Source organism: Agelaius phoeniceus, chromosome 17, assembly GCF_051311805.1.
Source record: "Agelaius phoeniceus isolate bAgePho1 chromosome 17, bAgePho1.hap1, whole genome shotgun sequence".
Taxonomy (NCBI): Eukaryota; Metazoa; Chordata; class Aves; order Passeriformes; family Icteridae; genus Agelaius; species Agelaius phoeniceus.
Window position 1 is genome coordinate 10,172,184 of NC_135281.1, and position 139,347 is coordinate 10,311,530.

General features: G+C 47.0%; 2 protein-coding genes across 17 annotated transcripts; both read left to right on the forward strand.

Moving 5' to 3' along the window:
- The first annotated feature begins 781 nt into the window (after positions 1-781).
- KCNQ2 (potassium voltage-gated channel subfamily Q member 2) lies at positions 782-75,712 on the forward strand. 16 transcript variants are annotated; one of them, XM_054644391.2, is made up of 18 exons: positions 786-1,188; positions 24,289-24,379; positions 25,209-25,335; positions 27,096-27,271; positions 28,130-28,255; positions 30,419-30,529; positions 31,410-31,505; positions 32,207-32,301; positions 35,648-35,677; positions 39,555-39,623; positions 41,463-41,492; positions 46,926-46,979; positions 54,066-54,289; positions 55,085-55,193; positions 55,722-55,853; positions 58,638-58,745; positions 64,368-64,491; positions 65,190-75,712. In XM_054644391.2, the coding sequence occupies exons 1-18, from the start codon at positions 893-895 to the stop codon at positions 65,895-65,897; spliced, it is 2,706 nt and encodes a 901-aa protein (XP_054500366.1). In that variant the 5' UTR covers positions 786-892; the 3' UTR covers positions 65,898-75,712. The 16 variants fall into 16 exon arrangements, 15 of the variants coding, with proteins under 15 accessions (XP_054500366.1, XP_077043428.1, XP_054500367.1 ...); XM_077187313.1 differs by lacking the exon at positions 58,638-58,745 and having other exon boundaries at positions 787-1,188; positions 55,088-55,193; XM_054644392.2 differs by lacking the exon at positions 46,926-46,979 and having other exon boundaries at positions 787-1,188.
- Positions 75,713-114,362: 38,650 nt separating this feature from the next.
- On the forward strand, positions 114,363-136,106 carry CHRNA4 (cholinergic receptor nicotinic alpha 4 subunit). Its single transcript, XM_054644269.2, has 6 exons — positions 114,363-115,014; positions 116,180-116,331; positions 119,821-119,865; positions 119,956-120,065; positions 128,602-129,982; positions 135,516-136,106. Exons 1-6 carry the CDS (start codon positions 114,954-114,956, stop codon positions 135,639-135,641), a joined length of 1,875 nt encoding a protein of 624 aa, XP_054500244.1. The 5' UTR covers positions 114,363-114,953; the 3' UTR covers positions 135,642-136,106.
- Positions 136,107-139,347: the final 3,241 nt, after the last annotated feature.

Sequence of the window (139,347 nt, forward strand, 5' to 3'; positions counted from 1 at the left end):
GTGTCAGCAGGAAATATTCCTTGGGGCAGAATCCAGCCATGTGTAAGGGGGGAAAATGCTGCTGCTGGACTATAAATAGTGGGGTATTAGAGAGCTGGTTTGGGTCAGCACATCTGGAGATGGACTTTCTGAGCTGGGAGCTTGGCTTCTAAGTGGCTTGGTGACCATGTCATGGTGCAGTTTCAGCACGAATGCTGAATTTGGGCTACCAAGACGATAGGTTGGGAAGAGGTCGGGAAGCGTGGAGAAGGGAATGACTTTGCACAGTGGGATTTGTGGAAAGGTTGAGCAGGTCTGCTGCTGAGTGGGTTCACGGAGAGGGGGCACAGATTGGGTACCCCTGTGACACTGTGGCAATGTCTGCACCCGCTGCCAGTGGGAGAACAAGGCTGGAATCCCACCCCAGGGCACTGCCCAGCCCTTCCCGGGGGGCAGGAGGAGCCCCCAACCTCACAACCTCACATGGGGGTTTGAGGGGGGTGCCGGAGCCTGGTTTGGGGAGCAAACACCGCGCTGTGGGCAGCAGGAACATGTTGTCCCTTGATCTGAGGGTGGGATATCCCTCCCTGCATTAGGGGGGCACCTACATTTGGGGGAACAACGCCCGACACTGCTTTTCTTGGTGGGCGCCGTCGGATCCGCTTTTTTTTAAATTTCGAGGGGGTGCGGAATGGCAAGCCCGGATTTTTAGGAGTGGGTGGGAGCGGGGGGAATGCGGGATGCTGCTGCCGGCGGGGGATGCCAAGGGTTAAGGGGGCGGGCGGCGGCGGGGCGGCGCTGGCGGAGCCGATTGCAGCGGCTCCTGCGGCTTCGGCTGCGCCGGGCGCGGAGCAGCGGCGGGGAGCGCGGGCGGAGCCCCCGCCGGAGCCCCCCGCCGCCCCCCGCCGCCACCATGGTGCAGAAATCCCGCAACGGAGGCGTCTACCCGGGGCCCGCCGCCGAGAAGAAGCTCAAGGTGGGCTTCGTGGGGCTGGACCCGGGCGCCCCGGACTCCAGCCGGGACGGAGCGCTGCTCATCGCCGGCTCCGAGAGCTCCAAGCGGGGCAGCATCCTCAGCAAGCCGCGCTCCGGGGTCTCGGGCAGCGGGAAGCCCCCCAAAAGGAATGCTTTTTACCGCAAGCTGCAGAATTTCCTCTACAATGTGCTGGAGAGACCGCGGGGATGGGCTTTCATTTACCACGCATACGTGTGAGTAAAAGGGTGGGGGGCAAAGCTGGTGGCAGAGACCCCCCCGGGGTCGGGGTGCCCTCCTGCATCCCCTGAGCCCCCAAATGCGCCGGGGATGGGGGGATGCTCCAGCTGCAGAGCGGGTGCGGGGAAGGGATGCTGGGTGCCAGGGCTGGCTGGGGAGCCCCGGGGGATGCTGCGGGGGGCGGAGGCTGAGCCTCTCCCCCCATCCTCCCCGAGATCAGTCGGGCCGCCCGGCCGGGCCGGGCCGCCGCTGCATCCCGCATCCCGCATCCCTCGCCCCAGCCCAGGCGGTGCCCGGGATCGGGGCGGTGATGGCCATCCGGGGAAGGGGGCGGGGGGGAAGGAGCTGCCCCTGCAGAGCTGGGGGGTGGCTCCCAGGAGAGGTGCTCTGCACCGAGCCCCTGTCTCCCCCTGCCCGCTCCTGCCTGCGGGGGAAGGGGCTGCTCATGCGGTCGGTGCAGCGGGAGTGATGGGTAGCGTCTGTTCCTCCGTCTTGCTTGAAATCACCATAGCAATGCTGTGAGCAGAGGAACAAAAAGCTCCGCTCAGGCACCGTCTCTCCTCCCCCCCACCCCCCCAGCATCCTTCCCTCCCCGGCCCCATCTTTGCCTGCTGGGTGGCTGCGGTCGGTTTGGGGCCGGGGTTGGTTCTGGGGCTCTGCTCAGGGTTCTGGAGGTATTTCTTGCCCGCGGTGGGAAGCGTCTGAATGGGAGATGTGTCTAGAAAGAAATGCTAATCAGTGTCTGGGGCTCCGTGCCTGTACAGCCGAGCGGTAAACAAAGGAGCATCCCTGGGTGCTCATCCCCCCCGGGTACCCGGGTTTTGGGCAGGAATGGCCCAGCTGACCCGCGTTTGGCAGGAGGATTCCCTGATCCCTGAAGCATTGCTGCATAGGAGTGCAGATGACTTCCCGTTGTTCCCAGGCTTGCAAAGGGAGGGTCAAGATAAATCTCGGTGTTACTGCAACTCCCTTCCCTCTGGGACTTTCCACAGTCCCACCGGGCTCTTCTGCAGGCCTGGGCTCAGGCTGAGCTGCTCCTACCCTTGGTGCTGATGCTTTTTTTGTTTTGTTTTGATGTTTTTCCTCATAGCCAGGGCCTCTGTCAGCTACGGCAAAAGGATTTTTGGGGCCTTTTCTGTTTGCTCCCCCCACCTCCATCCTTTTGCTGTTGTGCTGCTGTAAGATAAGGAGTTGGGATGTGCTTTCTGCTCCTCAGCCATTTTGTACATTGAGGCCTTCCTTGGAGGTGTTGGTGGAACCAGTGGGAGAAGGGAGATCCTTGCTGGGTGCAAGGGGGAGGTTTGCTGAGCACTGCAGCAAGTTGGGGCCCTTGGGGAAGCTCATCTCCCCTGGGAAATGGGAGAGGAGAAGAGAGAGCATCAGTGGAGCTCAGCTGCAGCTGTGATGAGGAGTGTGAAGTCCAGCACTGGGCATCCTGAGCACCTTTCATGCTCCCGTCCATGCTCTGGAGTTGTGGGTGGTTTGTGTCTCAAAATCTTCCAGAAAGGTGTGGAGGGGCCAAGTGTTCATGCTGGGAGCTGGGTTATTGTGTGTGCACTGAGGGTGGGGATGCTGTGTGCAGTGTGCTGTTAAATACAGCTGAGACCCCAGCTGGGGACACTGGGGTGACAGTGACAGACATGGAAGGGGCTGAATGCTGAATGACAAACAGCAGGGGTAGCTCTGACTGTGAGGGCTTTACAAACATCTTTGGCTTCTTCAGCTGCTCTGTCTTAACTTCTGACCTGTTTGGCTCTCTGCATTTGCTTGGGCAGCCAGGAGTGCTCCCAGGGCCACCCCAAACTGCCCTGTTCCCAGTGCCAGGCTGCTCCCAGTGCCCCTTGGCTCTCACCATGGAGCTGCATCCCCCCAGCCCGAGCAGCTCCGTTTGTTCTGGGCTCGTGACTCCACTTGTATCTGCTGTGGCACCACAGGGAGCCTGTGAAACCAGCCTCTGCCCCCTCCCCTCATGCACCTGCTGGGAAATGGAGGCTGAATTCTGGGCTGAAGTGGTAATTGCACCAATGTCTGTCAAGAGTTGGTGATATCATCCCTTTTTTAAAGTGTATTGGGAAGTTCTATGGACTCCAGTTTTCTGTGCTGTACCCATGACAGGTTTAGCCTTGGCAGGTTGCAGTTGCAGCTTTGGAAGAGCTGAAGGATATGGGAACCTTCACACAAAGCTGCCAGGATAAGCTCATGCCTCAGTTATCCCCCCTTGCAGCCCGGGTGAGCCTGGCATGGCCTGTGCCAGGTCTGGGGGTGTTGGAAGGGGTTTTGTAACTGAGAGTCAGTAATGCAGACAGACAGGACAGATAAAAAGCCTAATCAAAGGTGTGGGAGGATGACGAGCCTGCCTCAAGGTCACAAAGTTTGTATGGAAGGGCTGGAGCCATTCCCATGTCCCAAAGGCCAGTGCAGTGCCCTGTGTGTGCTATTGGGGTCCCTCTGACTCCTCATGCTCCAAAACCTCATTTTGTGCCAAAGCCTGGAGCACAAAAGCACCTTTAGCCCTCATCCTGCCGGAATGGGAGTCCTGAAGAAGGCTGTGGATGAGGGTGCCCTATCCTGCCACTGTCCTGGCTTCAGTCAGCCCTCTCTACTGCCAGCACCCCAATTTCCCTGCTCTGCTGCTCACAGGGACTTCCTTGCGTGCAGATTGATTTCCAGTGTGAGTTTGTGATGCTGCAAGGCTGGGTTTTATCTCACAGAGATGCTTGCAGACCCAGCTGCCTTTGCAGGCACGGGGCTGCTCCAGGGCTGCTCAGGCAGCTCCCTGCACCCAAAGCCAAGACAAAAACTATTGGGGCTCTCCCAGCATAGAGATGTTTTAATAAATGTGAGAGGTGCCTCTGGGTGAGTACCTCTGCTAAATTCCTGCCTGCAGAGGCCCAGGCTGGGTCTGATGCTCTGCCTTGAGAAGCCTGTGCAGGTTGCATTTATTTCCAGTGCTGCATCCTAGATCCAATCCATCTGATTGCATTCCCCACCTCTTCCTGCTGTCGATCATTCCCTTTCTCACCATTTCATGCATAAGAAATCAGGGAAATTCAAACCAGGGAATCTCTCACTCCCCCAGCCCTGGTCTCATCTCAGATGTTGCCTCTCTAAAAGCAGAGCTGTTACCTCTGTGAGCAAAAGCAGGGTTTTATATTTCTGTGTTATGATTCATTTTTGTACTTAATAGCTCTTCCTACACTGACACAACTGGGTGACCTGCTCTTGGGAGCTGTGTGTATGATATATATAATATATAATATATAATATATAATATATATTTTGCATAACCCCATGGACAGCTGAGCCTTGGGGGTCCCATTTTTGAGTGTAGCTAGAGGTGCTCTCCCAGAAGTCTAAGCCTGCTTTATTTCTCACCTTCTCCCAATATTTCTCTCAATACCTTTCTTTTCTATTTTCCCCCACTTTTTTTTTTTTTTTTTTGTGACTGATCCTTTACATTGCAGCACATGGCTTCATTCTGTTCAAGGCTGAACTGAAACTTGAAAAGTTGAGCTGTATCTAAATAGCAGGTCAGGCTTTTTGAGTGGTGCAGCAGCACTTAGACCTCAATTTAGTTCTCTGTGCAGGTGGGCATTTGGCTCCTAAAAGTTTTCCATTTTATTACTCTGAATGATTTTTTTTTTCCCTTCTAGCCCTTTTGGCTTGGTTTCTGTCACCTGTCCTGTGCACAGGAAGGGCTGGAATACTTGAAAGTGATTTTTTTGTCCCTACCTGCCATCTTATTTCAGGAGGGATTGCTGTTCTGTGCCAGCCTAAGCAGGGTGCTCACACTGGGCACCCCCATGGTCTGAGGTGTCTGGAGACACATTTGCTGATCCCTGGGTGAGCTGCTCAGCTTTGGTCCCTGAGCTGAAGAAGGGGCTGCAAGGAACAGCGGCAAGAAAACAGCCTGGATTCAGGCACTTTTAAAGCTGTGTGCTCAGGAACCAACATAATTCTTGCATTTCCTACTTAGAATTTACAACCCTGATGCATCTCTTTAAGTGTGTTAAAAATAGTTTGGGTGCATTTTTCATCTTCATACTGTGCACCATACATTTAGTTAATTAAGCAAGTGCATGGACTTAAATTATAATAAGGAGGAACATTTCCTCCCTGTCTAATTCCATTCAAATTTCCTTGTGCCATCTCTATCCCATTTGTTCTTCCCTTTTCACCCAGGCAAGCCACCTCTCTCTCCTGTGCCCTGCCTGCTCTGCCTGCATCCTGGCATGGCCATGGCTGGCTCAGGGGGAGCACAGAGAGTGGATGAGGGGCTTCCCTGGAGTTTCAGGGTTTCTCTTTGCAGATGTGGCCTCTTTTGTGACTCCTTTCACTCCTCAGAACCGATGGTTATTTCACACAGATCCATTTCCAGATAATCTCTTACCCCAAAATTCGGGGTGAGTGTGGTCTGACAGTCTCAACTGTCCGTCCCCAAACCCTGGGGAGTTCATGGCAAGCCCTCAACTCAGACAGGGTTGCTGTGGGCAGGTAAGATGCCACCCAACCCAGCCCATGCACCGGTGATGTGCAGGGGCCTCTCCTGGGTTCCCCTGCCCACCTCCAGGCTGAGGGGGATGAAGGGGCCAGCACAGACCTCCCAGAGGTGCTGGGCTTAATAAACCTGCTGGGCTCTGACCTCCAGGGCTTCTGCCCTGAGCTGGGGGTCCTGTCCACCCCAGGGACCAGGGCACCTTCCTGCTGGGATGCCTCACGAGCTCCTCTCCAGCTGCTTAGTCAGAGCTTGGTGGGAGCAGCCTGATTTCAGTTGCTTTAATGTGTCACGTTCCAGCCATCATATTCACCCCACACTGACATTAAGGAAATGAAAAACAAGCTGATCCCCTGGGTGACCTCCTTTTTCTGTGCTGCAACACACCTCAGATGAGTCTTGCTGTGGTTCGATGTATTAAAGAAAGAATAACCCAAAATGCAAGCTCCAAATTCTGTACTAAAGGGAAGATGGGCGTATCTCAAAGAGATATAGTTACAAAAATCAGGTTTCTTGATTTTTTGTCTGCATTGTAGCACAAGGAAAGGGTGACAGGGTGAGCCGCTGTGCCCAGGGTGAGCAGAGCACAGGGTTTGCCCAGCATCAGTGGTGCTCACATGGATAAAAAGCAGGTAAATTTAGTGTTCAGCTTCTGGGAGTTAAGTAGCAAACACTTAGCCCTGCATAACCTTTTCTAAGGTAGCCCAAATGCTCACTGGTTTCTTAGTTCCTGAGGAACAGATTGTTCTTTAAATTGTGGTGACAGGGAGCTGTGCCAGTCCCTTTTCCTGCCATGTAACCTCCTGTGGAACAGATATGGTAGAGCTGAGAAAGGTGGGGAGTGGTTCCTACAGAGGATTAGTGGCTGTCCCTGTTGCTGTGATGTCCCTGCACATCAAAGAGAGGAGTCTCCAGCACTGAGACACACACTTCTTTAGAATAATGCAATGATTTTTCACCCCTGATGGTCCAAAAGGAACCACATTGCAAAACCAGATTGTTGTGGTGGTCTGGACTGAGTTTCATGAATGTATTTAGAATGCATTGAGAGTGTATTTAGATGTAGCTGACTACTGAACACATGATGGCAAAACCAGGTGGTGCAGAAGGACAGGGGGTGCAGGATCCTCCACCACCACCCATTTAAATGCTCCTAATCAGGCTGCAAGACAAAAAGCTTTGGGCTGTTCTGACAGCCACCTGTGACGAAAGATGACTCCACCAGGACTGCAGGAGTAGACATTCCGATGTCAAATTTGTTTTGCCCTGAGAGCAGGCTGTGTGAGGAGCACGCTGTGTGAGGAGCAGGCTGAGTGTGTGAGGAGCAGGCTGAGTGAGGAGCAGCCTGTGTGAGGAGCAGGCCGAGTGAGGAGCACGCCGTGTGAGGAGCAGGTTGAGTGTGTGAGGAGCAGGCCGAGTGAGGAGCAGGCTCTGTGAGGAGCAGGCTCTGTGAGGAGCAGGCCGAGTGAGGAGCAGGCTGTGTGAGGAGCAGGCTGAGTGTATGAGGAGCAGGCTGTGTGAGGAGCAGGCTGAGTGAGGAGCAGGCTGAGTGTGTGAGGAGCAGGCTGTGTGAGGAGCAGGCTGAGTGAGGAGCAGGCTGAGTGTGTGAGGAGCAGGCTGTGTGAGGAGCAGGCTGTGTGAGGAGCAGGCTGAGTGTATGAGGAGCAGGCCAAGTGAGGAGCAGGCTGTGTGTGTGAGGAGCAGGCTCTGTGAGGAGCAGGCCGAGTGAGGAGCAGGCTGTGTGAGGAGCAGGCTGAGTGTATGAGGAGCAGGCTGTGTGAGGAGCAGGCTGAGTGAGGAGCAGGCTGAGTGTATGAGGAGCAGGCTGAGTGAGGAGCAGGCTCTGTGAGGAGCAGGCTGAGTGAGGAGCAGGCTGAGTGAGGAGCAGGCCGAGTGAGGAGCAGGCTGAGTGAGGAGCAGGCTGAGTGAGGAGCAGGCTGAGTGAGGAGCAGGCTGTGTGAGGAGCAGGCCGAGTGAGGAGCAGGCCGAGTGAGGAGCAGGCTGAGTGAGGAGCAGGCTGAATGAGCTTGCTCAGCTCCCTGAAGCCCTGGCGACCTCGGCTCCCCACGTGGCTCTCGTGGCCTTTTCCTGGGAAAGCTGCAAACTCAGCCTCTGGTGGCACTGACAGCAGAGGTGTCCTGGGGGCGTCCTGTGCGTTTGTTGTGAGGCACTGGAATAATTACTTGTGCTGTTGGGTGGGGAGTACCACACAAAACACTGGCTGGGATGGCAGGAGCTGCTTCCTTACAGCCTCGGGCCTTCTTGGCTCTACAGCTGCCAATCAATGAGGGAAAGCAGAGAGCTCCTGCAGAACTCTCTGGTCTCTCTTTGGCATCACTCCAGCCTTTTAATGTGCTTTTTAGATGTGTGGAAAAGTTTTGGTGTTGGTAAGCATCCATGAGGTGATTTTTTTGGAGTGGATTGGATGTCAAAGAGCTGCCTTTTCCAAGAGAGGAAGCAAGAAGACCTCTGGAATCTTCTTGCCTCTCACTCTTGCTGCTGTAGGGAGGTGATTTAGGCCTGCATCAGAGTCACTGGGGTGGCTGGGTGCAAGCCCTTGTGACTGAGTAGTCACTTGATTTGTCTTGGGATCTGTAATGTCCAGATGTTTAAGGTGCTGTGAGCTTTCATTGTTTATTTGGTGATGCTCAGATATGTGCTGGATTCTTCGTGGAAATCCCACAGCAGCCTCAGTGCAGGGTTGGGTGGGCAGGTTTGCCTTCTGGAGGTGCCCATTTCCCTCTGTTGGTGGCAGAGGGAGCCTAACTCACCTTGCAAACCTCAGTGAGAGTTGGGTGGGACCAGTGCAGGCAAGGAGGAGAGATTTTGCATGATTTTAAACTGAAAAACAGGAGTGAGAGGAGGCATATCCCACCTCCTGCCACAGCCTGTGGGAACTGGGGTGTTCAAAGGCAGAACTGCCCTGTGGACACCCCAGCAGGTAAGGTGAAGGGGAGAGATGAGGCTGATCCACATTGAAATAGATGACCTGGATGTGAGATCCACCTTGGAGAAGTGGTTTTGAGAAAGGAATCTTTGTAGCAAGCCCTGATCAACTCTTGTGACCTGCAATGCAAGACTGGGAACAATCAGAGGCCATCCAGCCTTGTTGACGCTGGTTTTAGTTCCTAAGCAGCTGAGTTGTGTTTCAGAGTGAGGTGCCCAGTCTCTACCTTCATTCAGAAATCCTCCTTTTCTTGCTGCCACTCCAGGAGGGTGGGACAGGGAAAAGAAACAAGAGGACAGGCAAAGGCAGAGGGAATCTGAGTTAGGAGGCAACTGCTCTCTGTCTGAAGCTCCTGGCAGCTCCATCGTGGCTGGTGCTTGGTCTCTTCAGGACAGAATTTGCCTTGCGGAGGGTCTTTCCCCAGCATTCACAAATTCCTCATTTGTAAACAAACCCTGATCTGCCTGGCAGTTCTGCTCTCTCGTTTAGAGCTCTGCCAGCCCTGGGGAGGTGACAGTGTGGGAGCAAATTAGGGCTGGGGTGGCAGCAGAGCTGCTGTCACGCACTGCAAGGGATGAGCACAGCAGGGCAGGCACTCCTGACAAAGCTTCCACAGCGAGCCTGTCACTCTCCATGAAGTTATCATAAGGCCCAGGAAAATAATAAAAATCCTGGCTCAAGGGGGACTTGTGGACACCTCGTGTGTCTCCTGTGTGAGGGCAGTAGGTTGTGTCTGGGCACCTGCTTTTTTTGTGGTTTTTTTCTCGCAGATTTGGTGTGGTGGAAAAAACTAATATGGGGTGCAAAGGAAAAAGAAAAACAATCAGTCAAAGAATAGTTAAAGTGAATAGAAAGGGGAAGATATTATTTTATTAAAATTGCAGCAATGTGTAAACACCCATAAGGGGAGTAGAAGTCTACAAGCTTCTGTTCTGCCCATCAAGTTAAAAAGAGCCAATCCCTGCTGGAAGAGTTGGTGTACTGAGCATCCAAGACACAGAAAAGGTGTAAAACAGTTGTTGGGGCACTGCTGGTAAATGTTATCTTTGCTCCACTTTTCTTTATAACAGCATTTCCTGTCACCTGATTTGCTTTTGGATTGGTGGTTTGGTTTCTGTCTGTGCTCCTTGGGCTTGCAAAGGAAGGTGGGGGTGGCTTTGGCCAGCCTGGGAACCTCAGCAGGGCTGGCATTGGGCTGGGAGGATGGAGGTGGCACCTTCCCAGTGACATGGATCACCCACAGAGGGACAGTTGCTGTGATCTCACTGTTCATTACAGATGCAGCACGGGGAGGGCTGTGAATGGGTCTTATTGACTTTCTCCTGTTGGGGTGTTATATGTGGCAGTGAAATGACAGCTCTGGGAGACGTTCTCCTGCATGTTTATGGGCTTGTGCTCAACTCACAGTCTCAGAGTGGCCATTAATTGGGTTTATGCTTGCTGGGAGGTTCATTACCTGATCTGAAGAATGTAATAAGGGGTGTAAGAGCACTCCATCTTTCACTCAAGAGGAGACTAAAATAGGTAAATATAAATATCTGTATGTTATAGCTGGACAAACAGGGAGTGAGGCTCTGTTTCCTCCTGCCACTTCAAGCCCTATGGTGGTTAAGCCCGAGTGCTTCCAGGAGGGGCAGTGAAAAACAAAACCTCTCCCCAAGAACAAGGGCTACTCAGTGCTCTTGAGGCAGGTGTACTGCAGGAAGGGCTTGGGCTGGTTGTAACCATTGCCTCAATGTTGGACATTGTTATTTTTCAGGGGTTATTCATCCTTCCTCTTCCTTTATGCCTGGCAAGGATGGAAATGCCAAGTCTTGCCCAGGTGACCTCTTGCTAGGCCTTCCTCCAAGCTTTCTGGGGTTTATTAGCAATGATTTGTGCTTTAAGGACTGGTGAGATCCCTGAGTCATCCCCTTAGGCAGGGAGCTATTTATTTCAGTGTGTGTGTTACACTCCCTGGGAGTGGGTGTCTCTCTTCCGCTTTTGGATCCTGCCCTGACACTATATAAAGACTCCAGGCTTGAATGAGCAACAAAGCCAACCCTCAAACTGGCTCCATCCTTTGGAAGATCCGTGCTGCTGTTCCCATCTCTCCTGGCTGCAGGAGCAGGGCTGTTTGGAGCATGGGTAGGAGCTTGCATGGGATGTTTGTCCATCTCGGGCTGTGGAGCTGCTGGGACAGCTCCTGGGGACCTGAGTGTGCTGCATGTCCTTGTCCAGGAGCAGCTCTTGCTCTCCAGTGGCTCATGGCTGAGGGGGAGGTGGGATTTGTACCTTTTTTTTTTCCCCCAGAGGTTTCTCTGCTGATCCTGCTGGGTTTTTGATTAGTGGGGTTTTCATTATTTAGAAGAGATGAGGTGTTGAGGGGCTGAGAGTCTCTGTTGGTGTCAGAGCAGGGACTGGAGGTGCCATGGGCCAACGTGGGTGGGCTCCTCTGAGACACTCCAGTGCAGGAATGTTGCTGTGTCCTTTTCCTCAGGATGGGCCTCTCCAGACACTCCCCATGCCTGCAGAAAGCTGCCCTGCAGTGAATTTGGGGGGGAAGGAGCAGCACCTCTCTGGGACCTGCACAGCAGCCAGCCTGCTCATGGCAGTGCTCATCCAAAAGCTGACTTCACACCCAATTAAGCATCACCCTGAGCCAGAGGGACAAGTCCTCATGTCATTATGTCTTGAACTCAATTGCTGGCACTTCATGAGGGCTGTGTCTCCACAGCCTGAGGGAACGGAGCATTTAATCCGTATCAGCTCTAAAGAAACTCGGTTAATGTGATCTCTGGTTGGGTTCTTGTGGGTAGGGGATGCACATCTCTGGCATGGTCTTTTTCTTAGTTATGGCTATTCCTGTAAGGAAGGAAAAAGTCTTAGACAGAAGGAGAATTTCCTGAGCTCTTTGTCTGTAATTTACCAGAATTTTGCATTGAATTTTTCTTATCCACCTTTTCTTCTTTTAACATCTCGATGTTTTTAATGCTATTCTTAATTAGCAGCTTCTTGCTTATCGGGCCAGCTAATGAGGGATAGGAAGAATTTCTGCACTGACCCTTTGTGGCTGATGATGTGTTTCTTTTCTGCAACAGAAAACAGATGTAATTTAAAACTTTCTCTGAGCTGCCCCTCCAGACCCAGAGGCTGCACCCTCCCCTTCCTGATGCAGTTGTGGGTGGTGGGAGCACCTCAAGTTATATTAAATGACACAGAGAGAGCTGCTGAGGTTTGGTGTGAGGATCAGCAGATTAATGGGATAAATAGAATCATAGAATTGAATTAGAAGGGATCTTAAAGCTCATCTCATTCCACCCCTGCCATGGGCAGGGACACTTTCCACTATCCCAGGGTGCTCCAAGCCCTGTCCAACCTGGCCTTGGACACTGCCAGGGATCCAGGGGCAGCCACAGCTTCTCTGGGCAACCTGTGCCAAGGTCTCAGCACCCTCACAGGGAATAATTTGTTCCTAATATCTAATCTAATCCTGTCCTCTGTCAGTTTAGATAATACCATGTAGGTATGAAACTTGGTTTTAAATGGCAGTGATTTTAAACAATCTTAGTATTGGGAGAATGATTTGGGGTTGTAAGTATAGGAAAAGGCAATGGAAGTGTCTGAATAAAACAAATAAATGGGACTTTAGAGTTGTTTTTCTCCTACTGTTTTTACCAGGTGGTGGGGATGTAAACATTACAAGAATGTGGGGCATATCCCAACCTCGGGTATTCACCCAAGATTTGGAATAGCCAAACCTAGGAGACCTCCTAATAATTCAGGGCTTGGTTTTGTCTGGACTTGGCCCATCCATATGCAAGAACCTGGGCACCTGGGGAGCACCTCCATCAAACCTGCCATTTTTGGTTCCCCTCTTTGCAGACAGATCTTTGTGGGTGTGTGTTTGCCAGAGAGCACCTGCTCAAACCTGTAGATAAACAGGCTGAACCTCCAAGAGGAGTTCAGTCCTCTCTGGCCTTGCTCTTCCCCCCTTGGGAGGTGAAAATCACAGAGAAATTCATGAAGGTAATGAATTGCCTCCCCATCTGTTTCTGGGGAAGGCCCTGCAGTCACATCCCTGTGGGATGTGTTGGGAAGAGTGGCTGGAGTCAAGCCTGACCCTTTGATGGCATTCCCTGCTGGCTGCAGGGGCCTGGTGGGATGTGCATCCCATCTGGATGAGCCCAGGGCTGCAGCATCAGGCACAGGCCTGATGGGCTTGCTCACTTATTTTCCATTTGCTAAAAGACAGCAGAAATTAAATGAAGATTAATTAAACTTTTTTTTCCCCCTCCTTCCTGCTTCCTCTTGCTCTTTGCTGCTTCTAGGGAAGACTGAAAATAGGTGCTGGAGAGGAAGCTGAGCTCTGAGCATCCTTTCAGGAGTGCAGCATATGGCCCCCATGGGACTGCAGGGAAAGGCCCTCTCATTATGGGGAAAGTCCTGTGAGGCTGGGTTACACAACCAGCATGGAGCTGCTCCTGCTCTGCTTTAGCAGCAGGCTGAGGATGCTGTGACTCCAAATACTGTGACTTCCACGGTGCCAGGTTATAAATTGTGCTGTTCCCACTTCCCCATCAGCTCCTCCTGCAGCTGACAGTGGCCCTGGCAAACCAACCCAGGGCTGTAGCTCTGGCTTAGAGGGAGCAAGGAGAAGGTGCAGATGCAGAGCAGGAGGCCCAGGGCCAGCTGCAGACCCAGGCAGCTGCTGAGCTCAGTGCTGGTTTCCTGTGGCTCCTGGAGCCTGCAGTCCTGGCTGCAGATTGCTGTGATTCCCAAGGTCAGACCCGTGCTCGCTGCCTGGAAGGAATGGGTGGTACCTGCAGCTCTGCAGGAGATGGTTTGAGCAGCACTAACCCAGCTGTGGTCCTGCTGTTGGTCATTCCCTTGCCCCACATCTGGGCACATCTGTGTGTGCCTGCACCAGGCACCTGCAGCATCCCCGAGCGGAGCTGCTGGATGTGACCCAGGTGGGTGATTCCCTGCTTTTCCAGAGAATGGGCTGTGAAAGCTGCCTTGGGAGTAAGCTGGGAATTTGATGTGGGATCTCACTGCTGCCAGGCTGGCTCTGATTTCCTCTGGAGCCCAGGGGAGCAGCACCACCTCCTTCTCCTGTTCCCAGGCTGAGCTGCAGCAGCTCTCCCAGGCAGCAGCAGTACAGTGATGCTGCAGGGCTGGGGGAGCTGCTGGGGGACTTGGATCATTCCTGAGAAAAGGGGGTTAAAAGCAGGTTTTTGCAAGCCTTTCCCTGCCATTTTAAACGGGAAGGATGTTTCCCTGGCAACGAGATGGATGCTTCCCAGCAGAGCATATGGCTTCCATCGACTTTGATTTACCAGCGTGTTGAAATGGCAGCTAGATAATCTCTCTTCAGCTTTTCTGTGTCCATGCCATGTGTCCCTGGTCCTTAGGAGTTTTTAAAGGGTCCAGCCCCTGCAGTGCTGCCCCTGCTCCTGTCCCAGGGCTGGGCCTGCTGTGGTGCCAGGGCTGAGTCTGGAGACCTTTGCAAAGAGGGACCTGCACAAAAGACCTGAGCATCACCCAGAGCAAGGAGCTGGAGGGTGGGAAGGAAAACCTTCCTTGCTTCTGCTGTTTTTCCCCAGCCAAGCAGCTCCTCCTCCTCAGAGATTATAATCCACAGACCTCTCTTCCTATTCTCCTCCCTGCTTTAAATCATTTTTAGATGTTTTCCACCTTTCACCACACAATCATCTGCCTCCTGCAACTTGCTATTTATTGTTGTGTTTACTGGCACAGGGAAATAAGTAGAGGGAGCAAACCTGTCATTTGCTGTGCGGGGGAGCACGGGGGAGCTGCTTTCTGGGAGCTCGTGGCTTTCCCAGGCTGGCTGGTGTGGGCCAGCCCCATGGAGCTCCTGTGGCAGCCTCCTTTGAGGGGCAGAAATGGGGGAAGAGGTTCTTACCCTCACTGCTGCCCATCACTATGGCAAACTTGATGAAAATCAGCCAACAGGTCCATATTTTAGGTAGAGACAGGGAGGCAGCCAGACAGGGGGATGGTGTGAGGCTCATCCATTGTCAGGGGATCCACAGAGGTTTGGTCACCACCTGGTTGGTGCTGTCTGAGCCTGATTCCCATCTGCCCATGTCTGGGTGGTTCATAGCAAGGAGTAGCAGTGAGGGATAGGTGTGGGGTTTGGGAACTGGCTGGATAATGAGCCTTAACTGAAGAGGTTGTGCTGACCTGTGAACTGCTGCATTGCAGGGACAGCTGGGGGGGACAGGCATCATTCCTCCCCTCCTCTACTGATGGGGGTTTTGGGTGAGGTAATGCCACCTTTTTTGTGAGTATCCAGCTGAGCACAAAAGCCCTGAATGTGCTGGTTCTCGACCCCAGCCCTGCTTGCAGCAGCCCCCAGAGCTGCCCAGTTCAAACGAGGCTCCCTCATTAACTGAGGTTGCCTTGATTTCCTGTGGCAGGGCCATGGCTTCCCTCCCCTTTCTGCAGGGTTCAGCTCTCTGGGCAGCCTCTCCCTCTGCAGAAGTTCCTCAGTGTGTGAGCTGTGCTCTCCTGCTCCCAGCCACACCTGGACATCCACCTGCAGAATCTGGGTTTTGCCAGGGAAGAAGTGAGAGGTGACAGAAGTGATTCATTGTCCTTTGGTGCTGGGGATTCCTGTATCAGGTGCAGAGAGAGGCTGTGCCCTGGCAGAGCTGGCACTGTCTGTGCAGGTGCCACGAGCTGCCCTGAGCCAAGGAAGTGCCCATGTGGGTGGTGACAGGATGGTGATGTCCCCATGGCTCCTGAGGAACACAAATCTGCCAGCTGCTCAGGGAAACTTTGCTGATGGAGAGGAAAAGGGGGAAAAGGACTTTTGAATTCAGAGCTGCAGTTTTGGGAGACTCAAAATAGTTCTGTTAGTGGTGAAGTTGAGCAGGGATTGACTGGCAGCTGGTGTGATGTTCTCCTCTCCCTGCAGTATAACTGGGCTGGTTCAGCAATTTTTTAGGGCTAAAGAGCTCTGTCTTCTAAATGCTGAGCTCTCCAAAATCCAAGTTTGTTTTGTGTCCCTTCACCCTGGGCAGCTCCTCTGGGCTGCCTGTCTGCATGGCCCAGATGCTGCTCCTGGAAAAAATGTCCCCATGTTGACAGGAGCAGCTTCTCAGCATGGAAACACCATGGCTGTGCTCTGCCACCCCTGCTGTGGAGGACCATGATATCCTACCAACGTGGGGAGGGGATGCAGAGCTCCAAAACCACCACTGGCCCTTTATTTCTGTTTGTTGGACCTAGTCCTGTGTTCTCTTTGCCAAACTCAGGCGTCTCTCAGGCATTGCAGGGTTTGGACCCAGCTGAGCTGGAGCCTCTCCTGTGGCAGTGCAGCCCCCTTGGCTTTCAGGGGATTATTCCTGATTTGTGCTGGAGTGGGTGAGAAGGAACATCAATCCTGATTATTGTGGCATTCCTGTTATTCCTCAGGTTACATTTTTTTACCCAGTGAGGGGGTCACAGTCTTTTGGGGACTGAAATCAAAAGGCTGTAAGCCAATTCCTTTGCACCATGGCTGTGAGCTCCTGCTCACTACCTGGGACAAGAGAGGTAAAATTAAACAGATGTTGAAATTACCAACTCTTATATGGGCAGTTTGTAAATATTTCCTTATTTTCCCCAGTTTGTAAATATTTCCTTATTTTTCCCAAGACTTTGTTAATTAAACAAACAAATGAACAAATGAAATGAGCAGGGCTTTGGTAATCCTTGCATTTTACACTTTGGTGTTATCCATTAGCCTTTGGTTCTCAGAAACCACATCCTTGTCTTCTAATTATCAAGGAATGAAGCTGGGGATGGGCCCTGGGAAATGGGGCATCTGAGTGCCTTCAAAATTGCCAATATCTCAGCCATTCTCCTTCACTCTTAGCTGGGAGGGAGCCCAAGAGCAGCAGTTCTGGGGTCCTGCTTTTACAGCAGCACAAACCAAGGGCCTCACCCATAGGGAAACAGAGATTTTTAAAGGCAGCACAAGGATTTTGAACTATTTAGTTGCCTTCTGTGGGTCTGGGACAGTTCAGGTGGGTGCTGAGAGCTGCTGAGCCCCTGTGGCAGCAGCTCCCTAAGGATGCTCTCAGCAAGGATTTTTGAGGTGTTGAAATTCGTGGTGCTGTAGAACCAGTGAGCAGAGTCAGAGATGGGGAAGGGAACCTGCAGGAGCTCAGGGGGATGGAGCTCATCCTTAGTGGGCAGGAAACCTCAGGCTCCAGCTGAATTGCTGCTTCTGGGACAGACCCTTGAAAAACCAGCTACTATTCCTGTCTGCTGCAGGAACCAGCCCGATTGGAGACAATCTTCCTATCTGCAATTAGACCAGAGCCTATTTTTGTATATCACATTCCCTCGAGGAATGTTTAGATGAGATGCAGCATTACATTTTATAGGGACAGCTTTCTTATAACCCAGTTCTAGAGCTCACCTCAGATCGAGTGACTTGCCCAGGTCAGTCAAAGGAGTTTGACCTCAGCAAGAAGAGTTTTAATTCCTGCATGCTCCAACCATGCAGCATTTCCTTGGCTTCTGAAATCTATTTTTCTTGAGGTGTTGTGGAAAAGCCAGGCTTAAGAAACAGAAATAACTTGATCTTCAAATAGGGATAAAGGTTGGATCAGGAAAGTTTTTATTCCTGTGCTCACTAGCAATGATTTTTCCAGGGTGGGGAGGAAGCAGAGACACTTTTGGGGGAATACCCTGTGGGATGAAAGAGAGACAGTGCTCAGATTTCAATCTGAATAATGTGGGTATTGCATGAGACAGCAACTTTCCCTCACATCAAAATCAATGAACATGATCTGAATAAATGCCTGCACAGACATTTTAAGAATTACTTAAATGTCCAATATTTTATACTCTTAATTTACCTCCCAATGCACTGTAATTGCACCGTGGGCTTTAGGATTCTCTCCCATGAACCATTTCTGCAGCTGCATGAATATATTTCTCCCCACCAAATTTTTTGAAAGAAAGCCTCAGCCCAGCAGAGCTGGATCCCAGCAGGAACAGACTCTTCTGGCAGGTGCACAGGCTTGATTAATACTTTGGGTTTTCCTCCAGACATCTGGCTCCTCTGAGGCTGCGTGTGCAGGGCGAGGAGAATACGCAGACAAGCATTTCCAAGTGATTCATTCTGGGTGAGGACAGAGCAGAACATTGGAGCTAGAACTTTGCATGCAGTCATTATTATTAATAAGGCTTTTATTCAGCCTAAGTTAAATGATTAGAGCCAGCCTGTAAAAATCCCAAGCAATTCCTTACATTTAACTCCTTTTCCCACTGTAAGGGTTCAGAGCTTGATCTCCATTCCCTGGCATTTCCAGACAGCTTTTGTTCTTTGAGGCTTCAATCCAGAAAAGCTCTTAAGCTCACTCTTGCTCCTAAGTGTGAGGATACACAATCCTTTGCGGGACTGAAGACAAATTATTTCATGGAAACCAAATTTCAGCTCAAATTCCTGCAGCCCATGGGTTTGGGTCAGGACTCTGGCACTCCTGTTACAAGCAAGGGCAAAAGGCTGGAGGAGCTTTTGGAGTGGCAACTGATTTCAGAAGTGGTGGATATTGAAGGAAAAATTTCCTAAATCCTGCTTTTATTTTTGAGAAATGGGCTTCCTAAATAGAAGGAAGGCAGGGCAAGAGGTTTTCTTGTGACTTGGTTGTGCCACTTTGCCGAGCTCTTACAGGGAGATTTCACTGATGTGTAGATGTGGCACTTGGGGACATGGTTTAGGGGTGGCCTTGGCAGTGCTGGGGAAGGGTTGGACTCAAAGATCTTGGAGGGTTTTTTCAACCTAAATCATTCCATGATTTTCCTTCCCATCCCAGGGCCAGCCCTTTAACATGGATCCCTGAGAGCTGTTTCTCTGTAGCCTGATGAATTCTCACCTCCCAGCACACCATCTAAAGCCTCTTTGTGCACACCACAGCCTTCCCTGGAACGCTGCTTTGGTCCTCTGGAGATGCTGCAGTGCTCCTTTTGGACCACCAGCTCCAGTGGAAGGTGGCAGCCCCAAGGCAGGGGCTTGGAATTAGGAGATCTTTAAGGTCCTTTTCAACCCAGACCATTCCACAGTTCACCCCACAGTCCTCAGTGCTCTTTATGGCTTGCAAAGCAAGGGGGTTCTTATCAAGGCAGCTCAGGCATCACCTGAGTGCACTGAGAATGCACAGGAGCTGTAAATGTTGTCCCAGACAGGCCTTTGATAATGATTTATTAAAAAGTTTATAAACCATGACAATCCCTGCCTTGGAGCCAGCCACTGTGCTCATCACAATGTTTCCTACCCACATGGATGCTCAGGGATCCTCCAGGCTCCTTCAAGGAGCAAAATCTCAGGACAGAGGATGGGGCTGGGCATGGCCAAACCTGAGGGGATTGAGATGCCATCAGGAGTTATTTTTGGGAAGAAGGAGAGCATTTATTAAGGCACAGCACCAAAAGGCAGGAGTCTCCACTTCTATTTCCAGCTCTTCTAGTGACAGAATTTGCCTTGGGAGATGATTTTGGCTGAGACCAAGTGATGTGGGAACCCAGAGTGAGGTATTCAGGCTTCTATTCAGCCTTGGAAATGAGCAGCCAGGCTGCAAGTCACAGCAGGATTGCTTACATGAATAAAGATGATGGATGCTCCTGGCTAGGGGTAGGTGCCATACAACAAAGTTTTTATCCCTGGAAAAGTCACAGCTTTCTCAGCATTTTGCTTCTGACTCAATGGAGGTTTAAATTGAGCTGCAAATACTCCCATTCTGGTTTTGAGGCTCTCTGAGCACTAAAAGGCATTTGCCAACCTCTGTTCCTCTTTGCTGTGGATGCCCTTTCACCTTCACTCATTGTCATTTCTGTGTTTTCCTGGCCTTTGATTTACATCAAAGTTTTAGGTACTTGAACTGCAGGATTTTACAGAGCCCACAGCAAATGGCTTTACTGGGATTGCACATAAGCATGTCAGTTTTATTTTAGCACAATTATCAATGCCTTGTTTACATCCCCAAAGTAATTGTCAAGTGTTTTAAATGTTTTAAGTTGCTTTTCATTGTGCAGCTCTTGAATGCCTGCGGTGAAATACTCCTTCCTTTCCAGCTTTGCCCCTTCTAATTAAACAAATCATTAATGGCCTTTCCCAATTCCAGGGAAAGCCATTAAAGATTAAAGTGGGCAACAAGCACAGTGGTTTATTGCAAGCTTCTGTCACCTCCTTGTGTTGTATCCATCTCTATCACATCCAGGAACCCAGTTGCTAATTAGTGGTGCTCCATCAGAGGAACCCCAACACTTCTGAATGTCAGGGAATGTCAGTTATTTGAATATGAGTATTTCAGGAATAAATTTAGAGACCTTTTTAAAATTCTTATGTAAATGGGCATGTAGATTCCAAGGGGGTTTCTTTTGGAAGGCAAATTAGATGATTAACCTGAGAAGGTTTATGATGATTCCATCATGTGCTTTCACTGAGGAAGGAAAAAAAAAAAGAGAAGGACAATCTTTCATGTTTCATGCATTTTAAGTGTTTTCATTTCCAAGGGGGAGTTCAGTCATTCCTTTTTCTGTTGCTAACCTGAAGCAGAGTGGATATGAAATGTGGATATGCAGATTTTGTGCTGGGATTTAAAAATTATAATAAGAAGCTTGCACGGGTGTTTTAAGTCAACATAACCTTTGGATGTAAAGTCAGACTTTGGAGGTCTTTGGATTTTCTGGCATTAGCAGCAGTCAGATTTGCACAGCTGAGTTTTGGCTGAGCTTAAAGGTCTCAGCAACAGGTGTGGGGGATGTCAGAGCAGCAGAAGGTGCTGGGGGCCTGCAGGAATGAGAGGTGGCTGAGAAAATGCCATGAGGTGTCCCTCTCCAACAGGCTGGAGACAGATTTCTCCTTCCTGTCCCTCTGGAGAGGAGAGAGTGGTCCCAAACCACCCTGAATGCTGCCCCGAGTTTTGGGGATGCTGGGTGCAGACTCCAGCCATGCACTGGGCAGGACCTGTCTGCTCAGGAGGAGGACAGTGTCTTCTCCAATGTTCCAAGCAGAATTGGCATCTTTAATGTAAAAATCATTAGATGGGACCTAATTAACGTTCCCTATTGCAAACTAACATTTCCCAGAGTCAGGCTGCAGATGTAATTTACTTTCATTAGATATGTAGCTTTAAAAATTAGATTCATCCCAACTGCTACACTATTTATTGGCTTGTTTCCTTTTCCTTAGCTATCCATTATTATCTGAAGCCCTTTCCTGATCTGTCTGGGTAGATTAGGTGGAATTAAAGCAGAGTGCAGCTTCCTGTTCCCCCGTGCCCTCCCTCTGTGGCAGCTCAGAGGACACATGCCCTGATGTGCACGTCCCTCTGAGCTTCCCTCTTCCACCCCTCTGCAGGTCCCTCAAGGCCTCCCAGGAGCCTCAACCCCCCAAATGCAGCTTCCTTGCACAAAGGTGCCATTCTCTGAGTCTCCTTTTGCAGCCCCCCAGAGGCTGGTGGGGGGGATTGAGTATCAGAACAGCTCAGAAGGGGCCCTTTACATCCTGGTAAGTGGGGTCTGGCAGGAGGTATTAAAATAAGGTCAAAACCACAAAAACTCCTGAGACTGGAGGTGTTTCAGGCAAGAATTTAAGCTGTCCCTGGTGAGAAGAGGACCACTTGGGCCTGTGGATCAGAAATAGGAAAAAAAAATTTTTAAAAATCTGGGGTTGCTGGATTCACCTGTCTCCTCTCCTTTTGTCTGTTTTCCTCTTCCCCATTCCTGCCCTACATCAAATCAAAAGGTGATTCAGACTAATGAGGGCTTCACTGGGTTTGACACATGAGAAAGGTGAGACCAGATCTCAGAGGGAAGGGAGCATGCACAGGATATCCACATGCTCAGGCAGAGGAGCTGCATCACCGTGCAGCTATTTTGGGATGTGTGTGCAGCTCATCCTGTGCTGATCCAGAGCCTGCATCCCTTGCTGGCAGCACTGCTCCTTACCTGCTGGCTGGGACAAGGAGATCCCTTACCTGTTGGGGCTGAGCCAGGGCAGGTTTTGTCCCTGTGGGGTTTGGCCATGGATCTCCCATTCTCTGCTGGACGAGCTGGTGCATTCCCTGCTGCCTCCTGTGCTCGGCAGAGCTGTAATTAATGCTGGCCCTGCCAGCCTGATCTGCATCAGGTCTCCCTGGCAATGGAAGCCCTGGGGAGCCCAGAGTGGAAATTGCAGCAGCTCTGAGCTGGCCCTGGGGAGCTGAGGAGCACAGAGAGGCTGGGGAGGAGGCTGCAGGGATGTGCTGGAAGGGGGAGAAGCAGCGCCCAGGTGTCCAAGTGCTCCAGTAACACCTGGAGCTGCCCCAGCTCTCCCCATAACCACAGCTTGCACAATCCATGCTCGGGATTTGAAGTGGTAAAGCAATTTCTATTCCTTTTTTTCCTCCTCTCCTATCAATATCTGTCAGCTTACACATACAGGAATCCTCGTTTTTTTTTTGTGATGTGTGTCCCTGCCAGGGCTCATGAATTGATACTGACTTTATTCTGGATCTATCCAAGGTGATCAACTGAGCAAACACAGTGTGCAAGCCTGCTCTGATATTGACATTTTGCTTTCAACCCTTCCTCAGGCACTTTACAGTGATGTTTGGTCACAAAAATAAATACAGCTCACATTCTACTTCTTTAATCAGAAAATGTAGAATTCCCTTTTCCCTTGATCCCTTTCCATTATATTTTTGTTTGTTTGTTTGTTTGTTTTCCCTCTTTCTTCTCTCATTGATTATTCATTTGTTTCTCGCTTCAGCATAGAAGTTTGCAGCAAAATCTGGGCCATTCCAGGAGTGCAGCAGCCTAGTTGCAGCTCCTTTCCTTCTGGAGTGTGGGATTCTGCTCCCCCTGCCATGGTGTGGGCAGCAGTGGGACCCTTCTCCAGGTCCCAGGGCATGGCCCCAGCAACCTGGAAGATGTGGGGATGGATGGATGGATGGATGGATGGATGGATGGATGGATGGATGGATGGATGGATGGATGGATGGAGCCCATCTGACAGCAGGGCAGGTTGTGGTGGGGTTGGTTATGGCAAGGGTTTTAAGAGACCAGCTTGGGGAGAAAAGTTATTGAAGTGGGACCTACAAGACATTGAGTGACATTGTGAGTCGGACTGCAAGTGAGGTTTTCTTACTCTCCTGAGGCTGTTTCAATTGTCTGCACACCAAATCTGATGTAAAAAAGGGAAATTTGCAGTGAGAAATCAGGCAATACCTGCTTGGTGCTGGATTCATCTCATGGCTGATAAAGCTCAGCCTTGGCTGAGATGGCTCTGAAGGTCCCTCACCTCCAGCAGTCTCTTCCTCACCACCACGTTTCAGCCTGTGGTTCAAATAAATACTGCAAATCTCCCTATTTTTACTTGTTACTGTGACATTAATGGTCACTGCAAAGCCACAAGCACGACCTGGTGGTGTGAAACTCCTTTTCTTTATTCACCAAAAAGCAGCAGCCCCCACCAGCAGAACCAAACCTTATAAATATTCACAATGCAGTTGGTAGGAATGTGAGACAAAGTCAGACAGATGAATTATTTAATGCTCTTAAAGAATGCAGCTTTTAGTTTCTCCTTGCACTGGCCTACTTTATTGTATTAGTAAATCGATCCTGAGTAAATTAATTTCCCTGCTTTTGTTGGAGCCAGTAGTGGGCAGGGGTGGCAGCCTCCATCCTTGAGCAGATGCCAGGACACCTCAGCAGCTGCGGATTCAGGCGCTGAGTGTCAGGAGAGAGCCGAGCTCCTGTCACTCATCCTGTGCCCTTTCAATTGCATCAGCACTGGGCAGCCTTGGTGGGGGCAGGCAGTGAGTGACAGCCTGGGGTGGCTCTGCCCAGGCTGCTCTTGGGATGGAGCTGTCAGAGCTGGGGTTTGAGCATCTCCCTGGTTCTGTGGTAAATTAGACACTGAGAGAGATGATGCCAAGGCTGTATCTCCACAGCTTTTGGGGACAGAGAGCAGCCCAGCTCCCTCCCCAGTGCCAACAGCACCAAAATCACATTCCCTTGGGCTGGATCAAACTGCTCTTCTGTCCCATGTCTGGCCAGAGAAGAGCAGAGTAACAACCACCCACCTCCCAGTGATGCTCAGCAAACCCAAAAAATCACCAGTCTTTCTTTCTAACTCCAGCAGAGAGTTAATGTGGAGTACCTGCCTGAGAAAGGAACACTAAATCCACCCAAAAATGTCCTACTCTGGCAAGAATTGCAGCACCACTTCTGTGAGAGTTTTTGTGGATGTAAATGCATAAGTAGAGCCCATGCTCTCAGGCCATGCTCCTGGTCCTCAGCCAGTCTGCTCCCCTCTGATCCCAGTTAGAAATGTCCCTGCTCATTTGGGTGCTTTTGGATGTGTGTTGCTGAAAGAGCTGACACTTTCTTGGGGACAAAAATGTCAGAAGTGATCAGAGCAGCCAGCTGGAAGGGGAACTGGACTGGCACTGGCCAAACTGGGGATATTCCAGTGGGTCCATCCACAAATAACCCTTCGAGTTAGCAAAACTGGGCTTGACTTACCCTTTTTACATGGTGATGTAGCAGCTGTGCAGTAAAAAGTCAGAGAGAAATATATTCAAAATTGCTCTCTGAGTTCATTGGATGAATATGAAAATTTACTGCCATTAAGACTGACCTTCTCTCTCTCTCCCTTTTTGTGTTCTTTAGTTTTCTACTAGTCTTCTCCTGCCTGGTGCTGTCTGTCTTTTCCACCATTGATGAGTACCAGAACAGCTCAGAAGGGGCTCTTTACATCCTGGTAAGTGGGGGCTGACAGTGAGGTACTTAAATAAGGTCAAAACCACAAAAACTCCTGAGACTGGAGGTGTTTCAGGCAAGAATTTAAACTGTCCCTTGTGAGAAGAGGACCACTTGGGCCTGTGGGTCAGAAATGGGAAAAAAAAAATTTAAAAGTCCGGGGTTGCTGGATTCACCTGTTTCCTCTCCTTTTATCTGTTTTCCTCTTCCCTATTTCTGCCCTACATCAAATCAAAAGGTGATCCAGACTAATGAGGGCTTCACTGGGTTTGACACATGAGAAAGGTGAGACCAGATCTCAGAGGGAAGGGAGCATGCACAGGATATTCAGGTGGAGATGGAAAGAGATGAAAAGAGCTTGTGTGACACCAAGGGATGGAGGATCTACAGCATGCCTGCACTAGATCTCCCAGCACACAGGCAACCAGACAGTTTTCTAGGGAAAAAGCTGAAATCCCCTTTTGTCCTCCCCTAGGATTAGGTTCAGTGATCCCCATCTCTTCCCTCTGCATTAACTGAGTTGAGTCCTGGAGATTGGTGGTAGGGAGACAACGAGGTGTTCATCAGTCCTGTGATGGGGGAGCAGGCACAATGTGAGGAGGTGTAAAACTCCAGTTCATGACTACAACGTGCAGCACCTCTCACCACGCTGGGGAGGGGGAGGGAAGGCACAGAAGCAGAGATCTGGTGATCTCTCCAGCCTGGGCTCTCTGTCGAGCGGCGCAGACTGCTCAGTGCTGTGTTTTCCGAGGCCGTGGGTTTGTCCTGGATTCTAGAACGTGCTCTCCACCATCCTTTCCCCCCCGCTAATGTCACTGTCCTGCTTGCAGGAAATTGTCACCATCGTGGTGTTTGGGGTGGAGTACTTTGTGCGGATCTGGGCCGCCGGCTGCTGCTGCCGCTACCGGGGCTGGAGGGGACGCTTGAAATTTGCCCGCAAGCCTTTCTGTGTCATTGGTAAGAGCTGAGCCCCTGCTTGAGATTCCCCAGCCCAGGGTGGACATTCCAAGCACTGGCTTGCATGGTGCTCCAGTGTCTTGCATGTGTTTTGGGGGTTAAATTTCAGCTGCCTTATGGTCACCTTGAGAAAGGGAAAAAACCCCAAAGGCAGGAGTCCTAATCCATGGCAATGCTTTTTGTTATTTGTCACAGGGCTCTCCCTGTTGTCTGCTGGCCTGGGAGCCATCCCAGTGCCCTGCATGCCTCAAGTGTCACTGACAGCTGGCCACAGCCACAGAAGCAGGGTTTAGCCAGGAGAAGCTGAGCACAGGAACTGGAATCCTACAATCCTGTGTCCAACCTTCACACCAAATTGTTCCCAAGTCATTGAGACTCCGTGTCTCGCTTTGCCTTCCCTGGTGCTGATGAGCTGCCTCACAAGGGAGCTGTGAGACTTAATTAATTATTGTTTGTAAAGCACTCAGCGAGTCTCCTGTGAAAGGGGCCATCTGGGCACAGCAGTGATATTTTCTGGGATTAGAAATGGACAGACTGGCCGTGCCCTTCACTACGGAGGCTGCCTTTGGGAGCTGGCAATGGTCATCTGCAGGATTTCAGTTTATTCCACAGAAAAACACTCCTATAAAATTTGTGTAGCAAATCAGAGAAGAGGGAAGTTTATGGGGTCTTTGATATGTATTGAGGAAGACTTTTTTCTTGACCAATTTCTTGGACTTTGTCCTTAAGCACCTTAGGATTACTATGGAGGATGTATGGATTTTCATTCCCAGTTCAGATGGGGGAATTCCCTGCTCTGTGTGACAGGCAGCTATGGCTAATAAAAGAAGGAGCCTTTGGCAAGGATTTAATCCAATGTTAACACTGAATCAGATCAAAATCCATTTGCAGCATTTGACCCATTTTCTATGGGAATGATGACCATGGAGAAGGAAACCAGGATGTTCCCACAAGGTGTGCAGTGGCTGCTTTCATCCAGTTTCAGATTAGTGCTGTGTCCTTTCAGCAGGGGACACAAGTGTAGGGGACCCCTGTCACACACAGCCCAAGGCAGTGGCAACACCTTTCCCTTTGGTATTGATCTGGCAGTGTGGAATTCACATTCTCTGAACCTGAGAGAAGCAGTGAGAGAAGCAGAGAAGAGAATGATCAAAACAATTCTTATCTCATTGGCTGATCCTGTGTGGTGCCAAAGTAGAATGCAATGTGGAGATTGTTTGCCCAAAGTGATGGTGTTTTGTTTCCTTGGCCTATCAGGCTGTGTGTCCAGACTATTGGTCAGGAGACAATTACGAGATTTTGTTCAGTTGGGTGTTTCTGCAGTTTCAGTTTAGATGTAGTGTAATATAGCATAGAATAATACAGTATAATAAAATAATTAATTAGCCTTCTGATGTCATGGAGTCCTCCTCATTATTGTTCCCTGCTCCTGTGCTGTGCCAAAGTAGAATGCAATATGGAGATTGTTTGCCCAAAGTGATGGTGTTTTGTTTCCTTGGTCTATCAGAACCAAGCACGTGTCCAGACTGTTGGCCAGCAGACAGTCACGAGATTTTGTTCAGTTGAGTGCTTGTGCACTTTCAGTTTAGATGTAGTGTAATATAGTGTAATATAGTATAGAATAATCTAGTACAATAAAGTAATTAATTAACCTTCTGATTTCATGGAGTCCTCCTCATCATTCCTCCCTTCCTCGCGGGGTTGCCTGTTTTCTGATCTGGCAGTGCTTCCTCAGCTTTCCGTGGCCTGTGTTCCCACAGACATCATGGTGCTGATTGCATCCATCGCCGTGCTGGCAGCGGGCTCCCAGGGCAATGTCTTTGCCACCTCGGCCCTCAGGAGTCTGAGGTTCCTGCAGATCCTGCGCATGATCCGCATGGACCGGCGCGGCGGCACCTGGAAGCTCCTGGGCTCCGTGGTCTACGCACACAGCAAGGTGAGCAAGGGCCAGGCAGGGACGTGGAGCTGCTCTTTGTGTTCTCCCCGCCACGGACACTGCTTTGGTTCAGCTCTCCATCCCAAAGCTCTTCCAGGCCTGGGGAGTTGGAAGGACACTGTAGGGACACAGGGGAGTGACACAGGCAGAGACACAAGGTTTGATGGAGTGCTCCACCAGTCAAGGAGGGAAGGGAGAGAGAGATTCCAGTCATGGAACCAATCCCTGGTGTAAGGGCATCAGTTTGGGAAGAGGTTGTTGTTAGTTTTTTGCTTCCTGATGCTTTATTTATGATTTTAACACTTCTCCTGCTTCCTTCACTTTCTTTTCCCCAGAGAAGCTTAGTCAGCTTCTCCAGCACTGTGTAAAAATCACAGGAAATTTTTGTGTCTCCTTTGTTCACCCTTGCACTAACCTAATCAAAAAACAATCACTCCTGTGAATTCTGAATTAAAATTTGGGGAATAGTCCATCCAGACCCCAACTTTACAGCTCCTCGTTTAGTGGATCAGACCTGCCCTAAGTAGAATCTCCAGAGATCTGGGGGTTCCAACTCCACTTCCTTGTGTGAACTGGGGAGTTATCAGAGTTTTTAAAGTCTCAGTTCCAGTTCTTGCAATAATGGAGCTCTTAACACTCAATTCTCCATTTGCTGTGTGTGTTTGGTTGATTTGATCTTCAGACCGGGCAGAGCCATGGTCCCATCACAGAAAGTGCCATCACTGATCTCCAGCCAAAACCCCAAACACTAAACAAGTGCAGGGAAAGTTCAGATCCAGCAGCAAGCAAGAAACTCAGGGTTTGGAGATGCGCACCAGGACTGCAATTATTCTCTTCTTTCTTTTAATGATCTCACAGGAGCTGATTACTGCCTGGTATATTGGCTTCCTGTGCCTCATCCTGGCCTCTTTCCTGGTGTACTTGGCCGAGAAGGGAGAAAATGAGCACTTTGATACATACGCAGATGCACTCTGGTGGGGTCTGGTAAGTAATTTCCATAGAGCAGCTGCTGGTTATTAAAATAAAATGTCCATTAACCCTCCATCTTCTATCACTTACGTGAGGTATCGACTTAGAGGGTGCTTAGTTAACATTTTTATTAAATGGCCTCAGGCTATTCCATTTAGCCCTTTTTCTTACATAAACCTCACAGAAATTGTTGTGGGATCACATTTCTGAACTGGCTGGAGCTGCAGGGGAACTGAGAACTGGTGCACTCCCTGTCATGGGATTGAGCTCTGTTGTGACAGAGGCAGGTCAGAGAGAGATCCCACACCATGGGGTGCTTTGATCATTGTTTTGACAACTATTGCTGCCCTTTAATTATTTAAATTGCACTTGGGCAAGGCACTGTTGAATATGCTGGAATAAATTTCATAAAATTAATAGGGCCTAAGTAGCAGAAAGGCTCCAGTGGGGCAAGCATTCCCCGTCACATTTCTGCTGAAAGGGCAGTACTTGTGATTTGCTGTGCCTGTGTGTGTGCACGTGACTTATTGGATTACCCGATTAACAAAGAGAGAATTAATGACATTCTAATCTTCTTGCGTTATTGTTCTTCTGCTCCATCACTAGTTTGGCCTTGATTACAAAGCATGTAATGAAAATCCCCGATCTGATCAAATCCCAATAACAGGCTTGGGGAGGAATCGGCTGATCAAGCAGCTCCTCCATTCCAACAAAGGGAAAGAGGCAGTAAATTGCTTTTCAAGCCCCTTAGTTAGGACAGAAAAATAAAAACAAAGCCCAATTTGACATAACGAGAAAATAAACAATGAAGGAAAAGTGACAGCCCAGATTAGAGCTCAGTCTGGGGAGAACCATGGGCAGATTTATCCCTTCTGCTTCTGAGACTGTTTTGCCACTGAGAAGTTCAGAATAAAAATTGAGCTTCATTAAAATAAACAGTTTTTGTCAGAGTCCAGCTCATGGATCCAATATGGGCAGATGTTGAAAGATGGGACAAACCAAATTTCTGGTTCAGAAGCTCATCCCTTGGTTAATCTTAGTGTATCCAACACTTCCTGTTGTCTGTAGAAATTACAAAAATATTGCAAACCAGCTTTGCAGTGATTATGGAGAGAGCCTTGCTCCGACTCTGCGTTTCAGTAAGGATTAGCCACATTGATGCATTTTTTAACCGCTTGGTCAAAATAGCATCTAATTGATAAGGCTTTTAGTGGACCCAATTAAAAGGCGCTTTGGGATCCTACTTCCATTTGTGTAAAAGTGATTTTTTACTCTAAATGGAATGCATGTTTCCAATGTCACATCAGCATGATGTTAGCTCCCATCCCTGGGGCCAGCACTGTCCATGTGTGACAGGGACAGCCTTTGGGAAGAGAAGTCTCAAAGATGTTTCTAATCAGGCCATCCCTCTCTGCCTTTCCTGCCAGCCCAGGCTCTCCAAATCCTCTTGGAAGCCTTGGGGGAATAGCCAGTATTTCCCACTGGTGATGTCCATGGACTGAAGTGGGAAAAAGTGTCTTCCCCTGCAGTCTGAAATTCAGGGGGCTCTGTCTCCAACAAATCTCTCAGGTCCTTCCCTAAAATACAGACAGCAGCTTGCCAGCTCTCTCCTGGTGCATTGCAATAGCACAAAGCCCATCTCTAAATGAGGTGGTGTGAAGGAGCCGTAATTCATCCTCTCAGCCTAACAGGCTGTTGTTAAATAGGGGAGTGGAGACCAGCTGATGGGCACTGCTGGGAAGGTTGGGAATAAACAGCAGCAGATCTTTGTGCATGCCAATAGCTTTCCTGAGCTGCTGAGAGGGAGTTTGGGGGAACAGAGCTGGTTCGCTTCCCCTGCCGAAGGCACAACCCCTCCTGGGGGAGGTTCCGAGCTGCCGCCAGCCTCTGCACCAGATGGCAGCTCTCTCTGTGACAGCAAAAGGCACCAAAACGCTCCCAACTGGTGTGGAACCAGCACGTGAGCAGGGGGGGTGTCAGGGTGTCTCTGCATCCCGTGGAGCTGCCCATCCCTGCTGGTGCCCCAGCTCCCCAAGCTTCACCGTGCCTCGCACTGCTCGGGGCAAGCAGTGACCCAGCTCCTCCATGTGCCACTCGGCTGTTGTGGGAGTTTTGGCTGTGTTGTTTCAGTTTTAAGGCTGTCTGACCAAGGGTTGGGCACTGATCTCCTCCCTGCAGATCACTCTCACCACCATTGGCTACGGGGACAAGTATCCACAGACCTGGAATGGGCGGCTGCTGGCGGCGACCTTCACACTCATCGGCGTCTCCTTCTTCGCCCTTCCTGCTGTAAGTGGGTGCTGAGCTCACCTGGGCCTTGTCCCCAGCCCCTGGAGCTGGTGGTACTCTAACAGCTACAATGTCATGCACTCAGACTTCCTGACTGTAATGCTCTGTGGCTTTTGAGTCAGAAAATTAGGGAGAAAAATGGAAAGCCTGTTTGAATATCCACAACTTGGGAATTGTGTGCACGAGCAAATAGGATGGGAGCTCTAGATTTGGCTCTGCACAAATATTTATGGAAGCAATAAAAAACTTTATTTTTCCCCAGAAGGCTGTTCCTTGGGGTAATTAATGGCTTTAAGATGAAAGAGGGTAGGTTTAGATTGGATATTAGGAAGAAATACTTTCCTGTGAGAGTGGTGAGACACTGGCACAGGTTGCCCAGAGAAGCTGTGGCTGCCCCATCAAGGCCAGGCTGGATGGGGCTTGGAGTAACCTGACCTAGTGGAAGGTGTCCCTGTCCACGGCAGGGGGTTGGAATGAGGTGAGCTTTAAGGTCCCTTCCAACCTAAACCAGTCTGTTATTCTGTGATTACACCATTTCAGCAAATTCCCCCTGTCCCTTTGGCAGTGCATTTCAATGTGTTGCAGGATCAGGATTCCTGTGGGGGTAATCTGCTGAAAGCCAGCATGCTGGGGTTCTTTTGTATTTTATCAGTTGACTGGAGGTAGTTTGGGAAAACTTGCAATTCCAGTGAGTGCCAGCAAAGTCTGCTGCCCCTTGGAGAGTGTATGCCATGACTACCAGAATGGAGGCTCCCTCCTTCTTCTATGCTTGAATCAAAAATAAGCCAGGAACAAACCTTTGGAGGGAAAGCTAGCCACAATTTTTAAGTGGAAGCTTAACTAAACCAGTGCTAGTGACAAATTTTGTTCTCTTCCCCAGGGCATCTTGGGTTCAGGATTTGCTCTGAAGGTTCAAGAGCAGCATCGACAAAAACACTTTGAGAAGAGGCGAAACCCAGCAGCGGGCCTGATCCAGGTGAGGGTCACATCCAAGGAGCCTTGTGATGACCATAGATGTGTCAACCATCCTGGTTTTAGGGGGCTTCATAGACTTTTAGAAGCTGGGGAGGAGACAAATGGGGCTGTGTGTGTAAGGTGCGAGACAGCAGCTGGTGACTGGTTTGGTCTGGGAATAAATGCCAGGAAATCAGCTATGGGAAAACAGCATATGTGGTAGGGAATCTAGAGAGAAAAGGGATAGAATTCAGCAAGCAGCCAGCTCAGCAAGACAAATGCATTAGGACAGTCTGTTTTCACCCTTTTTTCTCCCCAAAGAGAATATTTATCCTGATATAAAGGTACAGTTGGGAGCGTTTTCTTCACAAGAACAGATGTCCGTGCAGAAGGCTTGCCTTGTTGTACGTCTTGGAGAATTGAAATTAGTCATTTTACATTCCCCTGCTCCTCTCTCTCCATATTTTTCACTTCTTAATGGGCAACAACACCCATCCTTACCACGGCCTGGCAGTGAATGCCTGGGACCTGCAGCATTTTTAACTGGACACACATGGTCAGGAGTGTCAGGGCACCACCCCACGTTTGTCCCTTACCAAATCAAGGAGAAAGCAAAATGCTGGATCCATCCCATAGGACTGGATCTTGGTTGAGGTTTATAAACCCAGGGGTGGTTCTGGCCATGCCTGGGGGCACAATCCCACTGGTTTTTCTCCTGCACAGGCGGCTTGGAGATTTTATGCCACCAACCTGTCCCGGACAGACCTGCACTCCACCTGGCAGTACTACGAACGCACCGTCACCGTCCCCATGTACAGGTACCTCCTCCTCCAGCTTCCTCCTCCACTGCCTTCCTCGTGATGCCACTGTCTCCATAGTTATTTTTGTTATCTGAATATATAATTTTGCTTATTTATTTAATTTTTTTTTTTTGGTTGAAAAGTTGATTTTGAGCTCCTAAGGGCTGGTATATGCTTTTGCTTTTGGAGGTTTTTTTTTTGCTTTGTATTTTTTTCATTGTTTTTCTTTTTGACTTGATTTTAATTTCCGTGTTGCTTTGTGTTTTCTTTTTTCTTCCCATGTCTTTGTGTGTGTACATGCTCTTCTTTTCACCTTTATTTCTCCACGCCTGCTGGTAGTTGCATTGTGTTGTGACAGTTGCCGTGCCCAGGTGTGAAGACTTCCCTCCAAGCTGCCCTGGATCATAGGTAAACACCACCCTCACCCTACCTGCAGCTCCTTGTGCCCTCTCAGGCTCTCCTTGCTGGTCCAACTGGTCTCTAATGGTCCTTCTGCCTTTCAGCAAACTTCTCTCCCACCCTTGACCAGCCTGGCCCTCTCCCAGGTGCATTTTCCCTGGGTCCTCCTTTCATTTCTTTTCCTTTTTTATCTCTAAGAGGAGGAAAACTAACTCGGGATTCAGGGAGCGTTTTCCCATTTCTTGTATCTCATTTATCCATCCCAGGGAGTTGACACAAGCAGGGAATGACGTTGGAACAATGATGGATGAGGCTGCTGAGCACCAGCGGGTTTTAGCAGCACCCACCTGCCTTGCTCTACCTGCAGTAAAGCCAGGCAGGTTTTTAAAGTGAAACCATACAGGTTAGAGCAGTGCTGTGGAAATTCACAGCCTCCTGGGATTTGGAGCTTCATGGAGCTGGGGACAGAGTCCCCTGCCATGCCTCCCAGCCCTCCAGGACATGGGGAAGCACTGCATCCTTCATGTTCCCTTTGGGCCTGGTGGCTTCCTTAGAAGCTAAAATACAAAATGTTCTACTCATTTTCACCCCACACCTCCCTGTATCCTGGGCAGGGCCATGTGCCCCTTCCTGGTGTATTTTTAGAGCCTATCCATGACTCTCTGTGTTTGTAGAATGGTTAGATATGTTTCTTAGATGTTCCTGTAGCTCTGTGGGGTTTTGTTGGGTGTGATGGGGCCCCCTGTGCCCCATCTCCCTGCTCCCATGCAGGGCTGTGGCCCAGCACTGGGCTGTGCCACTGCAGGAATAATCCCTTCCTGATTTCCCGTGTTACTGGTGCCTTCTAGCCCTCAGGCAGACAGCCTGGATGTATTTCCTGGGGTAAGCTTTAGCCTGTAATTCATACACAGCAGCCAGCCTCTTAACCCATCATAAAAACCTGTTGGAAGTCCCATTGTTGTGGTCAGTAAGTTCTCATTGGATTCATTCCCAGTGTGTGTCTGATTGGTTGCTTTTTCCCTAGAAATTTATGAACCAACTTTAAGATTTTATCTAAAAAAAACCCAAAACAACAACAACAACAACCCAACAGAACAGAACAAAGCTGTTTTCCAATAGCATTAAACCCGCCCATTGAAACTCTCCCTCCCAGTACCCGACCTCCTGGCTGTACCTTTGCAGCACTGCCTGGGATCAGCTACTGGAGAGGATGAGGATGGAGCTTGGCCCAAAATCCACTGCAAAATGCAGGCACCCAGGGCTTGTTTTCAGTGGACTTTGCCAGATTTTACTGCTCTTTGAAATACTGAACTTACCATGCAGCCAGACATGCAGTGACACCCTTTTGATTACCTGTTACACAACCCCCTCGTTAGAACCTGTATTTCCACAGAGCTAATATGCAGGAAGAAGTGTGAGCTAAAGATCTCCAGAAAAGGCTAAATAGAAACTCTGGGGAGGAGAAAGAGGGAAAAAAAGTAGTTTGGAGAGCCAGCTTATCTTGAGTAAAAAGCCAGGACAGATTTGTAGCAGGGTTGTAGCAGTTTTGCTGGCTGCTGCTGTGGGTGCTGCTGTGGGTGCTGTTCTGCCCCACACAGCAGTGTCCCCTGGGCTTCCTTAGAAATGGATTTCTCTGGACTGTCAGCTTCTCCCTTAAATCCCAGCTCCTGTTTGTGCTCAGATCAAGTGGACATCACCTGGGCGAGTGAGCCGTGGGTGCACCAATGGATTCACCCCTCCATGAAATTGTTTTACCAAAAACCAGTGAACTCCTTCTGACTATATTTTGAATGCTGTCAAATAAATTACGTGGATTTTTCTTTTTTTTTTAAAAAAAGGGAGTAACTGTATGTTCTGGCTGCAGCTTTCATCACTCACACTGACCATCTCTCCTTGCCTCCCCACTTCCCCAGGCCAGCTGGCAGGCACTGGCAGCCCAGTGCTGCTGCTGCTGCTGCTGCAGCCACAGCAGCACATCAAGCCCAGCAGCCCCTTAAGGCTGTGGCTGCTGACATGTGGCTGCAATGCACAGTGTGGTGTGGAAGTGGGCTAGAGGAACACAAAATCCCCTCTCTGGTGCCCGGGGATGATCTGCAGTCACCACTACCTTGGCATCCTCTCTGCTCAACACTGAGCTGCTCATTCCTCATAGCAGGAGCCTGTGCCTTTAGCTCATCTCTCTTCCCAAGCATCTCTGGAAAGGCTTGGCTGCTTGATATGAGAAAATTGTTACAAGTGCCTTGGAGGAGCTCACATGGCTCCAGAGCATCACTCCAATCACTGCAGTAGAGCTACTCAGATTTGTCTGGGGGAAAATATGGTGGCCTCTGAGAGAATCCCAGATTTCATCTTTAAATCAAAAATGTGGCAGGACCAAATTCTGAAATATGCACAAGGCTTCTGTGTGTGCAGGTGTGGTTTGGGTTAGTGCACCCAGACATCATAAATAACCTGTTCTGCATCAGCCATTGGATTTATTGGGAAAAAAAAAAAATCTGCTCTTATTGTCACTCATGAGAGCAGGTCCTTCTCTGAACTGCTATCATAAATTTGCCTTCACTAAAACAACCAAACCCACGGGCACATCCTGCCCATTCAGCAGCCCTGCCCAGGCTGTCCCCAACTGGTGGAGCTGAGGATGTCCATGGAAGGTCTCTGGGAGGCCCCCACACTTTCCCTGCCCCACGGTGCCCATTTGCTCTCAGAGCAAGGTGCCAGCTGCGTGTCCCCGAGGGTGACACGGGCGTGCCATGGCTCCTGAGCCAGCCACAGCAGGAGCCAGCTCAGTCCATGCTCCTGTGCCCACCTGTGAGCCTGGCCACAGCATCTGCTCCTGGGGACACACTTGGTTCATATGCTAATTTTCTTTATTCTGTTTCTTTCCCCCTCTCCTCCACCCCAACTTCCCCCCCTGTTTTTCTTTCTCTCACCCCTTTGGTTTTCTTTGGTGAAAACACTTGAAAAGCACGCAAACGCAAACGTATGGTGCCTCCAGGTATGAAGTGCATGTGACTCGGAAAGTGTGTGTCATGTCACTCCTTGTTCTTCATTTGGGACTGTAACATGCAAAGCCTTGAATTTAAAAAAAAACCAAAACAACAAAACAAACAAACAAAAAGAGATAAAAACCTTTGACAATGAGGTTTTTTCGCAAGGAATGAGTGAAAGCCCAAAGCAGACATGCCCTGCTGCTACTACAGACTAACCTCTGCACCTCCATGTACATCTTAGCTATTGGTACACACAAGTGTTGGGAAACTGCCAAAATGATGATGTCAGGAAGGAGAAGGGGAGCGTGCTTGATAAGCTTGCTTTGTTAAGGATGATTTCTTGATGGTCTTTCCAACCTTCCCCGATCCATGCAATGCTTAACAAGAAAACATCCCCATTCATCTTCCATTGCCCTCTGCCCCCACTCCCGTGTGTTCCCTCTCTCCAGCCCTCTTCTCCCATCCTTCATTCTGTCATTTATCTGGCTCTCAGCTGCAGGAGTTGTGCCCACCTGGCTTTGAGTTTGCTGGTGTGGTGGCACCACAGGGCACATCAGTGGTAGCACAGAATAAAACCTCCAGAGCAGCTCTGCCTGCTTTTGAGGGTAAAACCTGGAGAAGAGAAAGATCTGGGATGCTAAACTGATATGATCATTCATTTTTTCGAGTAATCCAATCTGATTTTTTGGTGAAAGAATGCTTCATCTCAGTAGGACTTTTCCATTTCAGTTTTTAGTTCCAAGACCCACCTAGAGCTAAGCAGTTATTAGCCACAGTTATTCAATCTGGGACTTAACCTTTTGGGATCAATCCAAATGCAAAGTCCTGGATATGGCTGTGTAAGATTTATGATAAATAATATTATCTCAGGTTCTGCAGAAAGGAGTAGATTTGCAAATCACGGGAGTATTTTATATGAGATGGGTATGTGAAGGTGTAGTCAAGTTAATATTTTAAGATAGGGAATAAATGACTTTCATTTCAAGACTGCAGGACAAGCTCTGTTCTTAGAGCAGTTTAAATCCTCCCTCGATGCCATAATGCCACTAGAGCTGATGTGATTTAGTGTCTGATTTCGAAACCCAGTTCCACTTTTCACAGATGCAAGTTTTACAGCCTTAGTAAATCACACTTACTGCTCTGTGTGCTTAATTTATAGCAAATTGCATCAATGAACTGCAAGTATAATATTAAGAATATATTTTCTTGTTGTGCTGAACAACAGCCTGTTTTGAGAATCAGACATTTTTTTACTACTGGCAGAGGAATAAGAATGTGCCACTTCTGTTCCATTTGTCGTAATGAAGTATTTTATAAGCTTCACAAATGTTCTCAGTCATGAAAAATAGCTTCAGTTGGAGACATAAAGTCATGGTTAGGGCACAAATTGGCTGCTCATAGAAACTCCAGCACTGCAGGGAGGCTCATTTAGATTCCCATCCCATTCCAGCACCATTCTCCTTGTCACCATCTCCTTAACTGTTCGTCCTGGGACTGTTCCAAAAAATCATCGTGGCGCCCGTGAGCGTGTCGTGGTGTGTCCGTGTAGCTCCCACCGTGTCGTGCGCTGCTGCCCTCCTCGTGTCGTGGGGTTCTGGTGGTGTCCTGGCCCGAGGCATGACCTCCCTCCTGCCCCCTGATGCTTGAACAGTTCTCTGTGCTCCCAGGAACAGCGGATCCTCCTTTCCCTGCGGATACGGGAGCCGGCGCCTGGAGTTAGCGTGGCCTTTCCCTGTGCTGTACTGGGAGGGGTGGTGGAGGCAGCTGGGGGGACCTGCAGCAGCTCACAGGTGTTGCTGTGGTGGGTGGCATGAGCTGTGTGTGTCCCGTGGTGTGCAGACTCCTCAGCCAGCTCCCCCCTAACCGGAACGTGCTTCCCTTGCTAACCAGTGACACCCGGACCAGGAGGAGAGAGAGAAAACGTGAGGAGCCCCAGCCAGAGGTTCCTCCTGCACCTGGCACCTGTGCCCCCCGTGCCCTGTGCACCCAGCATTCCACAGCAAAGCTCAGTTCAAGAGCTGTGCAGAGTTCTGCCTTTTTTTGGGTTTTTTTTTAAGGTTCTGGAGAAATGGTGTGGTGCAGTAGCTGTTCCTCAAGCTGCTCTTGCAGTGACAGGTTAGGCTGAGCACTTAGTTGAGATTAAATTTCAGGTCAAGTATATGTTTTCATTCATTTTTAATAATAATTATTTCATTAAAATACTGGTTGTTTCCACCTCATGTGTACCAGGCCCATGAACCAACCACAGAAATGGTGAATTTCTGTGTTTGTTGTGTGTCTGTACTTCCTCATGGAAGCATCTGTGATGGGCCAAGAGGTGGGTGCCACTGCAGACCATGGGCTGATGCAAAAGAAGTCATTCCTTTTGGAATCCCGAATCCTCCAGTCTTTTGAGCTAGTGAGCTCCTCAGCTGAGACTTCCTCCAGTGAGAGCCTGGGGTTTGCAATCCCAGCTGGAGAAAATGGGGTGATTTTCCTGTGTTCTGCTGGGTATGGACCTCCCTGGGGAATTAATTCACCAAAGAAGAGCTGTGCACCCTTCATTACCTGCTGAGTACACCCTGTGCTGGATTTATGCACCACCTCTGCCAACCTGGAATGCATCTCCAAACCCAGCTGAAGGGAGGTGACAGCCCAGCACTCATGCACAGCTCCACTGCATCAAGGTCAGCTTCTTCCTGATGCCTGGAATGAAGAGGATCATTAATTCAGCAGATCAGGATGTGCTTTTCTCTGGATGGAAGCGACTGAGGAGCTGAGCCAAAATTTTTCAGGCCTATTTTTATTCTTTTCTCCATACTTAGAATTGGAAAATTTTCTGATTGCCTCAATCTTGTGAACACAAAATCTCTGCTGAACCACTGTGGTTTTGAGGATAAGTTTTGTGCCTGCAGAGAAGAGGCTTTTCCAGTTGAGTTGGATTTTTTTTTTTTAGTTAAAGTGGGAAACTACTGGTCTCATCATGACTGACAAAATGCGAGCATGAATATCTCTCCCTTTATTTTAATAGAAGCCTCATTCCTTACAGTCTCCCCTTGACACCTCCATCCTATGTTTCTCTTGGTTGAAAACCTGGCTGGGAATATCAATATTAAATATTTATGGGCCAAGCTATATTTATTCCCAGGTTCTCAGGGAAGAACCCAAAAATGGATGTGGAGCTAATTCCATGGCTTTTAAGCACAAAAGTAGGATAGGCCACAGAATGTTTGTTGATTGGATTTTTAATTCTTACCAGGATTCCCATTGTCAGATTCTATTTTTTTTTTTTTTCTTGAACTGAGAAGGGAAGGAATCCCTATGGTTTCTGGAAGGCAGTGACACAAGATTTTGTCTCATTTTAGGGCAAAACCTGACATGGAGAGTAGGGAATTTGTTAAACTTGACTCTGGAGCACACTGCTTTTTCTCCTGGGATGCTCCCAGTCCCAGGTTCTTGTTTTCTCTGCTTCTCCTTCCCATGCCTTCCGTCATTCCCAAGAGCAGCAGGGTTGAGTTTTCGTATTTCCCCCCAAAGCTGGAGTTTCTCTCCATTCAGCAACACCAACCTGCCAGACCACAGCTCTGCCAAAACACCACCGGGCTGCCCAGGAACCCTGGCAGCTGCTTGGTTTTGGGGAGGTTCAAAATCCAGTGGTGCAGACAAGTTTCTCTCTCTCTCTTGCTGTCACTTTCTCTCTCTTACCCCACTGCTCTGCCTCAGGACACTGTTGGAAGTAGCAGCCAAACCCTCTCCATCCTTCCTGAGCTGTCCCCCAGCTGCAGTTGGTGGCACAAAGCTGGTTCTGGTTGAAAGGATGGGGCAGCAGGGGAAGTTGCCGAGACAGGAGGCTCTGGCATCAGCTCTGTCTGGATATTAATGCCTGTTGTTTTCTCCCTCTAGACTCATCCCTCCTCTGAACCAGCTGGAGCTCCTGAGGAACCTGAAGAGCAAGTCAGGACTGACATTCAGGTTAGCAGCAGAGTTAAGAGAGTTTGGAACGCACACACTTTGCAATATTTTTCTTTTTTTTTTTTTCCTTTTTTTCTTCCTGCCTTTTGCATATGGACATCCTTGAAGATGAAAGAGGTTTGACAGCTGGTCCCACATGGGTCACTCAGTGACCTCCTCCCTGCCCCTCTCCCGTGCTCTACATGAATTCCTTCAGCCTAACTTGGCTCTGGAGCAGTGTCACGGTGCTTGACTGACAACTCAAAGCCATATTCTCAAAGGGGCTGATGGAGGTAGTGATCCCAGTTTTCCTCTGACCTTTCTGCTCCTCACCACACTCAGAGGACACTCAGGCCCATGATGTGTTAATTCATTCTCTGTTCCCTCCAGTGACAGCAGGCAAGGTTGCAGCAGTGAGACATTTTTGATAAATTGGCTGTGGAAGGGTTTACATGAACCCCCCAGAAGGGCAGGAGTCCTGCACCTTCACCCTCTGCTTGGGAGGGGTAATTCCTGGGGTTTCTGAGCACTCCAGGCTGCCCTGTTGGTGAATGGGGAGTGTGCAGACCCTGGGAGGGATGGAGAGGTGCCAGTGGGCATCAGGGCCAGCTGGGGGGTGTGGGATGGAGCCTGGCCTGGGCTGTGTGCCTCCACAAAGAATATACACCCCTGGGTCAGCCTGAACAGTTTAACATGTGAGTACTTGAGCTAGTGACTGAGGCTGGGCTTCCAAGCTTTTCTGAGCAAGAAGCAGAGGTGGGGGGAAGGAGATTTTTGTTAGTGTCTCCAGGCTGCTGCCTTTAGCTGAGGGAGAGGGGTCGGGCTCTGTGCAGGTCTCAGTGGTCACTGCTGAGCAGCAGCAGCAGGGCCAGGGCTGGTGCAGCATCACACTCAGAGGACACCTGTGTTAGCCAGAGCTGTATCTGCTGAGAAAACACTGTCAGCTCCCTCTCTGGGGGGCTGCAGGGACAGGGCTGCAGGGACAGGGCCACTAAACACCATTCCCCAGTGTAGGAGTTGTGAATCAGAGCAGCTTTTCCTCATTGCTGGAGGGAAATATCACCACAATGCCTGCTCAGTGAAGGTGAGGGGTGTTTTTCAGTGTGGCCTTAGCATGGCTTGCAGTGTCCTGGCTGCCCTTTCATAGGCATTCAGCTCACTTTGTCCTCAATGATTTTTCAGGGCAATCCAGTTTTGGATCTCAATACGAAACTGCAAACTGCAAACTGCAGACTGTGGTGTCCCACTCCCTCCATGCTGCCTTTGCCAACTGCTTTGGTAAAGTAGCTGCCAAAGACTCTGGAGGCACAAACCCCACCTGAGGCGTCAGGATGCCAGGGAAGGGGTCTGTGCTCCTTCCCACCCACGTCCAATCCCAGCACCTGGCATGAATCCGTGCATTCGGAGATCTGACATGAGCTCTGTCCCAATGGCCAGGGAGGAAAAGCGAATGCACCGAGGTCATGGGAGCCATTCAAACCCTTCCCCATGTGCAAAACATGAGGGCAGTGCATTTCCAAAGGAAGGGGGCCGCTCTCTGAGCCCACAGAAGTCCTCCTGTGCTCACATAAATCACACAACCCTCAGGTGTCTCAGTGGTGCGTAGGCACAAGGATGGGTTGGGATGAAATCTTCAGCCCTGTGCGTTGTATGTGTCTTCTCTGAGGTTGTGTGAGTCTCCAGTGATCTTCTGTCCAGGCCAGAAACTCCAGGAATTAAGTGCTCCTTTCCCTTTCTTCTGTCCACAACTTCCACTTAGTTGTACTGTTGGTATTGTCGTTTCGTTATGTTTTAACAGTGAAGCAGCAACATCTTTTGCCACCTGACACCATGCTAATGTACTATTGCTTCTGTTTAAAGGAAAGAGCAGCAGCCTGAACCATCGCCAAGGTCTGTATCACTGCCAACACGCCATCCCCATGCATTCCCTGTAGATTTCTGTGTGTGTGAGTGTGTGTACCATGTCGTGGCACCATCGAGGGAAGCATTCCTAGGTATTACCGTGCTTTTCCTGTGCTGTGCAGTCCAATGTATCTACGTGTATGCTGGACCTTAAATCATATCTTCTTTCCAGTCTGCCTCGGGCTGGAGCAGGGTAGCAAGGCTGGGGGGTGTGGAGAGTGGTGGCAGCACAGGCAGAGCTGGCAGACACTCACGGGGGTGACAGCAGGGCTTTGGTTTACACTTCTTTATTTTATCTTGCTGCTGGGGTTATAGCTGAGTAACTCGGTATAATGCAGGCTCAACGTGTGCCCAGGGCAGGTGAGGCTTTGCCTGTGTCTCTGTCACCTGTGCTGGGCAGAGGTGACGTGGGGAACACGAAGCCATCGCTGCGTCACCGCCTTAGCAACTCCTGCTGAGCTCCTCTCGCTGCAGGGCACGGCCTGGACCTGCTCTCCATGGGACACAGGAGGGCTCTCTGGCACGGCACAGGCTGGCATGGCAGAGACACCCTTGGTCCTCCCCACTCCCTGGGGAGGAGGCACATCCCCTGCTCCATCTTCCCTCCACGCCTCCAGCCCACGGTGCAGAGCGCGCTCTGGGTCGTGGCGAGCACCTTCCAAGGGCAGCTGTAAATCTCACTTGTGGTAGAGCTTTTCTCTGTTCACAACTTCCCAGGGAAAGCAGCAGGGCTGGGGTTTGGGATACTTTTAGGACATTCTTCATCCACTTAGAAGTATTTAATTCTGGGATTTTTTTTTCGTCCTGTATTTTCCAGTTCTTTTAAAGAATTGTTCTGGAACTGAATATATTTTTTTTTTTTTCCTTGGCTGATGAGACACAAACTGATGATCAGCGGAGATCATCTGCTTGGCTTTCTGATCTTCCATCTCATTCCTCAAAACACAGCTTACAGCCTAAATTTTGTAAACAATGAATACATTTTTCAGAAGTACAGCTAGAGCCTGGCATTCTGCAGATGTACCTCTCTGCCATGCCTCTTAGCTTATAAGAGGCCAGAAGCTAATTTATCCTTGGCATAAAAGCCAACCAAAGATATCTGGGTAGATATACTGCTGACTAAAGGGTGGAAAATTTTATCTTTCCTTCCTTCCTTCTCCCTCTCCCCACCCCCTTTTTTCCCCCTGTCATTCATTTGAGCTTTTCTATGCAAGCAGAACCTTTGTAGCACTCCATCTACTTTCCTGCCAAATAACCCAAATCTCCAAGATCATGTTTCAACTATCCAGATTTTGGTTTTTTGTTTTTTTTTTTTTTTTTTTTTGCTTAAGTGCAGCTTGAGTGAAGGCAGCCTCCATCCAGCATTATTAAAGCAGGGAGCATTACCTGGGAGCAGCTCTCTGGGAGCAGACCAAGGCTGAAATCTTGGCCACCTGCCTGTGGCATCAGGAGGGTCAGAATTTAATCCCAGGGTCTGGCTGCTCTGCTGCCCTGCCTCAGCCAGTAGTAAACTTTGGATGCATTAAAGGGTAAATCCACATTTCTTACAGTGCAATGAGACAAAATCCCCGTTCAGCCCCATCTGCGCCATAGCCAAGGAAATCTGAGGTCTGACAGTCCCTTACCCCAGCCAGCATCCCTGCAATCTAATCAGACTGAACAGTTGTATTTCTGAGTCACTAGCCTTATTTCTAATTTTTAATCTCAGTCCTGTCTTGCAGGGTTCATATTTATTTACTTGACACCTGAAGTTGAGTACAATATTTCTTCGTAGAGGTTGCAGGTTTTTCCCTGATCATTTTCTCCTTTCTCAACCTTATGTCACAGAAAGAAGTAAAAATAGTCCTTCCCTGTGCTTTTTCAGAGTAGTTTTTACTATTTATAGGTCCTTCATCAGTGCCATTTCCAAGTGCTGTTTCCTGCTCCTGTGGTGCATCTGTCTCTTGTGACACTGATGGGTTTTGTTGCTAAACCCCAGCCCAAGGAGGGCTGAAGCTGAGGGTCTGCAGCTGCTGTGCAGAGCTTTAAAGTTTATTCCATATCCTTCAGTTCTGCTGCCATGGCAGCACCAAAGCTCCTTCCTTCTGATTTGTTATGGCAATACCAATTCTACCTGTCCCCACTGTCCTTTTCCTTCCATCTGATAATGCCTCAGCCCTCAGGAAGGAATTTTGCATTCAAGGGGGCCCAAATTGCCTATTTTCCCCAAAAAAATTTTCTGGGTCTTTTACATTCACATCCCAAATCTTCCACCCACTCGAATTTCCAGCAGCCTCTCGGTGATGCTCAGTGTGTCATCCTGCCCTTAGAAAAGAGAACTCATCCTGTTTCTCTGCCCACCTGACAGTTAATCACCCACTTGCTGGTGATGCTTCACTCAGGAAGCTCCTGGGGATGAATTGTCTCTCTTAGCAGACCCCAGCTCTACACTTTTACTGCTTCAGCTGGGAAAGGATTTTCCACTTTACATTTCCATTGCTGTAAGGAAACAGTCTTAACACCTGGAGGCAGCTGGATCTTCCTCCTGTTTTAGTGATGTGTAGGGAGTGGCTGATTTCCTATATCCTTCTTTCCATAACTGATACACTCAAACCCCCTGCAGCAAATGGAACAGAAAGAGCTTTTTCACTATTTTTCACCTTATTATATCTCAGTTTAGAGAAGGGATGCTGGCATGGCACATGGGATTATGCTGTGCAGGATAAACATTGTCTTGCAAGGTCAGGGAGCATCCCAAGCTTTCTGCCAGAGCACAGGGGTGGCTGCTGGGGTCCTGCCCTCTGACCCCAGTGCTGCTGTGGCCGTGCTGATTTCTGCCCACACAGCACTGGGAGAGCTGCAGCCCAGGCTGGGAGGACAGGAGGAGGTGATGGGGTCAGTGTGGCAGAGGCTCAGGGTCACCTGGAATTCCTCTTGGGTGGCTTTTGATTTAGTCTTGGCACAAAATGGGACAGCTGATCTGAGAGACAGGTTATGTCCTTTCTCTGTGGTTTCTGCTTTGTTTTCCCATGAAGAGCTTGTCTGCATCCCCATCTGAGTGCTGGGAACGCTCTGTGCTGCCTCGCCTGGGGGCCTCACCTCCCCCAGAGGTGCAGCCTTGGCTGTGATGAGCAGAAGAGATGCTGGCCTTTTTCTACATGCCATGTACCCCTTCCCCACTTTTTATTTTCCTCCCTTTAAAGAAACAAATGCTTTCAGATCCTCCTGTTGCCCATCACTTTGAGTGTTGTGTCCCTGCCCCAGCCAAGCGCTGCCCCCTGCCCCTCCCCAGGCTGGCTGTGCTGCCCATCCCACCCTTGAGACCCCACTGCTGCCATGCAGGGTCCAAACACAAATCCACTCTCCCTCCTATCCCCAGGGAAGGGGGCCTGCTCTGTGCTAGGGCTTTTCTCACCCCTCCTGCTGCAGAAAGCCAGCAGATCAGAGTGGTAATGGGGGGTGATTACTCTTCTGTTAATCAGGCTGAAAATTAGCTGTGGCATCTCATTTCTGTTTGTTTTGCTTTGATTGTAATGTCAAAAAGACAGACACATGGTTCACCAGGGCTATGGAGGCTTCTGTATGAAATGTGGGCTTCAGATGCTCTTTAACAGATGGTTTGAGAAACATCTGAAGGCATCCACAACCACATTTCTTCCTCTTGCATTTTCCAAAATACAATTGGGTGAGAAGCTAAAAATTAATGAACCAAATGATCATAATAACACATTCATATCAGAGAAAAAGAAACAGAAGGATTCCAGGGAAGTGGGAACCTAAAACTCAGATTACTTTGTCCAGCATGAGTTCAGTGCTGTAGGTGATGAGAGGAACCTCTTTGGAAGGTTGTTTTCAGCTGTGCTTTGTCCTTGACCCCAGTGAGCTCAGCAGGACCTTGGCTGTGTACTGGGTGAATGCTGGGCTGGCTCCTTGTACCGTGTGTGTTTATCTGTGTGTATATCTCTCTCTCTCAGTGTGTGTATATGTCTGTCTGAGATACACACAACCCCAAGATCTCTCTTCAGGGGTGTGATCAAGGCTTCTGTACGCACTGGAGGATGCCTTTGGTTGACTCAGTGGGCCCCTGCTCATCCAGCCAAGGATGTCCAAGGTGTCCCAAACCTCTACTGCCCATGGAAACCAGGGTCAATCATGGGCCACATGATTGACCCTGGCCATCTAACCATCTAACCAATTTAACTGGTGTCAGAGACTCATGCTGGGACTGACAGTAATCTGGAAATAATCAGTTGCCTTTAGGGGAGCGGATTATTTGCACGGAAGGAACTGCATCTTTCTGGAGGGACTGCAGAGGAGACTGAGAGGACAGAACCCCATGTGTCTCCCTGAGGCTCTGCATGCTCAATATCCCACTCCCACGCCAGCTCCAGGACAGCCCTGGTAGCACCACCAGCCCCTGGGGCTACCTGGGGATGCAGGGTCCCATTGTGGACACCTGAGGAGTCCCCAGGATGCAGAGGGTGGTGTCAGCTGAGCTTGCATGGGATGCTGTGCCCGTCAGCTCCTCTGATTACCCACCTCAATGTAAAATAAGATTTGATGCCCTTCAGCCTTTCCATTCTGCCCCTGAATTCAGCAAGAGCTGCCTGCTGGTGGTTGGTGGCCTGGTGGGGTGATGGGGCCACGTCATTCCCCTTCCACAGGTAGAGGGCTGCTCCATGGCGTGGAGGACCCTGGTCCTGGTGGGGATCTCCTGGCAGGGCAGTGCCTGAGCAGCCATTTGGGATGGAGCTGTGGTGGTGCCTCCTCAAAGTCAGCAACTCCCCAGAAGTGGTAGGCCCTGTCTGAAAATCATTACGAAAACCAGATGTGTGAACACAGGTGTTCAACTCCCTTCCCATAAGGGACTGCACCACACCCTGTTTTTTTATCTATTTTTTGTTTTTTTCAATGCCAGGCTTAATGTAATGATATTTTCCATATCAAATAATTCACAGATTAAGTAGCTCTTTTTGTGAGTGGGTTTATTTTTGGGAAAAAAAAAGAGGAAGAAATTTGAGCTTTTTTGGATATTATTTGACAAAACAAGTTAAAGTTTTGGCTTTCCATGGTTTACACAATTTGACAAACCTTACTTTTTAAAAATACATTTAGAGGAAGAACAGAGTATTTTTTTGTTTCCAGTACAAAGATGGAGAATCTTCCTGTAGTTAATTTTAGATAAACTGACACCACCAACTCAATGAGCAGAATGCTTCATGTCTAATGATTCAATTAACTGACCACAGTGAAACCAATTTCAGAAACCATCTCTATTTTTGATTTACCTTTTATTTTTCCTCACTGAACACTCAAACAGAACAATCCTGTCATGAACCCGGCCCTCAAAACACCTGTCTTTTAAACCCAGAGTCCATAATCAAAAGTTTCCTGTCTGGCATTTGCTTCCAGGTCTAATTTTTACTCTCCCCTCATTTCCAGTAAAAGCAAACCGTGCAGAGAGTCACTATGCGGATGCTGCTCAGGAAACTCTAGGTACCACGGGAAATGCGTCGCACGAAACTAATCAAAAGCTGCACGGCTCATTCTCCCTCTACCCTGCTACCACCCGTTCTGATCACTTCTCTGCTTAATAGAGGTACTAGATGAGTAAAAAAAAGGTGGAAGAGCCTCCCCGCTGCCCGCCCCGAAATTAGAGCCTTCCCTGGCTGCCAGTTGTGCAGAGCGCACGAAGCGAAGGGATGAGGATGGGGAATTTGGGCTGGGCCAGCCAAGCCAGTGTCTGCTCAGCAAGGGAGGAGGCCAGGAAATGAAGTTAAACAAATCATCGAAAATTTTCAAAAAAAATCAAAATGAAAAATTTTAATTTTTTTTTTTTTAAAGATCCCTTCCTCCCTATCGCTCCATCCCTCCTCAAGGTCCAGGGAATCCTTGCAAATTGACTTGCACTGTGCAGCAAAGTCCAGTTAGTAGCATGAGAAATACCAGCTTCCTGCCTCTGCTCAGTCACCATTCCTTTGGCTCTCTGACCGTGACAAATTGACCTTTCCTAGCCTGGTGGCCTTTGGAAGCCACAGCTTGCCTATCTAGCACCTCTACTACGCAGCTAGAGAAGGACTAATCTCAGCCTGTCCCGCCAGACGTAGGGGACAGGGCTCCCCTGAGCGTTGACATTGGCCTTGTGAATGGTTCTGTTTCTAGACCCCCAGAGGGACAGACAGCTTTAGCTCAGGGCTTTCTGTGAGCAGGGTTTGCATCTTTTTCATCCAGCTGACAACTGCTAGGTGTTTTCAGGCACTTCCCAACCAGCATCCCTTAGTGCACCCACGGCCATATACACAGACACATAGATCTTCTCTTACTTGTGCATAAATACTTTCCACACCTGCACTAGAAGAGTCTCTGCCCCCACCCCTGCTCCTCAGCAGCAAACATGCACCTTCTTGATCTCCCACTGCCCAGAGTTTGCATGCTGTGAATGCTGGCAGGGGACCCCCCCAGCTCCTTGCCCCCACAACCAGGCAGGTGGACAGCCCAGGAGTGGCAGGGCACTGAGTGATGCCGCATGTTTGTGAACTCGGATTTTTGCATGCTCTTTTTTGGAGTCCGTTTTAATTCTCAAAATCACCAGTCTCTGTATCCCTCAGAAAGCCAACAAACTACAGCTTTGAAAGTATAAAACTGCAGCTCTAACAGTATATGTATCTCTGATTTTCTTCATTAATTGTTTCAATCTGTATCTTTTCTTTTCTTGCTATTTTTTGACCTGCTGGCTCTTTTTATTCTCTGTCAGTCTAGAGGGTAGGACTCATGGCTGAGGTTTGCGTGTACCAGGTGCTCAGAAGTAGAGTGGTAAATCCCATCTCTGAATGGGTAACAAAGAGGAATGGGGCATGATCTAGGGTTCATAAAAAGCAGTTTCTCCATGGTAGGAAATCCCTTACATCTGGATAAATAGCCTGAACTTCTGAGTCAGCCTCTTGCTACATATTTGGTGGTGCTATGGCCTTCCTTGAAAGTTAGCCTTGAAAAGTGTGGGTAAATATTGGGTGATCATCAGTTGCACAGGCAGCATTTCAAGACAAATGGCAAAGATTGGTCAACAGTCTAGCTGGAAAAAATGATCCTGACTTCTGTGGTGTTTCCATTTGCCAGGTGAGGTTGTTTTATGTGTGGAGGTGTAGTGTGAGCAGGGAGCTCTCCCCAGAGAAAGCCTCCTCTCAGTTGCTTAACACTGAGGTTGTTTTTGGCAGAGATGAAAATGAGCAGTGCTATTCATAATCTGTCCTCTCATCTGTTCGTGTCTAGTTCTGTTTTCTGGAAAATCAGCCACTCTGATCTCAATGTCTTCCTTGCATGTCTTCCTAGGCATGGATTTTTAATTGCTAGAGCCAGTGTGATTTTTTTTCTGTTTTCTACTGAATTCCTTCCCACTGTGGTCCTCATTTCATCTCCCATGTCTTGAGTTCTGCAAGGGAAAGGGAGGATGAAACCAAGTGTTACCTCAATATCTTCTTAATCTGTTGGAGAGTCTGAAAAGAAGGATGACAGACTGTGGTTCTTCCAGTCAAAAAGGAGCCTTGGACTTTGGAGTAGCTACAAGAGCATCTTTGTTACCTGCATCCATCCTGAATGTAGTGTTATACACCCTGTGCTTTAGTAGAACTGTGGGTTAGCTGTGAAGGGAGGTAAAAATAATTCAGATGTCTTGTTTCTGTGGACCCTTGGGTGTCTGCCACCAATCCCCACTGCACAAACTCTTGGGGCAGATGCCAGCACTTTGATGCAGCTCGGGCTGAGTGCTAAAAGCCTTCATCTAGGATGCACATAACAAAATAACAGCACACGATGAGGCAATCATGGAAAACTCAATGTAGGTAAATTAATAGGAAACTCCTTAGAAGCTGTGGTTTCTTAATGTACTAAACCAATGATCTTTAGTCAATAAATGCAATAACACATTCATTTTTAGACAGTAATGTAACTACAGCAAGCCAGATTATCATCTCTATCATATTCTGCTTTGTAAGAGACTTTCCTGGCACACTCAGAGACGAGGGCACCTCACAGAGGGAAGAGCACCCAGAGCAGTGAAGGAAAGGTGTTTGCAGAGCCCTTGACTGGCCTGTGGCTCTCTGGGTGGAGCAGGTTCCTCAAAGGCTGCTTTGGGAATGATCAGCCAGCTCAGAGGGGCAGCCTGGCTGCTTTGCTTTGCTCCCAAAATGCAGCAGAGCTGAGCTGGCAAACAGCAGAGGGCTGGGAGAAGACGCAGGATGTGGCTGATGTCGTGTCTGACAGCACTCAACACCAGTCTGGGAGAAGAGGGCTGGGAATTAGGAAGAGATTATAGCAGAATGCTGCAGGACAGCAAAGGTTACAGACGTGAGTCTGGCTCCACTGTCCCTTCACTCATTTGAGGCCCTGTGCTTCTCTGTGCTCGTGTGGTGGCTGCAGGGATGGTGTAACTCCAGTCCTCACCATCACAGCAGCAGTGGCTCCCATCCAAGTCTAGCACCGCGGCTGTGGATGAGGAAAAGAAGAGGGATTACTCACCATGACAGGATCACTGGCTGATGTTTTGTTTCCCTTACACCCAGGTTTCTCTGCTTCTAGAAACTGCATTCTCTGGGCTGAATTCACCTTTTAGCAATGTTTTTTTTCTGGAATCTTTAGAGGCCAGCCAGGCTTGAGCCAGGCCCTCTCTTGTTTTTTGTTTTAGTCGTGGTAAATTTTGCGTACGCAGTTTTATTTTCCTTTCCTTCATGTCTCCAGTAATTGTTGTCTGCCTCTTACTCACAGCAGCAAGCAGACTGGAGCCCTGTGATAGTCACAAAGGCCATCATTCACTCCTGGCACTCCTGCCTGGTTGTAATCAGTTGTTCTCATATGCCACAAGCTCAGCACAAACTCCTGATTTAAAAAAAAGCCCCTCATTTACCAACAGGAGACAGCCTTTTTCTCCTGGCCACAGCTTCTCAGAAGAATGAGCACTGATACTGGTTGAGTTTGGATGCAGAGATGGATCTGGGTCTGTGCTAGTCCGACTCACTCTGGCTAGCTGAGAGGAAAATGAAGTAATGGCTCAAGCATAGTTTAAAATCAATGACAAGACCTTACAACTGATACTTTTTATTGATCTAGAATTACTGCTAATGTAATGAGTCCACATTTTTTTTTAAAGTGCTGATTTAATACAATAGAGAACTGGAATAAACCCCAAACCAGAGCATTTTAAACAGGAGCTTAAACCCCTGGCATCCTAAGGAGGCTGATGGCAGCTCATTTTGAAGGTCAGTACTTGTGCCTTTCTCTGCTGAGCGCTGGGCAGTTGGACTTAACCAAAATGCAAAGCCCACTAAAGCAGTGAACATCATCCAGTTTCTCCAGCATGGACTCTCATTTTTTGACTGGCAACAGAGAAAAATCAACTCATTTTCTATCCTTTGTTAAATTCAAGTCAAAGCCTGAATATTTATAAACTTTCCCCACAGTCAGCCTGGAAAGGTAATTTTTTGCTATCAAATCTGTTTTCATAGATGCCACTTGGAGTGGACTTAGAATTAAATCACAACCTGATTTAAACCTGTGATTTAAACCTGATAGGCTGTTGTGGCTTCCCCTAGTCTGTGCCTCTGGTTGCAAAGCCACAGTTCCCTTTCCCTTCCTCCCCCTGACACGAGCAGAGCTCCTGCCCCTGCTGTCACGACTGTGAGCGTCCGTCTGTCCCTGCTGTCCTCACCTTCGTGTCACCAACACCTCCCACTCAACTGAGGCTCATTACCATCCTGGAGTGACATCCCAACACCACCTCTCTGAGGCACTCTACATCCTTGTCCCTCTGCATGACTTTCTGGTTGAGTGAGAACATGATCTTGGATTAGCTGACAACATATATCCCTATGTATGTCTGTATTTCTTTGGGATTTTTTTCCTACCAGCTCCTGCAGACCCCAACAGCATCCTCCTCTGCAGGGATTGTACTTGCATGTGATTCCAGGTGTTGTTTCCAATGAGGTCATTGCATGGCAGAAGGAAAAATTCTATTAGTTGTTCATGGTGTCTCATGTCGTCTATGTTAAAACAAAGAAGTTACATCAAGTGTTGGGTTTTTTTCCTTAGAGAGTACTTGGGAACAAAACCCACCCAGATCTTAATTGTTCATCAGATTTCTATGAGATTTTTTAATGTGTTGCTCCTCATGCTCTCAGGATTGAAACTCTTTGCTTGTATCCCTCACCAAGTTCAACCCTTTCTTTTTTGCTTTTTGTGATTCCTGCAAACATTTGTAGCACATTTGTTGTGGGAATGGAAAAGAGGCTCCAAGGAAAAGGCGCTGCCATACTCAGTGAAAGGCAACTGGTTTTATGCTGGGATTGTGATGGGAGAAACTCAGCAGAGGATAGGGCACAAAAAGATCACTTTGAATCCTGAATATTGCTGTGTTGCTAAAGCATTTTTATAAAACTTACTTTTTAAAAAGGTAATTTAAAGTAATAGTACTACTGAAACACAGTGGATTCAAAAATTATTATTCTTTAAAATCAATAAAAATAAAGAAAGAAGATCCAGTTGGCCTATTTAGAATCAAGTGATGAAATTTCAGTCTGGTTTCTAACCCAAGAAACTCAGAGTGAGAATTTCCTTTAAACCTTTGGCACATTATGTACAATGGTTTTGGTGGCAGTAGTAATGAAGGCTTACATCCAGAAAGGTGTTTCGGCACGTGCTCTTTCCCAGATTCCTGTGTGGATTTGTACCTCTGACCTGGATTTCAGCTCTGCTGATCCCATGGCCTTCAGACAGACCCTACAGATGGGCACCACACTGGGAATTCAATCCCCAGCACTTACCTGAATTAGAATTCATCTTTAATTAGAATAATTCTGCCTTTTTAATTTGGTCATGAGCAAATTTTATTTTCTCTCCAGCCCATCTTTCAATGTGAAATTGCTGCTGAGCTTGTGGCTGCAGCCAACCCTTCCCTGCAGCCCAGGGGATGCCCTCCCCACACAACTCTGCAAAATGCTGCCTAAGCACCTTTCTCTCCCTGTAAATGTTTGTTGTCTCGCAATGTAAAGTGACTTTGTAAAAATAGCACCTTCTTAGTCGACAAATCTGCTCCCTGAGTGTCCTCGAGTCACATCTTCTTCCTTGGCTGGCCGGAGCTGCTGTCTGCTCCTGGCAGCAGGGAACAGCCGGCGGCTGGGAAAAGGGAGCGGCGCTTTGCTTTGCTTCAAAACCAGCAGCCGAGTTCTCACTGAAGAACCTCATGCCAGTTTTGAAGGCAAAGAAGGGCCGTGGGGCTCTGACTTTTAAGTTGGTGTTGCTGAAAGACACACACCAAGAAAAAAAAAAGCAGGTCTTTGGTTGGTGATGTGGAAATTAAAATTTCTGAAATGTTCTTCCTGCAAATTGCGGCAGAGAGTTGGCAGCAGAATGATAAGTGGCTGCTGCAATGGTACAGAATGCTGGGAATTCAATCCCTGTCTTCACTCAGTTTTGATATACCTATTTATAAAATATTGGCTATTTGTGCAGCTACCTTGCACTGGTTGTCCAAGCTCTAATCAGTGGAGTTTAATCATTGATTGCTATTAAGAATATATGAAATGATCCAAAAGTATTTGCAGTCTGCTTTCCCCAGTGCTGTCTCTATAAAGTTTGTGGTTTCATAAAGATTCAGAAAATCTCTTTGTTCTTAAATTTTCACATGAAAATTCAACATCTCCATTTGGGTGAAAGGCTTTAAATGCAAATTTCAGAATTTGGAAACTAGTTAGAGCTGGGTGGTCACTATTTCCCAGTGAGATCATCTCTGTTTCTGGAGAGACCTTCTTTTCCAACCATAATTGCAAGGATTCTAGTAGGAAAAAAGGCATGAAAGTGCCATATTCTGGAGTTTTAAAATTTTGCTTTCCATATTTATGACAGCCTTAGCAGACCTCGAGGGAGATGGCAGATAGCTTTTAGATGGGATTTTTTACAGGATGCAAAGGAAGTGTTTGTATGTATGTGTTTCAATATGTAACTGGATAAAGAGGAATTCTTTGGAATATATAAAGGGGCAGATCATGTTTTAAGAGGGAGGAAATACAGGAGCTGAAGAAAGGGAAAGAACAGATCTGAGCACCAGAAGTGAAGTGTTTGCACAGAAGTTTTAAGATGGTGGCTTGGGGTTTTTTTAATTGGTATTTTCTTATTAGCCATAGTGTTTTGGAAGGCAGTTGTGAAAGAAAAGCTTCCTAACTGGTGATCGGAGCCGATCAGTGATTTAAGGAATCATAACCTCATTGTTGATGTCATTCTGTCCCGCCAGCCCTGGCATCCCATGAGGGGCTTCTGTTTAAGTCCTCATTATTTTCTCTCTCTTACGAACCATTCCCATTTCACTCATGATGACGGAAACATTTCTACAATGCTTTCTTTAAAACAAAAATAAAAATAAAAAATACATATTGGAGAAAAAAAAAAAAAGAAAAGCCAACAGCAAAGCTACATGTCACTGCTGCTTGGAAGTGCTCTTGGTTTCTAATGGCTGGTGGGGAAGGACTGCGTGGTTTCCAGAATGACTCCTCCTGCTGTCTCCTTTTTGTCTTTGTTTCAACGTGTTTCTCTGAACAGTCAGAAGGTCAGTTTGAAAGATCGTGTCTTCTCCAGTCCCCGCGGTGCTGGCACCAAAGGGAAAGGCTCTCCACAGGCTCAGGGCATCAGGAGGTCCCCCAGTGCTGACCAGAGCATCGAGGACAGCCCGAGCAAAGTGCCCAAGAGCTGGAGCTTTGGAGACCGCAGCCGAGCCCGGCAAGCGTTCCGCATCAAGGGAGCGGCGTCGCGGCAGAACTCGGAAGGTGAGGCCTTGGGATGCCATGCTGGACCCTAAATTCCCAGCTGGCCCCAACATCCTCTCCCTCCCCACCTAAAAAGGGCAGAGCTGCCAGCCAAGGTGTTCTCCTTCTCCTTCTCCTCCCAGTCTTTTAGCTTGGAGTAGCCTGAGCAACCTGATCAAGTTGAAGATGTCCCTGCCGATTGCAGGGGGTTGGGCTGGAGGGCCTTTAAAAGATCCCTTCCAACCCAAACTTGTCAATAATGATTAGAAGAGGCAAGAAAACCCCTTCTGATACCCATGATAATGTTTATATTTCTGTATATAAGGATGGGGAAAGGAGGAAGAGTCAGGTATTGGGACAAGAGGAGATGACCTCAAGGTGTGCTGGGGAGGGTTAGGTTGGATATCAGGAAAAATTTCTTGACTGAAAGGGTGGTCAAGCCCTGGAACAGGCTGCACAGGGCAGTTGTGGAGTCACCTTTTGGAGGGATTTAAAACACATCTAGATGTGGCACTTGGGGACATGGTTTTGTGGCTGGGCTGGGCTGTGCTGGGGGAATTGATAATCTTAGAGGGCTTTTCCAACCTAAATGATACTGGGATTCACTGATACAGGGATATGTGAGAGCTGCAGTTGGCACTGCTGAATGTCACCTAAGCACATCCTGGGAAATGCTCTCAATCTGGATGCTCAGCAAAGGCTTCTCTGCTGCTTCCCCTGGGGTTGCTGTTCTTGATCTGCCTCATCTTTTCTTGTGCAGCACTGGCACAGGAAACAGTAACGTGTTGTGTTTCTCCTTCCCTGTCCCAAACCCAGAAGCAAGCCTCCCTGGAGAAGACATCCCTGATGAGAACAAAAGCTGCAACTGCGAGTTTGTGACAGAAGATTTGACACCAGGGCTCAAAGTCAGCATCAGGGCCGTGTGGTAAGAGAGGGAGAGGGGGGAAGCGGTTCAGAAAAACAAATTATAAAGAAAAATGAGAAGTGTAAAGCCTGAGAAGTGCTGGCAAATGCTGACATGTGTGTGCTGCAGGCTGCTTTTCCCCTGGGTGGCCTGCCCTGCTTTACAGACAATTTTGCCAGGAAGGGCAATTTTTGCTTAGGGAAGGAATAAATGGAGAAACAGGAAAATCCCCCGCAGGGATGCATCCAAATGACAGTTCTCACCAGCTCTGAATGTAATGCTGACATTTCTAAAAGTGGTGCAGAGAGCACATGCACAGATGACTGTCCAAGGGGCATCAGGGACCCCCTGGTGCAGACAAGGCTTCAGCCACCAGCCCCCGCAATCCCCTTCCTCTCTCCTCTTGCTGCATCCTCTCCCAAACCCACAGGGTTGGGATTTATTCCATTTTCCTTCCAGAGCAGCTCCCTGCAGTGTTTTTTATCCGCCATGAAGCAGGTCAGGCTGCACCCAGGGATGTGGGATGATTTTGCTCTCTGTCTCCTGCAGCATTATGAGGTTTCTGGTCTCCAAGCGCAAGTTTAAGGAGAGCCTTCGGCCCTACGACGTGATGGACGTCATCGAGCAGTACTCAGCTGGGCACCTGGACATGCTCTCCCGGATTAAAAACCTTCAGGCCAGGCAAGAGACCCCTCTTTTTGCCTCATTTTCTACTGCATTTTGTTCACTGTGGAGGTATTTTCAGGAGAGACACTTCTCTTTCAGCTACAGCTTATTCTCTTCCTTTTAAAGACAAATCCCCATGGAAGACATCAGTGCTTATGGCTGGAACCCACGGGGACAAGCAGGTCTTTAGGTCTTTAGGGACTGCCCTAAAACTCCCTTACTGCCCATCTCAGGACATACAGAAATCATGGCTCATCCTCCTGCTTTATTTTGGGAGCTTTTGGCAATATGGTACATCCCAATATCGGTATCTCCATGGTCCTCCTGGCACCGTGCAAAGTTTCGGTGCCCCAGTGTTAAGGCTCATGTGGGTCACTTGGTACCTTTCTGGGAGTGAAATAAGCCAAAATTTGATGTCCTGGCTGTGGCCCTGCTGCCACAGACACAGAGAGCAGTGAGGAGGCAGCAGCTCCCTCCCACCGTTGGGATGCTGAGCTGCTTCAGGAGGAATCCCTCCTCGAATGGCACAGTCTGCTGAAAATCCATGCAGATGGGAGTGTCTCATCCAAGCCCACCAACGTAGGTGGGGTTTAGCTGAGCTGCATTTCAGCTTCTGTGCTCAGATTTTAGGGCAAGATGTGCTCATTTTAATAGGAGAAGGAATGTGGAAAAGAGAGAAATGGAACCGAGAAGGTTCCATGTTTTTCATGTTTCTCCTGGAAGAAAAAAAACAAACCCTCAAACACAGAAGTTTGATTCCTTGAACAGAGGATCAAAGTTTAATCTTTTAGTCTGACCACTCTTCCCTCAGCCCTGATGGGAAAAGTAGACCCCAAGCCTCCAACAGCCCCGGTTGTGTTGGCTCAGCAGAAGTAGCTCCAGTTCTGCAGAGTTTGAAGGACACCCAGAACTGTGGCAGGGCTTGGCCATAGGCAATCTCCAGTCAAAAAAAATACACCATTTTCTTTTACACTTGGAGAATGAAATTGCTTCCCTTGATGGCTGTGGCAGCCCAGTTTCCCCTAAGAAACCATTGAGGAAGTTTTCCTTTCATTTCAGACCCATTTAAGTCCCTGGTAGAGTCAGCAAATGTGAAGAAAAAAGAAGTGTTTGTGTATGCAAACAGCTGACATGAACCTCAGGAATGAAGTAGGAAAATTGTCTTGGGAAAAAGAGGAGTCTCTGTTCTGCCATGAATCTCTCAGAGACCATTTTAACTCTGCTATTTTTGATGTTCAAGACGCAGAGGTATCTTTCTCAGCTCTGCTGCACACTGTGCTTTTCCCAGAAGGAACATTCTCCCTTGCAATGGAGACCAAAATATCCTGGAGAATTTCCTCTGTGTGAGCCTCTCACTCCTGTTCTGAACAAATTCAGTGATCATAGATCCAAGATGTGTGACTGAATATAGAGTGAGAAGAGGAGGAGGGAGGGATTGAGATTTCCTAACTTTAGTAACCTGAAACAAGAGGCCTTGAGGCCACCTCTGCAGTGGGTACTGGGCATTGGGGTTGTCATCTCTGCTGGCTCCAGGTGGGATGCCCGAGTCTCCAGCACCCTGAGGGCTGTGGCAGATTGCCTCACCACCCATCCCAGTCTTTCAGGGACATGTGCTGCAGAGACAAAGCAGTTTGGTTTGCTTTTTTAGGGAGGTTGGGGTACAGAATTGCAGCTTTCAAAGACCAAATTGGATTCTCCTCTTAGCTGTAGGTCTGGGACTGTGAGGGTGAGGTTCTGGGGCTGGACAAGGCCACCACCCATCCTCTCACAGGGAAGCCAGGAGGACCAGGAGCTGCTTCAAATGCATGAAGCACCTGGATTTGGTATCCAAGACTGCCAGGCAGCTTCACTGGTTTCACTGTCCCCCCAGAGCAGGAGATCAGTGATGGTGATGGGAGCAGACCCCTTTGGGGCCACCCTTTGGGCGCCAACATGTCCCATGCCTGGGCACCTGCCCAGTACAAGTGGAAGGGCCCCCTGTAGACAAGGCCATGGCCAATGTTGGCCCCTGAACCCATCTGGTGAATCCCAGAGAGGAAGTCATGGGGCATCTTGGAGAACAGATGTTTTAGTGGCCCTTTCCTCCATCAGTCAGAGCCCCGTGCTCTGCCTGTCAGCCCAGCTCAGCTCTGACTTCCCCTAGCCAGGGCTGTGGTGGATTAAACCTGCATCCAAGCACATTTCTGGGGTGTTTACATGTACTTTCCTCTTTAACCAGTAAAGCCTGTGTCACTGTGTCTGCAATGTGCTCTTTTCAGTGTTGTGTTCACATTGTCTCGTGTTCCATCCTGACACCTTGCCAACCATGGATGTCTCCCATTCATTGAGTTATCCAGCCCTGCAGCGCTCCTCGCCGACTCCCAGCAGCTCATGCTTCCCTGAACTAGCTGAGGATGTGCTCTCTAGCACTGGAACTGAAAGGAGGATGAATATATGTTGTTTCATATCCAGCCACCTCAATGGGATATTGCCACACATATGCAAATATATTCCAGAGGGTAAAGCATGGTGCCTGTTATATCTGGGGCGGGGGGAGCTCCTAATGATGATGCAGTGGTGCCTAAATCTCCAAATCTTACCCTGAGGTGGGTAAGACTCTGGTTTTTCACCAACAGCCAGGTGGTAGGCGAGAGCCTTCTGTTTCCAGCAGAATATATTTTCAATTTCTCTCTCTCTTTCTCTCCCTGTCGTTCTGTTTGTCAGTTGTTTCTTTCCGCGGCTTTTCTCTGACCAACTTTTCTCTACGTGTTGCTTCATTATGCATTTTGCTGGTGTCTTTTTTCTTATTTACTTTGCCAGGATAGATATGATTGTGGGTCCCCCACCCCCTTCAACTCCCCGGCATAAGAAGTATCCAACCAAAGGACCCATGTATTCTTCCAAAGAGTCTCCCCAGTACTCGCCTAGGTTAGGATTCACCAAAATGCCGCTTTCTCCGGATGTTTTTTTCATTTGCTTAATGTCAAACCCCCTTCATGCCAGTTATATGACGGCATTTCTCACTTAGCAGTGCAGCCTGCTAAATCAAGACTCACTTGCTGCTCTGGGTGTGCTCTGATTTGCCTTCAAGCCAGAGGGGAATAAAAAAGGGGATGTTCGTTCAGTCATCAATAACCATCAGTTCCTTCAGCGAGCCTATTTCATATTTTCAGTCTTCTTCGAGGTGTTAGAAAGCTAAATTGTATGTTTTTAAAAGATCTCATATTTTATCAGGCTGTCCTTAAACGCAGAAGGTGGAATATTTACCCACAAAGCCAATATAAAGTGAACAATCCACTTCCTAAAGGATGTCACCATCCACACACAAGCAAAGGAGCCTCTGCAGCTCTTGGGACAATGAAATGAGTTTATTTCAGTGGGCAAAGTAAGAATGAAGTGTTTTCTAGATGATGAACACAGTGATCTCTATTTCCTCCTGGTGCCACTCTGCTGACCATGGAGGAAAAAATTGTGTTAAAGTACTACAACCATGGGACTCATATTCTGAAAAATAAGAAATCAATTCTGATTTTCCAAGCAAAAGGAGCAGGAGTCAAACCCAGCCCTCAGTCACACAGCAAGATAGTTCTCATTAAGTTCTCTCCCTAAGTAAAACCATATATGCAGTTCATGCAATGAGGAATATATTCTCACAAAAATTCCCAATTTAGGACATTCTGAGGTCTGGGCAGCAAGGCCATGAGCTGGGCTGTATTTTCTCCTTGCACTGAGACCAGTAGAGCCCAAAGTAGGTATAAATATTTGCCAGAAAGTAATTTTCCATGCAGAAATAGTAGGTGATTTTTAAATGCAGTAAGCTTAGCCTCAAATATTTTCTTTCCCTAAATATATTTGCCTCCCTAAGAGCTAATATGTGACAAATCTCTTGATTTTTATTTAAGCTGCTCTGGGTAATCTTCACTAGAGAAATGTAAGTAAAAGAAATATTGAAAGCTTACCTTTTCCCATTCAGCTAGCTCAAACATTCAGAAATTGAATTTTCTGGAAGCCCAAAGCTTTATGTTTGAAAAAAAAAAATGCTTTCAGAAAAGTAATTTTTCCCATTCTTCCTCCCTGCCAAAAGAAGGCTTTGAAAACAAAATAACCTTGCTATCTGCAGAAACATTTATATTTAAATTTAAAAATACAAATTCAAATGGATTTTGTTGTATTTAACCTTTAAGATGATATGTCAGACAAGCCTTCACTAAAAGCAAGATTTTCATGTGAAAACTTGTGCCTCACACACAGCAAAGATGATTAATGGATCTGAGGGAAGGAGGCCTCAAAATGGAATATTTATTTTATTCAGTCCAAGACTGTTGCTGTATCAGCTTCATGATAATGACTTTCCCCCCACCATTTATACAGTTTCTAATACTGATTGAAAAATCTTTGCACATGCCCACAAGGCTCCTGGGATGTTTAGACTTTTTTTCATAATTTCTCCTTTTCCCAATGATTTTTTTTCATTTCCCCCTTATCAAGCTGTGGCTGCAGAAAGCAGCAGGGTACAGAAGGCTGCTGAAATCTCCGATCCCACCCATGAAAAGGAATGTGCTACACCTAATTTTTGGCAGTTTCATCCTCCCACAGACACCTTGTGAGGTGCTCAAGGGGCTGATGGGTGGGAACCAGAGCTCTGAGCAGCCCCAAGCCCAAATCCAAAACCCCTGGGTCAGGCTCTGCTGCTGCCATGATCTTTGTCCTGTGAGGTCCCTAGGGATGGCTCCAGCCTGTCCTTTTTAGTCTGCACCCCCTGTTTTAGCCAAATTCTGCCCAGAGAAACATCATGGGAGGGATGTCCCATGAGCTGTCTTCACCCTATGGATTGCTCAGTTCCGCCCAAATCTTTCTGCAGGCAGCTCCCAGAAGAGGCAGGGGGATCCTGGTAGGTGCCCACAGCTGTGGTTTGGCTGATGGTGTTTGCTCCATGCTCTGCACACAGGCAATTTGGATAAAATTCCCTCGATCAGCTGATTTAGCCTAGAACAGGTGCAATCTCAGCTGTAATTTTTAGAAAACAGTTGTTGATCTAAATTTGTCCAGAGCAAGTTTTATTGCCAAATGAAGGGGTAAGTAGCCAGTCCTGTGACATGGATGAAGGGGGTTTGGCTTCAATGCCTGGATTGTTTACAAAAGTTTATAAGAGATAAAGGAAAAAAAAAAGGAAAATACTTGACTATCTATTCCCAAACACTTCATTTTTATATCATTTGAGCCGTTTGACCTTTTGATGTCTGCTTCTGGCCCGAGGGTGACAAATTACACCTCTTTGCATGCACTGTTAGCATGAAGCATAATGAAGCATGAGAAAACCTGCACTGTGGCTGATGCAAGAATTTACATTTTTTTTGTATCATTAGAAAGAAGGAAAGACAGTAAAGTCCACTTTAAAGAGCAATCCCCTCTCCTTTCTCCCTCCCAAACTGAGGCCCAGCAGAGCCAACCAAGGACAGCAGATGGCACAGTTGGTTGTGCATCCTTAGAAATCTCTGAATCCTCTTCTGCCAGGAAAGGAAGAACATGGGGTTGGCTCTTCCAAAGCTTCAGCTGAATTCTTCCCTCTGCACATGTGTATTTGGCACAGCAAAATTAAGTGTTCAGAAGACACAAATCTCCCCATGGGCTGTAGTGTAGAAGTGGGGTGGGCACCCCAGAAGATTCTTGGTCCTTTGTCTGTAAGAACATAAATGCAGTAAGAACATAAATGATCCCCTTCTGCTTGCTAAAGTGGAATATGTTCTTTCTTCTTCATCTTTTGAGCTTTGTTGCCCAGCTGGGACAAAATTTCAAAATCTTGTAATGGCTAAAAGGACCCTCTGCTCTTGGTGGTTCTGAGCTAGGTGCAGATGGGTTGGGGAGCTCACAAGGAATTTCCTCTTTTCTCCTCTATCAGATAAGGCACAAATGAAATCTGGGCTCTGCTGAGGGTAGGAGCATTCTCCTGTGCTCCAGCTTGTGCCATGGGAAGCAAAGGGGTGGGAGACCTTGAGACTGGTTTCTCCCATAAAGAGAGAAGGACTTGGTTCACCTTCTCCCCTCCCTGCACTGAATCCAGAGGCCCAGAGCTGCCCCCCTGCACCATCCTTGGTGCTGCTCTGCCTCCAAGGAGGGATCTGGCTCTGCTTCCTGAGCTGTGGAACACAACCACCCCAGGAGTCAGGACTGTGTTCAGGTACAGACACAAAGGGAATGAATCAAGCAGGAATTCTGAGCTCAGGTGTCAATTATATAATGGGAAGGGGCTTCTGAATGCTTTATGGGTGAGCTCTGGGAAGGGCTTCAGCCCTGCTCCTAAATCCCAGCAGGTCTAAAGGCGAGTTGTGTCCTTGAAGGTGAGCAACAACTTAGTGCTCTTCTTAGTGATCACTCCAGCTGTGAAGGCTCCAGCAGGCCCCTGAAATGGGCCATGTGAGGGTCACTCATGGATAGCTCTTCTCTTCAGATATGAAAGACAGCAGAGGTCCTGCCTTGACTTCTGCAAGGTTAGAATTAGGGTTAGGATGCAATGTTGGGTTCTCCTCTCTGTGTCACAGTCTGTCCTGCCTCCCTGCTCTACTCCACAGCTGCTGAGGGACGTCTCATTTCCATGAGTGGACATATTTCAGTGTCACTGCAGTGCTGGATGCAACAGGAGGACAGAGCACCCTGATTGTTCTTGGCCTTCTGCAATACTCAATAACATTTAGACTTTGGGCCTCTTTAAACTCGTGTTCATTCTTTTACCAGTCTACTTGCTTGTGCATACAGGAGAGGAGGTCATACAGTGGCTGTACCACGCCTTGGCTTGTGATTCCCCACCAAGGTAGCCCGAGGTACCCAATTTAACAGCTCTTTGCTTACATGGTAACAACTTTGTCCTAGGATTTCTTGTGCTGTATGTCCTGTCAGTAATTGCATCCCTCGTGGGGAGTTCCTGTAAATGTCAGTGACTTCCTTCTCCCATTACAAGAGAGAAATAAGGCATGCATATTCCTCACACTTGTAATTCCAGCACTTGGTGCTCCTTGTACTCCTGTGCTTATATTGCTAAGCAAAGGATCAAACATGGCTTTTTGAGCAGAACAGAATTCTGTCACATCCCTGCCCAAATCAAGTAGCTTCTGGGATCAAAGCTAAACTCTGAAACAATTGTTGGCTTATATTTTCTGTCTTTGGTATGATGTGCTCATCCACTTCATCTCTTTGAGCCAGATCTGGTGCTGTAAAGTGCTGTTGCTCTAATATAAGCTAAGGGAGCCACGCTGGTCCATTCCCACTGGTACCTGTCCCTCAGTGTCAACAGCCAACATCAGTATGAAGTCCCTGTCCAGTGTGAAGCAAACAGATGGCTCTTGTGTTGGAAATAGCCTCACGTCTCATTCCTTTCCTTGGTTTTTGTTTGTTCATTTTCCCCTGTCTGTCTGTGTTCAGCTCCTTCCTTTTCCTCCTCCTGGTGCATGGACCCATGGCCCACACGGCAGAACTGTGTAAGAAGCATTTTGAGTTTTCGCTCAAGATTCCTCAACTTGGTTTCAGTCAGATTAATTAACCCTTCTTTCCCCCTGCCACCCTTACATTTGGTGCATTATGCAAGAGTAAAGTTTGCCCAGCACAGAATTAGTCTATAAACCTGGCTGCCATTAAGAAGTTATTCCAAAAATGAGTTGCTCCCTGGACTTTGGAGGGATCAAGAAGCTCCAGTGTTTACTCTCCAGAAATTTATATTTGATGCCTCTAATAAAATTGAATTCCAGCTTCCAAACTGGTTCTGCTCTCCTCCTTTCTCTTCATATGGAGCTGTTAATCAACCCACGTGTTTCCATACTGGGAATAAGGAAGTGCAAATGTGATGTGTGTAAAGAAGCCAGTACCAAATTATGTTCCTCGTAACCTTTCCCAGTTGATTTGGCAGGAGCCTCCACTGCTGCTCCCAGCTGGGAGTCCTGCTAATAAAAAACAGTAAATCTAGCAGTACAAGTGTGAATTGCATTGATATGAAAACAGTTTGGTAATGTTTGGTGAGTTCTGGCCAAATTCAGCCTTGATGTAATTCCACTAAAACAGTTATCACTGCACCTGTTTGTCTGGATCTTAGGACAAGCAGCTTATTTTCATGGACATGAGAATTACACATGGACATTTGCATGGAGGAGAGGAAACTGCTGCAAAGACTGAAAAAGATCCCATTGATATTTGCTAGACAGAAAACTTGATCTTCCCCCAAAACAATAATTTCTCAGTGCAAATAAGAAGTTAATCGATTTGGAAGAAAGCCAGCTAAAGAAATTCTTTGCAGTGGGTAAATTTACTGTGCATAATGTGCCAGGTTTTATCTGTATAAACAGAAATGGATAATTTCAAACTCTGCTAATACCGCTCTGAATTTTGCATCTGAATTAACACTTCAGTGCCACTGCGTGTCTGTGAGTAATTTGGAGTGTTAGCTGGGAGAGAGGCTGTTGCTTTGTCCCCTGGAGGCACAACAAGCAGTGCCCTCCTCACCTGCTGCCTCCAACTGACTCCAGGTCCTTTTCCGGGGGTGGGGGGATTTTCTGATCCCGGTAGAGTTGACCAGATTGTTGGGAGAGGATCCTCCATGACCGACAAGGATCGGACCAAAGGGCCGGCAGAAGGGGAGCTGCCTGAAGACCCCAGCATGATGGGCAGGCTTGGAAAAGTTGAAAAACAGGTATCTTGGGTCAGGATGGGGTTCTTGTCAGAGGATGTTGCATGCATTGTGTTGGTTTTTCCTTGGCTTTTTCTTTCAGTGGAATGTTACCTTTTAGTTTAAAAAAAGTGAGAGCCCAGAGTACTTGAAAAAGAAGCAAGGTGGATGTTATGAAAAGGCACTAAATGCCTTGGAAGCCTAAGTGCTACTTTCAAACCAGGCACTTGGAGTCTAGTTTAGTGAGTTTGTCAACAGCCTGCATTATTTTTGAAGACAGCACATTGGTTTCTTTGCCACCACACTGGACACATTTCAAATGAGTCCTCGAGCCTGGCTGCTGGAGCTGCTGGCCTTGCTGAAGATTTAAAATCTTCCTAGAGCATAAGGCTGAGAAATCCCAATGGCCCTCTGAGCTCAGACAAGTGCAAAGTGAAGGAAGGAGCTGGAAGGGGCAAGTGTTCTCCTGCTTTTCTAGGACTTGGTGTGTGTCATAAAGATCAGAGGAGCCTAAGGAAAATCCTGTAACAAGGGGGAGACTTAAACCCTTCTGAACAGGACAATTAAATATTCACTAAAAGTTTGAGATGCTGTGGGTCAGTGTAGGCTGAGGTGATCTATGAAGCCCAGCCCCACACTTGTGCCTGGATGGAAGTTGCTCATACTCAGGATGTTGATGTGCCTCAGCCTGCAGATAGTGCTGGAACTGTGGTGTTTTTCAGGTTCAGTCCATGGAGAAGAAGCTGGACTTCCTGGTGAACATCTACATGCAGCGGATGGGCATCCCACCAACGGAGACAGAGGCTTACTTTGGGTCCAAAGAACCAGACCCGGCCCCTCCCTACCACAGCCCCGAAGACAGCCGGGAGCACATCGACAAGAACGGCTGCATCATCAAGATCATCAGGTCCACCAGCTCCATGGGTCAGAAGAACTTCTCCGCCCCACCAGCCCCGAGCAACGCCTGCCCGCCCTCCACGTCATGCCAGCGGCAGAGCCACGGCTCCTCTCCCATCGGGGACCCCGGCTCGCTGGTCCGGATCCCGCCTCCGCCCTCCCACGAGCGCTCCCTGTCCGCCTACAGCGGCGGGCACCGGGCGAGCAGCGCGGAGTACCTGAGGAACGAAGACATTACAACCAAACACCACGAGAGTGCCATGAGAGACAGCGACACGTCCATCTCCATCCCCTCGGTGGACCACGAGGAACTGGAGCGCTCTTTCAGCGGCTTTAGCATCTCCCAGTCCAAAGAGAATTTGGACATCCTTAACAACGGTTGCTATGCAGCCGTGGCCAAAATCAGACCCTACATTGCAGAAGGGGAGTCAGACACCGACTCTGACCTCTGCACGCCCTGTGGTCCCCCCCCAAGGTCGGCCACGGGTGAGGGACCCTTCAGTGACATGGGCTGGTCAACCCCCCGGCAGTGAAGCCTCCCTGCAGCCGCCGAGCCGCGTCCCAGCGCTGGCAGCTGCCTGCTCCAGCTGTCCACGTGTTGAACTTCTCAAGGAGATTGACAGCTAAGGTTTTCCTCTTTCTAGGACACCCTTAGCTGGCAGATACTTTCTTGCAGCTTACTCTGGGGGGGACAAGCAGGTCCGAGCCTGCACTTGTGGAAGAGGTCACGGTGACGAGCGAACTGGAGCCGTGAAGTCCAGATTTCTTTCATACTCTCTTTCTAAGATCATTAGGTGAAACTTTCATGGCGCAGAGTAGGCAATTTGCATTTCTTGGGAATCTTCAGAAGCGCAGGGCGGGAATAAATCAACCAGCCAGGGCTTTTGTAGATCACATTAACTGGTGGCTGACAAGTGTTAGGTGGGAATTGATATGTCATGGCAGGAGCTGATCACACCTCTAGGTGTTTTGGAGTCACAGACAGAATACGTGTCTGTTTCTGGCTTAGGTTTCAGGGCACGTGTAATAGTGAGGGGTTGTTACTCTGTGGTTCCTCATTAACTGTCAGGAAGGTGACGTAATTCCGATATAATACATGGAAAATCCCTGGAGGAGAGGGATGGTGGCTGGGATATTTCCATGAGCAGCAGACGTGGCCTTAAGTGGGACTTGCCGGGGTACTACTCTGAACCAGAGCAGTTTGGAAATGATCCCATCTTGGGAAAAACTCAGAAAATATGAGCTTGAGTGCAAGAAGAGGGACAATCCAGAGGGCAGAGAAATGAGACAGAGAAGGAGGACGAGACACTATGGGGATGGAATTTTATATTTTTAACCATGTATTATATTTAATTATCTCTCCTTCTGCTGGCAAGGGACTTGGGGGTGCTTTGAAAGCAAAGACGAACCAAAGGCAACCCCTCTGGAGGGCTGTCATGATCCCAAGCCATTCTCATGGCCAGCAGCGCTGTTGGGGAGGCACAGCCACCAGGCAAAGGGAGAGGGTGGACATGCAGGATGCTGTGGTCCCTGCCTTGCTGTGAGTGAAGTGCTGAGCTCCATCCTCTGGAAGCCCTGTTGGTCAGAGTGGGCACTTTTCTTACAGTTTGCATCGTGCCTGAACACTTTATTGCACACACTATGCCCATGAAAATCTTTCCTTTCTTCTTCTGCCCTGCCAAGAACCTCACCCCCACATTCTCGGGACATCCTTTGGTTTGTTTGGATCCCTCAAGCTGAGTTAAGAGGCTCTGCTTTCTTTCTTTCTTTCTTCATGGTCTTTCAGAAGCCTCTTGCCCGTGCTTGCCTGCAAGTTGTGCCAATCCCAGTCTGCTCCATTTCGTTGTGGAAGCACTACCTTTTGGAAAGGTCATTGTGTGGTTACCAGGAACCTCAGCAGCTCCTTCAGCTGGGGGAAGGCAAGGGGAAAAGTGATGCTCCAAGTTTCTTTTGGGACCAAAACAAAGCCACAAAGTGATCCTTTACATGGATAAGTTGGTAGGGGTTTTTATTTGCAAGGGCATGGATCAGGAGAAGTTTGGTTTGGGATCTGTTTCCAGGGCTGGGACACCATTGCTGGCGTTGTGCCTCTGAACCTTGCTGCGCATCCACAGCCCAAATCCCACACGTGTTTTCTGCTGTGATTTCAAACCCTGTCTTTCCACATTTTCCCTGTGTCATATCAAGAGCCTGTTAAGGCTATTTAGGTGACAACTTCATTTCTGTGTGGCCTTTGAGAGGCTGGACATTGATTTGCTTGGGGTGAAGGGAGACTCACAGTCTTTTCCTCTCCTCCTGTTTGCTTGACCAAACACAGCAACCAGGGGAGACCCAGGATAATTTTGGCCTTAGGGAAGATGTGGGTGGAGTCTGACAACTTGCAGACAGGAAATAAAACCATTATTTTGCTAGTGCCCAGGGCCAGCACACAGGTCTTATCATGGAATGAGGAAGGGGGAAGTATCTTCACAACTTTTCCTGCCATTTTTCACCATTCAGGAGGGGAAAACCTTGTTCTTAGGGAGAAATTGGGCTTCCAGCCATGCTAGTTCTTTTCTTTCCCCTCTTGAACCATGTTTTTGTTAACTTCTGCAGTTTTTTCCTCTCTGTTTGTGCTCCAAAACTCCTCCTGGCTCCAGATTCCTTTGTGCAGAGTTAACGCAGCGATGCCCTTGACTTCCACGCAGTGACAACTTTAAATGCCAAATGTCTGTAAATTGTGCAGATTTGCCTCTGGTGTATTCCAAAATGAGATCCTTTCTGCTAGAACAAGAAGTGTCAGCAGGTCCTAAATCAAATGTGTGGCCTGGGCTTTCTACCGACCACAAGAATGGAAATTGCATTTGGTGAGGCAAAAATCGACATTGCTCCAGCCAGCTGCTCACTGCAGATTTTGTCCAAATCAGAGATAAAAAAGATTTATTCTCTTATTTGTTTGCAATTACTTTTCAAGGCCTGCTAGAAATTTGGCACAGAGGCTATGATATAGAGGCAGGAATGCCAGATGAGGATGAGGATGAGGATGATGCCATGCAGTCCTACTGCAGCACAGGTGCATGACTGGTCTTCAGTGAGAGAATCACAGAATCATCCATTCACAGAACCACAGGATGGTTTGGGTGGAAAGAGACCTTAAAGGGGTTGCATAGGAAAAATTGAGTTTTTCCTCTTCAACTTCCTGCACTAGAATCTATAAAGATCTTTTGAATTGTATCTTGAAAAGTTGTTGGATTTGTCCCGTAATCAGTGATTGCAAAAAACTGGTTTTATACACATTTCACACAGAATTCACATAGAATTTTTCTTTGAAGGTATGAGAAGTATTTTTCTGTGGCGTCATATCAAAGAAAGTCTTACACACCTCCATGCACAACCATGCCATGAATCATTTCTCATTCATCTAGGCAAAACCCCATGGACTTTGGGGTTAACTTACACCAGAATTAGCTACAAATAACACTCATAATTTCCATGAAATTATTTAAGACTGCATAAATAATATCAGGTCCTGCTTGTTGCTTATTGACATAAATAATGTCATTCTTCCCCTAAACCGCACTCCAATACTCTGTGAAAAGTCTTCCCTTCTAATCACTCAGCTCCCCCATGTCTGTACCACACATTCCTGGGGGCAGTCTCCTGCAAGAACCACCAGACTACAAGAAAATAAATCAGTTATGGGCTGCTGATAAGGCAGTCCTGATGACAAAGACCTTTAAAAGGCTGGGCAGGCAAACTTTGTCCCTCTGCTGAGCCTCTCTTGGGCTACTCTTTGCTTCCCTCTTCCTCCCAAATCTTACTCTGTATTTTTTGGAGGACAGAAACAAGTTCTAGACAATGCCAGGTGTGGATGGAGGAGTCCAAAGGGAGCTGAAGATGTGAAAGCCAAATTTCCAGCAGACCATCTTGAACTGCTCCATGGCTGCCCATGCCCACACTGGGCTCTGTGCCCAGAGCCTGCTTCCAGGTGTGTCTGTGCTGAATGTGAAGCCATGACCTCGGACCACAGCCTGAGCTCTGGTCTCCAAGAAATTTCTGTTTTTTTGGGTTTTTTTCGTAATCTGGGTCTAGGTCTGGAAAGAAATCCTGCAATTGGCCCACCCATGGGATGGAGCAATGCCTGGGGCTGGGACATGAAGTTTTTTGGTCCTTCAGGTCCAAGTGTGAGTTGAGGTGGTCTGAGGAGTTCTCTAAACAGGAGATGTGGCTGGAGATGTTGCAAGGTGGCCTTTCATAATGTGACCCCAAGACAGAGGAACAGCCATAAGTCAAGTTTCCCAATATTTGGGAAGGGACTTTAATGTTACTCAAGTGCAGATTTTGTATGTGAATTTCCTTGTTGACCCATTTTCTTAACAACAATTTTTAAAGCCAAAAATATCAAGGAGCTTACCAAAACCAAACCTCTCACCCAGCTCAGAAAGCTATTCTATTTCTTTAGACAGACTATGTAACAGATCAGATTTTCTAAAATTTGCATTTTGTTTCAAATGCTGCTTAATAGGTCCAAATAAATTTTGCAGGGTCATTGCTATTTACGGATAAATAGGTATATTTTTACATTTTTAATTGATTTTTTAAATTTTAAATTATGTGAATTTTTAGAAAAAGTTTGTATAATCTACCTGAGAAGCCAGAGCATCACCTCAGATACAAATACTCCCAGATAATTGCCCAAGAGAAAAGAAAAACACCTTCACTCATACTTTTCCCAAGAGGGAGCCACTGGAAACGTCATTTTCCTGATATCCTCAGACCACCATGGTCACAGCAACATTATTGCTAAGACTAAAATGTAAGTACTAAAAGAGAAACTGAAATTCCTAAGGAATTTACCCAAAGTTGTCCCATACAAAGACCCTTAGCAGTGAGTATTTTGTTGGGAATGTTAAAAAGCCCAGGAGCAGGACAAGGATTTCTGTTTCTCCATCATGTGAACACTCAGGCTGAGCGAACCCTGAGCCTCCAACATTTTCTTCCCAACCCACAGCTGCATGCCCACATCCTCCCCATCCTCTCTCCATCACGGGTCAGCCTCTTCTGTTCTCATCAGCTTCCTTTTCCTGAGCCACAAACAAGGAAATCAGATACAAAAGCTCCTTCAGCTGCAGGTAGCATTGAGGAGAGGGCTGTGGGGAGGGCTGAGGGCAGCAGCCCCTCCGAGCCCTGCAGGGTCTCTGCTGCTCAGAGGTGTAAAAGCAAACCCTTGCTTTTAGCACACAAACACCCCGACTTTTCTGCCTCGTGGAGCAAAACCCGCTCTGTGCAGGGGTGTGGGTTCACTGGTTTTTTTTAACAATAACAATAGGGTGGGTTTTTAATAATAAGGATAATAATACTGCATAGGAATCTTCTTTAGTATATCTTAGTGTTTGATGCCCCAGTGACACAATACTGCTTGCCTTACCTTAGTGTCTAGAGGGAGAGGGGTCACACACCTTTTGATACACTATTAATCACGCTTTGAATTTAGGTAGCAGCAGGAACCTTTTTAACTTATGAATGTGCTTTCTGGACTATCTCACTGACTGTACTCTCAATTTTTGCCTGCTACTGCATGCAGCCTGAGATGAGTAGACAGCAATATGCTCCAGCTGTATCTGCACTCCCAGATTGCTGTAGTACCTGACAAGGTAAACATTGCCAAAAGCATCACCCTGGGGAGAGGCTGTGCTCCCAGGGAGCCACCTCGCAGGGTGCTGCGGTGCTTCTGTAGGCAACACTAATATACCAAGTGTCTTTCATGCTGCAACTGGTCATCACCCCATCCCTCTGATACAGCATGCACAGACTCCATTTCTACTGCTTGTAACTACAGGGTAAAAAAAAACATGTTTGTACCTGTGGTTCCTTCAAATGTGTAAATGGGGAGGAGAAAATACGAATTGTATTGGCTGTGTGTCACAACCTCCTTTCCACCTGGATGCCTCTGAAAAAGAGCATCCCAGATAGCCCTTGCTGTGGGTTTGGAGGAGCAGGCAGTGCCAAGGATGGAGGCCTGGTCTTCATTTCAAAGATGCCATTTGAACCCACACGTGTGGGACCTGCCATATGTCTGGTTTAATTCCTGTAGGATTCTCTCACCTGCATCCAGCCCTGGGGTGCCACGTGCTTTTGTGCCTGCAGCACAGCCCAAGGTGCAGGGGAGAGGGTGACTTCCAAACCTTGGAAGCCACTCTTTGGAAATTCCACCCACCCTTCTCTACAGCCTTGGTGGTCTCAGGCACCCTGGAACTGTGCCATAACCATTCCTCATGGAAGCATCTCTCGCTCTCCTTACAGAGTGGTGCTGAGCTACATTTTCATCTCCATAAACATTTTGCCAGTGTTCTCCCCACTGCAATACCAGGCTGCCATGAGGCCTTCAGGGTTTGCCCATCTTGCTGGTGTTTGCAGTCTCTCCTATCTCTTGGCACTGCTGCCATGACTGAGTTTGACCCCAATTCCTCCCCTTCCTTGCCCAGACTATTTACCAGGGAAGCTGTAATGCCAGAACTCTGCTCTGAGTGGCCTCATGGCATGGCATCACCAGATGCACCAGAGAGCCTTTGTGTTTAGTTAGCATGACAGTTTTGCTTTTTATTGGCAATTTATTTGCTTCCTCATTGAGCCACCATGGCCTCAACACATCCCTGGTTTGTTCTGCTGAAGCTTTTCCATACGGGGGTGGGGTCTGTGCTGTCTCTCTCTGCCCTCTGAGGGTTTGTCCTCGTGGCTTTAGCTGATTAAAGTGAAACAGGGATGAGGTCTGGCTCAGGTTTTCTTGTCCAGGTGAACATCTCTGAGGAGAGCTCACAGGCTCTACCAATGGAGATGTTTTTGCTCCCTGAAGCCAGAGCTGTTTTCAAGAGCCTTGTCCCCTTTGGCAACCCACAGATGTGGCTGTGCATGCCAGGCTCCAGCTCGGTCATGGGGAGAGCTGGAAAGCAGCTGGTCCAAGCTGTGCTGTTTCCAAAGCTGCCAATGAACCTGGAAGCACTTTGCCCTCTCCTGATTCCTGTAAATACAGCTGCAGGTGGATTGTTCAAGCAGCAGCTGTTTGCCTGGTTCTGAGAAGCCGCAAGGCTTTCCAAAGCTCAGTGCCAAGCCCAGGCTGGATTTCACCTGCAGCTATGCCTATAATTTTAGGGCAGGGTTAATGATTTCAGGTAGAAGCCATGCCAGAGCCTCCAGTTTGGGTGGTTCTGACCCCAAAACAAGGCTGAATGTCACGCTGCCAGCAAAGCCTCTGCTGGAATTTCAGCTCCATTTGACACTGATGACTGTGGATGTGGAGAGATGCTCTTTTCTTCCCACTCCACACAAGAAAAGCTCAGCACAAGCCTTGCAAGCCACAATGGGAAAATACCTCCTTATTTCAACATGCCACGGGCACCTCCCTTTAGAGCAGCAGCAGCATTTCACAGTAACTGCTTAAACTTGACCAACACAGTGGCCATGATCCAGTGTTTTCCATATGCAGTGATGCTCATGAAAAGGATCGATCACAGGTGTGGGTGTGGTTCTTGAGCCTCTCCACAAACACCGTGCTCAGCCTTGCTGAGAACCTGAGGACAAGCCATCAGGGCTGGTGACAGGTCTGCTCTGTCCTGCCTGCCTATTCACACTGGTCCAGCATCTTCCCTGGAGCTGGAGTTTCCCCATGCTCCTGTCAGCAGACAGGATGGAGACCTTTCTTTGTTGGTTACTCTTCCCTCCCCCCAAAACCCTGAATTTTGACATTTCCTCACTTTTTCTCAAAAAATTCACGCACAGTGTAGAATACCTGAGACTTTCAGGAACACCAAGACAAAACAAGACATAGCTGATAAATGAGAGAGATTTTGTTATTTTAAATCAAGAGCAGATTTTAAACATAGCTGCAGTTGCTGCGTGGTATATCAAACGCTTTAGGAGATTCAAGAAATTATTCTTATAAATGTTTTATTCTTTTATCAGTAATTCATATAGGTGGGTGCCACTGTTCTTATACAGCAACAACACTCCACACACTAAAACTATATTCCTGTTTCTCCAGTATAGACACTGTATTTATGAAATTTATCTTGCTTGGTGTCACTTTGGCACATTATCCACATGTACTGCACACAGATTGCACATTACATGCCATGTGCTGATAGGTATCTCTACATGTAATCAACCTATGTGCATTGAACAGACACCAAAGTGTCACCTGCCTGGTTTGTGATGTGACTCAACATAACTGGGAAAAAGGAAAAAATGAACATCCTGTTTTGTTAAGAAATTCACTGCATTTGAATGCTTCTTTAAACAGATTTTATCAGGAAGCTAAAACACGAGATTGCCTCTGTGATGTTAATTAAAAAATACCTGAACAAAACAAACACACACAGCCCATAAATACTTAACAGCTACTGTATTCCTATATATTCTTCATTGCTATTCATCTGAACTGTAAATTCTGTACAGATTGAATGAAGCTCACAGTTTATCTTTGTCATAACCTGCAGGATAAAAGGACAACACAACTTTGGCTGCAGAAGCGTGTGCATGTGGTTTGAGTACATGCACCACGTGTGGCTGTGTGTGCATGTGGGTATGAACACGTGTGCACACGTGTTCTTTATCAAAACAGACAAAGCTGCATCTGAGATGCACAGGGGGGAAGAAAAGTTCTGTTTTGGAGGTGAGACAGTGGGTAAAATAAAACCAAATTACTTTTTCAATAATTTGTCTCGGTCAAAAAGGAAGATTTGCAGTGGGGATTGGTGTGTGTGACTGCCATCCCAAGGAGAAATCCCACTTCTGAAGGCAGCACAGCCCATGCAGCAGAGCGATGCAGTTCTTTGAGTGATAATTTCTTTGGCTTCCTTCCAAAAAAAGAAATATAATAGAGTGGCCAGTGCGAACTTCAAGTCCAAAAAGCCCATTCCTCAGATGAGTGGCCAAGCAGTTGTCCTGTGCCTTTGGAGATCCAAGGGCAAAGTCTTTTCATGCTGTGCCAGGGTGTCCCACGGCAGCGGTGCTGGCTGAGGGCAGTGCCAGGGTCTCCCACAAACCTACTGCCCAAGCAGAGGACCCCAGTGCCCCATGGCTCTTACCTTTGCCTACATTTAAAAAGCCCCTAGGTAAGACATGTTTAAGAAAAGAAACATTAAAAGCCCATCTTTGATCTTAGAGTTATGGAAGAAAGGACCGCGTTATAACCAATAAATCTCATTTTCTGAGCAGTCAGCCCACAGACTCAAATAGCCCCTATACAGAGATTTCACCAGCCTCACCAAATAAATCATCCTCTAGGACTGAATTTTGCCAATATTTTCACAGTTACAAGATTTATATTGGGTAGAGCTTACCCTTCAGTGTTTAATCTAAATAAACAAAGGCACGAAGAGGAAACTTTTCTGGTTTAATACTGCTGGATGCCTTGAATAAATAGTAATCAAATTTTTGCATTGGCCTGAAATTCATCTCTGGGTCCAAAGTTCTCAGCTGTAAGAGCTGCTTCAGCCCTGAACAGTTACTGAGCAAAGGGTACATCCTTATCTGGAGTGTGTTGCCACTTCCCTGAGATACCTTGACACTCCCATGGTTTGTAACAGCACCTGGCTCATTTGGCCTTACCTGGGCTAAAAATGGTTCACGTGTTTGTCCTGACAGTGAGAGCTGAGAGTGAATTTCCCGCCGGGAAGCGCCGGGGCTGGGCTGAGCCGGGAAGTTTGGTTGTCCTTTAGAAAGCAAAGACAGCTGCTGCTTTGCTTCCTTTCATTTGCTCTGTTGCCTTGGCTTTCTTGCACTTTCGTTTCATCTCCAAAGAATCTCTCATAATGCCTTTGGTACTTATGTACAATTTGAAAACATTTTGTATGTATGGAATGAGACACACTTTTCTCTTGTAAAATAGCAATCGGATTTTCTTTTCTCTCTTCTTCTTTTTCTTTTTCTTTTTTCTTTTTTTCTGTTGGTGAATGTGTAATTTCCTCTGTACATTTCAATCATGACTTTGTGCAATGTACATTTTATAGGGACAGGTGCCAAGGGAAGGACCTGTAGTTTTCCTAAGGGACTGGCTAGAAGCTGACAGACAGTCATACATGGTTTTACATGAGCACCGTGGAAAAGCAACGTAGCCCAGACTTTTACACTGAAGCACTGAGCGTGGGTCAGCTTGTACCTTCACAGGAATGACTGTGGCAGCTGCAAAACTCTTATTGTGTGGTGTGAAAAGCAACAGTGACGGTTGCAACTGGAAGGGAAATGGAGGAAAATTAAATAATCACAATCATTAATTTAAGCCTCGAAGCATCAGAATGGAAAATTTGCATTCAGTAAAAATACCAGAGATTTAACCTTCATGAGATGAAATACACATTTATTTTTCTTTGCACTTCTTCTGCTCTCTTTGTTTCTTTATTTGCGGGGATTTCTTGGCATTTTGGGGACGTATTTAATGGCTGATGAAGAGAAGAGAAATGGGGACCTGACTTCCTGACATTAAACCTCCACACATTTTCATTTCCAATGTTAGAATACATTTTTCTTTCTCGTGTATAAAATCAAGCTCATAAATCTCAGATGCCCTTAGTTACAAGGACACTGCCCTTCAGAGTCCTTTGACAATATTGACTCTCTTAAGGTTCAACATCAACCACATCCTGGCAGATAAAAGATGGTTACTGAAGCCTTTCACCCCCTGTGCCAGCTCCTTATCACCCTGCTAAAAATGGAGGTTGGTGTCATTGAGGTTCAGAGCCAAGAAATGGCACTGGCAAGGGAGTTACCCATGAGTTACTTTGCCTACCAGGCATCAGCTCTAAATCAAAAAAGTTGGATTTTGGAGCACTATCTAGGAGTGAAGTGGATTGACTGACAGTATTTCCTGTAGTGATCTTGGCTGAATAAACAGCAGTTCCATTTTGTAAGTGAAGAGGAAAATAAAGTCCCTCCATGCTGATATTTTTTTCCAGAATGATGCAGCATGGGAATCTGCCTGATCCAGGGCCTGGGTTTTAGAAAGCCTGCCAGTCATCTGGGCAAGGCAGTGGCAGAGGCTTGGCAGAATGAACAGTGTGCCCAGGCACAGCAGCTCCTGCTGGTGCCAGAGCTCTTGGCTGGGAGCCTCCAGCAGCTCCATCCTCCCCAGAGCTATTAGAGAAGCCCAGGTGTGAGCGTTTCCCAATGGATACAGCGCTGTGAGTGGCCTTCAACAGCATCATTATATTTCATCTCATTAGGTTTCACACCAGTGAGATAAATAGGAAAATTCTCAGCTTGCTGAGGCACATTCCCCAGTTGTCTGCACAGGATTATGAGCTGCATCCAAACACTGTCCTGCTGCATCCCACTGGGATTCTGGAGGAGCCAGACATGGCACCTGCTGTGCCAGAGCAGAGCTGCCAAGCAGACCTGCAGCCTTTTCTCACACATTTGCCAAGCCAAGAGAGGAGACCAGCAGGAGGAGGCATTGCTTTTCCTTGGGTATTGGCCTCCTGATTGTCTGGAAAAATCAGGAAGGCCCTTTCCCTGCAGCAGAAGTAAATATTGGAGTCTCAGGAAAAAAAAATAATTATATGAATAGAAACTATTTACATCCCTTAGGAGAGAAGTTGCTATCATAGGAACACATCTACCTGTCTCCTCACAGATAAAGCTCCTCAAGGAAACTGATTTTTATTCAAACTATTTGCCCTCAGTGTTGTTCAGCTCTTGGCCCATCAGGATGGTGGGAGCTGGGTCCCAGGGAGCTGTGATAACAACCTTCAGCAACTAAGCCATGATCCTCTGCAACTTCACAGCCCCCTGACTCTAACTAAATCTCAGAATTTGAGTAAAAGTGGTTTTTCCAAATTAGCACAGTTATTTGGAATTGTATTTGCCGTGGCAGAGTCCGAAGTTCTGCAGGATGAACTCATTGCCAAAAACTCTGCCGTGCTCTGCTCCTAAGCAGAATCCCAGTCTGGATATTTTTTTGCCTTTGCTGATTAACTAAACCATTTACTCCCCTTGAAAATCAAAGGAACATTTCTTCCTTATTCACTGGAGGGGTAAGAAGGTGTTGCAAGATTAAGAAGCAGTTTGTAAAACCTCAGTCCTACTTTTGGGCACTGTGTTTAAGACACCCAAAGCTGACGCTTCTCAGTCCAAGGAGAAAAAAAAGCCAACCCCAGCTTTTGATCCTGATAACACCTGACTCCAGCATTTTGATTTCAAGCTCAGGGTGGGCAGAAACCTTTTTCCTTTAGGAAGCTGTGCAATAACTCAGTGGCAGAATGGTGAATGAAATCTCTCTGATCCATTAAATGCTACTCCAGCTCTGCTCTGGGGTATAATTTACCCTTATTACTTTCTTGGCAGCTGTTTCCTGATGAAACCCTGTTTCCATCAATAGTAATTTAATGGTGGTTTTGGGCATAAAGTGTCTTTCTGGAAAGAGAAACCATTTTCAGCAAGGTGGTCACTCTCTTTTATATAAAGAAGTTAATAATACATAGTTAAAGAGAAAGGCAGACAGAAATTGAAGTGGAAGGAAAAAGGAATGGGACACACTTTAAAGGATTATGTAATTTGGCATGAATAAGGGATTCAGTGAATAATGGAACATGAGACTTTTCATACAAAACTCATGAGCAAATATTTTATCTCCTTGCCCTTGAAGGACTGTTAGCATGAGAAAAGTCAGGAGGAGGTTTTGGACACAGCTAAAAAAGCTGATAAGATTGCTCTTCACACCATGGTTATTGAATAAAACAAACAAATGTCCCTGAGCTCCTCTTTCCACTTTGGATTTCAGAGATTTCTTAACTTCAGTTGAGCCAGTCCCAGACATTCCCCCATCACCACACCTATAAATTACACATTTCCCAATTATTTATTGAATAAATGTTCTAAGAGGCACTGACACACTTTATCTCTCCAAATTTCTAGTATCAAAAATGAGCAGAAATTCCTGCTGTTTCTTTTTCTCCCTCTCTCACTGGTCAGCACCGGTGTGAGGGTTTTGTTATACTGGCACATCTTTCATTTTTGTGGCTTTCTGCTCCATTCCACTTTTAGCACAAAAGCAGTGCATGGGTTTGGGAGTGCTTCTCCAAACTAAATAAAAACTACAGTTGCTGTGCCTTTCAGGTCCTGATTTCATCTTAAAGAGTAAATGCTAAAATATTATTTAATAGTTGACCTTTTCCTGACTCAGCTGAAGCTTTCACTGAAATCAGAGTAGGAAGAAGCCAGTGAATATAAACCAATGAATACACTTTTAACTGAGTGGTTAAACCAAACAGCAGCAAGGCACAACAGATGAACTGGGAAAACTGGTGTCAGCCCTTCTGCTCTTCATCAGTGGGGCATCCTTAGGGCAGGTACTGCAGTGGCTCAAATCTGAAATTTCCCCTCCAGCCCATCCTGCAGAAAAGCTGGAGCTGCTCCCTGGGGCAGGGAGGTGAGCAGCCCTCCGTGGAGCTGGACCCTAGAGGGCAGAAGGAGCTTGCTGCTGAGCTGGAAACCACCCGCGGCTGCACAGCATCCCCTCGGTGGAGCATCCTCATTCCCTGCCTGCTCCAGCTGAGCTCCTGGCTCCTGCAGAGCCCGGGAATCCACATTCCTGCTGCTGATTACAGCCAGGCACCAACTCCACAAACACACTGAGGACTTCCAGGGAGGCATCACAGCCAGCTGCCTTGGAGCTGCTTTTCTGGGGAGAAGCAGGAGGGTGCTCCCAGAACTGAACAAACACACAGGCTGTGCCCCAGGCCACCTCGGCAGCTCAAAGCATCTGGATTTCATTTCTCCTAAATAAGGGAAGAAAGCAGACAAATTTGGCGTCTTCCCTGATTTAACAAGTCTCCCTTAGGATGTCTCTCCCTTGTTTTTTTACAGAGTGGAAACAGCGCTGCTGGCAAAACTAAAGGCATTCAGTAAAACTGGGTTCCTAAATGGGGCAAAACACGTTTGCTTGTAAGGAATGGGGTGCTCTGTGAAGTGGGAAAAGCTGCTGTGTGGGAAGAAGCAGAGACAGGAATATTAATGTTTCCTGGCCTCTTGCCCTTTAAGCTAAGGATGGGAGGAGAAGAAACATTATTTAGGTTTTATTACATGATTTATTGATAGCATAGAATATATTATTCAAGGCTTCCTTCTCATCTGAGGTCTGCAGGCTTTTTGTTCAGCATGGCAGGAAGGGCTGGGGTGGGCGGAGATCCTGTCTTGTTTTCCCCATCTCAGCCACATCCCTGCAAGTATTTCCATGGTAAAAGAAGGAATTTTAGATTAAAGCCCTGTGAGAAAGCAGCCTCGCTGGTGTGCCAGGCTGTGCAGCCACGAGCCTCTCCCCAGCAGAGGGTGCAGGAGCTTTATTTCCAGAGTGCTGCTTAATCCTCGCATGTTTAATTTGAGCTGCAGTTTAATTTGTTAATGCAGTGCTGGTAAGCTGACCCTGAGTTCTTTCACCTGCACTGTGTCCTGCAGATTACAGAGACTGTGCTCACCTCATCCACATCCACAGGTTTGTCCTGTGAGAAAGGAGCTGCCACACGGGTTCAGGTGTGTTTCAGCTGGAGGGATAACTGCACTATTTCTCCCCATCCTGCACGATTGCAGGCTGTCCTGTGTGCAGCAGAGCTATTTAGCTAATGGACACAGGGTTCCTGGAAGATGTATGGCCCTTTGTAAAGCCCTGCTATGATTGCTCTGCATTACTCATAAAAGGCAAAGGTGCAATTCGTCTTCCACCGCAGCCTGGAAGCCTTTGGGACCAGCTGAAGAGCTGATTTACTTCATCCTTTCCTAATGAAGAGAGGGTTGGGAGGCTGAAGCTGGCCTTTGAAGGAGATGCTCTGTGATGGATATTGATAGGGAGAGTGTTCAATAGAGAAATGGGGTGGCTGAGGGAGGAATAAAGGCAGAATAAAGGTCTGAAAATCAAATTTCTGCAGCTGTGTGGTGAGGTGGCATTACACAAAATGCAGGAAAAGCTGCTTTCATGGGCTGCAGTTTAGCAAATGTGGGACAAACACCACTGGTTCTGCAGAAATATGAGCTCTTCAGGAATCCCATTTCCCCACAGCATCCCAAACTTTGACAGAGCAACCTGTGCACTCACATGGAGGTTTGGGACACACAGGGACAGGGTGAAGGCTCCTGCTGCTGTCCAGTGGCTGAGGATTAGCTCAGAGGAGGCGCCAAAAACACCAATATCACCAGCACAAAGTTCAGAAGCATTTGAAAATATTATCTGCCACATTATGGGGTTGTGTAGGAGTAAATCTTAAATGGGCTTTTCAGCACATTGCCTGCAAAATGGGAATTTTGATCAAAGTGATTGAATCTCAAAGCTGCACCTCAATCATCCCAGGTGAATGAGGACCTGGAGAAACAAAAAAGCAAGCAAGGAACTTTTCAATTCCTTTAATTTACAAGATTTCCAGTTCCCAGGAACCACCAGTACCAATGGATGGGATGAAAGCTCAGTCCTGTGCTGTGAAAAGAGAAAATTCCTTTAAACTGTCAGTGCATGGATGTGCCAGGTGCTGATCTTTACTCAGCATTCACCCTCTTGCTGTACAAGGAAGAAATGAGAGTCACTGAAAGGAAGAATCCAGCTGAGGAATGAAAGAGAAGCCAACCTTGGCTTGCAAAGATAAATCCTGCTCCTGAATACAGCACTGCTGCAGAGCCTCTTGTTCCTGCCCTGCTTCCAAGCAGAAAGGGTTTGATTCCCAAAGCCTGTTTTCTCCTTCAGTCTTCACAGATATTGATCTGTATGAAAATGGATTTTAGAAGGAGGGAGAAAACAGCCCCATGACCTCCACATTTTTTCAGCAGTCAGAGTCACTTGAAAAATATCTTGATTATAGCTTGGCAATTTTCTCAGGCTGGGCAGCTGATGTAGGCAGGAGAGTGCCACAGGCAGCAGAATTTGCCTCTGTACTCTGAACAAAGATTTATTCCAGTGGGGATTTTGTCCAACTCGGCCCTTTTGAAGCAGACTCCAGGTAAGTGGTTTTCTGAACATTGTTCTCTTTGGCTGCTGCTCAGTGGGTGCAGCCCCACCAGAGCTGTTTGCATTTATGGGAGAGCTGGTGAGGGCCTCATCACCCCCACCCAGACCTGCTCCTCTCATCCACAGCCTTGGGACTCCCAGCACCCTCCCCAGGACCCCACATCTGGGCTCCAGTGTCACAGGGGACTTGTGGATGCTCCCAGGCACTGCTCACATCCCCCTGATAAACCACACACAGGCACTGCAGGGAACCACAGGACAAGGGCAGCGACTGGAACTCCAGTGGCCATGACTGAGCATAAACAGAGTTTTGGATTCCTACAGTGAAGGCACCTGATAAAGCCAGACCCTGCTTTGCTCATATGGTTTTGGGAAAAATCCTAAAACTTTTCTGTTTATGGATGTTGTATTAGTATGAGGTCGGAGAAATTTCCAGGCATCTCACAGATGAGGTGGCAGATGGGATTGATGCCTGATTTCTAGAAATCCTTGCTCTTGTGGGTCCCTGAACTGTAGTTTTCATTTCTGTGCAAGGTATGATTTATGCTAAGAAAAAAAAAAAAAAATAAAAAAGAGCAACTTCTACAGAGGAAAAGAGAGGTTCTGTTCTCTTGCCTTTGGCTAAAGTATCTGCAGTAATGTTGGCAAAATAAAAGGAAAAACCAGGTTTTGTTTTTCATGGACATATGGACAGAGAGCCAGAGAGCTTGTGAATAAAGCTCCAAAGTGACCCTGACCTCTCCCTCCTGGGCAGAGATTTCTCCTTGCCTGGGGCTTGTTAGGAGGATCTGCCTCTTCTCAAGGAATTCAAAAAGCATTTAATGAGTTCCCTGCTTGGAAATCAAAAGCCAAGATAACAGCACCACAGTCTACTCTTCAACATCTCCAGTGTTTTCTCCCTCTCTGGAGCAGTAAAGGCAGGCATAGAAAATAAATAAATATCTTCAATATTCCCAAAACCTCCAGCCATCAGTTTTGTGCACAGTCAAGGCAGCTTTCCTTGGGGTCTGCACAGGGACAGCCACTGAGAGAAATGCTCTCATTAATCCCCCATGGAGAGGAGACTCAGAGAAGCTCTGAAATCTCCTTCAGAAGCTGAGAGCCCCTGGTTTTTGCCTTCTGTAGAGCTGCAGATGCAGAGTCCTGGCCCATTCCTGTCATGCCACTATTTGCTGAGTGAATTAAAAGTCTGTGCTTATCAAAGGCACACAAAACAAGTGTTATCTCTGTAATTAGACTGTTAAAACCACAGCACAAGTTACAATTTCTCATGATAATTAAATAGTTCATTAGCATAAGTCCATCAAGAACAGATTTTTTAAATAATTGGTTTAGATTTTGAGCTAGCATCTGCTTTGATTATTAGCTCTTGGACACTTTGGTTTTAATTGGACAATTTAAAGAAAATGTTATCCAGTGCCTCTGGTCTTCCTTCAACAAAAAATTTATTTTTAAAGAAGAGTTCAGTGAAAGTTTGCCTCTCTGTAAAGAAATGTGTGTGGGTAAAACAGTCTGTAATAACAGCAGTTACTGCTATTCTTAACTGTAATGGTGGCCAGGACACAAAATTTTAAAAAAGTGAAACTGGGTAGCATTTTCGAAAGGATTACTTCCCATCCTCTAGATCTGAGCACAATGCCCTGGAGGCACCAAGCATCTTGCAAATCACAGTTTCTTCAGGTGCTGGAGATGCTGTTGCACCTGGGGTTTTATATTTTAAAGTGACTCAGAGACATTTCTGGGGGGTCCCAGCCCAGGAGCTGTGCAGCTGCCTGCCCCTGGGCTGTGCTGGCAGAAAACCCATCACAGCCTGCAGAGCCAGGCACAGAGAGACAGAGTGAGCTGCTAGAAATGGCCCATGAAGCTTTCTGTTACAGAGAATGGATCACATGCACAGAACACCAATTTGGAGAGGCAGAAATACACAGCAGATGGAGGAGACCTGTTTGTGCCAGAGCAGAACTTGCCAAGGGGTGGCTGAAGCTGTTGAGGTAACATCAGCTTCTGTTTCCTTGGAAAGCTCAGTGAATTTTTTTTTTTTAACCTGAAATCCTGTTGGAAAAAAAATAACAATGTGAGAAAAACAGATTTTACAGCACATGAGGGAGAAGTATCAGGTCACAGGCTGAGAGAAGACCCTTGAATCCTCCTCCTCCAGAACAATGTCAATCCTGGCCCATCCCTGGTGCTTCTCCTCCTGCTTTTCAAACCCCAGCCTTTGGCATTGCCAGACATCTCCTGTTCTGCTGCTGCTGTTCAGCAAGTTGGCATCAGGCTCTCAAATCCTCCTCTCAGAATCTTGGACCATCTTCTCCCCAGTTCTGCTGTTCCAATCCCACCTGGGGACCCCTCATCCTCTCAGGATTCCCACAAAGGTCTCTCACAGGAGCTCAGAGCTCTCCCAGCTCACTGCTGCCATGGAAATGATTTCAGAACCTGTCCAGACAACTTTTCCCTTTCCAGCCCAGATTTCTGGAAATAGCAGCCTGCTCACATTTGGACACCTTGGCTGATATGAGGCAGAGGAAGCCTCTAGAACTCTTTCCCTGACATTCAGAGCTGCTATTTTTTAATGCAAACTGTTGCCTTGGTATTTGCATTTGAAATGGGCTTGCATTTCCTTAACTCTGGTGCCACCCCCTCGGCAGAGGAGAGACTCTGTGGTTTTACAGGAGCATCTGAGGCACCAGCTTGGCCCTGAGCCCTTTGCTTGTGTCCCCAGGATGTGCAGACCTGGAAAAACCCCACAGAAATGTTGGCACTGCCAAGAGTCACCCCAACAGGCAAATCCCAGTCCTCACAAACCAGTCCTGGCACATTCTCTATTCCAATCTCTCTTTTTTTTTCCTTCATGATTTCATGACTTAGAAGCTGTAATCAAACCATTTTGTTTTCTCAAAGGCATTTCAGAACAGCTAGTCATTCAGCATGGACCAGCTTCTGTGGGGCATTATATCCTACAGGAAGAATAAGACGTAGTGTGCATGATAAAACAGTTGAAATCTCCTTTTCCTGGAAGCAGAACACCCTGAATATAAAGCAGAAATGAAAGATTATACACATTGGGTCTTCTTCATATCAAGTGTTTCCTTGAATTTTTAAAAATTTTAAATTCCAATCAAATTATTGACAGGTAAGAGATGGTGGGTGCTACTACCAGGTAAAAATGTATTTATGTTGAAAACTCTGATAGCTTTTGGCAGTTGAGGTTAAGATTAGTTAAATCTAGCTAGAAAAACAGGGAGTCACTCAGACTTCAGCGTGGAAATATCCTGGGCTGTGAAATTTTCAGAAGGGACAGCATTTCTCTGGAATTGTGTACACCAGCAATTGCTTGAAATCAGAATTCTGCTTAAATGTGGAAGGATCTGGTTGCACAGAGCCTACCATGCTTGCTCTAATATGATGACAGATTAGAAAGGCTGAAAGTTAAAGGGGTATTTCATCACTCTCTTTTTAAGGGGTGTTCACTGCAATCCCTCATTCCAGCCATCAGATCTACAAACCTGCACAGAACCTCACATCAAAAATGCTGGGATTGACACCAAGTTTTCAGTGTGGGTGTTCAGAGCAGACTGAAAGAGAAGTGAAAGGATTGAGTGCCAAGTGTGAGCACATTTCTCAGGAGAGTGAATCAATTCCAATACACTCATGGGGAAGGAATTTCATGCTTTGGTAACTTTTCCTGACAGTGTAATTCATATGGGCCCTGCCTGTGTAAGTGCTGATCTAAGTGTTTTTCCTGAGGAAATCTCAGCTCATTTTCCCCCTGTGACACCATGAAGGGCTGGAAACTGGAGGAACCCCTGGGTGCCTCCTGCTCCATCCCCTCCCCAAGCAGGGCAGGCATTGGTGTTAGACCCAGCTTTGAAGCCAGACCCGACTGCTCAGGCCATTTTCAATCCATTTTTGAGTGTCTACAGGGATGGAGACTTCACAGCCTGCACAGGAAAACTGCAGGGGAAGCCTGAAGCTGAACAGCAGAAGGGTTGACACAATTTTGACTCTGCTGATGACCCAGCGGTGGGCTGCTCTTATCAAAATAGAGTCCTTATCAAAATAGAGACAGCACTCAGTTATCTAAACTCAACAGACCCACAGACAAGTGCTACACTTGTGCAGCTTCTCTGCCAAATCATGTAAGCACTTAATCAAATGAAATCAAGTCATGGCATGATAAGTTTCAGCTCAGCAGAAGAGAGAAGAAAACCTTGTCCATGCTTTCATCCCTTTGGATGGTGAAATGTATTTGCTAAAGTTTCCTCAATAAATCAGTCTAACTTGGCCATATTAGCTGGCACTTGGGCCAGTCCATGCTGATGTGGGTTATGGAAACTAAGGGGTGAGCTCCCCTCTGTCTTTCCCTTTTCCTCACTGCACAATCAAGTTGCCTTACAGGAGATTAAACACCAAGGATGTTTCTTCCAATGGGATTCAGACACGAATCTCAGGGGACATAAGTTTATTCACCCAACTTCCCTGCTTTAAAACTGAAATTCATCATGTGCTGACATGCTGACTTCATGAGTAATCTCCAGATCATAGCAGTGTTGGCTGGAGAGTGCTCCTGGAAGCCTCTAATCCAACCTCCAGCTTGGAGCAGGACCAATGCCAGCACTTGATCAGGCCAGACATGGGCAGAAATTCCTGACCTTGTGGATTTTATCCCTGCCCTTCACACTGTCCTATTTTCCCTTATTTTTCTCACTCAGTCAGTATTTCTATTATTCTGTCTCCAGGAACACCCAACTGCCATCATGCACCACTGTGCAGAAAGATGCACAGATACAAAATGGATGTGATTTGTCTGAAAACTGTTGAACTAAGCAAGAAACAACATTGTCTTTGTTTTGCAGCTGGGGACACACGGAGGTGCAGATCTGCCTTAGGGCACGTGGAGGGCAGGAGGGACACAAGAGGAAGGAATATTGTGGCAAGGGAGGTCTGAGCTTGTGTCCCAGGGTGCAGACACAGACAGGCTGGTGGGTCTGATGGATGGGGAGTGAGAACAGCAAAGGGTCAGGAACTCAGCGACCTGATGCCTGGAACAAACTGGCTTTTCAGAATTCAAAATCACAGAATGGCTTGGGTTTGAAAGGATCTTAAAGCTCATGTCATTCCACCCCCTGGCCATGGGGAGGGACACCTTCCACTATCCCAGATTGCTCCAAGCCCCATCCAACCTGAAGTCAAACACTTCCAGAGATAGGGCATTCCAAGACTCATTTCTTGCTGCTTTTTACTTTCTAGACCCCAGTCCAAATTTTATCCAACACAAAAAAACCCCATTTGCCTCCTAATCATTTCCCACCACAAGAGCATCCTCAGGAGGGGCAGTTCTTGCTGATCTTCAGAGTTCTGTCATCCTGCAGCAGCTCATGATTTACTCCCCAAGAACACCTCACAATCAGAGGTTGCAGGACCTGGGCCTGTAATCTATTCTGGGAAAGGAATCCATCTTCATTAACTCTGAAGCAGTCATGTGCATCCAAAGTCCTACATTAATAATAACTGGTCCTATACTAGATTAAAATGGGGGCATGAGTCCAACTCTCATTAAAAGCAAGGGCCCAAATCCCATAAACATTGCTGCTGCCTTAATGACAATAGAACAGAGAAAAGACAGCAGTTAGTCATGTACTTTCTGACAGGCAGTTGCAGCTGCTCTGTATTACAAGGGCACAGGGAATAGAGATCTTATTGGAATGCATCAAGAAACAGCAGCCCTCAAAAGAGCCTGAAGAAAATGTCTACCATATTTTAATGATTTTTTTTTTCCATCTAATTTTCCACTTAAACAAGGCAGCAGTATCAGTTTGCAATCAGCTGAGACTCTGGCACTGGCTCCCAGTGCTTCCTTATCACATTTCCAGCAGCTCTCCCGTGCAGCGTGGCTGGAATTAGCATTCAGGAGCAGCAGCAGGGCAGGCTCTCGAGCCAGGCACCTGTAGATGATAGAAATTAAAATCAGGAGCCTGAGCTGAAAGCCAGATCTCACATACAAGCAGCCCAAGTCTCCAGAGATCTAGTAAAGACTGGAGGATTTCACACTGCATTGAGCATGAATGGAGCCTGATTTCTAGGACCAAATCTGTTCTAACTAAAGGCATACAGAGCAAGGATCACACATGAGGCAGGATTTGGGATGGGGGGGCTTTGCTTTACCACAGACTAATCTTGATCAATCACTTTGCTTCTCCATCCCTGAGTTGCCTGTAAAATGAAAATGGAAGTTTCCACCATCCACCCTTCAGGCTGTGAGATGCTGAGACCTTCTGGGCAGGAGGGGTGGAGGAAATAGGCAGCAGAGTTGCTTGAATAAACTGTTCAAGTACCAAGTGTTTATTTGAGTGGGGAAAAAAATCCCACCAAAAAAAGCACAGACACCCCCTTTCACCCATTATTAAAATGTACACTTATGGCAGGGAAAACCTGCTTGCACTGAGGGCTTGGGGACAGTCCCTGGCTGAGGTGACCCTGCTCTGCTCCTGACTGTGCCCTGAGTTGCCTGAACACAAAGCCTGTGTGCTGTGAGCTCTGTGTCTGCTCACACAGCCCAGCCCAGCAGAATTTACCTGGTGCAGGCAGCTCTGCATGGCCCCAGGTCCTTGTGCCTTCTCTCTCTCCCTTTGAGGAGTGATGCTGATCTCCCTCATCAAGCTTCTGGTCACTGACAGCTCCCAGCAGCAGCAGCAGCAGCTCCCAAGTGGGGCTCCTCTATCCTGGATCTCTGGCTCCAGCTGGAGCTGCTGCCTCTCCATCCTCCAGTGTCCCACCTGGGGGCTGGCAGCGCCTCAAACATTTTCTTTCAGCACACCCTGAAAAAAACCCCAAAACTGAGTATGATTTTATTTCGTTCACAGCCATTTTTACAGTGCCAGAGTCCATGAGAAGGTAAAGATCACCATCACCTTGTAAACCAGCCCAAGGGCAGGGTGAAAGCCTGGCTGCACTCTGGCCTGACCCAGAGCAGCTCTCCTCACCTTAGGGGCAGGAGCTGCCTGCCCCCAGGGTTTGAGCTGGGGCTGGTGGGGGACACAGCTTTTCCCCCAGATAACTCAGCTGTGATTTGGTCTGTGCCCTCAGAAAGGAGCTCACAGGACTCTGTCCAGACAATGCCTTTTGTTTCCTTTGCCTGCTCTCTATCTAACTGAGGTTACACACCACAACAGGGGTTTCTGTGGACCCCCAGGCTCTGGGCAGCACAGCCTGGCTGTGCAGATGTTCCTTTGTGGATTTGGGCTGCACATCCCACATGCCTGTTTCCATCTCAGGCACAGGGAGGGAAGATGGGCAGTGCTCCTTGCATTCAGGTCATGGCACTCAGGTCCTGACCACTCAAGCTGACCCAATGGAAGCCTCTCCTGAGCTGGTGGAGTCAGACTTTCAGGTACTCACGGGTTACAGGCACTCACTGAGGTGAGAAGGGTTTTGTAGCACAAAGACCCAGACCCTGTCTGGGAAAAGTGAGGCAGAACCCATCTCTGGGGTGAAGGACAGACATATTAATGTTCTTCTCACACCTCCCCAAGCAGGACTGAAGTGTTTGCCAGCCCTTAGTTTATGTGAGGTAGATGAGAGTCTGGAGAAACAAGATTATATTTCCTGAGCACTTCAAAGAGAAATGGCAACAGCTCCATGCAGCAAACCCAGCTCTGCCTTTCCTGTGCATCCAGCCAGGGGAGGGCACAGGAGATTTGCCTCTGCCAAAAGCAGCAGAGAGCCTGTCCCCATCCCTGTCCCCATCCCTGTCCCCATCCCTGCCATCTCTCCCTTGGCCACTCCACAGGCACACTACAAGCAGCTCTCTCCTTCAGAAACACTAAATCTGTGTTCTGCTTCTCCCTGGAGTGGTCTTTTCATTCCAGAACGTGATTAGAGTCCTAATCACCCATTAGCTTATCAGCAGCATCCCTAAGCACTGACCAACCCATCATAACAGAAAGCAAAAGGGAATTAAAGAACAGTGGATTGGCTTGTTTAGCTTATAAGGGTTTGCAGGAAGCAATTAACTTGAATCCTCTTGGTTGGTATTTTGTAGAGAAGGATGCCTTCTTTGACACTTTGGAGGAAAAACTCTTATGGGAAGGAGAGTTAGAATGTGAAGGGAAAATATGTTGACAATTAACTGAGCTCATTCTTTTACCTTAAACAGAGAAAACAACAAAAACAATAAAAGTAAAATGATATTTGTGCCCAGGCACTATTCCCACCTCCACAGGCTCTGAGTCACTCTGACATGCACAATCCAGGGTGTAGCAAAACCTCATTTGGCTCCTGCAAGATCTGTGAGTCACATCCAGAGGTTGCAAAAAAGCAGCTGAATTCCATGATTTCCACTGGAATTATGCAGATTTGTATCCCCTCTGATGATCTGGCCCTACCTGTGCCAGGCATGACACAGAAAGGGGCTGGAACAGTTGAGGTGATCAAAATAATACCTTAAGAAAGCTGGAAACCAGGTAAGACCAAAATAAAAAGAGAAGCTAATGACACATTTAGGGAGGCAGAGAAGAGGGAGAGAATTCCATCCTGAAAGGCCACGAAGGAAGGAGCTGAATTACCGAGCCAGATATAAACCTGGTTTGGATGGGATTCACCCAGCAGGGCAAAACCCATTGCATTAAAATAAAAGAGGGAAACTTGCTCAATGCTTGGACTACCACTGCACACATGGCTCTGGCACCTTTGTGATGAGCAGAAGTTCTTCCCCCAAATGTGCTGTTGAAATTAAATTCAGAGCGAGCTCTCAAGTAATGTCTTTGTGCTGTATTCATCTTGGGAAGGGAAACGGAAGGAATATTCCTCTTTTTTTCCTCATTGATTTGTCTTTTCCTCTCCACCCCACTGTTATTTTGGATTAATTCATGTTTCAGGGGTCACCAAATGTGTCCTCAGGACCTGTGGACTTATCCCAGCCTCTGGATAAGTTCCAGCATGACAGTGCTGTGTGAGGGAACAGGCGAGTTCTTTCTGGGGGCAGCACTGCAAGGGTAAACACTTCCCCTTACCAATTACTTCCTCCTCATTGCAACTTGGAAATCCATTTATTGCCCAATTGTCCACCTTCAGCCAGGCTGCATTTGGAATCACTCCTTGCTGCCTTTTTCTAAATACAAAATCACTCCTGCTATAGCTTGGAATTCATTTGATTTTTCCCATATTACAGGAACTAATCTAAAATTTGACACCATCTGAGGATTCTTTCAATCTGTCCCCTTGTTGGGTCTTGTTAAAATAAATAAATAATAATTAAAAAAAGGAATGTAAGTCCAGTTCAAGCTGCTTTTGAAAGATACAATTGATTGGTGTAACCAGGTCCTTTGAAGCACCGAAGGAAGCTCTTTATTAAACAGAGCTGGCTGGTTTCTCAGTGTGTCAGACAAGCTCTCCAGGTGGGATGAATGCATTCCTGTGATATTTTATTCACACCTGGCTGTGCTGAGGCAGAACTGATGGCACAGCAAGCCCAGAGGCTGGGAGGTGGCACAGCCCAGTTTGGGCCTCTCAGGGTTTTGTGCTCAGCCCCTCCTGGGCAGGCTCTGCCCTGGGCCCTGGCCAGGCAGGTTCACCTTGCAGCTGGCACCAGAACAGTTTATAAATGGGACCCTTGGCTGACCCTTAGATGGCAGATCCTGGACTCTTTCCCAGCCTCTGTGTCTGACAGAACACCTCTAGGTCAGGAATTGGTAATGCCCTGCCCCTGAAGGACGTTGTTGGGTCAGTTTTGACAGGATAAAAAATTTAGGGTTGAAGTTATAGGATCTTCCACATTTTGGACAGCTGGGAAGCAGGTCTCCTCACTCTAATCTATTTTTCAGATGTGTTAATATTTATAATGCTCTATTATTTGTATTTTAAATAGGGCATCAAGGTGTCAAAGTGACTTCCATTCCACTGCCCAGCTTCCCATGGTCCTTTCAAAGAACAATCTGACAAATCTTGCCACTATGGCATAGGTTATTTACCCCAAAACCAGCCTTTTGGCATTTGAAAGGAGGAGAATTGTGTCTCCTGTGAAAAGTGAAAGGCAGTAAGAGACTGAGAAATTTGTCTCACTGTTTTTCCTTGCTGGAGACAGCATGAAGGCCCAGACACAGGTTTAGAGTCACCCTGGCTCTTCCTCTGTTGAAATCAAGAGGAATTGTGGGCACTGAATGGGGGAAAGAATTGCCTGATCTTGAAAATCACATACACTTAAAAAAAATTATTATTATTATTATTTTAAATAAAGGTAGTGTGAGATCCCAGTGAGAAACTGTCTGGGCTGCTGAACAAAAAGGCCAGGAGAAGGATGGGTGTGTTCTGTGGGGAGTGGTCGCTTGTTTGCTTTAATTATTAAACCTCAGTGAAGCTCCGTGTTTCCCACATTAGCAAAAGCTGGATTTTCCATCTTGCAGCAGGCTTTTAGTTGAGACCAAGTGAACCAAAGCTTCACCAAACCTCCCCTTTTTCTCGCAGTAACTTTGTGGTGAAATTCCACCCTGAGCCAACCCCCAGCTCAGAGTGAGCTTTGCATTGACATCTCCTGTTAGCAAAAGAAAGGAGGAAGAAAGGAGTAATCTGAACTGGAGCACTTTGTATGAGTCTATTCACGTTTGATTCCTGATGCCCAGGAAGAGGATGTTAATAATGCATTGCTGCTGAAGGTTCTGCACAGCCTGGGTGGGACAGCAGGGTGACAACTAAAGCAGTGAGGCACAAGTGTGAGCTCCAGAACCAGAGGCATCTCCCAGGACATTTCCATTGTGCCATTTGCTCTTCAAACCACAATAATGACAGAGGCTGTGAAGATCTGTGCTACAATTTAGTGGAGGGGCCATTATCTATTCTGTTATGTGCATTTCCCTTACAGAATGTGACATCTCTGGGGGTACCAAGCAATACATTGCCAACCCCATGATTACATTTAAATGTTTAAAGCAAACATCACCTGAAAAGATGGCCAAAACCCCCCAAGCCTCTCCAAAAAACCTCAGAAGCTGGTTGTGTTTGTGACATTTGTTGAACAAATATACGTGAGCAGGATGTCACAATCTAGCTCAGTTTGTAAATAATTTCTCTTGATGTTTCAATTCTACACCAGGAGGGAGGAAAGTTGAATTTGGAGTCCCTACTCCTTTTTCAGGGTAAAGCTCATGAAGTATCTTTAAAATATTCAGTTTATTTAAGTGTGTTTAATAACTGCCTGTGAAACCTGAAGTAAGAGACAAAGAATCATTTTCTCTCCCTGGCTAAAGCTAACCAAGATATAAGATGTATTTGCATTATAGACTATTAAATGAGAATCACCCAAGGAAAAGAATATGACCTTAAATTTAGAAATTTGTCTAATGAAAGCTGGTTTCTAAGGAGGGCATTATTACACTCTGTGAGAAACTGAGATATCAGTGCATTCTTCTCTTCTCCAGCAAGACTGACAGTGCCTCTGGTCAATGCCATTAGACTGAGGCTCCTGGAAGTCTTTGAAATGTTTTTCTTCCAGAATGAAAGGGAATAAGTCAGATCAAAGTTGAATAATGCAGGCTAAAAAGCTTCTCTTTTCCTCTTCCACTTCCTAATTAAGATGAGTGTGTAATCTCCATGAAGACAGAGGTTCAGCAAAACCAGGGAATGGAAATGCTGCAAATACGGAGCCAGAACCTTTCTTCACTAATTGAACCTTTTCAAGTAGGCTCCACAAGCCATGAAGAGACAAATTACCCTCCAGGACTGGGTGAGTAGGAAGAGGGGTTTGCTAAAGACAAAAGCAGGAGGAAGAGAAAGGGGAAAATACACATTCTGAATAATATTTATGAGCGAATTTCTAATTTCCTTTATCAGCCTGTACATGCAGTCCAGCTCTATGCAGCCTGAGATTGGTGACATTCTCCCTAATTATCATCCTGAAGACCAAACCCAGCCATTCCTAGAGTGTGGCTTTAGAGCAGCCTTTGAAGGAAATGACAGACTCATTTTGGGAGGGTTTAGGGGTTCTGAACATGAATATGATCATTTCTTCCCCAGTGCTGTTAACACTGAGCAGCTGAACAGGCAGAAGGTCTCAGCTGCTGCCTTTTTTTTTGCTGGCAAATTAGAAACAGTGTTGGGTGCTGGAGACCTGCCTGGCTCTGCCTGAATGGTTTTCGTGCTTGCTCTCTTCTTGCTTAGCAGAACAACTTGCCCCAGCAAAGCAGAGCATCCCAGGGACTGCTCAAACCAGGGTCAGCCTGGCCTCTGCCTGGCCCAGGGCACAGACAAGCAACAAAACTATTGCTTGTGATAGTTTACTTAAGTATGGATTTAGTCCTTTTGTGCTGCTGTCTGAAATCACTGACACGGTGCCACATCACATCCCCTGCACAAAAACTCACCCTGTCTCCTCTGCTCCAGGCATCTGGCCAGCATCAAACAGTGGCCAGTGGGAGTGAGGTGAGCCAAGAGGATAAATAATTATCCCTTGGTGCAGCGAGATGCACTGGGGGAAGGGAGGAAGAGATTAAAATAATCGTTTTGGAAAATGGATCAAAAAGCTCTAAGCGGAGATTATCCACAACCCAAGGCAGGCCCGACGCCGTACCTTCCATAAATAAAAATACCACCCCAGTCAAATGAAAAGTCAGAGATTGACATAAACCCCTCAGAAATGTGTGGCTTTCACCCTGCCTGGCTGTTTGGACCTAACAGCAGCAGCAGAATGACAACAGACAGATTAGAGGCAGCAGGGCGCCTGTGGAATCTGTTCCACTAATCACCTCCTCCCATGGGCTTATTATTATCTCGTGGGGTAAAGTCAGCTTGGTCCCACTATATGCCAGCCTTTCCCCTTTTCCCACTGGTGATAGGTGAGGGCAATCTGTCTCTAAAGGATGCCAAGAGCACAGAAAGTACACAAGGATAATCAGTAGGTTGGCTTGTGATCTTCAAATTTATGATATTTATGATAGTGGGTTCTGCTACTTCCTTTAGGATAAAATAAGAAACCCACGGAGAAAGTGTGCAATTACCTGTCCCCAGAAGTGATGCTGGAAACCCCCAGCAGAACCAGGAAGGCAGGTTTGGACACAGAGCTGTGCAGGGTGAATTTGTGGGGCCAGGCAGAAGGTGAAAGGGGTTTTGTGTTACTGAGACTCTCGTGCCCTTGTCCCACCAAGAAATCCCAATATCTGTAAAGTGAGGCTGGTGGTCACTCCTGAATTCTCTCATCCAGAGAGAATGGAGCAGTTCAGAGACATGAAGGTGGAAGAGAAAAAGCAAAATGTTACATTTTGCCTCCAGTTTCAAGTTTCCCAAGAAAAAGAATAAATATTTCATTACTCCTTTTGCTTAAAATAAAATGCTGTGAGTCAGAGAGAAACTGGCAGCCAGATCAAGTGGGCAATGCTGAAAGATGCAGCTGGCTGTCTTCAAGCTGAAATGCCATGGCATAAAGTGACTGATAAAGGACGCTGGAGTCGAACTGACAAGTGCCCATTCAAGAACACTTAGCTGAAAGCTCAAAATGCTGCAATCTGTGTTTATAATATGATTATGTTTCAAGTTACACAAAGGGAACGGGCAAACCCCTGGGAAATCTTTGCATGCACGTGCCAGGCAAGAGCAAGAGAGGAGCAGCTTTTTGTCTGGCCTCTGGTCCATCATGCAGAAGGGAACAAAGCTAAAAGTTAATTTTATGTTGTTGGATAATTTCCCCTCCTTCTCATCTCAGTGTTTTCACTTGGAAGCATCACCTGGGAGGCAGAGATTCAGCCCACAGCCCGGGCAGCTCATCTGCATCCCTGTTTGTGGAGGAGCAGACGCAGACACGGCCCCTCTCCCGCGGCGGTGCTGAGTCATTATTTTGGCACAAAGCGCGATCTGCTCTGCAAAAGGAAAACGGGTCTCAGAGGGGCACTTTTCCATGCTTTATCACACACAGCACTCGTACAGACATGCGTGTAAACAGAAAGGCAGAGCAGGTCCCAGCAGGGGCCGAGAGGGAGCAGAACAAAAGCTCAGACGCCAGAAAGGATTTGGAGTGATGGGGAATGAAAGGAAGGACAATGAGAGGTGGGGAGAGGGAAGGAGGAGGGCAAATGTCGGGAAAGGTGGAAATAAAAGAAAGGGGAGGGAAGGGGGAGGGCAGGCAGGCGGGAGAGACTGCAGAGTGGTTCTGAGAAGCAGGCAAAGGGCTGGGCTGGGAGGCAGCCGCGGGACAGAGCTCAGCAGGGACAGCCCAGCTGGACAGGTCCGAGCTCCCTGGAGGCTCAGCCCAGCTGGTCCGCAGGTAAACCAGGGTTTAGTGATGTGCTGGCTTCAGCGAGGAGCTGTTTCAGGGCTGAGTTCAGGTCCCACCTCCTTCCAAAGCAGGGATGCAGCAGGACACCCTCCCTCTCCAGGCGCACAGGGGGATGGAAGGAAACCCTTGGGATGGCTGAGCCTCCTCTGCCCTCAAAAGTGTCAGGGAGCTCATTTTACAGAGGACACCTTTCCCACCAAGTTGCCACATTCCCCAGGACACATTCCCTGGCTTTCAGCTCCTGAGGCATGGCTAAATAACAGAGGTGTTTTCCCTCACCTGCGTGTTCTCCAGTCCCTGCAATAGGCTCAGCCGCTGTTGCATTATGTAGTATAGCATAAAACTGTTATTTTGTACTGAATTGAAATGAGATTCCTGGATTATGCATAGAGAGATAACTTAAAGGGAAGAGCCTGGATGAAGGGCAGGGACAGGCTGTGTGCTGCTCACAGGGCAAGGTGTCAGACTCAAGGTCAGTAAATCAATCACCATCCAGGGGACAGAAGAGAAATCGGACAATGCAGAATCTCTCTGACATGCAGATCCTAAGCACAGCCTTCTGGCATGGCTCCAGTGACAGAAATAAAGGGTTTCATCCCCTGTGGCACCATTGCTGCTGCTGCTTTCAGCACCTGGGCAATTCTTCATCCCAGAGTGAGGACAGCTTTCATAATCCATTATTGCACTTGCTTGAACATCTTGCCCATCCATCACACATGCCAGCACTCACGGCAATGTGGACCTCACACTCCACATCCCTCAGATGTGTCCTTCCCCTTGCAGGGCTGACTTGCCCTCAGGTTTCTGTCCACAGAATGTCAGCTCCATAAATTATTATTTCCAAGTGAGCTTGGGGCTGCTGAGACAGCCCAGCAGCTCTCTCTTCCACCCTCTTCCTTCAGCACTGTGTAAATCTAACTTTCACCTGACAACTGGAAAAATAATAACCCACCACTGCCTTTTGGTTTATACCAAGATTAGAGTTGAAATATTTTATCAACATGAATCCTGTCTAACATCTGTATTTATTTTTAATCCCAGCCTGCCTGCCCTCTCCCAAGAATAGCTGCTGTCAACCCTGCTAATTGTATGTGCAAACGGACCCAAAAATCCCCCCCAAATATATAAAAAAAAATCAGCAGGTAAAGTGTTTGTGGTGATCTGTGGAGGCATCCAGGTAAAGTACATGGGGGATTTATCACCCAAGTGTATCTTCTATAAAGCTATGCAACTCCTTCATGCCCCATGGGAACACTATTGCATTGGCAGGGAGAAATGATGCATCTGACTCCATGTTCTCAGAAGGCTAATTTATCATTTTAAGATACTGTATTATATTAAAGAATACTATACCAAACTAAAGAATACAGAAAGGATACTTACTGAATGCTAAAAAGATAATAAGGAAAACTCGTGACTCTTTCCAGAGTCCCAACATAGCTTGGCCCTGATTGGCCAAAAAGTCAAAACAACTCACACCAGAATCCAACAAAACAATCACCTGTGGGTAAACAATCTCCAAACACATTCCACACCAGCACAACACAGGAGAAGCAAATGAGAGAAGAATTGTTTTTCTTTTCTCTGAGGCTCCTCAGCTTCCCAGGAGGAAAATCCTGGGTGAAGGGATTTTTCAGAGAATGTGAATGCCACAGAACACGATTCATAAAACTGTACCACTGCAGTGAGGCTCCAACCTGCCACACAGCTAAATGTGATTAACCACCTTCCCTGAGTCAATTCAATCATTTCAACGCATCTCTGCCACTTTTCAGTGTGAGCCTTGAAGAAAAACAAATTGTTGTAAGGAATTGCTGTCCAGGGGAAGAGGGGAAACATCTTCATTTGCTGCCAGAACAGATTTGCTGCCCAGCACATGGCCAAGGCTCAGCTGGGCACCTGCAGAGGGACACAGCCATCTCTCCAGCTGCTGGGACCAAGGGGGTTCTTCTGCTCATGGAGAGTTAGAGAGGGCAATGCCAGCCTGGTGAGCAGGTGGAGCAAAGCCAAGGGGGTCCTGTTCAGGCTCTTTTAGGGTTTGGCTGAGTTTCACCCTCTCCACATCTCTCATTGTATTGGTTTCTGTCCAAAGGAAGAGCGGAATTTGTTTTCCAGGTGCCATGGGAAGAGTGTTGTTCCAGCAAAGCCCATGCTGGTTTGTGGCTTCAGGGTGAGATCCCAAGAAATGAAAACCTCAACTGCATTTCCAGCTCAAACAGCACCTTGCTCTCCTTCCCTATTTTGTTTGCCCTTGATCAAAGTCAGCTCTTTGTTAAGAGCTGATGTGAGTGTCTGAGAGCTACCACAACTTTTATTTTCCACAACAAAAATTAGAAAGTAATTAATATTTGACCATGGGACTACTTGCTTCACAATCTGAAGTTTTTTAAGCTGTCACTCAAAAAGCGTATTTGTAATGGGCTTAACACTTCCTTCCTCTGCAATTCCAGGAGGGAAACCCTGCATGAATGTGCACTGTTATGTCTAAAAAAGTGACCCAAGAGTGATATGAAGATAAGGATCCAGCAGTCCTCTGGGTGTGTGAGAAATCCTAATTGTTCCCCGCCCACTGGGAGCTGGTGCCTGTTCACTGACACCTGCAAATGCTCAGGGGAACAGGGGGGAACATCAGGGCCTCACACATTGTGATGAAGAGCAGATTTGGGGCTGCTTCCCACTCTCCATACACTCCCTCCTCTTCTTCATGCCTCACCCAAGTGACCCCTTCATCCTGCAGGATCCTGCTATTTCCTGTTAGAAAGGTTTGGAAATAGATAACCCTTTGCACTCCCTCCTCCCCTCGTCCCCTCCTGCACATCTTGAAAGACAACACGGCACAAATTGCCAGAAAAAGCGGCCGCAGAGCAGGCGAGCCACATCTAATGACACCACTCAGCCCCTAAATGGTTGTCACTCCCATTATGGAATTAGTCCTGACAAGGAGTCATTCTCCCTGCAGTAAATACAGGCAGGGAGTGCAGCAGGCTGCTCCCAGCTTTATTCCTCTGCTGGTGCTGCTGAAGCTGATGTTTGGCACCTCCATGAAATTTTCTATATGTGTTAAGACCCCCTGGTACTCACTTCCTGCTGAGCCACAAGGACAGAGGTCCAGACTGCTCTTTCCTGCCACAGAAAGGATGGCAGTCACCCATTTCTTTGAAGTACACACCAAAAGGATGATTATTTATCATCTTGGTTCACCTATCTTTCTTTCATGCATTCCTGGAAACCTCAGTGCTTTCTTCTGCCTCACCTCTGAGGCTTCAGGTTATCCTGACCCACCAGAACAGAGGCACCTGCATCTCTGTGAATCAGCTTCCTCTTGTTTCATTTGTAGCAAACAATAAATAATTGGAAAGACAGGTTCTAAGGGGGAAAAAAAGAAAAGAAAAGAGAGAAGCCTCTGACTAAGTACTACCAATGAGGAACTTAAAATATGGAAGATCCACAGTGTTAGGCTTTGTCTTTGCAGCTTTTCCCTGTCTTCACTTCATGACCTTAAAGCTGTTGTTCCCCATGAAATTTCCATTTTCCAGTCTCTTCCTTTCTCTCTTGTTTTTTTGTTTTGTTTTGTCTTTCAACTCAGAAGTGAAGAGAAAGAGAGTCGAGCTAGGTTTGTCAGGAAGCTTAGCTTGATCTTCTGCCTGACTCCTAACGTGTTGAGAGGGCAGGAAAGGGTGGGAGCAGCTCATTGCTATGCTGTTGTTGCATGCCAAGGAATGGCTGATGAATACATAAAATGGCCCATCCCTGCAGGGCAAGGTTATCTCCCTGCTGCTCGACCCTCAGTGAATTCTTCTGCTGAAGACAACCAACTGCTCCACTGAGCAGGAGGAGGAATTAGGAATCCTCTTCTGCTCAGCCTGAGCAAACAGCTCAAATCCGAGGGTGGTCCTCTCTCTGAAACGCCCCAGGCTTTGCAAACAAATGCAACATACAGAAATCACATTGCTCTCCTTCATAACAACCCCAACCAACAAGGTATGAGAGTTAATAACCCTAAAAACTCCTCTCCATGTGCATCTCTCTATGCTAACAAAGCTTTGCTAACCCTATTAATGGCAATTTGCATAGACTCAGTGAATTCCCTCTTGTTAAAGCCTTTCTTGTCTCCTGTTTCCTCTTTTAAGAGGTGGAGAGTTACCCTTAGACTCTGTTCTGCAGCAGATCCTGTGCAGAGGTGATCCTCAAGACTTTAAATCCACTCCAGACTAAGTGTGGATGTGGGTTTATCCAGGCAGAGGCTGTCAAGTAGCCCTGCTAATTGTTTCCATTATTTCTGAAGTGTTAGGTTTTGAATTTCTATCATGCTGCAAAATTCAGGTGGGTTGGTCACAGGGCTGTGAAGTGAGAAACCACCCATGGCTGGGTCCTTGTGCACATCCCACCATCCCTGCCCTGTCTGAGCACTTCTGCCTCCCAGCACATTGTATTTAATAGTACCTAGGTAAAAGATGTTTTGCCTCTACTGTGTGGAGAGAGCTGATGGTCTCTGTTGAAAGCTGAAAAACGTTCTTTTTGGAGTCTGTTCCTGGTCATTTACAGCTTTAAATGTCATGAGGAAGGGAGCAGATGAAGCGGTTTCCATCCATCATTTGCCAGGAATGTGTAACCAGCACCAAATAGGAATCATTCATCTGATGTACGAGAACCAATTTTAACACAGCCCTGGAGGACCTCATGGCAATGATTTCTTCTGGTCTGGGATGATCCAAATCTGTTAATGACAGGCTGGGCTTTGCAAAGCTGATCCACACAAACAAAACAAGGGATTGCATTGGCTTCTCGAGCTCCTGAGAAACCTCTGGAAGAATCAGACATGGCTTTGAAGTTTGGTTCCATTTTGTTCGTCCCAAATCCCATTTGGTTCCTTCTGAAGTTTCCTCTCGTTGTTCCTCATTGATCAGCAACTGACGATAAAAAAGCAATATGTAAAAATATAAAATTATACATGAGGGTTTTAGATTAACTTATATATGTATTTATCTATATATTTGTATATAAAATAGGTATTTGTATATAAATATATGGGTATTTTAAGTAAGGCTTTAAAGAGTTCCTACTGCCTGCCTGAAAATCAAAAGATGTTTAGGGAAAATGCAAAATTATAATTTCTTGTGACAGTAAAGTTATGTTTATTTAACCTATTTCCTGTGCTGGCTTTCAAGTCTTATCCTGAAGAAAATGTTTTGCCAGTGCTTTATCATACTTTCACAACTTGGACTTTAAAGAAAATGATCATCCCTAAGCTATTTTTTTTCAGATCTTCAGAAACTTTAAATAGCATTTTTTGCCTTCATCACAAAACCAGTTAAGCACTATCTGACTAAATGCGTGAGCAGAAATATCATTTTGTTCAAGCTTTTAAACTCTCCTTGTCAACAAATGATTTGAGCATCTCTGCAGAGTGTACTGTCACTTCTCTGCCATCTGTCATCCATCACTTTTTCTCTCTTTTCCCCCAAGGAGAAATGTCAATCGCTGATTTATATTTCATGTTTTCCTTTACAAAAGAAAATCCTGTTAGGATACAAATAAATTTTGTAGCTCTTACTCAACTTCTCAGAGTCCATTAATTGTTCTCTTCCAGGCACTATGTAATTCCTTCCTACTGACATATTCTGGTTTTCTCCCTTTTTTATAATTTTATTTTAGGAAGTCATACCTTCTGTTCACTTGAAAGTAAGGAAAGTGTAAACAAGTTTCAGCAAAAGTACTAATTGTTTGTTGATACTGCTGGAAAGATGTGGAATCAAAGGTCTGTGGATTATTCTAAATTAGAGGACACAAACATTAGTATAATTTCTCATGTCTGGGATAGCCTCAGACTCACAAAATATGCTTTTGGAAAAAATGTTTTAAATCACCCGTGGCAAACCATTTCCAATCAGCTCTCACACACTCTGGGATAAGAGATGGCACATGGGCAGACCAGAACAGCTGATGTGTTCAGACAGAGACAGAACTAAGATTCCTTTTTGATTTTAAATCTAAGAAAGAAGGAAGGGAAGAGATGGTTTTACTGCTGTATATTTAAATTAAACAATTTACATCCATTTAAATCCACTTACTCTGTGTAAGAGTAAGTAGGAAAATGCTGATTTTCTACACATGGCAAACCATTGTTAATTTTGAACCAGAGGACCTGTTCATCAGTTTTTGGCTCAGGAAGTGCAGTGATGGTGTTTGACCTTCCCTTCTCCTTGGATGCTCCTGATGAGCTTCCCCTTATCTGGCTCGGAGCGCTGTGGGACAAGGAGTGAGAGAGGAAAAGGCGCCTGGTGCCAGAGGGAAGCACAACAGGGGGTTCCACTGGGGAGGCAGAGAGAGGCCAGACTCAGGGGAAGGGTTGGAAACCTCTCTGAAGCTCTCCATGCTTTTACTGCCCTGGAATTGTGTGGGCACTGGAGCAATCTCAGGCGCAGGCGATGCTTTTCCAGCATGGCCACCCCACTGCAGTGACCATGGAGAAGAAAAGCCAGGCTGGTGCTGGCTTCTGGTGGACTTTTCCCTTCCAGGGGTGTAAGGCATGCTTTGGAAGCTACCAGAAATTTTGCTCTCAGTTTATAATATACTCAAAGGAAGATTTACTCTTCTGAGAGAATAAAGTTTTGGACACAGCTGGTAAAGAACCCAATTTGAAAATTGTAATAGTTGCCATGTGTTTATTTCTTCTCCATCTGCTTTTGATCACTTCTCTCCAGCTCTGGAGAGTCTTCAGCTAATGGGTAGGATTTTCACTTTAGCTTAGAAAAGCTGATGATTTCAAGATTTAATTAAAAGTAGCACTTGTAATGATTTTAGAAGTGGTCCCCATTGCACAGGGAGGTACTCACACCAAACCACTGCTGTAGGGGAAATGGTGCAGCTCCAGCTTTGGAAAGGGCCCTGGCTTGGATCAGCAGCTCTGCTTGTGGCTACAGGGTGAAATGGACACTCAGGAGTGATTATTTACAGCCCCCCTCCCCTACCTCACATTTCTACCTTTCTTGAAAAACACTGATTTATCTTCTGTATAAATGCCATAAAGAGAAGCTCAGTCCCTGGGGAAGCTTTGGTAAGCTCCATTTGGATGCCCATGGTGGAATTCAGTAGGAAAGGGTCACCCAAGGCCCTGTGCTCCTCACAGCCCTTCCATGAGCATTTTCCCATTAAACCAGGAGCACTGTGGTGAATTGTGCAATTGGATTTTTGAGCCGAGCGTCTTCAGTAGAAATAGGGGCAATGCAAAGCTGAATAACAGATGAATAATTTCAACAGAAAAAATGTAACACATTGCCCAGAGGAGCCTGGTGATGTCATTTACCTCGTTTCCCCTGTGCCTGAGATGATGTGCTGCTTCCAGCAAAAGGTGAAAGTCTGCTCACCCCTCCGCATCCCTGTGCACCACAAATTAGATCCAGATGAGGCTGACTTTGATTTAAACACCCTTGCAGGAGGAACATTGGCAAGCTAATTAAACTTGCAGCAGTTCACCTTTGTGAGAGCTTAATTAGCTGAGATACTGCCTTCTCTATATTTATCTTGTGTGTCTTGCAGAGATGTGTGTTGAGAGGGGGGTTGATTTGTGGGTTGTGTAACCACGAGTGTGCATAAACACTTTGGTTCATCTCCCTGCAATGCTGGGTGTGGGGTGGTGGAGGATCAATGGTTAATTCTTTTCCTTTTTTTTTATACATGGAGCCTGAATATTCAAGGTCCCTGAGTGTTTTCAGACACAAGTGCCATAATTTTAAACTGAGTTGCACCATGAAGTGTGTCAATCACTCCCAGTGCTTGAATTGCTGGTGCACGTCCATTAAGGTCAGGTCACCTTTCATACATATCCTGAGAAAAGTCATTGTGCTCTCCTGTAATATTTTAAAAAGTATGTAAAAGTCATGTAAGTTTCACAGACCACTGCAATTCTGGAAAAGAATTGCTTTAAAAGTACATATATCACTGCCTTCCCTGAAAAATTCCAATGCTCTTGGAGAATACCTGGGAGAAGTCCATAATAGTGCAATAAATATTCATCAGGGCTTTGGTGGATGGCTTTGGAGAACTTCTAATTACCTCTAATTGGGCTCACAAAGCCTCCCTTGTGCACACTTTAGTTCAGACTTTACTGGTTTTCAGTTCTTTCCTCCCCTGAAGGGCAGCTCTGGGCTCTGCTCACACCTGGCACTGTCACACACGGCCAGGAGGGGGGATCCAGGGAAAAGAGGTGGGAAATTAAAACGGGAGACTTCAAAAAGGGGCTGTCCTGCCAAACCTGGGAAATGCAGGGAAATCCAGCTTCTTCCAAATCTGCCAAACTTGGGAAATGCAGGGAAATCCAGCTTCTTCCAAATCTGCCAAACTTGGGAAATGCAGATAAATCCAGCTTCTTCCAAATCTGCCAAACCTGGGAAATGCAGGGAAATCCAGCTTCTTCCAAACCTGCCAAACCTGGGAAATCCAGCTTCTTCCTAGCAGTGGGGAGAGCATGGCTGGCACCTTCTGGGTGCAGGGCACAGCATGAAAACATGGATCCTTGTGGAAATCATTGCCCTGCTTGGGATAAAGTCATGTTTTCCCAGGAATTAAATGTCCCAGGAGTGATGGTGGCCACTAATTGGTTTATTGGTGATTTGGTGGCAGCAGCAGCCCAGCTCCCCAGGAGGAGCTGCCATCCCAACTTTTCCCAACTTTCCCTCATCCACACTGCAAGGGATGCCTGGAGCCAGTCCAGGGCCATCTCTTGTCTTGGCTGCCTTAAACACTCTGCATCTTCATGGGAGATGGGGCTATAAATTTCAATTTAAATTTTTGGTCCTGTGTTTTCCTAAATGTGGCATGTGAGGGGCAAGGAGAGCCTTGGCAGGGCTGGACAAGGTGATGTGGATAAAGGAGAAGGATGTGCATGGCTCTGAGCTCCCACTTTGGGACCAGCACTGCTGACCCCCTTGAATTCCACCTGCACAGAAATCCTTGCAGGGACCATTTTGCAGACATCCACTCTCCCATTTAATCGATTTTCACGGCTGACAGCTGGATTATTTGGGTAAAGATGTTTACATCTTGGATAATCACCAAGAAATTGAAGTGCTGACTGGAGTGAACCATCTCCTCAAACGTTTGGAGAATTGCTTGTAATCAGTTGTTGCTATGACTCTGGACACATTTCCCTGTATCCTAGCAATGATTGTCTCTGGCTGAAGCTTTGGCTGCTACGTTTGGGATGGAAATACTGATGGAAATATTCTGACTCTCAGCTCCCTGCCTTCACTTATGCCACCTCTTTCATGTCTGACCTCCTGCCCTGCTCCACAAAGCTGGTAACTTGCCTCAGGCAACGTCTTTCCTTGCAACACAGCAATTTACACCTTGCTGAAATGACTGGGGTATTAGAATAACATCACTTCTGTGTGGGACCTGACTGGATTTTTAATAATTGTGTTGTAATTGGAGCTTACCGGCCACAACTCCAAACCACTGCCAGTGAATTCCCCCTCAAAACCTCATTGATTTCTGCCTGCATAATTTATATATTTGTATTTTCCTTCTGTGAATAGAGGACCAAACAATGGCAGTGCATTGAAACAAATATCCCTCAATGAAACACTTTCATGACTTCCAAAGCACCTTCACTTGCAGGAGGAAAAAACCTCAGCAATAAAAATATACTATTGTTTTGTGAGTTGCCAAATCTAGAAAGTTTTGCACACCTCCAGAAAACAGCATATTCCAGAGGAGAAGAGGCCATGATGAGATGGGGCCAGAGGTTTGGCTTTCTCAGCTTGCTTCCCCCCTGGAATTCTGCAGCAGAGTCACTGGCAGAGGCTGAAAGCTGATGCTGGGGAAGGGCTGATGTTCAGGGCTGCCAGGTCTTGGGGTTGCACCTCAGGGCTTGTGATGTCTCACAACAGCTTCAGACACCGAAGGGAAGTAAATGTCTGACAACCTCTGGTTTTTTCTCTTATAGTCATAAAATTCTTAGTCAGGAAGTGAAATGTGTGGTCTCTGTAGTATTGGGGAAGTAAGGATTGCAAAAAACCTCATACACACATTTAATCCTATGATTTTGAAGAAAAACTCCTTCTCGTTGGACTATGATTCATGTTTGTGGGCGTGTTTTTATGTTAAGTGGTCAGCATTTTCTTCCTTGAGCAAAGCAAGGCTCAGCTCAATGATGTGAGTGTTCATTAAGGACTGAGATGAGAAATCTCCCTCCATCAGAAAAGAGATGCCTCACAGGAGCCTCTTCTGCTGCAGGTGTTTGAATACATGGAGCAGAATGGCTCTTCAGCCCTGCAGCACAGCCTTTGTATTTGCTATTATAGTTGATTGATTTTTCACTCTGTGCTGCATGGAGCTGTCTGTCTGATTTCCATTTGCAATCTCCATTGCTCAAGGAATTTATGGGTTACAGGACATATGCTGTATGCTATATGATATATATCCAAAGCCATAGGATCAAACTCAACTGCTTCTGCATAGGAACAGCCCTTTAACCACCAAAATTTTCATCCCACAAAATGGAAATAATCAATGATTTCAGTGTTGTCCTGTTCCAAGAACCTGGATTGATTCCCCTGCCAGTAACAGGATCATGACTAAGAATATTTGAGGGTTGCAAATATTCTATTATAAGCACTTTCTGGATAGGCAGAGGGAATAATTTTTCCATGCCCATCCTTTCATTCTTTACACAAATTTAACTTCTTGCTGCAACCCACAAATTAGTCAGCTCCTCTGACTGCAGTAAAATGCTTTCATTGGGTTTGCTAGAAAATAATGTTACCACCAGCCTTGCTACTAAGAGAGGGTTTTGTTATTTCCTGCTCATTTATCCACACCTGTTTTTGTGTAAAATAGTCTGGGGAGTCCAGGCTATTTCAAAACTAAAATTAATTTTTAAAAATTTGATTCATTAACAAAATTTATTCATTAACAAAATTTAAAACTATTAAGTTTTTAATTTCTCTCCTATTCCACAATGGCAAAATTTGAAAGAACAAATAGCTTTTACTCCTGATGGTGTGGATAGTCCAGAGGACTTCAAGGAAAGTCAGCCAAGACATGCTGTGGTTTGGGAGGTGGGTTACAAAATGAAATATCCCAGTGTCCATGTCTCCAGACTTCTACCCCCAGGTCATTCTCTATGGTTTTGTTGCATTTCCTTCCTCACAGATGAAAGGAGATGGTTGATCTTGTTCTTTGGGTGTACCTTGGCTGTGGGCAGTCCCATGTGAGAGTTTCAAACCTATGGAGCAGGAGATTGCTCAGGCCAAGAATTGTGCTCCCCAAGGGAAGAAGCCATTTGATTTCTAAGCCAGAACTGGGAATGGGTTTTTATTCCTCCAAGTTCCATTCAGAGCTGAATGTGTGAACTGAAACCCATTTCCAGTTGGAAACATGCTCCAGGAGATCAAAAGAGGAATATTTCATCCCCTTAGAGAATAAACTTTTATGTATATTGCTCAGTGTATAAAATGTCTTCTCCCTGTTGCACAGTGAAATAAAAATGACACGACTGTTTCCATTTGCCAAGAGCATTTTCAGCCTGAGCCAGCCCAAAGGCACAACTTGGTATTTTCAAGTGTCAATCAAAGATGCTTTTCCTTCAGCTGGTGCAGGGTCCAACAATGGGCCATATGGGACACCAGCCTGTGCCAAAAGAAGAAGAATAGAATCAGGAATAAAATATGTCAAAGTATCTTCATGCTAATTCCAAGCTCTACAGTCATCATGATGGGAGTTGCTGTAGCCATGCCAGCCCAATCATCTTGCTTGGCAAAATTAGAAGCAATCCAGGTATAAATATCCCTGAACTTTTGGATGTTTGGAGTGGCAGGATGAGGCCTAAAGACATCATGATAAATTGTTTTTGTCGAAAAGTGCAAAAAATAACTGAGTTCCTGAATAGCATGAGACTGCTTGGTTTTCTGACAGTACTTTGGTGGGCACGGTCCAGATTTCCAAAGATACCCAGGCACTTGAAATCAAGTGTTTGTGTTCCTCTACTCTGACTGAGCAGTGAGTAGTGCTGTAAATAACTGCTGTGCAAATACAAGAGTTGTACATGGATCTGAAGGAAAGGCCAGTGTGTTGTTAGCATGCAGGACAAGAAGCTGTAATTTTAGATGAAGACGCTATATTTTTGGGGAAATCAGTAGGAAATGGGTGTCTTTTGGAAAAAACATCCTCCTTAATCAACAACACTCTTGTGATCCAGAAAACTGTGGGAGTACCAGATGGCTGATGTTTCTTTTTGTGTAGGCCAGTCAGCAGGAAAATAATAGAAGCCCGTATCTTAATGAGCAGAGAGAAGATGGGAGCCTGAAGGTACCAGAAACGTGGGAGGAGGGTGCAGACAAATCAGGCTCTGCCTTCCTGGTTACCCAAAACCTTTCTCATCTGTTGCACAAAAAGAGATGTAAAGGGGAAAAGGATCTTTGGCCCTAATCCAGCCTTAGGACACATTTTTCTGGAGCTCTTAGATCGTCCCCTCTCCAGCTTCACAGGTGCACGGTAGGGAGAGGCAGCACCCCCAGCATGTACCAATATGGTGAGTGTGGCCACAGCTTGTCTGCATCCAAAAAAGATGGTGCTCTGAATCCTCTTTATTATTTTTTTTAAAACTTTGAACATAGATTTTATAGTCGGTATGAAATATATCTCAACTGGCTTGATCATAGCTAAACTACCAGACAGGATGGATGGCAGCATCTCAGCAACTTCCAATTCCAAAAATTCTCTAAGAAACACCAGATTTCCCTTCCTGTTTTTGCAGCACTTCTGAAGATTCACATCCTAAGTCTGTCTGTGAGCTACATATGAATGAATCCAGTAAAAACAAAGAAATTGATGGAAAAATGAAAGAGCTGGAAAAGAATTGCCACTACAACATCTACTGCAGGAAGCTTTTGGACAGTGCTTAAGGAAGTCTAAACATGAGGGTTTTTTCATCCCAGCTCTTTCTAAATTAAGAGAGAAAACAAATGCTGTTGAACTCTGGAAATCAGAAATCAGAGTTCCAGGGTTGCTTCCAAAGCTGTGGGAAAGCTGCCCTTATTTGCCACACAAGCAAGGCAGGACCCTGGTGCCAATGAGTGTGAGCCAGTTACTACTCAACTATAATTGAGATTTAAGAGCTATCATTTCCTATTGGTTAACCAAGGAAATATTTATGACCAAAGCTTTGTGCCAAGCACAATATTTATGACCAAGTTTCTACCACTGGCTGCATTTTTTAAATGCTGATTTTTGCACAGAGGACACAGATCACATTCACACTGGTGTGGGCATGAAAATGAAGGCTGAGGTCATCCAGACAGAGCCTGGAGTAGGGTCTATCTCTGACAAAGCTCATCTCTGTCTTCACAGAAGCCTCGTTGAGGGCACTTGAGGTATTTCAGGCTCAGATCACTCTCCTCTCCATGCCTGGCTAAAATATCCTCTGTTCAGGGAGCTGAGACCTGGCATGGGAGCTGTTCCAGGTCATGTCTGTGCAGTGGCATCAAGAGCTTCAAATCAGGGACCTCCAGAGCTCCACTGATGCCAGCAGGGGTGGCTGGAGAAGCTCCCAGCTCCTGCTCTCCAGCTGGATGGGCAGGTCCTGCACCTGGCCCTCGCAGCCTGGGCTGTTCAGCAGGTTTGTGATGCTTCCCATCAGCAGGCCAGGAGCTCAGGGGAGCTTGTGACCTCCTCAGTCACCTCATCTAGCTAATTACAGCCTGTTCTCAGGAGCCCTGGCTTTGCCTGTAGCCTGCAGCACCCTCAGACAGGTTTGCACTGGCTGGGAAGTTGGGATCTGCTGCTGGAGCTGACTGGGGAGAGGAAAGGATTTGTCAGTCACTCAGCTCCAGATTTCCACAGTGAGTAAATCTGGCAGTGTTTGCCCTCTGGTGAGGAAGGACAAGAGCCTAATTTAGATCCACAAAGCTGAGCAGTGAAACCAAAGCTATCCTTGGAGAACAAACTTGTCTGGAGAAACATGCTTCAGTTCTCTAATTTAAAAATCCATCTTTGTGGATCTTAAGAGAAGTGAAAGCTGCCTCCTTGCTCTTTATGGGCTCTTTACAATGGAGTCTGGCATTTACAAATAAGATGTAGAGGTCCATCTGATCTGTAACATGAGCCCTTTAATAGTTGGAGAGCTGGAAGTCTTAATGAGGCCATGACTTTCTGCTTTGCTTCATTTCCTCTTTCAATGCTTGGCTCACTTTGTTTGTTGCTTTGTTTAAGTATAGCCAGAACCACAAATCCTCCTGTTGCTTCATTAATAAAGAGCTTTATTCAGAAATTCCCAGGATATGCCTGAGTGAGCAACAGGAAGAAGAGAAATCCAGAGAGGAAGAAATGGGTGGATTATTGCGTTTTGTTGGCATGATGAGTCATTTGTCAGACAAAAAGAGAATCAATGTCTTGCTGTGGAGGACAGAGGTGGGAACAGGTCTGGAGCCAGAAGGAATGAGAGAATTCCTCCTGCTCTCCATCAGCACAGGCTGTTCAAAGGTAAATACAACTGGATTCTCCCCAGAGCTTCGTTATGGAGCTAATCCTGCAAGGTTCTGAGCTCCTTAGCTCCCAGCCTGGCAATGTGTGAGAATTCCAAGGCAACCCAAAAGGTTAAGGCATGAGGGCTCTTGTGCTGGGGTTCAAACCCTAATGAGCACACAGAGAGGAGGGGAGGATGCTGCATTAGCCTCACTGCCCTGCTCTGGAGTGTGCATTCTGTGCTCCAGACCCACTGAGCATCTCCTCATGGATGGGCTGCCCTGGCTCAGCACTGGGGGGGCCTCCACGCCTTGGAGTGGCTGCCTGGAGCAGAGCTAGACAGGATTAATAGAGTAAAAACAGGTATTTAATAAAGGCCTTCAGTAGGTACACCTTGGGCAGTCAAAAGCCTCTGAGGGGGGCTACACTCAAGATGGACAATGGTCATGAATTCTTCACACAATTATGAATTTGGTCCATTTACATATCAGGGGTTAATCCTCCAATTACAGCTTCAGGTAATGAAGTCATATACCCACAGTTTCCTCCTCTCCCAACTTACTTTTTGTTTGTACTTTTCAGAGCCTGAAACAGTAGGGTATCCTTGGGTTTCAGGCCCAGAGAGAAATTGTTTCACCCGAATAAAATGGGAAGACAGTAACTAACAAGCTATGGAGCTTTAGAGTTATACACTAAAGAAGCACAGGATCTGAAAAATATAAAAGCTAAAATCCTAAGGCATGACCCTGACTGGACAATGTGTGCCTGTGGTGTCCCAAGCAGCCAGGGCTGGGCTGCCAGGTGTGCTCACTGTGTGCCCCCACTGCTCTGGAGGGGAATCATGTGAGAGGGGCAGCTTTGGAGCACCTCAGACACAGCTGGGATCTCACTGGGAGTGAGGTTTAGCAAAGCCATGGCACTGCCTTGGTCTTCAGGGCCTGGTCAGTGCCACCAGGGTGCTCCAGGAAATAATAATAGTAAGGGGATATGGTAGAATCCAGTGGCTGAAACAACCAACATCCAAGAAGAGGAGAAGCCTTGGAAAAGCCTGGGCTCCATAATTATATCTACTGCTTTGGAAATAATCATTCCTACATTTACAGGCAGCATCTCTCCCTCCTCTCTGTGTGCTCATTAGGGTTTGAATCCTTTTACATTCCTACAGTGTTGTTTTACTGCTGTTCTCACTCCCGTGCAGGTGTCTCAGCTCCCCTGCATGGCCAGAAGTCTCTCACACAGTAAAAAGTCTTTGATTTAGTTAAAAGTGTATTTTGAAGCATTCTTTCACGTCAGAAACAAACTGAGATGATGAATAAATCAGAGTCACTCTTGAGAGGCCAGCAGGAGCTCGCAGGTTTCCCCAGGGGCAGACGGAGCCTGCTCTGCTCAGAATCAGCCCGGCACATCCCTCTGCTCTGCTCTGCTCTGCTCTGCTCATTCCAGGGCACTTCTCACTGAAAGGAGATCTCTCCCCTTTCACTGCTGGTTTTCTTCCTTCTGCTTTTGCCCCACCTGAAGCCCCTGTTGATGACAAAGCATTTAGGAAGAGGAGAGGGAAATCTTTTTCACAGGAATGAGGAGACAAGGAAAAAAATCCCCTTTGAATGCAAAGCTGGTGTTTCTCAAGCATTCCATTAACCTGAGCTGTTCCCCGTGCCAGGACCAAATGGGACACGGGTAAGGAGATATTATCATTATAATGTCTTACTCTTGTAGATTTAAACATCCCAATGACATTTTACAAAATAAACAGAGGTCAAGGGCTTGCCCTGGAGAGCTGGCTGTGACATCCAAGACAAGATCATGGAGAGAGAGCAAATTCAAAGGAAATGTGCAGTGCTAGGATTCCCTGGCAGTGCAGCAGCTTCTGCCTCTTCGAGCAGCTGAGTATTTTCAATATTGAACGAGGCAGGAGAGGGGGCTTAGGCACAGTTTATGTGCAGGCACCCACCTCTCTGGGACCTTCAATCTGCTTCTGCCAGTGTCTTTTATGGAATAAAAATTATTTGAGAAATGTTTAAAGTAGAGAAGAGATTTTACAGGAGTGCAGAATGCAAGAAGGCACAGTCAAGACTTACCAGGTCCTTGCAAAACCATGGAATTCTACTAAATGGCTCAAAACTGAGCTTGTTACTGGCTTGCCCTTTTTCCAAGGACAAGTCTGAGATTTCACTGGAAACCTTGGGGAAACACTGCCTTGTTTCTGTTTTGTTCAGTCTAGAATCTTCAGTAGCTGGGATGTTTGAATCAGCTTTTGTGAACATCTGGATCACCCAAATTATCCACATCTTTTTCAGACAAAGGAAGATAATAATAATGAGGAGACTCAGAGCTGGGTCCCTGGAAATCAGGCTGGAGTTGCAGCTTTCTGCCACAATAAAAAAAATAATTAAAACCTTTAAATGGCATCTTTTGTTCCAGTCAGAGTCCCTTGCACATGTACCAGTGGAAGTCATCACCTTCCAAATTCATACAGGAGCTGATGGAAATTTTGTTATGGCCCAATGATGCAGAAAGAAACTGGCAGTGAGATTTAACAAGGTCACTTCAAGGCACAGAAACCACTGTAAAATATGCTCATTCCACACATGGCCAGTGAGGTGAGGGATAAACGTTTCACTCACAGGAAATAGTGATTTACGATTAATTTCCAAAAGAAGGAAATCCTTTTTTAATCAAAATAATTTATAGGGTTAATCTAAAGGCAGGGTTTGCTCGCCAGCATGGGAAGCCAGGCAAGGTGAAGATGGATGGAGTTTGTCCATGGGATTTGAATCAGCTCTGCACAGGAGGGCCTGTAGTCAAGGATACCTGTATTATTTATGGCCAAGGTTTTCAGAAGGGAATAGTTGATCTTGCATCCCTTGGGTTTGGCTGCTCCGTGTGTGACCTGTGCAGAGCAGCAGCCTCGCTGAAAAATGGCCTTTAGCAATCCTATCCCCCACTATTTCTTGTGTTTGGTGCTCATGGCTGGATGGAGGTGGACAGAAACCGAAGATTCCCTCATTTGATGCTGCTGGGTCAGAACTGAGCAGGGCTGGACATAACAAGGGCTACAAGAACCTGCAGACTTCAGATTCCACAGAGAAAAGGCGTTTAAAGAAATGCTAGGAGTTTTTAGCATTGTTTTTTGGGAATGTGTGGCTGCAGTAGGAGGCAGAGTGATGCTGTTTTAACCCTGGTGAGGAGTGGTTGCCCCTCTGCTCCCCCCTTGCTGGAGTGCTCAGAGCTGCACAGGACCCAGCTCTCAGGATGTATCCCACACTTCAGCTCTGGGTTAATTTGATCTCACATCTGCTGCTTATTAAATTAGTGCTGCATGGTTCCCTGGAATGAGCACCATGGATTTTTATAGCATATCACAGGTGCTCAGGTGCTGCAGTGAGGGTCAGGACTCCGAAAGTAAAGCAGGAAACTGTACAGGAATCCATAGAGTGGTAAAATAGGGTGTGATTTGTCACTGGAAAGGCTGGCAATTGCTGAGAAAGAGATGAGATAAGAAAAACAAGGCAAGTGGAGTTTGGTCCTATAGTGATGTTATTTATAATCTCACTACAGACCTATTTTCTCTCGTGACTTTAATCCTCCCCATTTGCAGTGAGCAATCTATTATATTGGAAGATATTTGAGATGCTTTGGGAGTAGGGAAAGTATTATACATAAAATATGTAGCTAATATTATTAGAACAGAGTCTGATTAATTTTGTAGCTGGCAACATTACCCCTGCCTGAAAATTAAATCCATTTGCTATCCGTGTGGAAGTAATTGTGTTAATATCAAAGCTAGTTTGGAAATGAAACAGGGAGAGTTCCACTCCATGTCTCCCATGCAAGGAATCAGGGATGTGAGATGAAGGGCTGGAGTAATAATTCCTTGCTAACACAAGGAGTTATCCTTTCCTCCACCAAATTTGCAAGACTTCAACAGAGATTTTTGTGATGCATTTAAGGTACATTCAAACATATAGATAAATCCAAGTGACTTTGTCTCAGTCTCACCCCTGATTTGCAATATTGCCCGTGGGCAGACACTAATATTTGTATTTGTACTACATGTTTGTACAGCACCGAGGACAGCAGAGCCCTGTTCTCCTGGGCAGGTTCATCACCCCAGTAATTATTGACAGCAAAGATACGTGCCCAAGCCAGAAATATCTCAGTCTAATTACACTGGAGTGATTTTGAAAAGCAGTTGGACGAGATTAAAGAGACAGCTTTTGTTAATTAAGAACTGTTTGGGCTTCCGGTGCTATAAAGATCCCAGCTGGCCCCATATGCACCTCTGGCTGCAGCTGGGCTTTGCATCTCCCCCTTTATTTCTCCTGCAAAAGTTTTCCTCCCTGCAGCCTGTTTGCTGGAGCGCAGGCATTCCCTCCTCCTCCTCCTCCTCCTCCTCCTCCTCCTCCTAAGCAGGAGGCGGGCAGGACTGACTACATTAAATATACAAACACGCTGTGCTCACTCTCTGCTCCAGAGGCATCATCGGTGGCCCGTCAGCAGCAGAACCCGAGCAAAGGCTGCCCCAAGGGCTGGGGGAAGGCTGAAAGCAGCAGCAGCAAAGGAACCGGCAGCCAAGCCCCCTGAATGAAAGGGGAGAGGAGCAGAGGAGAGCCCAGGCAGGCTGGGCAGCCCGGGCTCTCCCAGGAGCTCTCTGCATCCCTGGCACAGCGCTGCGAGTGAACGAGAGCAGCGTCCCAGCAAAGAGCATCCATCCTTCGAGGAGCAAGGGCTGGAGATCACTCAGAAGAGAGAAGGGAAAAAAACCAACAGAAACAAAGCACCAGCTGCTATCCCTTCCCAGAGGGAGAGAGAGCGAAAGGAGTTTAGGGGAATGAAACTGGAGGACCCAGAGGCTCAGAGCGGAGAAGTTGCCCTGACGGGAGGCTCTGCACACTGAAGCTCTGCTCCACCATGGGATTTCTCGTGCCTAAGAGAAACCTCCTCCTGCTGCTGTGTGCCAGCATTTTCCCCGGTAAGTTTGAGAAAGCTCTTCTCCCCTTGCTCTGCTCTTTAGCTCTTTGCTCCCTCATCCCCCTCAAAAACACGCTGCAGAGAGCTGCCCCTGTTCAACAGGGAGTTTCCCTGACTCCTCCACCCTTCTGCCCCACCATTTCTGGTCCCCTGAACACCAGCCTCTGCTGGGCAGTGCTTTGCCTTTATTCTCTGCTCCTTTTGTCTGATTTGATGGAGAAAGGGTTAAAGCCACGCTGGGAAGGGGACAGGAGGGAGAATCCAGACGGGGGCTCAGCATCCTGCTTCTTGCCTGGGCTTTTCTTCCCTGGGTAAAGTGTGTTAATGTGTCTCGGGGCTACAGCTCCGGCTGGGGAGAGCACAGCCAGCGCTCAGCTAATGCTTCCCTTTGTATAATCCAGGGCAGCTGCAGACTAAGTAGAAGCCATATTCCAGGAGGGACGTGGGGACAGCCCCCGGCTCCCTCTCCCCTCTGTCTGGTACAGCAGCTCCTCCAGCAGCCCCTGGATGAAACGTGGCTTTAATTTTTAACAACTACCAGGCACCTCTGACAGCTCCTGGAGCCTACGTGCGGGGTCAGGGCTGCTCCTTGCAGCCTCCAACTTTTAAAGTTATGCCTGAGAAAAACTGGGATCTTGTTATCCAACTTGTGCTGTCCACCATCCTCTTCCTTCTCCCATTGTTTTTGGGAAATGTCCACTAAGCACGTTAAAGAGCTGAATTTCAGTCTGCCTTTTTTTTCTAATAGATGCAATGCCAGTTTTTTATGCGTAAATCTGATCCAAAATCCCTATTTCCCAGCAGGAGGCCGCTTTTTCCTTTTTGGCTTGCCCTTCTAGCATCCCTCTTCCCTGCTTGCAGACTCCAGTGCTAGAAACTTGCCACAAAGTGGCCATAAAAATTAGACCAGATTCAGGGAAGAATGGCTCATGAAGTGTTTTCTAGATGGTATTACCAGTGTTCCCACTTTATTCAGACCAACCCTGCTTTGGATTAGTGGGTGAATAGAGTGAGGAATACCTGGCAATGTCAGGGGAGACAAATCACCCAAGCAGCATCACCCTCCCGTGTGTCCCCAAGCTGTGGCTTGCTGGAGTTTCCCTCTGGAGAAGACTCCAGCTATGCCAGCCCGTGGACCTGCAGGTGTTTTCATTCCTTCCCCACAGCCTTTGGCCACGTGGAGACCCGAGCCCATGCAGAGGAGAGGCTCCTGAAGAAACTCTTCTCTGGTTATAACAAGTGGTCCCGTCCCGTGGCCAACATCTCGGACGTGGTCCTGGTGCGCTTCGGCCTCTCCATCGCGCAGCTCATCGATGTCGTAAGTGCAGCCTCTTTGTGCAACCAAGGTCAAAATTAGCCAGGCTGGGCCCAGGGAGAGGCTCCTGGTGTGGGCTCCTGTGTGGGCTTTACTGGCTGACCCAGGGGTGGGTTGGGAAGGCTCTGCCCTCAGCAGAGAATAGCGATCATGCAGACGGAGCTGGTGGAACACGGGGGGACTCGTGAGTAGCTGGGCATCAAAGTGGATCCTCTACTCTTCATTTACTACAGGCAAAATCCCAAATTCCCTATCAAAACCCATGGGACTGATCACAGCAGGGCAGTGGATCTGCTGGCATAAATGCCAGAGAGTTCTGGCAAAATAATAAATCAAATAATTTGGAATTTGAGCCATGATCATTAACACTAATTTACACAAGCTAATAGGGACAGTGCTTTGCACACCTTGGGAAGAGAGATTGCCTGAAAAGGTTTCTGCAAATGAAAGTTTTGAGGGTTTTTAGCTAATCTTGCAGATATTAACAAGAAAATTCTGAGTGTTTGCTCAGGTAGAAGTCACACATGCAAACTGAATATGCCCTGTACAAAACAGAGTGGTCTGCACGCAGACTGATGTGCACTGTAACAGTATTTATGGGATTATCTGGCACAGTGTGTTGGGGTCAAGTGCTGGACAAAGGAGGTCCCTGCAGGGCTGCAGATGCCAGACACACTCACAGGCTTTAGAGCTTGTGCAGATCTTCCTCCTGCATTTTTCTCCTTCCTGTCCCTACTTGCATGTGGCACTTACCAGGACAGTGTCTGTGCAGCTGCACACTCTTTGAGCAGGTATTGGGCTGGCTTTCATAGAAGGGTTGAGATTGGAAGGGACCTTTAAAGGCCATCTTGTCCAAGCCCCTGTTTTTCAGAAGAGGGGACTCCCTGTCATTTTTTACTGCAGTCATGTGGCAGAATGAAAGGGATGATAATGCCCCAGCCCTGGAAATGTTCAAGGCCAGGCTGGATGAGGCTTTGATCAGCCTGGTTTAATGGAAGGTGTTAGAGAGGGTTGGAACTGGATGAGCTTTGAAGCCTCTACCAATACAAACCATCTTGTGATTCCTGTGACAATGGAGAGAATAATGCAACCTAAAGACATTACTGGTGTGGGGCAATCCTAACAGATGACTCTCCACACAGTTTTATATTTTGAAATCAGATTTTTGAGATGAAAAGGAAACAGCTGAGATGGTTCAGGGGTGGGGAATCAAAGACACCAGTTGCTGGAGAGTCTCATCTCCTCGTGCAGAAGCCATCCACTTCCAGCTTTGCAGCACAACCATGGTCTCCCATTCCCCTCCTCACTCTCACATCAGCCTGAGGCTTCCAGGGCTGTTTGCAGTTGCTAATGTTGAAGTTGCATGGTTCTCATCTGAATAATTGATAAGACTAAAGATAAGACATTAGTGACTGTGGAGGCATGAGAGAGGTTTCCATTATGCAGCTGCTGAATCGTGGAAGAGGGGGGATCGATACACCTGCTCCACAGAGCTTTCCCAGTTTACTTTAGAAAAATTAATCTCCTTAAAACCATGTCAGTGGTTAGGAGTGCAGCTTGCAGGCAGAGCTGTTCTGGGACCTGTGGGCATGGCTGAGGAGAGCTCTCACCCCTGCTGCCCCAGTCTGTGGCTGGGGACACTCCTGCCACCGCTGTGGCTCTTCAGCTCCTCTCCCCCTTCCTGACAGTGACAGTTTTGGTGCAGACCCTGCTGCAGTTGTTAGACACGACAAGGAGTCTGAAAGGGAAATCAGAGCTGTATTCAAACCCCAGCTCCTGCTGACAAAAGCTGGGGGCAGGGGAACAGAAATCAATGGGGAACTCTACATTCCTGCATGTCCTTACCTCACCCTGGATTGCTGAGGGTTTTCTGGGACCAGGAATAAGGGGGGAGAGGTGAAATACGTGTCCAGGAGCAGCCACCCAGAGACACACTTGGATTCCTGTCCCTGTGTGTCTGCAGGAGCTGTGCTCCCCTTGAGAGAAGGGACCAGGCAGTGCAACACCCCCATGGCTGTGGAGTCACTGCTGCCCTCTGGGCTGGCTCCATGGGGAGCATCCAGCTGAGAAGGAACTTTGCCATTATCACAATGCAAACCCCTCTCAGATAATCCCCTGGGACTGGAGCTGTGCTTCACTCGGGTCAGGAGGATGGTGTGATGGGCAGCAACTTCCACCAAGGGTGGGTGGTTCCAGAGAGAATTCCAGGAAAAGGCAGCACCTGCTATATCAGGATGCCCAGTGCTGGGGTTGTGGTGGAGACTCTCAGGTGCTTGAATTGCAAAATGGTAGAAGAAGCAGGTTCTCAAAGATTGGTCCAGGTCTTGGCGTTCTTCATCTCCATCTCCCATCAGCACCCAAAGAAGCAGCTGGATTTTTTCTCTCCCTCTGTTTCTCACTGGAGTGTTTTTGTATTCCTCCTCCCTCCACGTGCTTCTGGTCCCTAACCCCAGGGCAGAGAATCTCTGCTCAGGTGTCACATCTGGTGCCACAACAGCATTGAGGAGGCTCAGGGAGGAGGAGGCAGAGCTCCCCCTAAACCTCCTGGGTTTTAGTGTTCACAATCAATCCTGAACTGCCACAAGAGCAAGGTTAATGATGAGCAGTTTGCTGTCAGCTGAGCTCTGCCAACTCAGCTGGGTTTGGTGCCAACCAAGGCAAGAGATAAAAAACCCCACAAATAAACCCTGAGCTCTGGTGGGACACTTCAGGCAGACCAGCACTAGGCTCTGCCCCACGTAATAATTCATCTGAGTCACTTTGAGAGGGCACAAAAGGCAAGCAGCAAACAGTAATTAACTCTACTGCAGTGCTGCCAGCATTATAAATGCCTGACATTATTTAAATATGTATATACAGTCCTACTTTTCCATGCTATTTGTGCATAGAAAGTCTACCCACTGATGGAAATACGCCAGGCTGCCCAAGAAATCCTTGTCAGGAGAGCAGCTGGGGTTTGTTCAGAAAACCCAATCCATAGTGCCACAAGCTCCTCTAGTTGGTAGAAGGAGAAATGCTGCTGAGCTTCTTGTTCCCAGAACTGTGTCCATGGGTAATGTTGCACAGGAGAACACCCTTGCAGATGAAGCTGAGCACTGGAATCCAGCACATGTGTGTGAGTCAGGGTTTATATACCCATCACTCCCCTCCTTCAGTGCTCAGGTCAAAGGCAGGCTGGGGAGCTTTTTTCTCTACCTGCTATCATCATCCCAGGCTGAATCCATCAGCACCGAGTAAAATCCCAATAAATTCCAGTCCATCTGCTCACAGGATTGCTTAGGTGCAGGCTCAGCTGTTCCGTGGCATCAGACAGCTGTGCCCTGTCCCATGTCAAATGACAGAAACATCTGCTTTTTATTTCCAAGACAGAACTTACATTTATTGCAGAGGTGATTTGTAATTACGTAAATGAAATACAATTAAGGGATATTAAGAGGGTTCTTTGGGCCTCTTAATCTGCTCCTGTAACCAATATCTGATCTTGCATTTCAGGATGAGAAAAATCAAATGATGACCACGAACGTGTGGGTGAAGCAGGTGGGTGCCCCCAAAAATGTGTTTTTCCATATTTCTTTTCAGTTTTTCTGCTGAACTCTCCCAGCTTTGTAACCACCTCATTTTTGGCAGGAGTGGCATGACTACAAGCTGCGCTGGGACCCCCAGGAGTATGAAAATGTCACCTCCATCCGAATCCCCTCGGAGCTCATCTGGAGACCAGACATTGTCCTTTACAACAAGTGAGTGTGAGCACCGTGACCAGAGGGCAAACCCATCCTTGCAAATTTTCCCTATTCATGAGGTTAAAATGTTTCCTGCAACAATTCCACTTTATTTCGTTCTCTGCGGTCGGGGTGCATGTAGATTCTATAACATGCCTTAAATGACATGACTGACATTGATCACAGGGGCTTTGCTCTCCTGATGATCCTTCCTCTGGGCAGCCAGCTTTGTTGGGGGATGCCAGGTATTGTTTTCTCTTCACATGTCAGATGCACAATTAAGCTGGATTTGAGCTTTCAGTCCTCTTCAATTTCATTTCACCCAGGAGCTCTCCCCTAATTCATCACCATCAACTGGAAAAGCCAATTACTGATGATGGGCTTAAATAAGGAAAATATGCTGAAACATGTCAGGCTTGTGCATCTACAAACAGGAGTTTCAGGTCAGCTAAATACCATTCTGGAATGATTTCTAAATAGGTACTTGTTCCTTATTGCAGGTACTTGTAATCTGTTCTTTGTAAGGACACTTCCTAGGGAGCAGCTTGTGGTTTTCTTTCTTTCCTTTGGAGCCTGTTGATATTCTTAGAGATGCTGCCCAAGTGCCAAGGCTGTTTTCTCCCTGGAGCCTCCACCACAGCTCCCCAGCCTCCCAGGATGTCAGATATCCCAGTCCCCCAGCCCAGCACAGGCCCCAGAGAAAACACTTGCTGCAGGCATCAAAGAAAAGCATCTTTGCATGTGGCTGACACTCAGAGAAAACCCTCACAGCAGCAGCCAGGCTTGGTTTTAATAAACAGTTGCCTGGTTCTAGCTTGATATGATTTTGCTTCTGTTTGAAAACCGAAATAAATGGCTGAAGCTGGAATCTGCCCAGGGGACTGTGAGCTTTGGAGACTTCAGGGGCTGTTATCTCTCCCATTAGCTCATTCTGGATCCTCAGTGGAGTGGAGTGATTGCAGACCTCTCGGAAATCACTGCATCCTCACTGTGCACCTTTCAGAGATTAGCCCAGTGGAAATGATTCATTCAGAGGCACTTGGACCTTCCTGCCCTCCAGGGACACACTCTGAACATGAATAGTGCATCAAAAGTGCCTCACTTGGCAGCCAAGAAAGATGTTCACAGCTTCCACTGGAAGGAAAAAATAATGTCCTTGTCATTCTTGTTTAATTCATGACAATGGCAAGGAATATTATTTTTGGAGCTTCTGGTGGTTGTTGTGGTGGACTATGGTGCCAAAGGAAATTACATGGCACCTTTGTGCATCAAACCATCCTTTTGTTGGAGCTACTGGCACAGAAGAACCTGACATGTCACCTCTGCTTCCTCTCCCTTGGCTCAACAGGGCTGATGAGGATGGAAATAAGGAATCACAGAGTGACAGAATGGTTTGGGATGAAAAAGAACGTAAACATTATCTCATCCCAGTGGCAGGGACACTTTCCACTAGACTGGGATGCTCAAAGCCCTGCTCAACCTTGCCTTGGGCACTTCCAGAGATGAGGAACACTCCAGGAGACCTTGGTATCCTTTAGGTCTCTGTGGTTTCATGCTGAAGACATCCCCCAGATGTCCAGAACACCCAACCCTTGAGCTGGGATGCCTTTGGCTCCTGTCCCTCACACACTCTGCCCTGTTGTTGTAGTTCACTGCTGCTGTCACTTGAGTCTCTACAGGGACTCCAGGTCTGATCTCCTGGCCACAGCAGCTACTCCAGAATGTCCTTCTCTTCCTCTTCTGGCCTGTGAGAGTCTTTCAGTCCTGCCCACCCTACTGCTCTGACTTGCAGTAACAAATCTGACTGACCTGGGACCTGCTGACACAGGGAGATCTCGTGCCCAGCTCCCCAAATCCAGGCTGCTTCCCTCCTTTGATCCATTAATAATCATGCATTTGTCTGTTGGTTGTCATGAGTCTATCATGCATTTTTAATTGGTTACTTTATCCATGAATTAAACATGGATGTAGCTTAGGCACCAGACATTAGTGGGTTTCCAGTAATTCCATGTGTGTTCACTGCTGTATTTCCCTTTGTTCTTATGCAGAATGTTTTCTGCCCTGAAATGTTCTTCTTTCTTCCACCCAACTTCCTACCAAACACATCTGGAGCTGCAGTCAATATCTGCATCAGGCTTCAGATATTTTAGGGATTGCAGGGCAAATGCAAGGCAAAACCTGCAGAGTGAGGGGACACCAAGGTGAGGCTCTTTTGCACAGCATTTCACCAATTGCATTCCCAGCCAGGGCTTCTCCTGCTGGGCATCTCAGCTGGAAATGACAGTGATTAGCCATGGTGATGCTAACAAGGAGTCCATCTCATATTTTACCCAAATACATGTAGAGTTTAGAGGGAGTATAACATAGCTAGAAATGATTCTGGGTCTCTGAGAGGAAGAGAATGTGGAAAGAAACCTTGGTGGAAGAGATCAAGAGGCCACACTGACCTTTTGCTGTCTTCAGGCTGTTTAGTGAGAGCTGATTATTGCTTAAAATATTATTGAAATATGATATTTCTGTTTGGGATGTTCTCCTTTAGGAAAGATTATACAAATACCCCTCCTGTTTTCATCTTGGGTTTATATATTGCAGAAATGGTAAAATTTCAATTGATTTCAGATTTACATCTTTAAGGAAACCTAACCCTTTGTTGTGAGGTTACTCTCATATCTTGGCTCATTATTGTAAAAAACATTCCATTTGCCCACTCTAGAGACCCAAATTAAATCAGTAAATTCAGCTGGTTTGGCCTAGAGACTAAATGTAGTTGTCAACATTCATAAGGAATCTGAAAAGAAATTAATATCCTACAGGGAAATTAATGTGCTGTTGAATTTTCAGGCATGATGAGATAAGTTCCAAGACTCTGCAAATAGTTTCTACTGGATGTGACATAACATATGTACAACAGAGGAATATGAGTTCCTCATAGTGAAGTGACAAAGCCTCCTCTTTGCCAAAAAACCAGGTTGTTCCTTATCTGAGGTTGTAAAGGCTCTTCAGACTCCACCAAATCATTTCTAAATGAATTATCTAATCCTCTGCATTGATTTGTTTTTCCATTCATGAATGGCTTTGAATCACATTTTAGTTTTTCTTTGTATATTTGAAGTAAAAAGCATTAATTGTATTTTTTTTCTCTAATGAAGGAATAAGCTCTTGGGGGTTGCATTTTTTGTTTGTGGTGGGGTTTTTTGGTTGGTTTTTTTTTTTGCTTCTCCACCACTGTGTTGAGTCCCTTGTTCAACATAGGACCTCCAGAGGATAAAGCCCTGAAAGCACAGAGAAAGCCCTGAAAGTCCAGCTGCTAAAGGCTGCCCAGAGCAACCCAAGCCCGTGTCCTTGAGCCTAATGCTGGTTTTCAGCTGGATAGTCATGGTATTATCACAGCATTTGTCTTCTCCAGCCTGGTGGTTGTAAAACCTGGGAAGAAGCTACTGGGAATATTGAGAATTCAGAAGTTTCTCTTTTCTTGGTATTTTCTGGGATTAACTGTTCCAGAAAGTAATCCCTGCCTTAGACTCCACAGTTACCGAAAAAAAAGAAAGAAAAAAGACAAGATCAGATGTGAAGGAAAATCAAATACAAATTTCTGTAATTAAGGGTAGGAAATATCTTGAGGAATTCATCCAGAGATAAAATGGACACAAAGGGATTACTGGATGGGGTAAGAAGATCATCTGTCAGGCAGCTTTTGAAAATCATGGAAATGCAAAGAGTTTTTTTTGAAAAGTACTGTAGCAGCTTGTTCTTGTGAGCTACACTGTGATGTTTGCAACCAGTTAGATTTATGGAGTAACACTGGTTTTATGACTCATCCCAAAGCTCTTTGGAGGAGAAATACCAAAAGATGCCCCAGTGTAACCTTTAAAATTGGAAACATACTTGACATTTTTCTTTATGTGCATTGGCACAGATCTCATCATTCTGCACCAGCTATATTTATAATAGGCCAAAAAAAAAAAAATCACTAATTCACCCTCCAGTTCTCCTGATTCTTCTGGCAGGTTCAGTGATTGTTTTTCTGGAGAGGGACATCTTCAGATGCTTTGAGGTTTGCTGCCAAGCTCTACCCAGCAATGCAGGAGCTGATGGAAGGAAATATTCAGGAGGGATCCCTCCCTGGGCTGCTGCTCTGTTCACACCCAAGGGCTGCTCCTGCCATTCTAAGGACAGAGCAGGAGCTCTGCCTTCAAAGTGCTGGCAAGGATCCTTGGCAAGGGGGAGAATTGGAGCAAAATGCACCAACCCAGCAGAGTCAGAGCCTCCTGAGCCCCCTGGGCTCGTTCCACTGGTGTGGCACAGCCTTTGCTGAGAATGGTGCCTGCTTTGCTGAGCAACAATTAAAACATCCTTAGGTACTGCTGGTTCCTAAACACTAAACCCAGCAAAAGCTGGGAGGTGACTGAAGGAAGTCCCTTCAATGCACAAACATCTCCCCTGGGTACCCAGGAAGTTTTGTACCCAAGTTGCCAAGATCCTGGGGCTATTTAAAACCCAGCTAGGTAAAAACACATGTCCTCTTGTAGCTGACCTGCTTTGAGCAGGGAGTTTTGGGCAGGAAACAGTTCCAGAGGTGCCTTCCAAGCAGTGCATTTGAGTTATTTGGTAGCACAAATCAGTAGACATTCTCCAGTAAATATTTTCTGGTTTCCCTTTGAAGAGAATTTCAATCTGAACATTCCAGAAGCATCTCTGTAGTGTGTACCAAAAGGGTGCAGGCTCCTAATGCCACAATTTTCCTTTATTACTGCTCTTTGATGAAAAATGCTTAAAGTGAGGACATTCTACTATGTCCATATGTGTGTATAGATAATTTTCAGGCTTTTAAAGGTCTGTTTGGATTTAAATTGCATCACCAGAAATTAAAATAAATGTGTGCCTGATTTAGATGCACTCTGAAAACACTTAATTTTGTGAGATGGTGTATCTCCCAACTGCAGGAAAATAGAAAGTGTCAAAAGAAAATAGAAGTTCTCTGTCAGCAGAGCTTTTTAGTTGAATATGGCTGGTAGATGTCAGTAAAGCAATGCCATCCTTAAACCCTTATAAAGTTAGGAGATTTAGTAGAGCAGCTTTTCTTCTCAAAATGAGAAATCAAAGGCTGCAGCACACAGCAGCTTTTTTTTTTTTTTTTCTTTTTTTTGGAAAAAAATAAGTAATTGTCTTCTCACTTTCATGGTGTGCACTGCTGTGTTTGACATAAAAATATAAGAGCTCCAGTTCTTTATTACTGACATATTTTTAAAGCTGTCAGGTCAGAGTAACCATGAGAGCCTGATGATCTGAATTCTGCAGTTCTTGTGATGTTTACCTTGCACTCACGCCTTCTTCCAGCTGGATTTTCATGACAACTGTCACAACAGAGTGATCTCCACTGAGTGGGATGGGAACGTGCCACTGCTCCAGAGGAATGTCTGCACATTTTCTCTGTCCCACTTCATCAGGTCTCCCACCTTCCTGTCTAAGGCAATAGGCACGTGGTGCACTCAGCGCTGTAGGAACAGCAATGGGTTTTCCCACTGCAAAGCTGTCCAAAAGAACACAGGGTTTCCCCAGTCTCCCAACTGCAGGCTGTGTTTGCAGTTGGTTGTCTCACCTTCATCCCTTGGAGAGTGGGGAGAGACTTTGGAAGGCACTCAACAGCCAGGTGACCTCGTTTGCTCCCTCTCTCGTGTGGAGAGGAGCAGAATCAGAGTCTCACACAGGAGGGGAGAGAGAATCTCTGCAGGCTGCCCTGCATGGGCAGGGTGCCAGCAGGCACAGCTTCCCATCCACTAAACATATGCTTGAAGGTCCACATATGCTTGTGGGTGGAAATCTTGGGGAAGGAGGCAGAAATGTATGGATGCATGAAGGGTGAGACAAGTGGGAATGCTGCCTTTGCATGATGTGGCTGGCTGGGATATATCCTGTGTACACAGCATGGCTGATTTACCCTGCTTACAAATTCCTCTGCACTGAACTGCAATGAGAAATCCAAACACACTCAGTAAAGTCAGGAGTTCCTTCATAGTCCTGTGGGCTGGTGAGGCAGGAGCATCCCAGGGTGTTTTGTGGCTCCTCAGAGTCAATAACTGACTAAATCCAAGGAGATGTTCTGCAGCTGGGTTCACTCCTGCTGTGGCACTGCAGGCAAAATCCAGCCTGGAAGGCAGTGCCAGTGTTATTTGTAAAAATGTGAGCCAAAGAGGGCCCAGCATGAAGCTGGGTTTGTTAGGTGAGCAATTAAAAAATAAAAAAAAATATGCTCCTCATTAAAAAGCAGATAATTTAGAGAAACAAGTGACACACAAGATCTGCAGCGTCGCAATGGTTCCATCTGCGCTTGCAGAAGAGGAGTGTGGTGATCACAGAAACTGCAAAACTGCCAGGGAAGGCATTTCTGGGAATGAAACACAGTTACATGAGTTATTATCATTCCTGGATGCCATTTTAGCAAGAGTTTAGCGTGGTTTTTTCTAAGAGTTTTCCAAAGAAAAATTACACACCTGTGTAAGTGTTTCCAGCCACTTACACACTGTTCTACCTAAGAAGGGAAACACTCATAGTGGAAGCTCATAATCCCTTTTCTTTAATAAGATCCAATTAAAAATATTGCTCCGTTAATGAGCTATTTAATCATGCCTCAGAGATATCATTAAATGCAGAATTGGATTCCATATTCCTATTGAGATTTAAAAAGAAAACCACCAAGAACAGCAAGCACTGGACTGTCACTTGCTGTGCATGTTTCTTGTCTCAATCTGGCTTTACTGTGCTCCTGGCAAAACCCAGGAGAAAAAAAAAAAAAAAAAAGGTGATTTTTATCCAAATCACATATTCTGGAGTGTAAATTAGATTCAAGAAAGAAGAGGTAAGCTGGATGGATTGTGCAATGGCCCAGGTTGTTTGCTTCAGTGTAGATCACCATGCTGATTTTGTCTTAATCTCTTTGTGAGAGTTTTTTATGTAGTTTCCACTTTTTTTATTTCAAAGTGTTTTAAATCTTTAGAAAAAATCCAGTTTAGAAGTCAAAAGGCACTATGTACTTTTATGTTCTTTTGGTTTTCCCAAAATCTGCCCCAAAGAACACAAAGAACAAAGAAGAGTTTAGTAAAACCTGGTTCTCCACCACACAAGAATTCTGAGTTTATTTTTCCATTAATTCAAACAACCTAGAAAATTGTCTCAAGGACATCTGTGCTGTGTTCCTGAGGACTGGGGACATTTCCATCTCTGCCCAGAAAATGTGTTAGCCAAGGCAGCTCAGCAAGTGCCAGATCTGCCACTATTTCCCAATACGACATCAGTGCCATTTTTAGGAACTTTCACAGGGCAAGTGCAAATATGTGATGTGAGTTGTGAGGCCCTGGCACGGGCTGCCCAGAGAAGCTGTAGCTGTCTCAGCCCTCGAATTGTTCCTGGCCAGATTGGGTGGGGATTGGTGCAATCTGCTCTAGTGGAAGGGGGAAAAAAAAGACACTTCCATGGCAGGGAGTTGAAATCACATTGTCTTTAAGGTCCTTTCCAACTCAAACCATTCCATGATCCTATGAAACTATCAAAAAGTCCTTTAAAAGAAAAATCAGTTATCATGCTGATAAATGAATGGTCTCCTAAAGAAATTAATTCAGAAAGTTCCTGTGCCTTGTGCAGCTCGAGGAGCCCAGCTGGATCACCCGTGTGTTGATGATCTGGCTGCTGGCAGGGAGTAGGAGAGGTGTGTCCCCTGTCCCTGTGTGGCTGCTGTCAGGGCACATCTGGGCACTGAAGCAGCAGAGCAGGGCCCAGGGATTTTGGCAACTGCAGGCTGGGCTGGCTCCAGCCAGAAGCACTGGGCAGGAGCAGAGAGCTTTCTATCTGTATCAGCCTGAATAATTCATCTCAAGTTTTTAGCAGAAGCTCTCTTCCCCTGCACAGCCTGTCCTTTGTCTGGCAGTGCTGCTGTTTGTAACTCTGGTTCTTCCTCCAAAAGTCTGGAAAATGCAATTTATTCATACAATTTATCCAATACAAACTCCTGAGCTGTTATCTGTTTATCTGATAACCCCCAGTGGAAGGTTTCTGTGAGAAGACACCACAAAAGCCAATTCTCTTCCTGACTGGGAAATCAAAAGATTAATGTTCATTATTCCTACTAATAGGATGTTCTTGCTGTTTTTCACATAAAAGACTGGGTGATGACCCAACACTCTCATTTTTAGCAACTTTCGCAAATAATTCTGCCCAGCCCACAGCTACACTATCTGATAGCACTTCCTCCCACCTCTAAAACAAACTCAACTCATTCCAGAGCACATCTGGGACACCTCTGGGGAAAACCTGGGCATAATCACATCAAAGAACTGACTTGTCCTGGGGAAAGGCTGACATGTGCATGAATTCCAGGGCTTGTGTAAGCCAAGAGCCCAAAATCCACTGCACCAGAGTAGATGGATCCAGTGTTTGGACATGATGTGCTTCTTGCATCTCAGGTCATTTGGAAGCCAGGCACTAAATATCCTATTTCCTTACCAGAGTTGACATGTCCTAGAGAAGTCTGAGCCATTATTTGTCTTCCATCTGTCCCCAGTGCTGACGGTGACTTTGCAGTCACCCACCTGACCAAGGCTCACCTCTTCTACGACGGGAGAATTAAATGGATGCCCCCTGCTATCTATAAAAGCTCCTGCAGCATCGATGTCACCTTCTTCCCCTTTGACCAGCAAAACTGCACGATGAAGTTTGGCTCCTGGACCTACGACAAAGCCAAGATAGACTTGGTGAGCATGCACAGCCATGTAGACCAGCTGGACTACTGGGAGAGTGGGGAATGGGTCATCATCAACGCTGTGGGCAATTACAACAGCAAGAAATACGAGTGCTGCACAGAGATCTACCCTGATATAACTTATTCCTTCATTATCCGGAGGCTGCCGCTGTTCTACACCATCAACCTGATCATCCCCTGCCTGCTGATCTCCTGCCTGACCGTCCTGGTCTTTTACCTGCCCTCTGAGTGTGGAGAGAAGATCACCCTGTGCATCTCCGTGCTGCTGTCCCTCACTGTGTTCCTGCTGCTCATCACGGAGATCATCCCCTCCACCTCCTTGGTCATCCCTCTGATTGGGGAGTACCTCCTCTTCACCATGATATTCGTCACCTTGTCCATCATCATCACTGTCTTCGTGCTCAACGTGCACCACCGCTCCCCCCGCACCCACACCATGCCAGACTGGGTGAGGAGGGTCTTCCTCGACGTGGTCCCACGGATCCTTTTCATGAAACGTCCCTCCACAGTGAAGGACAATTGCAAGAAGCTCATCGAGTCCATGCACAAAATCACCAACGCGCCGAGGCTTTGGTCCGAGATGGACGTGGAACCCAACTTCACTACCTCATCCTCCCCCAGCCCCCAGAGCAACGAGCCATCCCCCACCTCCTCCTTCTGTGCCCACCTCGAGGAGCCAGCCAAGCCTCAGCCCATCTGCAAGTCCCCCTCTGGGCAGTACTCTGTGCTGCACCCTGAGCCCGTACAGGTGACCTGCTCCTCTCCACAGCCCTCCTGCCACCCCCTGAGCGACAGCCAGGCCACCTCTGTCCTGAAAGGCAGGTCACTGAGTGTGCAGCAGATGTACAGCCCCAGCAAGGCAGAGGAGGGGACAATCCGCTGCAGGTCCCGGAGCATCCAGTACTGCTACCTGCAGGAGGACTCCTCCCAGACCAACGGCCACTCCAGCGGCTCTCCAGCGTCCCAGCGCTGCCACCTCAACGGGGAGCAGCCCCAGCACAAGCCCCCTCAGTGCAAGTGCAAGTGCAAAAAGGGTGACATGGCCGGCACAGCAGCCCAGGGGAGCAAGAGCCACGGCTCCAAAGAGCAGCACCTGGTGCTGATGTCCCCAGCCCTGAAGCTGGCAGTGGAGGGGGTTCACTACATCGCAGACCACCTGCGGGCGGAGGACGCCGATTTCTCGGTGAGTGTCCCAACGGAGCCTGCTCTCCTTCAGAGGGTCAGAAATGAGCTGCTAAGGGAGCCACAGCAAGCCTTGAGCTGTGCAGAGTGTGCACGTGTTGAGGCAGGTTCAGTCATGCCTCTGGTGTGGGTTTTGGCCACTGTAGGCACAGCTGGAGGTGTCCTTGGGGTCTTGGGATGATGGCCAAGGGGGCAGCACAGACAGGTCATGCTCAGGGCTGCTCTAGAACAATGGATTCTCCAGCAGAAAATAGGAATAAATTGTTGTTAAGCAGCAAAGAAGCAGTTAGGTTTGTGAGAGACCCAAAATGCAGCCATCTCACAGGAACAGAGACTTATTTCTTATTTAAGCCTCTGACAAATGGGGAATTCACAGTCTCTGCTTTTTATTAATCACTGACTGTGACTGTGGAGCCCAGGAAACAAAATTGCCCAAGCAGGCTGTGGGGAGCTGTAGTAGTGTGGGGATTCTGCAGGGTCTGTTCAGCTCTCCTCATGTATCATGATGTGATTCTTTATTAGTGGACTTCCACTGGAGCAGTTGGGTCTGTGCAGGGACATGGGGGAACAAATTTCCTGCTTATTCTGTGGGGGTAAATATGTCTACAAATAAAGGGAGTAGAGGCTGAAAGGATTTCTTTTCATGGAGACACTGATGCACATAACAAATGCCACATCCTTTCACAGCTCTTGTAGCTCTTTCCTGCAGGACTATTGTGACTGTGGTCACAAGGGTTTTCAGGATGAAGAAGAGACGAGAATGTTGACTCCATGATCAGAAGGCTTGATTTATTATTTTATGATATATGTTACATTAGACTATACTAAAAAGCAAAAGAAAGGAAAAGGTTTCTTCAGCAGCTAGCTAAGCTAAGAATAGACAAGAATGAATAACAAAGATCTGTGTCTCAGACAGAGAGCAAGAGCCAGCTCTGCCATGAGTGGTCAAGAAATCCAAACACCCACAGGAGACCAATCACGGGTCCACCTGTTGCATTCCACAGCAGCAGATAACCATTGTTTACTTTGGTTGCTGAAAACTGCAGCTTCTCACAAGGAAAAATCCTAAGAAAGGATTTTTCATGAAAGATGTCTGCGACAGACTATGGATATTGTGTGCCAGTAATTATGGCCATAATGAAAGGTGGCACAAGACAACCTGATGTTAGTCATCTTCCTAAAGAAAAGTCTTATCTACCTTTTCCTGAGCAGATCCATATGCAAAAGGGGCTTTTTAGCTTTGTCCACAGTTTAAATTTCTTAAGATTTAGAATCAGTGCAAGACATAGTGTGTTTATACAAGACTTCCTGAGCATAGAGAGTGTCTTTTATTTGCATTTTTCACAGCAGTGAGCAGCAGCAAGAAAAGCCTAAATACTGCTGTCCATTTCTATACTCTTTGGTATCATAGTTAAGGGCCTCTGTTCTTCAATGGATTTTGCTTCACAGCATCCCTCTGAGGAAGGAACTGTTAATTCCTTACATTGAGGAGTTACAGCTGAAACACAAACTTTCTGTTCAAGGTCACAGAACAAATCTGTGGCAGAGATGGGCTGTGAATCCTCATCTTCATTAGTTGCCAGTCCAAAACTCCTTGCCAGGGTAAAGCACTTCAGAAGCACATTAGGAGTGCAGGAATTAAAGTCTGCTCTCTCCCTCTGGCAATAATCACAAGTAAACCCTTGGATGTCAGTTGAGTTTAGCTCAATTTTTTCCCCATGGTGCAAATGAAAAAATATTACACCAATAATACTTCCCATTTCAAATGATTCTCCCTGCTGAGCTGGTTGGTGTTAACAAGAATGGACTCAATATTTTCAGTTCCTTCTTCTTAATTTTTTTTAATGAAGCAGTCTTCAAAAGCCACAAATTTTCTTCTGATACCTTCTACTACTCTTCCCTCTTGAAATTAAGTGATCATCCTGAGCAGAAAGCTATTTACAGTGCTAAACATCAAAAGCAGAAGAAAAGGAGCAGCTTTGAGCCTTTGATCTCTGACCCAAGCTCCTGCCAGCCCAGGCTGTGAGGAAATGCACCAGGAAAATATCCAGCAATGAGCTGTGGGCAGCTCTGAGGGCTCCCCTGGGGACTTGGGGTGACCTTTCTCCACTGTTCCACAGCAGCTGTGGTTGGCACAGAAGGCAGAGTTTGAGTTTTCAGATAGAGGGGGATAATGCTGACTCCATTGTGGGGCTGCACTATTTTCCCTCTCTGGACCCAAGTAACATAAAGTAGGAAAGCACAATTTTTTTTCTCCCAGTGGAAATGAAAAAGAAGAAGGAAAACTATCTTCTGGAACTGAAATATACTGTGAGGAGCAGAACGGATCTAATAAAATGAGAATTTATTGGGGGGAAAAAATCAGTGCTCAGAAATTTGCTTTCATCTTAAAATCAAATTGTGGCATTTCTTCATGGAAGTCTTCAATAAATCTATCAGCAGGCACCTCTGATGCAGCTGCTGAGACACATCTTGCTGTCTTGTGGGCAATATTTCCAGAGACATTCACCTTCCCAGAAGGAGAGCAGGGCTTCTTTTAAGTTCCTGTCTTTTTTTTTATTTTTTTTCTCTAAAGCTCCATTGCCACAGGGGCAGTGCTTCTAAATTAAAAGTAAATAGCTCATTTAATTAAGTGCTCCAGCGAAGAGAAAATGGGAAATGCAAGAGGCAGTTGTTTGTTACAGAAAGATATCTGCAAACAATACAGGCACAATGGGGCACTGGGGAAAACACATGGTGGAATTGTCCCAGCAGAAGATGGAAATGCCATTAGAAATTAATTACAGACTGAAAGGCAAAACAAGTTCCATGTCACACATCAGCCAAAATAACCAGACAGCACCAGCACCATCTGGGAAGTTGTTCTGTCCATGTGTGCATCTCCAGAATGCTCTGATATGAAGATATTTAAAAATAAAATGGGAAGGAATAAAGCTGAGGGGGAGGAAACAGGATAATCTCACAGGGTTATTTTTAACAAAGCACAATAAAACCGCCTGGGACTGCTCTAATCTGTGTTGCAGACTCTGGGTCCTGGGGATCAGATGTCACCAAGGCCCCTCAATCCTCCACTCAAATCCTGAGGCTCAGGCCCACAAGGAGCTGCACCAGGGCAGAGCTGCAGATTCCCACTTTCCAGGAGTTTAGAGTGGGGGAGTCAGCTGGGTCTTGCCCTGATCGTTTCCCAAAAATAATTTTGAGTGAGCTTCTTAAAAACTAATCAGAATAGAGGTCAGGAGTTGTGGTGGCAGATGTTGGCAGCTGCATGGATGTCAGAGGGATGTCTGCAGATCAGACTCCACGTGGGCTGCTGGACCACGAGGGGATGCTACAATGGTGGCAGAATACAAAATTAAAAAAAATCCAAATCATTTTCTCTCCCTCATTCTCTTTTTTTTGTTATTATTATCTCCCCTTAATTTCCAATTTCACCCTCTGTGCTCTCAGTCTGAAGCTGGATATTGATTTTACAAACAGCTGATGCAGTCCCAGCCATCATTTTCAAAATGGGCTCAGTATTTCTGCATACAGCATTACATTAAGAAGCAAATTCCTGTCCAAGTTGTTCTTCCCCCACTTTCCTCTTCTTTACTCAGAGAGAAACTCATCAAGTTTCTTTTCTTTCTGTGATCTAGCACTTATTTTTACTAGCATAAATATTCAGAGAAAGTTGTTACACCAGAGTGAGGCATTATTTACTCAATCCAGCTTTCCAGCTGAACATCAGATGGGAAATTTCAGATTTGCTTTACACATTGGTTACATCATACGACATTAATCCCATAAAAACAATCATCCAGAGCTTGCTTAGATGCCTTTCTCATGGGGTATTTTAAGCATCAGAGGCTCCAACTCTCAGCAAGTGATGAATAGGTCAGGAAATAAGTGCAGCAAAAGGGAGTTATCCAGTGAGCTCTTATCACACAACTGTAGAATCACAGAATGGTTTGGGTGGGAAGGGATCTTAAAGCTCATCTCATTCCACCTGCCATGTGGCTGCCCCATCCAACCTGCCCTTGAACTTTCCAGGGATGGGGCAGCCACAGCTTCTCTGAACAGCTGTGCCAGGGCCTCAGCACCCCCACAGTAAAGGATTTCTCCCTAATTTCTGATCTAAAATACTACATTTCAGTTTAAAGCCATTCCCCCTTGTCCTGTCACTACATGATTTTATAAATTTGAATAAATTATAGTTCACAACCCAAGGAAATTATAGAATCTTGGGATGAGAGAATTCCTTTTGGTTTCAAGGGTCAATATTTTTTTTACTCACTCTAATTACAGATGGTTATGCAGAGGGCTGTAAAATCATAAGATAAGATTTTTCCAAGAAGGTGACAAAGTGCAGGGTGAACCTGGTTGTTTTCTCTGCCTATTCAGTAGGAAAGGCTGGCTTAACTCAATGCTGCTTTTAAAAGGAATAAATCTATCCATTGAATGAAAACATTGAACCCATTCTTACGCTCTTCACAACACTCAGGTATTCCTGAAATTGAAAATGCTTTGTTCAGAGAAAATATAATATGGTCTCCAGTGCATTCCTCATTTCCCAGCTCACAAAACTGCTCACTGAGCCAAGGAGCTCAGCAGCACCACTGTACCTGTGGAAACATCCTCTGCTGCAAATGCCATTGCACTGATAGCTGGGTTGCTTCCTTTACCAAAATGCATTTTTCAGCTTTGCTGTCCCCTTCTCCTTTCACCACTCACAGCCCCTGGGGAGGTTTGAGTGGGCTCCTGCTGAGATGTTTTCCCCAAAGAACAAGGCAGTGTGCCAAATTCTGCCCTAGGGTCTATTAATCAGCAAGTGGGAAATTGTAGGAAATCATAATGGGTACAGTCATATCAAACAGAACTTTACCATCTGATCAGGCCTCTTCCTGGGAAAGAAATTACTAACAGCAATGTAATAAAAGAGGTTTTCATATATATATATGGGTTCTTAATGAAGCAGTCATTTACCATTTCTGCCTCATTGTACTAGAACTCCCCAGTGAGGAATTGCTGGAAAATCCTCCCACAGCAAGGCAAAAATGGGGAAAAAGGAAGGTGAGGGTACTTTTATTGGCTGGTTCATTTTCACTGCTTATTCACCCAAAGCTGTAAATCCCTTCACAGAAAGAGTTTGGCTTTGTTAATCTGTAAGCAAATCTTTTTATGAGCACGGGGAAACGAGTCATTTCTTACCCCCCACCACCCCAGCCTGAATCACAGCCTCATTTACACACCAGTTACAGCTGCTGCTGATGGAAAACGGGAGAGTGAGCATGTAGATGACCTTAATTATACACAGGGGTGTGTTATCCATGGGATTTGTGACTTCACATGCACACCCCTGCAGTCTGGGGATCCCTCAGGTGATTGATGAATAAAGCTTTGCCATTTTATAGCTCCACTAAGTGTGAGCAAGACCTCCATCTCCAATCTCAGCAATGACAGGAAAATATCCTGCTTTGGAGTAAAGCTCTAAGAGTTTTCATAAATTTTAATCTCCAGTAAGTGTTAATAATTGGCCTCTCCCCTCTGTGTTCCAGGTGAAGGAAGACTGGAAGTACGTTGCAATGGTCATCGACAGGATCTTCCTCTGGATGTTCATCATTGTGTGCTTGCTGGGAACTGTTGGGCTCTTTCTCCCACCATGGCTGGCAGGAATGATCTAAATATAGCACCAAAGGGAAGAAATTATTGTCCCACTGTCCCACTGTATGGATTTTAGTTCACCTGGAAGGAGAGAACAGAGAAATGGAGGCAGCCCTTTGAATAATTCACTGCGTGTCCTCACTTGAGCTGCTCCCGAGCTCCTGGGGAATCCTTGCCGAGGTCACATTGTTTTGCCAAGCCATTTTCATCTCCTCCATCTAATTTAGGGGAAAAGTTCTTATCAAAGTCTGTACATAGCATGGTGGCATTCATTGGCATATACTCAGCAGTGTAAGAACACGAGCTTGTCCCTAAAGCAGCACAGAAAGGGGCTCTGCATCCATAAACCAGCCCCTGGCAATAGCTCCAGTCACCCTCAGCAATCTCACTGTGCCCTGCCCAGTGACTTTGCCCTGTCAGGCTGAAGTCTTTCAGGACTGTGTCCCTGTATGAGTCATTTTATAAATAAAGTTCCAAATTTGGGATACCTGTGCAGGATGTGGTCTGTGTTCAGCTGGTAAAGGCAGAGAGACTGGAAAGGCTGAAATGGCTGCTTGGGACCAACAGTGATCATTAGCACAGCAGATGCAGATTTTACAGAGATTTTACTTTGGCCAGTGCCCTCCTGGAACTGTGGAGACTTGGGGTGAATGAGAATCAGGCAAATGGAGGGAGGATTTAGGGTAAAGTCTGGGACCTCATTGGTAACTCTTTAGGGTACTTTCAGAGGAAATCTCCTGGAATCAAGTTATGGCTTCTGCAAAACAGCAGAAGGTCACCCTGAGCTGTAAAACCCTTGGTGTAGGTGGGGAAGATACCTAAGGCATGGGGAAGCCAGAACAGAAATCCAGGATGATGTCAGGATAAGAAAGAAATGTGCCAGGGCCACCTAGGGCAGGTTATTTAGGTGCCAGAGAGAGAGAGAGAGACTCCATGACCTCCCAGGGGAGCCTCAGTGCTCTGCCACCCCCAATGTAAAGCAGTTTTTCCTCATGTTGAGGTGAAACTTTTGTGTTTCAGTCTGCCCAGCTCCATTTGGTCTGGCTCACTGTTCCCACCCTCAATGCTGGGTGCCAGCTGGGAACAGCCCAGAGCCCAGCATCTCCCTGCTTCCTTCAGAGCTCTCAGAGGCAGAAGGGCTCATGAACATTTTACCAGTCTGTGCAGGCAGAGGCAGACATGGTCTAAAAATCCTCTAAAAGCTGCCTCAGGACCTGCTGTGAGAGCACAACTCGAAGACCAGGCTGGGATCTGGGCTTTGCCCAGCACCTCCTCCACACCCACAGCTGGGATCAGCACTCACGAGACTCTCTGGGCACTGGGAAGTTTACCCTGCCCTGAATTTAGGGAATTACACACCAGGAGAGGCAGGCAGGTGCCTGGGAAGCAGCACAGAGGGTCCTGCAGGAGCCAGAGCCAGGGGAGAGCCCAGGTGAGGGCCCAGGGGGGACAGGTGTCACCCTGTGTGGGGGCCTGGCACATGAGGCTCGCTGCTGCCACACGGCTCAGTGAGCAGCACAGAGCTGTGACAGCAATGCTGGAGCACAAACAGTGGGGTTTAGAGACTTCTTTGAAATACAAGATAGTGGAACTCAGCCAGAACAGCACAGGTTAAAAATCAATGCAGTGATCAGCCTGTGAGGCCTCATCTAAGAAACTACAAGTGACCTCCGTGTTCACAGGTTCAGCCAAGTGCTGAAATCTGTTTGGCTCCCCAAGAAAGCAGAGCAGCCGTGGTTTGGGCCAGCTCCACAAAGAGCTGTGCTGGCACTGCACGGGGTGGGAGGCAGGGAGGGAGGCCGAGGGAGCTGAGCTGCCGCTTGTTTTCAGAACGAAGAGAGACCCAGCCTTTGGAGATGCTAATTTATCCCTTTTCACAGTCAGTGAGTTTGCTTATGGCAATGAAAGGAAAACAAACAGTCGAACATCTTCAAGGTCTAGTGCATAAATGTACCAGCACAGCTGCGGTGTGTGTGCAGGGCTGTGACACAGCAGGGCTGTGACACAGCAGGGCTGCCCCTCGCCCTCACAGCCCCACGGGGCCACAGGCTGGGCCCTCTCCAGCACCTCTGCACATTTTGACAAAAGGATTATGAAGGTGGAAGATTTCTGCCCCTGGGCACTGCTGGGTTAGGGGCATGGCATCACAGCAATGCCTGCAGCAGCTGCTCAGAGCTCTCTGCCTCCCCCTCCTCCTCCTCCTCCTCCTCCTCCTGAACACATGGGAATCACTAGCAGCAGGGCAGGTGGGAGGCTTGGCTGGGCATGCACATTTTTAGCAGTAAAAGCAGCAGTTTTCCAGCGGGGATGGAGTCAGCAGCAGCCTGAGTCTCTGCTCACATCTCCCAGCAAACATAGGATCCAAAGCCAAGCCAGGGTGTCTGGGCTGCCAGAGCTGCTGCTGGGCCCTGGGGGCAGCAGGGAATGGCTTGGAGGCACCAGGAGAACTGATAAAGGTTTAAGGACAGAAAAAGAGCCAAACGTTCAAGGTGACATATTGGGGAGTTCAGCAGGGACAGGCACAGGCTGTCCTTTGCTCACAGCAAAGGGTTCATCTCCAGTTTTCACCTTTTTTGCCCAAAGTCATGGCCAGGGCACACTGTGTGAAGGGCAGTGTCTCGAGGGGAGCGTGGCACTGCAGCAGAGCAGGGCATGAAACCCAGGGCAGAATGGCCCTGCCGAGCAGGAGGGGAGGAGGAAAGAGCTGCACTAACACATCAGAGGAACCAGGTGTGATGAGGAGTGCTCAGGGTGTGGTTGTGTCCTTGAGGAGTCAGTGCCTCTGCAGGATCACAGGGTTTGGAGGGACAAGATGAGGAGTGACAGATTAAACCATTTCCAGAGGTGTTACTGGTGTCTGGGGAGAAGCTGGCATAGGGCAGGTCCCTGGCATCCTCTGCTTTGCTAATGTCACAGCAGTTTTCATATACTGATAACTACATTTCCTCACATGTTGCATAAGTGGTTTCCCAGGTTAAAGTTCAAATAAATTCTTGTTTTTGCTTCTGACGTGCCTCCTTTTAAAGTCTGAGGGGACAAATTAGGAAACAACATCTACTGCTCTTTCTCAGGCAGGTTATTCCATCTTAGAGGTTGTTTAGGAAGATGCTATCCCTCCATTGGATTCAGTGATCAGAAACTGGAATAAAACTAGGACATGAACCAGACTATAACTGTAGAATAATGAATAATTGTGCTATTTCAAACCCATGGAACACAAAGAGAGGTTTTAGCATATGAAAGACTCCAGGAAAATGCATGCAGCCAGACTGTTGGCATTTGTAATGCTCCCAGCTCAGAATTGATTCCCAGGACTTGAGTGAACAAGCTGACATCAGAAAAAGAGTGAGGAAGCAAGAGTGGGACACAACAAGAGCCCTGAAATGTCTTGGAAGAGATTCAGAGCTAAGGAAATGGTTTTCAGCTTCCAGGAGTGCAAAACTAAGCTCAGAGACCCCAAAGGCATCAAAGACAGCAGATATGGATGTTGATCTTTTTCTGTTTTACTTGTGCAGGAGAGATTGAATCCTCCCCATGGTGTTTGATGCTTTCCCTCCAGTACAGCTCCTCTGGGCATGAATGGAACAAAACTGCCTGTAACAACCTCAGTTACCTCCATTGTTCTGTTTTTCCCTACATCTCCTTTCTCCTGCTTCCCTAATGCTCACTTTGTCCAGATCATCTTCCCAAGCACAGAGGATGCAGGGGGTTTTATCTGCAGCTGGC

Bases quoted from the DNA above. Each gene is read 5' to 3' on its own strand.
- KCNQ2 (XM_054644391.2), top strand. From the start codon at position 893: ATGGTGCAGAAATCCCGCAACGGAGGCGTCTACCCGGGGCCCGCCGCC. The intron at 27,272-28,129 runs GTGAGCAAGGGC...ATGATCTCACAG, and splicing joins TGGTCTACGCACACAGCAAG to GAGCTGATTACTGCCTGGTA. The intron at 55,854-58,637 runs GCAAGAGACCCC...TTACTTTGCCAG, and splicing joins ATTAAAAACCTTCAGGCCAG to GATAGATATGATTGTGGGTC.
- CHRNA4 (XM_054644269.2), top strand. From the start codon at position 114,954: ATGGGATTTCTCGTGCCTAAGAGAAACCTCCTCCTGCTGCTGTGTGCC. The intron at 115,015-116,179 runs GTAAGTTTGAGA...CCTTCCCCACAG, and splicing joins GTGTGCCAGCATTTTCCCCG to CCTTTGGCCACGTGGAGACC. The intron at 129,983-135,515 runs GTGAGTGTCCCA...TCTGTGTTCCAG, and splicing joins CGGAGGACGCCGATTTCTCG to GTGAAGGAAGACTGGAAGTA.